At 42.7% G+C, this 144,179-nt stretch overlaps 1 protein-coding gene across 4 annotated transcripts; it reads left to right on the top strand.

Annotated features, from left to right (window-relative positions):
* The first annotated feature begins 215 nt into the window (after nt 1–215).
* MBOAT1 (membrane bound glycerophospholipid O-acyltransferase 1) lies at nt 216–104,725 on the top strand. Of its 4 annotated transcripts, none has more exons than XM_053920427.2 (15): nt 216–611; nt 6,289–6,348; nt 26,986–27,029; nt 49,519–49,664; nt 50,666–50,743; nt 58,138–58,233; nt 70,923–70,978; nt 72,999–73,053; nt 74,506–74,689; nt 76,620–76,746; nt 80,931–81,034; nt 83,321–83,385; nt 86,140–86,272; nt 88,873–89,024; nt 103,624–104,725. In XM_053920427.2, the coding sequence occupies exons 1-15, from the start codon at nt 509–511 to the stop codon at nt 103,742–103,744; spliced, it is 1,524 nt and encodes a 507-aa protein (XP_053776402.1). In that variant the 5' UTR covers nt 216–508; the 3' UTR covers nt 103,745–104,725. The 4 variants fall into 4 exon arrangements, with proteins under 4 accessions (XP_053776402.1, XP_053776401.1, XP_045055419.2 ...); XM_053920426.2 differs by having other exon boundaries at nt 221–611; nt 76,554–76,746; XM_045199484.3 differs by lacking the exon at nt 6,289–6,348 and having other exon boundaries at nt 223–611; nt 76,554–76,746.
* Nucleotides 104,726–144,179: the final 39,454 nt, after the last annotated feature.

The following is a 144,179-nucleotide window of genomic DNA, read 5'->3' on the forward strand; positions in this document are numbered from 1 at the left end:
AAAGGCGGCCGCCTGGGTGCTGTGGGTGGAGGTCAGGACGTTTTGCTGGGAGCTGGGACTGCGAGCTCGGAGGAGAGGCGCCTCCCACTCCCGGGAGGGCGCGCCAGCAGCGCGCCCGCGGGTATCGCTTTTCCACTCCTGGCGGCTCGGGTCGGGCTAGGCGGGGCGGACCGGGCGGCGCTCTGGGCCGGGCTCCGCGTCCCCACTTTTCCTGCCTCCCTCCCTCCCTCCCTCCTCCCGGGCGGTCCCCAGTGCCAGGCCAATGAGCACCAAGAGGAGGGAGCGGGAAGCGGCGCGCTCGGCGCGGCCCTCCCACGGCGCCCTGGCCGCGGCGCCAACACTAAGTTCGCGCCCCGGGTGTTGGCGTCCGCCCGGGTCCCTCGGCCTCGCCGCTAGATCTCTGCAAGAGGAGGTCGCTTGCCCCTCGGGCGGCCACCCGCGAGCACTCGGGCGGGAGGAAGGAGAGTAGTGTGGCGCTTGCCGGGGCTGGGGCAGCCGCCTTCCGAAGATGCGGGATGGCAGCCGCGCCGCCGTCCAGCCTTTCCTACCGCACCACGGGCTCCACCTGCCTGCACCCGCTCAGCCAGCTCCTGGGCATCCCGCTGGACCAGGTGAGTGCGGTGTGGGGCGCGAGACCCCTCCCCGAGCCAGTGCGAGCCTGGAGTCTCTGGGGGAAATGCTACCTCCCTCTGGCCCCGCCCCATAGCAGATTTTACAGCTACAAACCGGACAGGTGGGCATTTTTTTTTTTGTTTTTCCCCTGTAAGTGTGAAAAACATTGATGTACCCTGCACGGCAGGTCCGAAAGAACTTACAAAAAAAGTTTTGGGTTGCCTTGTTTCCTGTTACCAAGTTCTAAAGTCTTCTGATAGGTGAATTAGTTGTTTCTTTCATCAGTGAAGTCATTATTTTTAATGTAGATGATTCTACATAAAAATTACACTTGGTTGATTTAGAGACTATAGCCTAGAGCTTCTGAATGAGAGACCTGGGTTTGGAACTTCAGCAGTGAGACTTCTCAAATCAGGATGACAGTTATTTTGTACCATATGTGATGTCCATCCGACAGGGAGGAAGGACACAGGACACTGGCTTCCCCGGGGCTCCCGAGTTGGACAGGTTAGGGGGAGAAGAGGGGGCGCTGTTGAAGTTATTCCGACTGTCTTATATCGTCTGCTACCGTGAAAATTGAAAATGGCAATAAAGAACAGTAATTCCTCGTAGGCAATCTTCCTGAGGGTTGTGGTTGTCTTACTCATTTTCTTGTCCGCTGTAGGCGCTACAGGCTAGATCCACCTTGTGCTCAGTATTGAGTCAACAAATGCTTGTTGATTTGGATGGAATCGGGTGGGGCAGCTGGAGGAGGGCCCCCTGCCTTCCTGCCCGTTGTGTTCCATGCTGAGTATTTGGCCAGGATTCTTCCTCTGTCTGTCACTAGTGATCTTTTTTTTTTTCTTTTTCATCCCAACAAGAGCACACCTGCCGCCCTTTCCACTCCCATTCTTTCCCCAATGAGGAAGTGAGCCGGTGGGTTGCCTTACTCAGATACTGTTTATGGATCCACCTGTACCTGGTTTCTGCTGAAGACCTGATTCAGAACCTTACCTGATCTCACCATTGCTTTCTTAGCAGTTGCAAAATCTAAGTGCGTTAACTTGGGAGAGGTATCAAATCCTAACTTGTGCTGTAAATTACTCCTCGGTGTGTAGTGAGGGTGGAGGGACCTAGTGACCTAGGCAAAAGCAGAAATAACAGCAGTCTTTAGCCCAGAAATGAATATAACTGATAGCTGAATTTCCCAAAGGGGGGGTCCATTTTGCACTTACCTCTCCCCCCCACCCCTGCCCCATCAGAATTTATCTTAATTGCATTTTCTGTGTTAAGCTATTCTGCACAGGTACAGAGAGAAATCCAGTGAGGCCTTGTGTATGGAGAGAGACTTGTTAATGGAACCTGGCGAGTTATGACTGGGAGGTGCCAGTATGATGTTATCAAGTGCTTTTTAACTGCATCCACCCCCATCTCCAGATTTCCTAGGTTTCTGTCAAGGAACCTTGTTTTTAATTTATAAAAAAAAAATAAGGGCCTTACAGGTGTTTAAGGATTTCTGGGATGATTGAAGGAAGAATGTGGGCGGTGGGCAAGGAAGGAGCAGCTGTGATCGCTTGGATCTTAGGACAGCCCCTCCGCCCTCCAGCAGGGTCCAATAAAATGACTCAGTGGAAGAAGCACTTACAGGGCAATGCCCCAGCTAGCTCGTTGTAGACCCAGGGGAACATCCCACATCATAAACAATGTGATTTGGGGATATACAGTGGCTTGAGAGTTTGCCAGCGTGGTGTCTTCCTCACACTTTCAAGGGCTTCTTAAAGATCTTAAATGTCAGACTGATCTGGGTATAAGTCCTGCTCCGTCAGCAAACTTCCTGTGTGACCTCATCTGAGGACCCCAGCATCCTCGTGTGTAAAATGGGAGATGGCAATAAGACCTACATTTTGGAGTTGAGAAATTTTATGTAGATATAAAATGTCCTATGTGAGGAAGGTCCTTGTATCAGACAGGGTTCTGGCAAGAAACAAAATTCAACTCAATGGGTTGCCATGGAGAAACGTGAATGAATTACTTAGAGGGGTGTGGGCAGTGTTAGGGAAACTGACAAAGGATGTTCAGGTACCAAGACCTGGGAGCCAGAGGGGAAAGGGAAGGAAGTCCTGGTGTCACTGCCCAGGGAGAGCTGCACCCAACCCCTGCCAGGACAGGGTGGCGAGCAGATCGAGAACCTCAGCCCTTCTCCCCCTTCCACTCCCCCCCCACCCCAGGGTGGCTGGGCCTGCAGGGGTTCCTCCCCTGGCGCAGAGTGGGGCACAGAAAGGGAGGCCTGACTTGGAGGGCAGGTCAGAAGCACAGTCCTTGATCAGTGTTTGCTCCTGTTGCATTGAAAAGTGACTTTTATTGGCCTGCGATGTGCTAAAAAAAATGATAAAACATACACCTCAAATTACCCAAATTGTTCTTCATAAGCCTCTTAAAGACACTGAATTTCCCACCCCCCTGAATGAGTGACTTCACATTACACATGTACCTTCATAATTTCTGAATGGAATGCACTTCTCAGAACTTCTTTGGCTTTGGATGTTCCTGTGTCAAGTAGTTTATTACTTGCAAAAACTGAAATATCTGTCGAGCATTCTATTATGTCAGTGAAAACTGCTTTTATTATCTTTCCGATTCTTCCATTTACCTATTCTGTTAACTCCTGGGGGAAGCCTGTGTATTTGTGCACTTGTGACCATACTGAGGAAAAAAATCTGTGGTTTTAGTTTCCAGGGACTTTGATTAGCCTGACATCCTCTTATAGATGGTCAGTGTAAAATCATCTTACTTAGTGAGAACAAGTAGAGTACAGCACTTCAGATAGAGCATAGGGGATGAGGGATGACTTAGGGTCTTCCAGAGGTACCTTCCAAATGAGTGTGTTGAGAATTGATTTCTCAAGAGAGTCCCTGTCTGCCCAGCAAATACAGAGCTCTGGCAATTAGTATGGTTATTCAGATATAAAGCTTCACCTACTCAAGATAGGTTAGATAAGAACTTTTCTTTCCAATTTAGGGGGAATCAAGGAATGGAGGATGACTGTTTTATTTCTCGTTTAAATCATCTGCTCATGTCGCCCTGGCCAGGTAGCTTAGTTGGCTAGTGCGTCATCCTCATATGCCAAGGCTGTATATGCCGAGGTTATGGATTCGATCCCGGTCAGGGCATATACAAGAATCAACCAGTGAATGCATAAATAAGTAGAACAACATGTCGATGTTTCTCTCTCAGTCTCAAATCAATAAATAAAAATAAAAAAAATTAAAAAAGAACTCATCTGTTCATGTCCTGTCCATTTTGCTTTGGTTGTGGAGTGTGACATGATCTGACTTTAACCAAAGCCTTCTGAGTTTGCATGATTGACTCAGCTACCGGGATAGATGAGATACTGACCTCATTAATTTGTGTGGTGCATGGTTGTATAGGAGCTGTGGAAGCTGAAACTTATTTCCTGGTTTTGAGGAATTTCCACTTTGGTGGGGGAACTCTGGGTGCCAAGGCAATTTTTATTGACTGGTACCCTCAAATTTTGTGTTTGTATAAAGTATTAAGTCATTGTTAAATTAGGAGTTTTTGGGTTTGTTTGTTTACTCCTCCCTCCCTTGCTACGTTAATCAGCAGAAAACGGGACATGAGAAAAACAGACCAGAACATAAGAATTCAGGAAATGATACTGAGATTAAAGCAGCAAAGTTTTAGGACTATTAAGGGTAAGCTTGCGTTACAATTTAAAAGGCTGGATGAATGAAGACCAGCTCTGAAAACCTGGCCCTCTGGGCTGGTGAGATACCAGCAGGGGGTTGATTGATTTTTTCTTGCATGGGCTGGGGGTGGGGGTGGCTATGGCCACAGGGTTTCTTTATTTGCCTGGAACTTTTTTAATCACCCCGCTGGTTCCCTTGCACATTCTTGGGAAGCCCAGCCTTCAACCCTTTTCTTATCTAAGTCTTGCCCTTCCTTAAATGCTCAGCTCACATTCCATAGTCATTATTAAATCAATTAAATATTTATTTAATGTTATTAGTGCCAGGTACCTGGCCAGGTTGTAGAGTCCAAGGATAAAAAAAAGAGCCAAGATCGTTCCTGTCTGGAAGAGTGGATACACCAGTAGAGGAGACAGAGGACCCACGTACGTGTGTGTGTATATGTGTGTGTGTGTATGTGCCGTGCAGCCACAGAGCAGTGCAGGTGCTGGCGGAGGTTTGTGGATGGAACTCAGGTGGAACAGAGAAGGGAAAGCCATCGGACACATAGGATGCCTGTGGAACTCATTGTTTACCTTTGACACGGTTTACATTTGACTTAGTAAATGGTGCCTTATGTTGTTAGTTACCTTGCTGGGTTTATATGCTGAATTTCAAACTTATTTAAAGTCTCTTGGAGGTGGAGGTTTTATCACTTCTTGTATTCCAAGGAAATAGTAGGCTCTCAATAAATGTTTATCATTAGTTACAGTATATGTCAATGTTACTGATACCCATTATAAAACTTCATAAAATAGAGCCTTGTTTTTTTTAATGATTTTGTTTATTTTCAGAGAGCAGGGAAGGGAGGGAGAAAGAGAGGCAGAGAAACATTGACGTGCGAGACAAACATCAGCTGGTTGCCTCTCACGTGCCCCCAACGTGGGACCTGGCCTGCAACCCAGGAGTGTGCCCTGACTGGGAATTGAACAGGCAACCCTTTGGTTCACAGGCTGGCCCTCAATCCACTGAGCCACACCAGCCAGGGCAGTGTGACTGATTGAACGTGTCAAAGTAGTTTATGAAGTTTCTTGGTATGATTGACATTTTGGCCAAATAATTCTTTGCTGTGGGGCTGTCATGCATTGGAAGATGTTTAGCAGCACCCCTGGTCTCTGTCCACTAGAAGCCAATAAAAGGAGATAGCCAACATACTCAAAGTATACAAATCAATAGAGTTATTGGCGATAATGAAAAATGTGTGTTTTATTTTATGGAAGAAACTGTACAGACTTTTTGGCCAACCCAGTACATTCTCTGCCTGGTGCCCCCGTCTGCTGGAGATGGGCCCAGCTGCTGGGCATTTAACGATATGCCTGAAAGTTTGAGAACCATGGCTGTACCAGGGGTGTGCTGCCTTTTGGCTTCTGTGGGCCACACAGGTAGAAGAAAAGTTTTCTTGGGCTACATATTAAATACACAAATACTAACAAAAACAAAAAACCCCTCACATTGTTTTGAGTAAATTTACAGTTTTGTGTTGGGCTGCATTCATAGCTATCCTGGGCTGTGGCCTGCGGGTTGGACACCGCTGCTAGATGGATAACTGGGATACAAAGTTAATCAAGCACAGGTGAAAGAGATAAGGCATGGTCATCAGAGAGCATCTCTCAGGTGAGGAGGAGGAGCACTTGGGTCCTGAAGGATGAAGACCCAAGTTTTCAGGTAAACAAGTTGCCAAGTTTGTCAGGCAAACTGGTGACAAAGCGCAGCACATGGAGAGGTACAGAGTGTGGGATTGTGTGCTTCACTCGAGGAACTGAGAGCCCACTGCAGTGGGGGGTGGGCTGCGGTCGTGTGGACCACAGGACTCTAGGTTGGAGAAGTGAGCAGGAGTCACGTCACCGGGAAGCTGAAATGCTCTGGTGAGGGGTTTACACTTTATCCTGCAGGCCAGGGGTCAGTGAACTTTTTCTGAAGGGCTAGACAGTAAATATTTTTGACTTTGCAGGCCCTACAGTCTTTGTCACAACCACTCAGCTCTGCCATTATAGGATGAAAGCAACCACAGGTAAGACATAAATAATTGGGCATGGCTGTGCCCTCCTAAAACAGTTTATGGACACTGAGATTTGAATTTCATATCATTTTCGGGTGTCGTGGAATTTTCTTCACTTGTTTTATTTTAACTCTTTACAAATAGAAAACACATTTTGAGCATGCAGGCCACACCGAAACAGGCGGCTGGTGGGATCTGGCCCAAGGGCCAGAGTGTGCAGACCCGTGCTGTAGACTAGTTTTTTTCAAAGTTTGGTGTGTGGACTGTCATTCATCAGAATCTGTTGCCATGTGTGTTTTGGGCATGTTTTCCAGACCTGATGAATCTGAATATCAGAGAGGAAGGACACCCCAGGTAAGTCTCATGCCAGCTGAAGTTTAGAGCCACTGCTTATCACTGACCGCATGGTGTTGGAGGGTTGAGGTTGTGCAAGGGTTTTCATTCTGCAACGTGGTGCAGGGGTCATGGCTGAAGCGTGCAGGGATGGGGAGGAGCAGCGGTTTTGAGGATGAGTGAGGATTTAGAGTAGTCTTTATGGGTGAGTGGAGGAAGAACCGACTAGACACAATTTAATGGGTGGCTGAGTTTAATCCACTCACTGAAAACCATAGATTTTTAGATGCACAAATTTGTATCAATATATAACCTTTCTCATTCAGCAGCTTCTTTGAGGAGCAAAAGTAATATAGATAGTTGGATATTTCCAGAGAAGGCTGTTGGAAAGTTAAGCAGTAAGGGTCTTGAAAGATACTGGCACATAGTTGGAAGCGATGAAAGTGAAAAGAGAACTATCCAGAGATTGAAGGAGTTTGAGGAGCAGGTGCAGAGGAAGGGAGAGAGCTGGAGGCTGGGATGCTGCAGGAGAAGATTCCCCGTGAAGCTTTTCTGGGCCACGGTGAAGGTCAGGGTGTGTATATGGGAGCTGGGGTGCCAGGCAATTTGGTTTAGCCCAGGAAATGGGGGTTTGGCAGATTGTCCTCTTAAACAGTGAAGCTTCCCAGCTGAATCCTGGGAGGTGAAGTGGAGAAGCAGACAACACAGGACCCAAGCTCTCCAGGATGGTGGAGGTTGGTAGAGTCTGACAGTGTGAAGAAGGACCAGAGAGGGTAGGACCTGCTCTGCTCTCAGACAGCCAGCTGCCCTGTGGACAACATCTCATTTAATATAAGGAGTCTGGGTAGAGTTTGAGGGGAGGAAAGATTTTGTATAAGGATGGCGGAAGAAAAATGGTCCAAAGCAGTGACGCTCTTTTCCCTACTTGCCCGCCCGCCCCCTGCCATTGTAGTGGGAAAATGAGAAAGAAAATGCCTGGAGGCTGATGATTCTCCAGCTTGGCTGAGAGACAAAGGGGACAGCTGGGCAGACTGAGGTTTTGGGTGGAGCCGAAGGAGAGCCAGCCTAGAGAAGGAGGTCAGCTGTGGGAAAAGGAGGGAGCAGTAGGAACATGAGTCGATGAGGAGGAGGAAGAGGAGGAAGTCAGTTGCAGCCAATGGCTTCGAGTTGAGAAGTGGAACTTGCTTGCTGGGCATGAGGGTCTGGGATGAGTGGGAGGGTTCTAGGCAGGTAGGGGTGCCCCCTCTGGGTTCCCAGAGATCTGTTAAGGCTAGTGACTGACCCTGAGCATTTTGACCTTTCCTGGAGCCCCACTGCAGGTGTGGTAGAAAGGTCCTTGTGGTTCTGAAGAGATTGCTGTTGGGAGGTGGAAGGTGGCTTGCAGGGCAGCCCGGGGACATCAAAGGGTGAGATGTGTTAAGAGCGATACTGTGAGGTGTAAACCCCAGTTCCATAGAACTAGAAGGATAGGGCTGGTGGAGGGGGGAGTTGCCTTTAGTCCAGCCCTGCACATGGAACAGGGGGATGAGCAGCATCTGCTGCAGGGCACCCTGGTGAGTCCAGCCTGGCTGGTGTCTCAGTCTGGTGGCTTGCTTTGGCAGTGATTGAAAGGGAGGCAGATAGAGTGGAGGTGCAGCCGTGTACTTTCTGGCATGTCAAGGAGAGCCCTGGTGGGTCCTGGAGCTTTCGCTTTCCTGTTGTGGAACAAGAGGTGTTCTTCACAACTTGACCTTAGTTTGCCTTTCTGGCCAGTGACACCAAAACTTCTGTGTATTGAATGCTTATGCTGTCAGGCACCCAGCCGGCTGCTCTGCCTTCGTCATCTCATCCACGGTCCTGTGTCACGTGACTTTTCAGTCAACCACCGGGGTCCCATAAGACTATGATAAAGCTGGAAAATTCTTTACGCCTAGTGACTTTGTAGCCACTGTAACGTCACAGTGCATGCATTCCTCACGTGTTAGTGGTGACACTGGTGTAAACAAGCCTGCTGCACTACCAGTTGTGTAAAGTGCAGCACAAACGATCATGTACAGTGCACGCTACCTGATGATGAGAATAAATGACCGTGTGAGAATAAATGACTGGTTTGTGTATTTGCTATGCCATACTTTCTGTCATTGTTTTAGAGTGCACTCTTTCTACTTTGAAAACAAAAAAGTGTGCTGCCCTGGCTGGGTGACTCAGTTGGTTGGAGCATCATCCTGTGGACCAAAGGGTCGCAGGTTTGATTCCCAGTTCAGGCACATACCTAGGTGGTGGGTTCAATCCCTCGTTGGGGTGCATACGGCAGTCAAGTGATCGATACGTCCTTCTCACATTGATGTTTCTCTCTTTTCCTTGTTCCTTTCTCTAAAATCAATGAAAAAAACATTGGGTGAAAATTAAAAATTTTTTTAAAAGTTTGCTGTAGAACATTGTGCCTCATACATCCCATGTTTGTTGCATCTCTTCATTGCATCATTTTTCCTGTGCTTGATTTACTCCTGTGTTCTTTTGTACCGTAACCTGCTGAATAGCCTTAGCGCCTAGGAGCTGTAGGCTATACTGTACAGCCTGAGTGAATAGTAGGGTCTACCATCAAGGTTTGTCTAGGTGCGCTCTATGATGTTCACACAATGACAAAATCACCTAGCAACACATTTCTCAGAGTGGGTTCCTGTCCGTAAGCGGCACAGGACCGTATTTGCTTATTGAGGACTGTAAGCCACGTACTGGGCTAGCATGGGGATATAGAGATTAATGAGGACCCGAGCCTCCTGGGAGACAAGCCTGGAGGCACTTGTTACTACTGTTTTACCTGGAAACCTGGTAATACATGTACTCAGTGCTCCAGGGGCCGTGTGCAGATGCCATTGCCCGAGAACACAGGGCCTCAGCACCTATGGGCCTGTCCTGAGAGGTTGCCGGGAAGACTTCCTGGGAGCTGCTGCTTTTGAAGGAGAAGGAGGAAGTGAAGGTGCTGGGGTAGGGCCAGGTGGGACAGGCAGAGTATTCTAGGAAGAAGAAGCTGTTTGAACAGAAATGCTGAGACTAGAGAAAAGGTGAACATTCTCTGTAGATGGTGAATCTTAGTCATCTCGGTATGTTTGGTACAAAGTAGGAACTAGATTAATGTTTGTTGGGTTGAAGTAGAATTTTATTTACATTCTTGCATTGGAATGAATGATTAAGTTAAGATAAAATTGGGAGCCAGTTATTTTTACCAACCAGTTAGGTCTGTTTATTATTTGGAACCTACATTTCAGATGGAGTAGGCCTAATTTCTGATTTGAAAGTTAAATCATGGCCAAATTTCCGATAGCTAGATGTTAATCTTGGGTTGTTTAAATATTAAATACTCCATTCCCATTTTCATTATGTGAAGTTGATGTGTGTATCACATGCGATTACACATGCAGATAGTAGTCTCATTTTTTGGACCAATCATCTCAGGTTTGCGTGAACAACGTGGAAGTTTCCTTCAGCGGTTGGAAGTCCCACATATAAAAGGAGCCATGAACCCACGCGCTCCCAGCATCGTGCAGTCTGGCCTCAAGATTCCACTTATAAAGAAAAATTTCGTGAAGAGATTTTATCTAAGGAAATACAATCTGGAAATATCTTTTGTAGCAGCAACTGCTAAAAAGAAATCAAAATGTGTAATTTAGTAACAGTGGTCGTGTGCTTTTCAGAAGCTTCCTATTTTAAGTAAGTCAAGCCTTTCGGTAAACAGGACAAAGGGAGAACTTGCTGCAGTCTCACTAATGACGGTTCCCAGTGGGTTTCAGGGCAGCGTGAGGGTGGGGAGGAATCAGCGGGGAAAGTGACTTCAAGTAGTTTACTCTGGTTAAACACGCGCTTTGCTAATAGACCACTAATAAAGAAACCTGACCACCTGCCACAAGGCGAACCCATTAACCCATATGTAATGTGTTTTTTTACCCAAGAACTGTGCACTTGCTTGGTCAATCATTTACTAACTTCTTTGTAATGGTGGAATTGTGCTGTAACTTTTTAAAGTTATCCGTGGTTAGTCTTTTTTGCACTGGTAGTGCTGATAGGATTTGCAGTAATGGTTTTGAAAGTTCACAACAGCATGAAAGTGGTTTTAAATGTTAAATGAAGATATCTGGGCTGATAGTGCTGGGGATTTCCCAACCATGGCATTATCACAGATACTCCCCTCTCTGGTTAATTACCAAGTAACCATAGGAGTTCAGGTTCTAGTCTAAGTTGAAAACGAGCAGGGGCACATTTGAAAAGGTTTTTATTCATGTGGTTCTAAATTCTTATTTCAAACAAGTAATTAAAAAAAAAAAAGACTGGTTTGTTCCCTCAACCCAATGCGGCCCCCTTTTGTCTCATTCATCATTCCGTACCTCCAATTTGAGACAGAATCAACAAAGGTCCACAGCAGCAACAGGTTGCTAAGGCCTACAGGAAGTTGCTGAATTCAGAAGTCACTTTGTGAAATTTCATGAAGTGGTTTAGCTGTGAGTGTCACTGGGTTGAGACATCTTTGTTTCAAAGACATTTTCTCCCTGGGATTATGTTTGCTTCTTTTTTTTTTTGTATTTTATTTATTTTAAATATCTATTTTAATCAAAACGTTAAAAAATTTTTTTTGTTTTTATTTTGTATAGATACAGTTTAAAAATTAGTTTTCTGACTAGGTAGCTTATGTACTTACTATCAAAGTCACAAGGCAGAAAAGGGGATGCAAAGAGGCTGGTGCCCCCCACCCCCTCTTTTCCAGCTGCCCAGACGCTTGCCCCACTGGCGGCCAGGGGCGCCCTTTCAGAGACAGGCTCTGGACACAGGCACACAGAATCCTTTTGTCCGTTTTCTGACACAAGTGATGTATGTGTACAATTCTTCCACTTGTCTCTTTAAAACAAAATTTTTTTATTGTAACAGTGACTCTTAGAGGTTGATCCATATCTGCATATGCAGAGCTCTTGTGACATATGACTTCCTTTCTGCCTTCTCTGAGAGTTCTGTTTCTGTGCTTCCAGGAACTGACTTGCCCCTTAGCTAAGGCTGAATGTGCTGCTGGTGATGGGGTGGTGGGTGAGGGGTTTGGGGAGGGATCTTCCCACCTTGATACCACCTGCTCTGGTCACATGCTCCAGGAATATGGAGAGCAGTGAGGGCTACTCACCATGGCACGTGTGGTGGGGAGTGCGGAGCTCAGAGGAGGCAGAGACTGGTGTTTGTTCCAGTTTCCCCACAGATGGAGAGACGCACACATTGGATTTGGGCGGGAGGGCATTCAAGATTCCCCCATCTCCTGTGTCTCAGAGGTAAAAATGGCTCCGCTCTGGCTAGCCTGGTCTCCAGGAGTCTTGGTGTTCCCCTGCTGGAGATGGTGCTCTTTCAGTCCTACTTAGCTCTTAAATTCTCCGATTCCAAGATCTTCAACAGTAGGAAAGCTTGATTTAGATAGAAAAGAACACTTTTTGAGGTTAAAGGCCAGAAACCAAGACCTTCATTTTCTACTTGTTAGTGGATGTGGCTAACATAGCTATAAGGATTGTGCCTGTGTATTTTACTTTCTTATTTCTTCCAGTGAAGCAGTGTGTGTTTCAGTGCAGCTTGGTGGGAGTGAATTGACCTTCAAAGCTGTGGAATCTTCTCTTTTACTTTCTTATTGGAGTAGGGTCAGAATGCCTTAAGGTTTGGGCACTTTACTCTGGCAAGAAGACCACAGAGAGATCTCCGTCTTGTGTGCTAGGGACGTTGAACTGTTTTTCCGTCCTTCTCTAAAAGATAATTGCCCATTCTTCTCAATACAATGTGTTAACTTACCTGTAGGCTATTTTGTAAAAGGGAAGCAAATTTTTTGTGAATGTGGAGGGAAAGACAAAAAGATTTTTAATTTTTTTAACATATGAGGTGGGAGTTTACAAAAAAGGTATAGCACAAGACTATCTTAACATTTATTTTTGTAACCTGAACTGTACTGAGTTAACATTGACCTAACTTTATAGTTAGCTTTACTAAGTTGCAAAAATTAAATTGAATTATGTGTAAATTATCTTCCTACTGAGGGTTTAGAATGTCTTTTGATATATCTTTACCTAATTGCCAGTCGTGTTATCTGAGTTTAAAAGAAGGGCAAAATGTAAAAATAAAAAAGAATAATTTCATCGAGATTTAGGGTGGGGCGCTATTTCATCATAATAATGGATAATGAATTATGACTGTGCATCTTAGCTAGCTGAAATTGCAGAGGGAAGTCCAAGGCAGATAGCGGGCTGTAAAACGATTTATGAGAACTGGAAAGTCATCTCTTGTGTACTTGGCAACACTGAAACATTTATGAGAGTAATGTGTATCTAGATTTGATTCTCTGTTGCCAATTGCTAGGATTGGAGAAGTTAAAAAGGAACAAGAAAAGTGGTAATGAGAACAGCTAGACTGAAGATTGCTAAACAAAAGAAAATGCACTTGGATGAAAGAATTGACTAAAGATGGCAAAAGCCACACGCCATGCAGTAGCCCTCAATGAAGATCTTAAAATGCTGGTATGTAACCATAAATGGGGCGCACCACTTTCAGAAAAAAATGTGCACAGCTTTTAAAGACTGCCCTTTGCTTCATAATATAATAGATGTATCACATTCTTTGATAATTAAGAAAAAAAACTTTATTTTGGAATAATTTAGATTAACAGTTATAATGATAATACAAAGAGTTGGTTTTTCTTTTTTAATCCTCACCTGAGCACATTTTTTTTTTTCATTGCTTTTAGAGAGGGCGGGGGAGGAGAAAGACCTCCCCGACCCTGCGCCCTGCCCTGTGCTCCCGCCACCCTTCTGTTCACAGGGCGGTACTCTGACCAGTTGAGCCACACCGGCCAGGGCAGTCCGGAGCCTTTGTAATGCCTCACCCATTTCCTCCAGTGCTGACATCCTGCATTACCATGGTGCATTTGTCAAAACTGGAAAATCAGCACTGATATGCAACTATTGGATAAATTCCAGACTTTTTGAATTTCACCATTTTTTTCCCATTAACGTCCTCTTTCTATTCTAGGGTCCTATACCTTACAATTCACCTATTTAAACTGTACAATTCAGTGTTTTTTAGTCTATTTACAATGTTGTGTACCTTTGTTACAATCTAACTTTAGCACATTTTGTCCCCCCTGCAGGAACCTGGATATCATTAGCAATTCCCACTTTTCCCCAAATCCTACTTCCTTCCTCCTCCCCGAACCCTGGCAACCACTGGTCTACTTTCACTCCCTGTACGCTGGCCTGTTCTGGCTATTTTGTATAAATGGAATCATATGTGTTTTTGTGGTAGGTTTCCTTCATTTTCAAGGGTCTTTGGTGCTTTTTTGACTGGGAATGCTTATGCTCCATTATACTTGATCTGCAGAAATACTTAGAGACCTAGATTTAAAGCAAGTCTTTTGAGAGATTTTGTGGTTCCTTCTGCTGGGTCACCTGGGAGCACCCCCAGCCAGGCCCACTGAAATTGTATTTACTGCTTTGGATTTATTTTTCCTTTTTTTTTTTGCCATATAGGGCATGTGAGCTCAGGCCTCTAAAATCTTATTCTCAGGGGAGTCTTTGTACGGTTTGTCTTGCCGGCCAGGCCAAAACCCATATAACCCCCCCCCCACACACACACACACTGTCTTTGTGGGGAGGGCCTTTTCCCACGTGAGGTGCCACCTTTCAGAAATTTAGGAGGGATCCTGCCTTCTAGATGTGTCTTTGTTTTATGCAGTGTCTCTAATTCTTCCTTTCACTTCTCTTTTCTTTGCCTGCTTTGTGTCTGGTGCCCAAGCCCTACCTTACCTGGAGGGGCATGTGTCCTGGGGCAAATGCCAGCTCAGGGTGCTTGCATTTCTCATTTCTGCTTTCTGGAATTTCTGGCTTCTGAGGAATTCTCTCACTTTCCCACTACTTCAGCTGTGCATGAAAATAATCAAGCACATCAATATGAACTCATGTTCAGTTTAATATAGATACAGATGGTTACATGTAGGAATATTCGTAGATGTGTGTGTATTCAAGGGTTAATCTATACACATATATTTACTCGATCTGTCAGCAAAGAGGATCTACAAGGAGTGACACTCCATTAGCAATGAGTACACCTGCATTTAGGTCTTGGTTTCTAATACCTTTGTGCAATAAAAGGAACCAGGGATCCTTGAAGAAATGGCTGATTCTGGAACTGGGGCAGGGTATATTCAAAATGAGGGTACAGTATCTTGTAGTGCCAGAAGGTAAAGAACTACAAAAACAAAAATGAGCTCATAATGTTGGGAGTGTGTCAAATGGACATAGAACCATCTGAAAGAGCTTCTAATGGCCAAAGCTGAAACAACAATATGAGCAACAATATAAAGGAGTGTTAGATTATAGAAGTATAAGTGAAAAGTATAAATTATTAATCTATAATCTATGGGTTATAAAAGTATTATAAGCCAGAGTATAAAATAAACATCTGTGAATTCATACTGATATAAATAAATGATTGAATAAGTAAATAAATGGAAGGAAATAGAAAAATCTGTCTGCAGAAAAATTCTAAATAATTCATGGAGATACCCTTTCCTCAAGGAGCGGAAGCATGACCCTTCACCCCTTATGTGTGGGCTGTGCTTGTGATGTCCTTCCAAAGAGATCAGTGTGGAAGGGGGGGGGGGAGTACAGTGGAGGAACCTAACAAGCATGACCTCAGCCAAGTGATCAAGGTCAACATTGACACTGATAATTATATCGATGTTATGTTACCCTTAATATATGGTGAAAAGGAGACTTAACTTCTGTGATCTTCCTCCCTAAAACCCATGATCCCTGTCTAACGTCTAGAAAACATCAGACAAATCTCAGTGGAGTCTACGAAATACATGACCAGCTCTCCCCCAAACTGTCAAGGTCATCAAAAATGAGAAACTGTCATAACCAAGAGGAGCCTAAGGAGACATGACAACGAAATGTAAGGTGGAATCCTGGATGGGTTCCTGGAACAGAAAAAGGGCATTAGGTAAAAACTAAGGGAATATGAATAAAGTCTGGGCTTTAGTTAATAAAAGTGTATCAACACTGGTCCATTAACTGTGACAAATGTGCCGTAAGGTGTAAGATACTAATAGAGAAAAGTGGTTGTGGGGTATATGTGGGAACTCTCTGTACTATCTTTGCAAGTTTTCTGTAAATCTAAAATTGGTCTGAAAAGGAAAGTTGATTTAAAAAACCGATGCTGTTTATTTTTAATCAAGAATCATTAGTTGTGCTGTATCTGTGAATACTGAGCTCAACATATGGTCAGAAATGGAAGTTGGGACCAGTCTGTTTTTTGAGACTTTTCTAGTCCAAGGAATGGAAAGAAAACATGCAGTTACGTAGGTATGTGTGCTTTAGATTTGCTTTTTGCTTGAAAGCTAGGTTTGTTAAAATCTTTGCATGCGTTTAAGTTACTTTCAGTGAAGATGTAAACCTTTAGTTTACCCTGCATCCTCAGACTCCCCATCAGTTAATTTTCATGAATGAATAGTTGTTTAATAAGATGAATACTTTTCTCCTCATAATACCAAACAACAGAACCACTGCCAAACCAAATTTTCCATTTGTTTACCATTGCACACTGAGATGTTTTCACATTAAAGTTTTGACTTACAAATGCTCTTTTACCTCTCAGTTCTCCATTCAACAAAAGCATTCTCAGTACGTAATGTTTAATCCACAGGAATTCATGAAAAAAATCTGCTCATAAGGGAAAGGAGACCAGATTATAGACCCAGGCTGTGTGACCTACGTTTGGGTTTCCTTCTGCGATCTGCCCTGTGATTTCACCTTACTCTCCAGATAGTGGGAAGGATGGTGGAGAGGGACTGTGAAGAGTTTAGTTCTAGGCTTAGAGCCAATGTTTGGTAGATGTGTGATCTTGGACAAGCCATTTGAACTTTGTGAGCCTCATTCCTTGTTTGTACAATGAGCTGATAACGTCTGTATTAACGGGCCGTCGTGAATGTCAGTGGGGTGGGTGACCCATGGGGAAGGTTTTAGCAAACTAGTCAGTCAGTGTGTAGACGTTGCCTGCTCTTATTTCCCCATTGTCAGCTCTATCACATGTTTGAGCCAATAGGGAAAAAGGCCTTGTTGTTATAGCACTGAACTTAAGAAATACGTACACATTTCCTGTCTTGTAGGAGCTTCCTTTCTAGTGGTCTAAGCTGGACACTAGACCAGTCTTACTTCTTACTTCATTGAAACATCTTAGATTTCAGTACGCCTTTGGAATTACCTTAATGAATGGCTAGGATGCCTGGGCAGTGAGCTGGGCGTGGGTTGTTTCTGGAGGGGAAGTTGGGTTTTCAGTTTGTATGTGGTGAAGAGAAAGAAAAGACTTGACTTAGAGGATGCGAGGGGATGAAGGGTTTTAGGTTACTTCAAAGTACAAAAGATGGAGCAGAAGGAGGTAGTGAGTAAAGATATGGACACAGATGGAAAGAAAACTTTTTTTGACTGTACTGAAATGTGAGGGTAGAGATCTAAGCTGAAATACGAGTAAGTTTAGTGCATTAAAGAATGCACATAGGAAATGACATTTTTCAATCAGGTAAACAAACATTGTTTCTTTTTTTTTAAGAAAAGATTTTTTTTATTTCTAAGAGAGAGGTTAAGGGAGAAAGAAAGAGAGGGAGAGAAACATCAATGTGTGGTTGCCTCTCACATGCCCCCAACCAGGGACCTGGCCTGCAACCCATGTATATGCCCTGACCAGGAATTGAACCAGTGACTCTTCAGTTCACAGGAGGACAGTGCTCAATCCACTGAGCCACATCAGCCAGGTTAACAAACATTGTTACTTACCACCTGTTTTCAATAACAGGCAGTGTTTTACTTAGCCAGTTGGAGTTATGGACACCTATTCTACACACACACACACACACACACACACACACACACACACACACACACACACACACCCCTGTCTGTCTGTCTCTCTCTCTGTCTCTCCCTCTCCACACACACACACACACACACACACACACACACAATTTCTCTTCCACTGAAGAGGACAATACAGGCTAATTTTTGAGAAGCTTTGGGCCATAGCTGTTCTTATTTATTCTATCATATGGCAATATTTCTACCTTTAACTTCTAGTTGACTTCTGCTAATCAAGTTATAAATAAAAATTTCTGCAGTAAGTGCTTCCTACATACTGTGCCGAACACGCCACGTGAATTGCCTACGCCACGCAGCAACCCTGTGTGGGAAGAAATAACGTGCCCCATAAAGAACTGGGAGGCTCAGCCGCTTGTGTAAAACCCATGGCTGGTCAGCAGCAGGCCAGGATTTGGACCCAGGGGGTTTGGGTTCCTACCCTAGACTCTTACCCACTTGTGTGTGTTGTGCCTAAATGCGTCAGGTACAGCCTCAAAGCAGGAGGATTCTGAGGCTATTTGGGTAAATCTGGCAGTGAACCAGAATGCAAAGCAGTTGTTTGTCTGCCCTGTTTGCATTGTCCAAAGTGGTACAGTGACCCAGGGGACACATTTTGCTCTCCTGTCCCTAGCAGGTGATATTGTGGAAGGGCAGGTGGCCACAGCAGTCCACTCTCTGCTCATCAGTTCACAGCTCCCCAGGTGTTCTGTGCCGAGTGTCAGCTTTTAAGAGGGACATTGGCAAACTGAGGTATAGTGGAAGGAAGGGGAGCAGCAAAGTGTGCAGCCTGGGACCCAGTGCATGTCAGGAGAAATTGGTGAAGGAAGAGGAGATGTGTAACTTAAAGAAGAACAACCTTAGGGATGATATGATAGCAGTGTTCAGGTATTTGAAGAGTATAAGTATGCTGTGTCCTCAGCAGAATTAAACTCCGGGGAAAGAAACTTTAGGGAGTTAGGTTTCAATCCCTCATAAACTTCCTCATTAACAAGAGCCATAGAGATAAAAGAATTGATCACCATTGGTGTTCACCAGCCCCTCATCCTTGGGTTTTCAAGCAAGCTGTGTGGTGATGACTCCCGTCGTTAGGAACTGCCCTTTTCTTCCCTGATGTCTCTCCTTGCTGGCCCTGAGTTCTGTTCCCTGTCTAGCAGCCAGTCCACATTGGTTTTTATTTTAGTATTAATTGACAAGTCAGTGGTTTAAGGAGCGACCTTTGTTAATGGCCATTTAAAGATGGAAAGATCCCTAAATGGTAAGCAGTAGAGGAATAGTTAGAGTAAATTATGGCACATTCAAGCTATGGAGTCATATGTGAGCATTAGAGAGCCTGAGGTCGTTTGCAAGATGTACGTCATGTTGAGTAAAAAGGGCAGACTGCAGAACAGTGTATATTATGATGCTATTTAAATTTTAAAAATGCTCTGTTTATCTATCTAGTTACGGAGTGATAGTCACCAAAATGTAGCCAGATGTCAGAGTGGCCTTAACCCTTCTAACAATCACCCAGATTGCTGGGGAGTATGAGGGAAATTTCACTTTTTAATTTTTACATCTGTATTTTAAAAATCAAACATAGTATCTTACTATTTAAAATATAAAAAGGAAAGAACTCTTAAGACCCCTAAAAAAAGGAATTGTGCAAAATAGCAGGCGGTGTGGGGCTATCCAGTCACAAAGCCAATAGGGGTGCAGAGGGAGGTATGTGAGGAGAGAGAAGACAGAGTTGTTACAGACGTGGAGTCCCGAGTATCTTGGCAAATGGGACTTTTGACAGGAATGGAGACACTGGGAATAGAGGATGACTAAGGAGGTGAAGTGATGACATCTGCCTGGGCCACGTTCAGATGAGAGCAGGATTTTAAAAGAGAAATGCCCTGAAAGCAGTGTGCGACTTGAGAGAGCAGAGTTGGGGAGCTGGAGAACTGGAAGTCACGGGCATCCCAGGGTAAATGCAACCAGGGAAAGGAACGACCTCACTGAGGGAGGCGATGAGCTGAGGCCACGGCGGAGGCTGGTGCTGGCAAACACTCCTCGCTGTGTGTGCACACAGGGGCCCAGTTAGGAAGGTAATTCAGTAGCATGGCCATGCGTGAGAGTGGGAGGGGTGTGGCGGGACCCCGAAGGGGGGAAGAGAGGTGTTGGAGGTGGCGGAGAAGGCAGCTTCGGAGGAGGAGTGGTAAAGAGGGCACACTGCGGAGTCTGCAGGGGAATGAGGTGGGAGGAAACGGACGCATGTGTAGACAGCTCATGAGAGAAACCTAGTGACTTCAAAGAAGAGAGATGACGAGGCACAATGGCAGGAAGGGCTGCGGGGAGCCCCGCTTTTGTTTTTAAAGATAGAGGAGAGTTATCTGTATTTGAAGACAAAAGTAAAGAAATCACAAAATCTGTGGAGAAGAAGCTGACAGAGAATTACTTATTGGTGCAGAATGGATTAAGTGGGAGAGGGGACAGGATCCAGCACTTGGCCAACTGAGGACATCAGGAGAAGGTCCCCTCTCCACCTGGAAGGATGGGGGTGGGCGCGATTCACGTCCACGTGGAGACGCAAAGCAATGTAGGGTGCTCCTGCTCTAGAGCCTTGGCTTTGGGTTTTCATTCCACTGAAGGATGCCTGGGTGAAAAGGAGAAAATAAATTTACTCATATTTATTCTTCAGAAAGAGCCAGGTAGATGGGAGCAGTCAAAAGGTGGGATGGTCTTGACGTGCCCTGGGGACCTAAGGCATCCCAAGGCGGCTGAAAGTGTCCTCGGTTTACAGCACTCACTCCCAAAGAGCGGTCACCATAGTAATCACCTGGGCAGCTTTTTAAACACGGGGGTTCCTAGGCCCAGCCCTGCTCTTTCCGAGTCAGAATTTGCCTAAATGTCACAGTCTGAGACTCTCGGGGACTGTAAAGAATCAATCTCCCATCCAGGAGCTGCCTGGGGTAGGCTGCAGGGTCTCTCACAGGAAGCGTGGCTTTCTAGAGCATAGATACTCTTGAGTACCGTGTGAAGGTTTGTCTGAACTTCTGTTTCTTTAGGGACTGTTCTAAATTTTTGCTCGCTAGGGAATTTCTAGGTTCCCATGGTGATCAGGAGACTTGTTATTTCCAAGGCTGAGCTAGCCCTTGTTTCTGTGTGTATGTGTTTGGCTGTTTACCGTTTTTAGCCTTCCATGTCCTGTGCCTGTGAAGGCTGAGGCATGTCTCAGTACCTGGAATCTTTTTCTCTGCGTGCCATTCGAATTCCCAGGGCTGCCTCTTACTCGTGCCCCATACGGTGTTTCCACTGTGCTTTTAAACTTCAGTAGGGAACCAGCATTTTGTTAAGTTTCTCCCTTTTTTGATCTGATCAATGGAATCATTATTTTTCTACTTACTCTTTCATATTAATTAATCCACAGGTCCCTTAGTGACATGGAACTCTCGTGCGCTCTCTCTCTGTAGAAGATGGAAATTACTGGGTCTCTTCTGGCTTCAGGAATTGTTTTAAATTTGTGAATGAAGACTTTGGCACTATTTTCACAGGGGCAGTAGGGTAGGAAGAAGAAAATGAGCTCTGTGGGACCCTCGCAGAGACTTGCCCTGGAGAACACTCCCCATAAAGTGCACGCGGAACAGCCATGTAGATGCTCGTGCTGGATGTGCTACAGACATTTTCGTATGGAGTTTGCAGAATTATGCCAACAATAATCTTGCTCCCTTCACATTGTGTAGCCAGGGTGTAGGCTCGTGGAGATACCACTTGTTCAAGGACACACAGCTAGTGGTAGAATTGGTTGTCTGACAGCAAAGTCCATGCTTTTTCCAGTGTGGCACGCTGACTGCTTTGCTCAGATCTTCAGGATTCGTCAAACGTGGCCATGGTAAGAGGGCTGACCCTTAGAATTAGATGGTCAGTGCAGACCGAGTGGCCACTGGTCGGTGTTCAAACACTCCAGGCAGCTTAGGCATCATCTCTCCTGTCCTGGGGAGGACTGGATCTTTATATCTGAACAGGCGGGTTCTGGTGTTCAAAGATGTTTTAGAGGAATAAACATAGAAGGCTATTTTTATCCCAAAGAGGTTTGAGTTTGAAATAAATGTTTCCAACCAACTTGGTAAACAGTTTTATGGTCGTATTTACAGGCTACAGGTTTTGCTTAAAGCTGAATGGCTTGTGGTTTGCTTTCCACAAGTCATTGTGGAACTTGTTAAATTAACTAGAAATTGATTATTGGGAGTAATCCAAGGCATTGTGGGTTTTCTTCCAAATTTCTGGTTAGTTTACTTACTTTCAGAAGTAGATGTTTTCTTTCTCATGTGGTTTTCTTAAGCCCCAGACACAGATACAATTGTTACCCGTTATGTTGTTCAAGGTGTGCCTTTGAGAATGTTCCTATTTGTGTTTCTTCTTCAAAGGCTCCCCAGAGCTCTGCCCCCAAGTGCGGTCTTTTCATGCTGACCTCGCTGACTGGACAGATTCAGACCCAGCGGCCAGCGGGGAAGACTTGCCCGGTGAACTTGCTTCAAGCAGCATGTTCTTATCCCTTCCACACAGGACCACAGACTGTCACTGCTCTTTCTGTCTCTCAGCCCTTCACCCTGGGCTTTAGGAGAGGCGCTGAAACTCGGGACACATGGGTTTTTAACTGCTTGGACCTGGAGAGGGAGGGCACAGGGAACGCGTATGCCAGAAACATCACTGAAGGCGGAGTACCTGCCGGTACAGACATTATGGAAACTGGTACGGAGGTTCCTCAGAAAACTAAAATGAGAACTACTGTATGATCCAGCAACCGCACTTCTGGATTTATACGAAGGAAATGAAATTACAACCTTGAAGAGATACCTGCTCCTCCATGTTCATCGCAGCATTATTCACAGTAGCCAAGATAGGGAAACAAGCTAAATGTTCATGGAGGAATGGCTAAAGGAAATGTGGTACATTCCTACAGTGGGATTTTATTCAGCCAAATTTGACACACGGGGATAAACCTTGGGGGCATTGTGCTAAGTGAAGTAAGTCAGAGAAAGACAAGTACTAATACTGTGTGACATCACTTGTGTGTGGAATCTAGAAAAGCCGAACTCAGGGAAACAGAGTAAAACATGGTGGCTGCCAGGAGGCGGGGCGGGAGCAATGGGGACGTGCTGGTCAGAGGGTAGAAGCTCGGCGTCATGGAAGGAAGGAGTTCTGGGGGCTGACGTGCAGCGTGGTGGCTCTGGTTAGCAGTGCTGTATCGCATATGTCCTTGTAAGTTGCAAGACAGTAGATCTGAACTGTATCCCACACAAAGTAAAGGTAAGCATGGGAGGTGATGAATGTGTTACCTAACCTTACTTATTGCGGTGATCACTTCACACCATATATTCGTATGAAGTCATCACTATAACCTTAACCTTACACAAGGCTAGATGTCAATTGTATCTCAGTAGAGCTGGGAAGCAGAAGATTGTTGGGATGTATGGAAAGGCCAGGCTCTTGTTTCCAGGAGGAAAACGGGTGGAATAACTGCAGATGAGACATAACTGAAGCTTTCAGCAAATTTCAGCCCCCTTACCACCATTTCCTTCTTCCCAATAGTTTATTGGTGTGAAGCCGTCCTTATAGGCAGGGGAGGAGGCAGGCAGAGCTGGTGCTGAGTACCTGCCAGGCCCCGGGCAAGTCACTGACTCTGAGTGTCAGTCTTCATCTGTTAAATGGACATAACAACACCTGCCTTGTAGGTTTGTTGAGAGAAGGGGATGAAAAACTATGGAGTGCTTGGAGCATAGAGAATAAAATTAGTTTATATTATTGTGTTTTGGGCAGTGTTCTGCGTGTGAGGCTTACATAGGTGAGTAAAACTTGCTCTCTGCCTACAGGGAACTCAGACTCAGCAAGAATATAGACACACACACACACACACACACAGTCATTCAGTTATGTGTGGCAGTTAACATGTCAGGTGCGTGTAGGTAGTACAGAGGTCACAGAGAGGCAGATGCCTGGCCTGGCATGTGTGTATGCCCAGCGGTGGGAGTGAGGGGATGGATTCTGAGAGGGCAGTGCTAGGCAGGTAGGGAGTGGAGGTCAGAAGATGGCAGGGGGTCGGGGTATAGCTGAGGGACTTTTAAACCTGAAAGAAACATGACTGGATTGTGTTCTCCATACTTGATTCGGTGGAGGACGGGTCAAGGGGTACAGATGCATCACCACAAAATTTGGGCCGTCTTCTAGGGGCTAGTCTTCCAGGGATTGAGGCCCAACTCTCAGCCTTTGCTTAGTGACCAGGGTCCTGCTCTCCAAGGGTGGCTGCCCTTCCTTGTCTGTCAGTTTGGGCTTCCTGTATTGTCCAGTTTGCCCTGGTTGTCACCAACTGTTCTCTGTCTACCTGTTGTCCATGGCATCACCACAGACACTGTCCCCTCCTCCTGCTGCTGTCTTCCCACCCACTCCATCTACGCAGTGCCCAGGGATGCTGTGATCATCAGAGCTGGTTTTGCTGGCCAGGCTGAGCTTCCCTGTCGGCACCAGCACCTGCATGGTCCCCACGTGCTCCCTTCATGGGTGGTTCCCTGCCTCTTCCTGCCCGTTGTGCTGTGAGTCACCAGCTGGAGACCCCTGTGTTGCTTAAATACTGTTCAATCACAGGGGAAGTGCTGTCAAAAATTTTGGGGTTGGGTAGTGGGCCTTTGGGTAAGGCTTGGCTGACAACAGTAATGGAGGGATCAGTTATGGAGCAGTTTGGGGGGATCACAACTGTTCAGGATCCCATTTCTTAGCTTTGCTAATTAATCTAGAATCTTGCTTTTTGTCAGTGGACTTGTACTGGATGGTATTCATGGATGGGTGCAACCAACAGAATGTCGTTTTATCCATTCACTGTGACTAATTCCCCTGATAACCAGCATGGAAATACCGTTGTTGGGTATCATTCCATTTATATCCTAGATAGGGATCCACAGGGTCTGGCAGAAATAGTGCCCCTCTTTAATTACAAAATCATAAGTATGTAATTCTGTAACATAACAGTATCACACTGAAGCTCGCCATATGACAGGCAGCGGGTGGGCATCATGGTCATGCTGAGTGAGCCGTGCTGGGCAGGTGGACCTGCCTGCATCATACGGCTGTACCTGGGTTAGCTGGTTGTGGCACATGTTCACCTGTATACAGGGTGCTCACAGACTCAACTTTTTTTCTTTTTTTTGTTTAATAGAATCCTTGTGGGCCTCCCCCTTCTAAACACATTATATTTCCAGGTATATCATAGTGCCATGGATTGGATTACTTTTAAAAATTTTTTAATTTAAAAAAATTTTTATTGTTATTCAATTACAGTTGTATGCCTTTTCTCCCCATCCCTCCACCCCACCCCAGCAAAACCCCCCTCACTCCCCCACCTCCACCCTCCCCCTTGATTTTGTCCGTGTGTCCTTTATAGTAGCTCCTGTAAACCCCTCCCCCCACTGTCCCCTCCCCACTCCCCTCTGGCTATTGTTAGATTGTTCTTAACTTCAATGTCTCTGGTTATATTTTGTTTCCTTTTTTCTTTTGTTGATTATGTTCCAGTTAAAGGTGAGATCATATGGTATTTGTCCCTCACCATCTGACTTATTTCACTTAGCATAATGCTCTCCAGTTCCATCCATGCTGTTGCAAAGGGTATAAGCTCCTTCTTTCTCTCTACTGCGTAGAATTCCATTGTGTAAATGTACTGTAGTTTTTTGATCCACTCATTTGCTGATGGGCACTTAGGTTGCTTCCAGTACTTGGCTATTGTAAATTGTGCTGCTATGAACGGGATTATGTTTTATTGTAGTTACATTCCAACCTCTAGGACAGGGCGGCCTGCCAGGTGCCCTGAGTGAGAGAGGAACAGAGGGGAGCAGGGGACAGGGAGTTCTCTTTGGCTGTAGTGAGAGAGCCTCGCCTCTCGAGCAGAGTGAGAGCCTTGCCTCTTGAGCAGAGTGAGAGATAAGGAGAAGAGATTTCCAGTGTCTGAAGAGCATTGTGTGCCAACTTGTTCTTGTTGTAAATGTAATACTAGCCCTTTCCATTGTGTTTGCTGAGTTTTTCTCACTCAGTGGAAAATTCTCCATCCTTTCCTATAGTCACAATAACTGTCAGGGTTTGAGGGTTCCATTTTCACTGCCTCCTTCGAATCAGTGAGTGCGCCAGTTGAGAAATATGCACAGGCCTCAGCTAGGCTTCCAGCTGTCAGCTTTGGTACCAGGAAAGCTGAAAAGGAAGATGTCAGTGTGGCCCTGGGGCTAAAGTAGGAGCTGCTGCCACCTGAATGGATGGAGCCGATTTGTCTCCCTGGCAGGTGGAGCGGCTGCACGGGGAGCTTGCCCCATGTCTGAGGAGAGGTGAGGTGACCGGCAGCCTGTGGGCAGGCGTCTCAGGAGAGAGGGCCAGATTTCAGACTCCACACGTCATTCCCTTCCTCTAGAGGAAGGAAGGGCCACCCAGTGGCAGTCATAGCTTCTTCCATCAGGCCACCTGAGTGTGGGAAGGATAAAATGGAAGAGGGTTCTTCCCAGTGTTCCCGAGATGAGAAGTCCTTGATTATGTGGGTCCAGGAAGAAAGATTGACAGCTTGTAAAGTTTGAGTAGTCTCTGTTTGAATAGCAAGGTATCACTCGAATTCTCCTAAAAACTCTGGAAGTAGGCACTATACTCCCATTTGATAACTGAGGAATTTGAGTAGCTTGTCCAAGGTCACCCAGATCTGTGCAGGAGAGCAGGGACTGACTCCCTGACCCAAGTGCCCTGACTCCAAAGCCCAGGCCGCCTATGAGAAAATGTGTGTGCTGTTGTCCCTTCCTTAAATTTACTATAGGTGCAAACACTCTCGGGAATCTGACGCTCTAGGTAGTAAATATACATGCCACGCCACTTAATTATGCTCTGCACTGGAAGCACGGTCTCACCGAGGATGATCCCGCCTTCATCATCTGGTCCCCAAGCGGACGTGCGGCTCTCCTCCCGATGCCCTTGGGTTCTATCTCCCCCATGTGAAGACTGGGAGGAGGCCCCGTGGCTGGTCATCTGTTGTGCTAGATCTACCCTGTTCTCTACAAGGTGGGTGGCAAAGTGCCCGTCGTTTTAGTCCATAGCAGTATGTACCTGTAGCACGATGCCTGAATTCAGGCTCTCTGGGAATAAAGTGGGAGCCGGGAGAAGGAGAAGGCAGTAGAGTGGTAAGAATAAGAAGGTGAAAGAAAAGAGATTTGAAAAGAGATTTAAAAAGGGAGAAGAAAGGAGAGGTCACACAGCAGGCATTGAAGTAGCCCAGGATGTTGAGCTTCCTCCTTCCCCTGAGGTGGTCCTATCGCTTTTGAGTGGCTCTTGCCACCCTTGTCTTGTGGTGGTGCTTGGTGAGGGAGTCACCACAGTGGTGGCTGGTATGGCTTCTTCTGTGGCCAGAGTGTCATTCATAATTCTTCTTTCCTCATGGCAGCGACCAGGATGGGAAAGGCAAGAACTTCGGCAGCTGAGAAGGAGGTGAGATTAAAGCATCTGGTTCCTATTTTTAGCCTGTTGTTTGTACTGTCTAAAATTGATTCATTCAAAGTAATCCTTTGCTACTATTTGTATTTTAATTATATGTCTCGTTAAACTCAATTTGGGCCAAATCAAACTCATTTCTGGTCATTTCACTTTCTTTAATTCTTAAATTTTAAGTTCTTAATTAGAACTTAAATATTAAGTTCTAATTAAGAACTTAAAATCTCTGCACCTCCAATTTGAAAACATTTTACAGGTTTACATAAGAGATGCCATTCATTAAATCAAAGTTTTCATTACATTTGCTTATCCATGGATACATGGTATGGTTTTAAATTTTAAAAAAAAGTAACAAATAATTGGTATTTGTTAAGTGGTAGAAAGGAGAGTGAGTGTCACATTTAAAGGCCAGAAATTCACATAATGTTTAGGGCATGTCAAAAGTGACGTTTTGTTGTTAGACTAACCAAGTGCACACAGCTCTTGAGTTTAGTCAGTAGAAAGAGCAGCTGATTCTGTGAGGGTCAGAGAGTGAGGCGGAGTAGGGGATCCAGGACCGCTGGCGTTTACTGGAGCAAGGAAGGTGTTAGCGAGCTGGCCGTGAGGCTTGTGTGAGAGTCCACACTGGGGAGGCCGTGGGAGATGGCGGGAGTGAGCAAAGGGTGGATAATGCCAGGGCCAGTGCGGGGAACGGTAGGCAGGACACTTGGGGAACATATGAAAATGGCAAGTAGTGGTTGGAAAAAGGTGTGAGTGGAGATTAAAGCAGGTTAGAGGACATCAAGCTACCTCAGAGGTTTGTTGAAAAGAACCCAAAAATTGCCACTTTCTGGGCTCTGCAAAGCTTAGCCGGGCAAGGTTCCTTTCTGCATGGAAGATACAGTCTGGTGATGGAGGAGACCTGCGCACAGACACTTAGGATACGAGACAGTATACGGTGGGTGCACTAGGCTGTCAGAGCCCATTCCAAGAGTCGCCAAAGGCAGGGAGAGATTCAGTGCTTGCTTCTCCCCAGTTCTTTGAAGGAAGGTGTTGTTTTGTCTTGTTTGAAATCCAGTTCTTGGCAAGTCCTTGACACCATCTACATACCCAGTCAGGTGAGCTGAACTTTGATGAAGAGAGGCCGTTTGGTGGGATAACCTTGCTCCCCCCATTATATTGGGGCAGTACAAGGTATTCACTTCCCATGCTGCCTTGTAGTCATCAGTGGCTTCACAAAGTGAATCAGTTAATCCTTAGCTGTCAGATGGAGGTCAGCCTGCTCCCCTAGGGTAAGGCACTTCATCCCAACCGAGCATTAAACACAGTTAGAAGAAATTTTGAGTTAGAAAGGATTTTTGTGGGTCGTTGTGGATCTCCCGATTTCCCCAGTTACAAAACAGTCCTCAGGGGTTAGATGAGTTGCCTGATGTTTAATTCATAACAGGCGTTGACTACAACCCACATGGAGCCTGCCTCAGAGCTCATCAGTGTCCGGTCCGGGATTAGGGGCCGGTATCTTCACTCTGACTCCAGGTATACTTGGAAGGGCCATCATATGTAAGACCACTGTTAATTTTTAAATGTTTATTTCCCACAATTCTGCAGTTCTTTTCTAACACTGGTATGTTTCTGTGGCATTAGCTGCTTGATAAAGATTGCAGATGGAATCTTCATGGCAAGAGATAGCCATAGCAAGTTTAGCATTTGCTGTGAAGGGAAATGGTGTCGTGTGAGGCAGCCTGGAAGTCCATTCACTGAATAAACAAGTCAGAACTGTGTGCACAGTGCATACAAATTATAGGAACTTTCCTGTTTCCTTCTGAGCAGGTGCCCCTCTGCCTCCTCCTCTTCCCCATAGAATTTATATTCCTGGGAACTAGTAGTGACAGGTGGTAACTTCTTCCTTATTCTGGGGAATATCCAATTCAAATGTAAAACAAACAAACAAAAACACAAGGGGAAAGGAGTTGCAACTTTACTAAGTGTGGTTCTGGAGTGAGTAGATTTTTTAAAAACTTTTACACCACTGAAAAAATGACATTATATACTCTCTCTGTAGAACCCAAAGGACTTTTCCCTCCTCGCTGAGATGGAGTGGCCTTAATGCGCACCAGTGCGTCTGAGATCTTTTAGACAACTGTAGGACCCGAGTCTTGGGAGTGATACTCGGTGCCAGCTAATCTGCCCAGTTGCCCGTCATTTTCCGCCTTCAGGGAATTAGAGAAACTGGCATCAGGGTAAAGGAAGGCCGGAAGTGAGGTGGTAGAGGTGGTGGCGGGCAGGCTGAGCTTTGGGGGTAAAGAACAAAAGTGAGAAAATAAATGTGAAGATTTAGAGAAAGCAGCCACTTTAAGATAATACCTCAGAAGCAGTTGCCAATTTTCATGAGAAGTCACAATGCTGCGCCTCACTTTTTGTCCATATCTGCATATCTTGGAGGATTTTTTAATAGAAATATTTGTTACTATAGCATCCCCAAGGCGGGCCGGAGCCCTTCTTTTTGCTGCTTGCGATAATGAAGCAGGGGAGGAATGTAAATTCCTGAAGATTAAAGGTCAACTCACTGGTGAGGGTGACTAAGCACCAGCCTATTTTTTTATTGTTGAAAGACCAGCAATTGCGGTCTTTTCTAGTGCTTTTCTCTGGGTAGTGACTGGAGCAGGTAATTCTAGGTGGGAGGTTAGACTGTTACAGAATTTTAGTGTTTTAATATGTATGAAATAGCTTTGTAAACTGTTGAGTTCTACCCATCTTTCGAATTAGTAATTTTGAGATTAGACCACTTACTACCTTTGAAGTGAAGTAAAAACTGGTAGTAAATGACATAATTTCCTCTGGCTCTAATTTTGGCACTTGTACAGCTTCACCTTTAAAAAAATGAACTATTTCTGAAGTAAAAAATAATTTTTAATAATGATAAATAATTAGTCCTTTGCTGGTACTATTTTAAATATTAATACTTTACACATATTTGATAAAACCTCACAACCATAGCCCTAAGGGGTAGGGCTGTTGTCTATCTTACAGATGAAGAAGGCGAGTAGTGGGCGGGTCCGAGATTTGAATATGCGCAGACTCCAGATTTTGTGCCTTTCACCAGGACACCTCGCAGTATTAATTTTCAATCAGATGAACCCCAAAACGCGCCCTCACCATCAGGCTCTAAACAGCTCTTTGCAGACAACCCTTGTGATGCTGTTGGGCTACCTGCTATGTGTTGCAATTGTATATGTCTTTTTCAAGTGGTCAGAGCAGTTTCTTAAATTTCCCTTTAGAGAGAAATAGAAATTTCTCTTAAGAACCTAAGCTTAAAAATCTCCACTTAAGAAAAAGCTGTGTCTGAGTTAAAGATAATTTCTCTCCTTGGGCCTTTCTGGCTATATTATTTTCATTAAATTTTTTTCGAGGGCTTTGAGGGAGGGACTGTGTTTTGATGCTTCTCTGTTTCAGCAGCTTGCCCCCCAGAAGTCTTCATTCTGCCTTCTGAGCCTGTCAGTACAGTGGCTTTGCTCTCAATTCTTGTTTCTTGACTCTCTCATTAAGTGATATGTCCAGGGTGAACTAATTTGGCTCTCATGGGTGTCACTGCCTATCTTCTGGATTGTACTCAAAATATCAGACATGAAAATAGAAAATAAAAGAATTAAAAAAGTAGTAATTTAGATTTTGCTTTGAAAATTCCTCTCTGTGATTGGTTATTTGGTAGCATTTTTACTCGATGCAGATCCTGTGAGTGGAACTGTTTTCTGAAACTTGACTTCCTGAAGCTACTTGAAAGAGAGAGGCAGCTGCTTTCTTGGGCCCCCACCCTGTCCCTTAGCCCCAGGGCAGTTGAGCACAGACATGCGGATTTTCCTGTGTGTGTCTCCAGGACTGACCTCCTGGAGTCCCGTGGTGCGGCCTTGCTGCACACCCTGCTATCGGCTGGTAATCTGGGCACCTGATCTTTTTTTCCCCTCTTAGATGTCTGTTTCTCCCCACAGAGCACGAAAGAATTAACTGTATCATGAGGCTGAGTTTTAACTCTGAGAGAAAAGCCAGTGCAGCCCCACCACCTGGAAGGTGAGCAGAGGGCCCACTGACACCTGTGTTCATTGTCCGTGTACGTTTTCCTTGGGCCAGGATGAGTCTGGAGTGCACCACAAGAATTGCGATTAGAACCATCACAGATTTGATTAGTTAGTGCACTATCATTTTTAAGGTTCCTTCAAAACATTTTATTTTACATAAAACATGCAAACCTCTGCAGAAGACCTGATAGTTACTATTATTGGTTCTATTTTTCCTTTGAGTCCAGAGGCCCCAGGAAGTGACTGGCCAAGGCCTTTTGGGGCAGCCAGGTAGTCTGTGGAGCTTGGCCTGCAGGGTGGAGAGGGAGCTGCTGCCCCTCGGCCTGGTCCACACTGGATTTGTGTAGGACTGGTCCCTTGGCCACTAAGAAGAGGAAGATAGAGTGGTGAGAACATCAGGTTAGATTTGCCTTCACTTTTCAACTCTAGAGAACACAGAAAAGCAGCCTTCTCGTCAGTAGAGCCTGACTGTGATTGGCTTGTGGCCTGCTGTCAAGAAAGAAGACAGAGGAACCAGCTGGAGTCATTCTTCGGAGCCCCCAGTTGTAGACGCCAGTATCCCTTGTCACCATCTTAGTCTTCCGTTTTCTCTCCGGGTTTCTTTAGCTTTCTACCTTATGCCTTTTCCCATGCATTCATCCTGCAGAGACTAAGTACTTACTGTGTGCCAGGCGCCATGCTAGATGTCACGGATCAGAGAGTAATCAGCCCCTGGGGTTTTGTTCATGGGACCCTCACATTCTATGGGAAAAATAATTAGACTTTGTCAAGTTTTTGTCATTTCTGCTGTGCTGTGCGTTCTGAGACCTCATCTGAGGTTTATTCTAGTTCTTGTAAGAAGCAATGGACACTAAGTCCTTTTCGCCTTTTCCATTCCTATGTACCTTCCCCAATGTTTTTGTCTTTATCCTTTTTCTGCACTTTGAACCCAGGATTCCTAATACTTACTGGCACTGCCTCACTCTGCATGTAGAACTCAGATTTCAACAGTTGTCTGATTTCTGGTCTCTCTCGCACTAAGTCACACAAAATTTTAAATCTCTCTGGTGTCTTCCAATTCACAAACAGCCAAACGTATTTTGCCTCTATCTTAGATATTTTCCAAAATGAGTCATCAGTCATTTCTGATGAAATGTTTCCATTAAATTGTGGTATCTTTTAAAAATGTTTTAATTGCTTAATCCTGCTTTGTAAATGTTAAGATTGGAGTCTTAGATTAAGTTTCAGAAGTTTTTCTTTTGTGGGAGAAGAGGTCTAGAAAATAGCAGTATCTATTACTCAGAGACCACAGAATCCCCATTTTGTGTGACATGGGTGAGAACTTGCCTTTTCTTCTTCGAGCCCATCCAGGGAAGCTAAACCACGTTCATGCGTTTCTGCGTTTTTGCCTTTTCTCCTTACGCTTTTATGCATCCTGTCATGTTGAAATGTTTACTAAACGTAATGGTGATGATCTCTAGATCCATGTCAAGGTTAAACATGCGTGTCCATACTTTACATTTATGTGTTTGTAGGACTTTTCATTGTAGTTCTCCTGGGAATTTCCTTTTCTTGGAACAAAAACTTAGGCACCTGGGGCATTTGCTAACTACAGTTTGGAAAGGCGAAAGGACAACTGTACGTTCTGTTTGGTATTAAGAGCAAGAGCTGAGAGAATAGGGCAGTGCACCTCCTTCGATTTTATAGAAAATTGAGCGAGCGCTGGAAATCTGTTTTTCGTAGCACTTTATACTACAGCATATTTGTTCTCTTCTCTTCTGTTTTCCTGAATGTAACAGGTTTTTCTGCTGTCAGAGATGCTGCTGGGGTTGGAATAACGGGATTAACTATTCTGTTCTTCCTTGACTTTGGGAGTAAGGATTACATTTGAAAGAGATCATCAGGTTTGGTTTGTATTAATTATTCCTAAATAGGTATACATGAAATAACTTTGATAATTAAAAAATGTGACGCTTGCAACTCAAAGAAAAACACTTTTGATGAAATCAAAATGGTCCATTCTTGCACATCAGCCCTTCGGTAAATACTTTCTGAATGCACAGCAAAAGCCTGAACTGTAGTCCTTACAGAATAGAGAGTAAGCATGATCTTCAGTGCCCTCTGGTACCTGATCGTTGCCCTGCCTTTTCTTTGTTTATCTTTTCTTATTCCCCTAACATGCTGACCAACCTCCCTTGCTCCTGAACATACCATTCATTCATTCATTCGTCGTTCATTGATTCCAATACTGAGGTCCAAGTATATAGCAGGCACTAGGGATATATTGATGAAAAATATAGACATGGCCTCTGCTTTTTTGGAACTATTTGCCCAGGTAATGAGATCATTACAAGAGTGTGAGAAGAGCTGTGATCACAGAAGCTGAGAATGCTGTGGGAGCAGCAGAAGGGAAGGCTTCCTGGAGGAGGTGACTTCTGAGCTGAGATGAGGACTGGGGGGGAGGTGAGGGAGAGGGTTGGGCAAGGTCACAGGCAGGGAGATTAATTAAATGCCCTTGAAGTTGTTCAGGTGAAATGAATGGTGGCCTGAATTATGGTAGATGCAGAGAGGGAAGCAAATGGATTTAAGATAGACCTAGGAGATAACATTAATAAATTGATTGACTCTGTCTAGGCGGGTGTAAATCAGAGATGCACTTCTAGTTTGGGACCTGAACGGTTGGGTTGTTGAAGGGCCCCACACTTAGATAAGAGAGGAATAGATGAGGAGGAAGATGACGAGCTTGGTTATGGACATAATGAAGTTTAGGTGTCTGTGGTTTATACAAATGAGGATTCCAGTAAGCCTGAGGGTGTATGCCTGGGAATTCAGGAGAGACATCTGGGCTGGAGCAAAAGCTTTGGAAGTCACAAGCTGGTATTTGGAGGCACAGGAGTAAGAGAAGTAAAACCGCTACTAGTTATGAGCCCTTGGCACATAACATGGCAAGAGAAGAGAAGCTGGCCGGGGCAGGCAGCAAGGGAGCAGCTCTCAAAGGGGAGGGCCAAGGACTGATCAGAAAGGGAAAGACAACCAAGAAAACGTGGTGTCAGAGTCAGGAGGAAAGAGTGGAGAAAGATGCACAGTGTTATGTTGCCAAGAGCTCATGGCAAGCAAAGACTGCAAGTGGTTCGTTGCCTTCAGCAAACAAGGAGCTGGCTGGTGACTTGGACAGAGCAGTTGTGGAGTGTTGGGTTTATGTTGTGGTTTATGGCACAGTGGAAAGGTTAACAAATGGAGTATGATTTTAGGCATTCTTTGGAATTAAATTTTTGAAGAACAGATCCTGCCCCCTGCCCTTTCTCCTATGAATCTTTTAGGTGGGAGAATGAATAGACACCAAAGAAAAGCTTGCTTACTACTTGAAATTTTTTTAAACCTGTAGTTGGCAGTTTGTTTCCTGCCTTTGAAAACCATTGTCTAGTTGCTCTTGAGTAGGCTAAGGTTTTTATTACTCAGGGATGCAGTGACTTGGACTCTTGGTCCACATCAGAGTTTCCCTTTTATTATGACAAACATATATTTTGGAGAAGGCGATTACATAATGAGGGCTGAAAATAGCTTGGTTCCTACGGAGCAGGAAGAAGCCCATATATTCATTCCTAGTTTGGTGGTCCCCGGAATACAGCACCACCCCCTCAGATGTCTCCACTGATGGAGTCGTCACATCACCTGGCTCCACAACATCTCCGTTTTATAAAAGCTAAAGGGTGTTGTGTCTTATTCTTAACTTGAACTGAATTAAAATTAATTCTGTTTTGAGACTTGACAATTTCGTAACTCACTCTGAGATAATTGGTCACACCCTGGGGTATTGTGTAAGAAAATATAGCCCTGGTTCTGCATTTTCCATTGTCCCCAAAGACCTCACTCATAGTTGCATCTTAAATAGCAGCAGAATTATTGCTGGTAGGGAAGTGTACGTGTCTGGAGGGCTCTTTCTTTGGGGTGTAGCGGTTTTACGTAAGTCCTCCAGGAAAGAGCCTGTTCGTTGAGTTTCTTGTTTAGGAGGCAGCATAGGTTGTTGGGGAAAGCGGCGACTTGGGAGTCTGTTTTCCCTCTCTCCCACTAAATAACCTTATTTAACCTCTCCATTTTGCCCATTGGGAAAACACAGATGATATTTATATTTACTGCCTCCTTAGTGATATGGAACAACCAAACAGAGTGTGTGTAGTTATTTTTTTATAAGGAAGATGACACTATAGTATAATTGAGTTATGTTCCATGCTGGTTGGGCTTTATTTCTTGATTAATTCTTTAATTTCAAATATGTATGCCTAACAGTTTTAAAACGAGTAAAATAAAAACAAATTTAGTAGTATTTGTGGCCTCTTTAAAGTACAGTCATAAACTCAGATCTCACTTGTGAGAGAAGATGGCTAATTGTATTTTTACATTTAGGACAGGTCTTTGACTGTATAGGAGCTCATTGTACCTTTGGTAGGAAATTCTTTTTTTAATATTTTTCCCCCCTAGGGAATGGGGTAGAATTTATTTGACATTTATGGAAATCTAAGAAGTAGAGAGTATGTCCCTCCCATGTTATGGAATATTGTGCAGGTTTAAAAGTATATGAGGTGTGTCAAGAAGATATGTAGTCATGTAATATGAAAAATAGAGACATTTACTGAACAAGATACAAGAAATACTGTACATAGGACAATGATGCCACAGTCCCGTTCATGATAGGCACTTTGGTACCTCACACGGTTCTCCCAATTGCCATCAGCTGCTCCATTGTATTTTCCTGAATCTCATCAATGGTCTGAAACCTCTTCTCTTTCAAAGGTGATTTTAGTTTAGGGAAAAGTCAGAAGCTGCAGGGCACCAAATCTGGGCTATAGGGGGGCTGAGGCACCTGCGTGATTTGATGTTTCACTAAAAAACTGTGCATGAGATGTGATATGAGCGGGCGCATTGTTGTGATGAAGCTGTCAATCACCAGTTGTCCATAGCTGTGGCCTTCTGAATCATCCAAATAGTTTCTGCAGAGGAATGTTCAAACTTAATGCAAAATTTGATGCAAATTCGTTGCTCTACTTGCTCACTCATTTTGAATGCAAAGCTCAAACAGCACACATGCTCATTCAACGGAGTCTACCGCCCCCACTGACTAGTACAGTGAAGTTGTCATTGTTCACTCATGTGCATTCCAGTCCACTCTCCTTAGCTGCCAGGTTATATTGATGTCATGCAAACCATTTTATTATATTAACAATGAATGGGCTTTTTCCAACAGACCTCGTAAATGAGCTAAGTATGAATAAACACAAAAAGATGTCTATTATATTTTCTAAGTGAAAAATCAAGTTGCAGAATAACTTTTATACCATGATCATGTTAAACAAAAGGAGAAACCAATATGTATGGGCATATTTTTATAAACATGGTCAAAAGTATCAAAACTTTTTTTTGTGTGCCAAGAAAATGGTAGGTGGTATGTTTAGAAGTTGGGATGGGGACGCTATTTCCTTTTTCTCACTGCACCTCTCTCTATTGTTCAGTTTGTTAAAATGAGCATTTATTAGTTTTGTAATAAAGAAGAAATTAGGTGAAAAAAATGAATAAAACCTCAGTGGCTCTTTTTGATTGACTCCATTTAGGTATAGCTTTACTAGATGGTAGGAAGAAGGACCTGGAACTGTTTTTAATCTGTTTTAGTCAGTCCTGGGAATATAGAATAATAGTTTGATTAGCTTGTGTGACTTTTTCCTGTTCTGTGTGAGTCAGCTGGTGTCCCTGTTCAGTTTAAAACCTTCTGTGAGAAGCGAGGGATGCAGTGTGCTAAACCTTTTCCATGGCTCTTCTCAGTTCACAAAGCAGGTGTGATGGGGTGAATGTCAGGGAGACAAAGTGCAGTCGGTCAGTAAGTGTGCATATCAAAAAAGACTCGACAAAGACGTGATAGTCTGCTGTGGGAGTGAAGTCTTGAACCCATTCATGTATAAGGTGGAAGTGCATGTGTCTGGAGTTGGGAGACTCCGGCCATCGTCTCCTCATGACTTCCCTCTATGGAGTCGTTCTCCTTACCCACAAAATCAGGGGCTTGGGTCAGATAATTGCTAATAGTCCATGATTTTCTTATCTGTTTTATGCCTGATTCAATAATCTTTTAAATATGCTCATCAAACTGCCTTTTCCCTCCCAGTTAGCAGCGTGTGAAGTTGAAGCTGTGATCTCAGCCGTGGCTGTGATTAGAATCTCTCGGGGACTATGGGGAAAAAAAAGATGCCTGGTCTCCTCCTAACTTCCCTCCAAAGCGGAGGGGAGCCCCACGATCAGCCCTTTTTATTTTTAATTTTTTTTATAGTTCCCTGGTTGATTCTAGTGTTCACTGCCTTAGCAGGTCCTGCACGACTGCCAACTAGTGGGCGGCGCTGCATTGAGTGGGCAGCATGGCCACTGGTTAGCTGGCTGGCAGTGTGCAGCTAACCTAGCACAGCATGTCCGCACTTAATGTCATTGGTGGGTTCTGTGACTTTCAGCAACACAGCCAGTTTTATAACAAAACCAGTTTTACCGTAGGCTAATGTGCATAGTAAGAGTGAAGTTCCTGTGTAACCATGACACGACTGGGACAAAATGATGCTGTTGAAGGTCCTGCTGTACTCGGGGGACTCCGAAGTTTACAAAGCACTTTCACAGTCATTTAGTGCCCATTACGGTCTTGTGGAGGAAATGTTATCATTCTCCCACATACCCTTGTAAGTGGTGGGAGACTCTTAGCTGAGGTTACTTTCCACTGTGGAACCAGACTGAGAGAGGGTGGCTTCAGGCCTACCTGAGTGGACTTGGGTTACATGAAAAACTTTACACACACACACACACACACACACACACACTTGCTGCTGGCAGTGACCTCCATCTCTGTAAGGTGACAAACCCAGACCCTGGTCAAGATTATGAAGTTACCCCCAAACATTGCGCTCCCTTGTTCAGTGGCGTTTCCTGTACCAGTGTGCCCTTCTTTCTCTTTGGCAGCCCAGGGTTCACTGCTCAGGCAGACCTTATTTCCAGATGGGCCTGACTGCCCACTCCCTGTTTTACTTCCATCCCATGCCCAGAGTTGGTGGGGGAGTTGCGGGAAGGTGTGCTGGATGGACCAGAATCAAGACACCTTGCAGGGGTGTCCGACCTGTGGCGCATGGGTTACATGCAGCCTAGGATGGCTGTGAATGCCGCCCAACACAAAATTGTAAATTTACTTAAAATAGTATGAGTTTTTTTGTGATTACATGTTGCCATGTATTTAATGTGTGGCCCAAGACAACTCTTCTTCTTCCAGTATGTTCCAGAGATGCCAAAAGGCGGGACATCCTTAGGAGTTCTAGTCCCAAGCCTGGCGCTCAGTGGCTGTGTGAGCCAGTTGGGTCATTGACAGTCTCTGTGCTCCCTTTTCCTTGTCTGGAAAGTGAGAGGTTGAAGTTACCTGAGAAGGCCGAATTGATTGACACATGCGTAGTAGCTAAGCAGATGGACTCTGGAACCTCAGACTCCCTGAGTTTAAATTCCAGTGTTTCCACTTACTAGGTGTGTGATTATGGGGAAATTTTCTTAACCTTTGTGTGGCTTAATTTACTCATTTATAAAATGGATGCTTCAAAGAGCCTCAAATAGTTGTGAATATTAAAGGGGTTATGTAGGCAAGAGGACTTAGAGCAGTGCCTGGGATGCAGGTGAACACCCTAAATGCTAGCTGCTGCTGCTGTTGTTTTTATTAAACAGTTTGACTGGCTAATAATGGAATTAATTAATGGGGACATTGTGTCTTCATAGGAGGTGGTGATGGCTTGTTTAGGGACAAGGTTTTTCAGGACTCCTTGAATAGTCGTGAATTCTATTCAGTATTCCCTGCCTACTGGGACAAGGATTATAAGGATGTGATTTATGGGAGTGGGAGGAGACAATCTGGGGGCAGATCCTTAAAAGATATCATACTTCCAATACTACATATTTCAAGATTGTTTTTGTTCATGGCTAAGGGACAGCATAAACATTCCCCCCATTATATCCATTGGAATCAGTTGTTAAAAGGGTTTTGATTCTAAATCATAACTAATGCATGACATGATATTACAGAATAAGGTAAGCCACATACCCTCCAGTACAATTTAAGCTCAAACCAAGTACATAGGATTCTTTTCTCAGAATTGAGAGGCATTATCTCATTCCAGAGGGACTGGATAACCTATTTTGAGCTGGCGGAAGGAGGCTTGTTATGTGACTTGTCAAACTCTAGGAAGTTGGTGCAAGCCTCAAAGAAGAACAGTTGGAAAGGACTTTGAGCCCAGCAGTTGAGCTCAAGTCTCCCCCTGCACAAGACAGACCTTGGGAGGCAGTCACAGGCCATGACTAAGCCTCTCCGTGCAGTTCACGGAGCGCCGGAGAACTGAGTGTTGTAGGGCCATTCAGTCTGTCTCTGTTCTTTCAGGGGGACATCGAGGGTGTTGGGAAGATTAAATGAGATAATCGATGTGAATCATTTAGAAAAATAGCCAACATTTGTTGAGCTTAATAAATGTACATGTTCAATGAATGCTGATTGTTATTACTTAAAACTTGTGTGTTTGAGACAGAGGCTAAGGAATGATGAACTTTCTCAGCATTGGCAAACCCCTTATAGGTTAAGGAACTTTTGGCTGGAGCAGGGAGGCAGGGGCAGAAGTGGGGGGACCCTCTCAGGGGCTGTTTATAGTGGGCAAGTAAGAGGCTCCACCTTATGCTAAGAGTCAGCTTCCCTCACAGCCTTTGGTTTGGGGCTTGCTTACTTTCCATCCATAGGAGCAAGGAAATGAAGAGCATTTTCATTTCATGCCTTTGAGTAGTGGATTTTTATTGGGCAATGTTGTGGGCTGAATTGTATTTCCCCCAAATTCATATGCTGAAGTCCTAATCCTCAGTACCTCAGAATATGACTATTTGGAGATAGTCTCTTTAAAGAGGTAATTAAGTTAAAATGAGGCCATTAGAGTGGGCCCTAATCCAGTATGACTTGTGTCTTTATAAAGAGAGGAAATTTGAACACAGCCATGTACAAAGGGGAGGCCATCTGAAGACACAGGGAGAAGACGGCTGTGTACAAGCCAAGGAGAGGGGCCTCAAAAGAAACCAACCCTGTTGGCACCTTGAATTCAGGCAGGCAGCCTCCAGAATTGTGAGACAATAAATAAATTCATATAGGCAGCTTCTAAATTCTCCTTGAAGGTAGTATTTCTGGGGAGAATGTTAGGGGTTTGAGGGGAAGCATTACAATATAATGAGTGAGAACTTAGGCCAGGTTTTAAACCCCAGCTGACTAGCTTTATGAATTCAGCACTGTAGTTACCTGTTTTTTAAAAAAAATTTTAATTAAATTTATTGGAGTGACCAATTAATAAAATTATATAGGTTTTAGGTGTACAATTCCGTGACATATCATCTGAATGTTACATTGTGTGTTCACCACCCAAGGTCAAATCTCCTTCTGTCACCATTTATTTGACCCCCTTTAGCCTTTACTCCCCCCACCCCCCATGTCTCTGGTAACCACATCCTGTCGAGTCTGAGTTGTTGTTGTCTTATTTGTTCATTTTGTGCTTTCTCTACGTAACAGTTTTGTGTTCGTTTTCCTGGTGTGTAAAGGGGGAGTAAGTTGTTTCATGAAGTTGTCGTAAGGTTTAAATTGAGTCGTTTATGCAGTTTCGTCTGCATGGCACATGGTGGGCACTCAGTGAATGCAGTTATTGTTATGATGTGAAATATCAATTAGGAGTTTGGCTATAGATTACACACACTGATTATCGATCTTAAGTAGTATTTGCTTGTCTACCAGCTTGGGAAAAAATGGGCTCCTTACAGATTTAAAGCATTTCTTGCTGACATTCCAAAGAGTTTGGAATGAAAGTATAACAAGGATCTCTTTGAAAATACAAAGTAGCTAAAGAGTCTGGCACAAACACCTTTTGTTTCATGGTACAGAAAGGAGTAGCATTTTTTGTGCTCTTCCCCAGCCACATTTCTTTGTAGGGGGCAGTGCAAAAGAGTTCTGTTGGTGGAGGAGGAATGGCTCGCCTTTAAATAAGGAATTGTTTAATTAGACGGGTTTTGTCTGGGTGCATATAAGGCAGTGTTGCTGAGGAAAGCACTCCAGGCCTGGACCGTTGCCTGCACCTCCGGGGTGAGCCACTGGTAAATCACTGTAGTAGAGGAAATCATTTTGGGCTATTAATGTTTGCTCTCTGTTATAAATAGACTGCTTGTATTTCTTCATTAGGAGGAAGGCAATGCTTTTTGCTCCTGGCAAAGTTCATTTTTTCGTTGGACGAATAGGAAGGCCATAGAGTAGAAATCCCCAGATAATACCTTTCTGCAGTGCACGAAGGCAGAAAGACTTAAGACCTACATTAGAGAATTGCAGCACGGTCTGATGGTACTTTGGTGACGTAGGAAGCCAAACCCTTGGGCATGTGGGGTTTCTTGTTTTGTTTTTTTGGGGATTGGAATAGGCTTTTATTTTTAAGATTTTATTTTTTAATTACAGTTGAATTCAATATTAGTTTATATTAGTTTCAGGCATATGGTATAGTGGTTAGCCAATTATGTACTTTACAAAGTGATCCCCCAATATTTCCAGTACCCACCTGGCACCCTACACAGTTATTACAGTGTTGTTGACTGTGTTCCCTGGGCTGTACTTTACATCCCCATGACTGTTTAGTAACTACCAATTTGTACTTCTTAATCCTCGGACATGTGTTTTATTTCCTTGCAGTTACTTTGAAATTTTGCAAGAGCTGTGGAAATTGAGCTCTTGCTGAATCTGAGTTATGTCGGTCTTGCTGGCGCTTCAGAGTCTGATCAGAACAGCTGTGCTCTGCTGTTTCCTCTGCAGAAGGGCCCACACAATACTGGAATTGTGGAGCGCGTACTGTTGGAGGTCACAGATGAAAGCACAGCTTTCTTTGATGCTTTGGAGGGAGCGGGTCAGTAGAAAAGACAAGACTTTACACACGTTTCTTTTACACGTGAAGGATTTATCTAAGAGCATCACAGTATATGTTTTCATTCTCTTTGGCCATTCTCATTGTTATTCTTGACATTGCGCTGCTTTTTCTCTCTGATGAAACTTTTTACAGGTTGGCTTCTTCCATGCATGCCTAACTCCTCCCTAACCTTTATAGTAGGTGCTAATAAGTGCAGCTGTGAGGACAGAGTAAGCAGAATTAAATATGGATTTTGATGAGTTTCTTAGAGTACCTTGATTTTGTGTGTGGGGGGGAAATTCCACATGGAGTTTACAATGACAGATGGTAAAAAAAAAATACAAAAAATTTGCCTAGATTCCCATCATCCTGATAAAATAGCTATTTTCAATTTCACACATCTTTGCTTTTCCCATATGCCACTATTGTTTTTTAACATATTTATAAATACACATACAGTTTTATATTCTACTTTTTATTCTAGCAAATGTTTTTCGTTTTAGTATAGTACTTTATAATGCCCATTTTTAATACTATTATCTTTAAAGAGTTTACCATTAATTACTATTCCTATCTTGTCCCATATTTAGGTAGATTTTACTTCATTTTGTCTTGTAAATAAGGCCTTAATATTCTCTCAGCATTTAGCTTCAGTGAGTACATTTCCACGAATCAGTCAAAAGTACAGCCGACAGCGAATATGACCTCGTCCCTTTCAAAGGGTTATAACGCAGGGTATGTCCTTCAGTTGTTCACGTGTTAACTGGTGTCCTACTGATTGTTGAACTTTCGGCTTTCTTCTTCTTGCTACTAGAAATAATACTGAAGTGAGTGTTTTTTGTATGATACACAATTTTTGTGTACATTTCCAATAGTGGCAACAATAGTGGGTTTAAAATTTAGTCACAGACATAGATATCCCCCCAAAAAGTAACTTTAATGTCTTCCTACTAAACTTAATTTAGAGTTCAAGCTAATTTTAGGCAGCTCACCTCCTATCTGAGAGTGGTTACATTAGTTTGTCTACCTCTGTATCTGTGAATGAGCTCTTCCCTGAGGAGTCTACAGACCTTCGTGGCCTAGGTGAGGGCGTCAGGTCCCTGTGCCCTGGGGCCCCGCTGGCCTCTGCCCAGGGGAGCCTGCTGTTGTCTAGGACGCTGGTCTCTTGACGCCGCATCACCTGACGTTCCCTGCAGTCCCTTCCATGGCTCCATGTGGTAGGTTCACACTCAACGTTCTCCTCGGTCTAACGTCAGGACCTTCTCAGGCCTGCTGGCTTTCTGCTGGCCTCTCTGCTGTACCCAGAGCCTGGGAGAGGGGCGTGGGTGGTGCCTCGGGTCTGTATACTTGGTCACCCAGCCTTCTGGAAGCAGTGCTTCTCCACAGGGTTGGCCGGCTCCCTGGGCTGCCTTCTGAGAAGCCGGGCACCATTCTCACCTCTCCCCCCACAGGTCTCAGCACCAGTCCTGCCCTGGTCCCTCCTGCAGCTCACTGGCCAAACCCTTTGTTGATTTTTGTGCAGAAAACTACCCCTTCCATCATTAAGAGCTTTTCTTCCCTCCATGATAATGGTCGAAACTCTATGCTTTGAATTTGTCAGCTTTGCTCTTGATCTATAAAGACAAGTTTTTAGAATTAAAAAGAAAAATGTCTTTCCTACATTTCCAGAGACTGCTTTAACTTTCAGATTTAGCTGTGCTTTAGGTAAAGTCTCTAAAACTCCACTCAGGAGCTGGAAAACCCAGAGATTGGCCTTATCCCAACTGCATTGGCCCTCCCTGGGGAGGGACACTTGGGAAACTCTGGCAGCCGTCCAAGGTGGGCCGGGAGGGGACGGGAGCCGGTTCTCAACAGCTCCACCCTAGTCGCTGCATATTGCCAGTATTCTATGCACAACTTATGTATCAATCTAGTGGATGTAGAATAACATTAATAGCAAATGCTTATCAGTGGCAGGCACTGATCAAGTGACCTTAACGTATTAACTTATTTAGTGGCTTGTCACAACCCTGTGAGGTAGTACTACTGTTATCACCTCCATCACATACACCAGGAGCCAAGATGCAGTGAGCTTGTGTAATTCTTCAACCGTAAGTGGTGGCGCGGGGTCTCGCAGCGGGCAGTTCGGGCTGTTGACTCTGCAGGTAACTGCTGGGTCTGTTGCCAGGCATGGGATGGGAAGATCGTGGTACTTAATTTGATTATTGAAGTTAGGTCTTTTTCCTTGTAATTGTTATAATTTGATTCTCTTCTTATGGAAGTTCGATCATTTCATAAAAGGTGGTTCTTTTTCTATTTAGGAAGAAATGGTCTCTTTATTGTTTGTTTCGTTTCTATGCTCGTATATGTTATCTCCCTAACTCAGGGGTTTCTCTGATGTGGGTAAAGAGGGTAATATCTGTAACATCTCAGGCCAGTGATTTGCTGTCTTCCTAGAGTTGTGTAACTTTAAAAACCTGTTTATTATGGGAAAATTCAAACATACACAAAGTGAACTTTCATGTGCCCAGCACTCATCTTCAACAGTTTCCAACTGGTGGCCAACTTAGTTCATCCATACTGGGATTTCTGAACCTCGGCACTACTGACACTTTGGGCTGGAAAGTTCTTTGCTGTGGGAGGCTCTCCTGTGCCTTTTAGTATATTTAGCAGTATCCTTGGCCTCTACCATTAGATGCCAGTAGCCCCCACCCCCTCCTCTTTCTGGTTATGGCAACCAAAAATGTCCCCTGCTGGATAAGCCATCCCCAGCTGAGAACCACTGATTTACACTCAGTCCACTCTCTCCATCCCTTCAACCTTATTTGGAAGCAAATCTCATACATCAAACCAAACCCATTTTGGGTTGTATTTCTAAAAGATAACGCCTCCAATTTTGTTGGCCCTTAGAGAGAGGAAAAGAGCAAAGATCTAATTCTGTTCCTGTATGAATTGTTGTTATGGCAGCTGGTCACTCCTGGCCACAGATTCGGTCATAGGTTCTGTTAGCTGCTAGTGTTCACATGGGTTAGCAAACACAAAGAAATTGGTATCACGCTCCAGCCTGCACTTAACATTTTTTTTTTTTTTTGGTAAAACATAGGTTAAAATGGAAACTTAAGTTCAGAGGCATCAAGTACATTCCCAGTGTTGTGCAGTCGCCACCACCATCCACCTGCAGAACTCTTCATCTTGTAGAACAGAAACTCTGCTCCCACTAACTTATGACCCTGTTCCCCCCGCCTGCCGTTCCACTGGAGGCCACCATTCTACTTTCAGTCTCTGTGAATTTGACTATTTTAGGTGCCTCATATAAGTGGAATTATACACTATTTGTCCTTTTGGGACTGACTTGTTTCACTGAGCGAATTATCTTCAAGGTTCATCCGTGTTGTAGCATGTGCCAGGGTTTTGCTCATTTTAAGGCTGACTAATACTCCATTGTATGGATATACCACGTTTTGTTTATCCATCCTGCTGATGGACATTTGGGTTGCTTCCACCTTTTGTCTATTGTGAACAATGCTGCTAAGAACATGGATGTACAAATACTTAAGATCCTGTTTTTTTTATTTTGGGGGATATATACCCAGAAGTGGGATTGCCAAGTCATATGTAAGTATATTTTTAATTTTTTTAAGAACCGCCATACTGTTTTCCAAAGTGGCTGTACCATTTTACATTCCTACCAGCAGTGTACAAGGGTTCTAATTTCTCCACATCCTTGCCAACACTTATTATTATGTTTTTTAAATAATAGTCATTCTAATGGATGTGAAATGGTATCTAATTGTGCTTCAGCCTGTACCTCTTAAGATGCATATCTGGTAATTGGAAAGTAATTCGGAGAGAACCCTTCTGCTAGAGTTAAGTGGTGCTGTGGTGTGTTTTCACTTTTGCTGTGGAACAGTTCGCGGTGGCACATTCAGCCAGCCATCCGTGACTCACTCCTGGGTAGAGGGTGGCAGAGAGAGTTGTGTCTGTATAGGGGGAAGCTTTTAATCCGTAATGAAGTCTTGGGTTTGGGCATTTACCATGAACAGTTAAAGGCAAGTGATGTGGATCCTGGGCTGCGGGATCTGTGTGTTGTGGCAGCAATGGAGAAATACACATGGACTACAGAAATCCTGTGGAGAAAAAGGGATGGCATGGCCTAAGTGAGAGAGGGCCCCAACCCCTGCCTGGACAGGCTTTTATTGCTTTTCTGGGCACATTACATGGAGGATGGTCCTCATTTACTATGCACAGGTTCACTGTAGGTGATTACCTTTTACAGACAACAAAGGAAAGAATGTTGCTAATTACTTCAAAGAGAAGGATGTTACAGATGGCGGGGGGAGTGGTTGAACTGGTTACACTCCATACTTGGGAGGTTTAGCACAGACTTTAGGAAGTTAAAGGTACTCAGTAACCATTTGCTGCCTCAATTCAGGGTGAGGGAGTTTTAGCAGAAGCAAGTCTCATAGCAGCCTAGGTACAATGCAGGCCTGATTCCCCACAGGAGAACCTGTCTGTGAGTGTGGGTCCTGTGTGCTGGACCTCGCACCCACTGGCTTTTCTGAGTGGGAGCTGGGCTACATTTCCCACGCATGGAATGGTTCCCCGTGGAAAGGATTTGGGTTAGATATAGAATCTTAGAATCATAGACCCTTTGAACTGGAAGAGACATTAGAGACAAGTTCTCACAAAGATACTGTTGGCATGCAAAAAAAAGAAAAAAGAAAAAAAGAAAAAGAGAGAAAGAAGGAAGGAAGACATTGAAACCCAGAGCATGCAAGTCTTCTCTCCTTGCCTTAAGGTAGTCACAGTGTCTTGCTCACTGCCCCCAGTCCCCAGCATCTGGTACATAGAGTCAAACAGTAGATGTTTGCAGAATTAATCAGTCAGTCACCAAGAAATGCCCAGCTGACATCTTAATGTCAGCACTAGGGCATTCAGCTGGCTACACATTATATTATGGTGACTAAAAAGTGGCAGATTGCTTCAGTGACCCAATGACTCTTCTTTTCCTTTCCTTTGATCTCTAGGGTTATGAGATTAGGTGTAGTCATCCCATGGTAAGGCGGTCTCTTCCTCAGAGGTAGGTTTAAAGGGGTCTTACAGAAGGCAAACGCAGTTCGGGAGACTCTCGGGAGGCTGAGGCAGTCTGGGCTGGCCGAGTGATGGCCTTCAGGCTTCGCTCACTCCTAAACTTGTTCCATCTCATTGCTCCCCCAAAGCTTTCAGAGTGCAATCCCCCCTCCTTTATTTGTGATTTCCTTCATTCTGGGAAAGCCCACTTTCTTGCGGCTGCCTCTGTAGGTCTCTGTCTTTATACATACTTCCAGACTAGGAGGTCTCCATCTTGCCTGCATAGTAGAATCCGCTGAATGTGTTGAAGAGGCCCGATGTCAGGCCTGTGGAGTCAGAAGTATTGGGGAGAGGACCCAGGCAGCAGTATTTTTAGTGTCTTTAACTCCCCCTCAACCTTATCTGTTTCAACAGTATTTCTTATTGTCCCCCTGACTCTTACCCCTCCTTATACTTAGAATCTGAAGGACATATAATGTAGAAAGTTCACAGAACGTCATTGTCATATTAATTTACAATCACTTGTGTTCTTTCTCCAGTTAGATCACATGGTCCTGATGGCAGGGACACGCCTTCTTTCTCCTCTATTCCAGTGCTTCTCAAACTTGAGCGTACATTACAGTTACTCGAGGGAATGCTGTTAAAACACAGGTTGTTGCACCTATCCGTGGGATGTCTAACTTGGTTGGTCTTAGGTGGGTCCTGAAAATTTGCATTTCTAACAGACATGTTTCCAGGCGGATGCTCCCGCTGGTGGTTCAGGGACTATCCTCTTGAGAACCACTGCTCTATAATCAGGTTTAGGGACGGTCGATAATTACTGGCCACTGAAAAGGAATGGAGCCAATTTTCCCTTGGTACTTTCCTCAGTCACTGTATTCTGCTGTGGCTGCAGGCTGGACCCTGGGTGAGAGAATGAAAGAACATGTGATTGATGACCTACAGAAGATCAATACTTTGACTTGCCATTTGCCGATTCCTTTACATTTTGAAACTTGTTCAGTTGGTTATTTTTCTGTCTGGTTTTTTTTTGTGTGTGTGTTCATGATTGTGCATTTAGGCTATATAAAAAGATATGACTAAAATTATGCAGGATAGGCTCATAGCTCAACTCCTCTGTGCCTTTCAGGGTATGAAGTAAGGGTGGGCAGTAAGGGAAATAGGTTTTTGGGAAGACTGATGAAGAATGAGCTCCAAATGGAGGGGAAACAGTACAGCCCATTTTTAAAAAAGAACAAAACTCCTTGGAAAGTATTATTTTCTGTGAATCAGAAGGGGTCCAAAGTATTCTTGTTTTTCATTGGGAAACCAAAATGACCTCAGGGGAGGTGATGTCTGCCACCTCTGGTGCGACCTTGCAGCCCAGCCCTCGTGAATTTTACAGCTGCAGCTTTTTATAGCGTGAAAAGCTGCTCAGGCTGAAGCTGAGGGTCTATTCAGGTATTTGTATTCTCAATCCCTTTTCAATTAAGTGTCCCCTAAAAACAAATTGATGCTGAAGTTTTCATTTGGAATACTCTGAAAAGATTAAACAGCTTTTCCAGTTTTCATTGGCTGTTATATCACTTAATGTATTTTGATTTTGTGTTAAGTCAGTTGGTCTTTCCTATGGGTGTCAGGGAATTATCTTATATTTTCTTTTAGGGAAAAGATTTTTGAGAGATAGATCACGGGTTTTTCTAAGGAAGTTTGGTGCCAACTTGGCGTAATTGGACAGCATTGACATTGAAAGTGCAGGGCTATTGCTTTTTTCGGCCTTTAGTGCCACACCTGAATGTGAGCAGCACTCTTGCTTATTGGCTGTTAATTTAAAATGAGAAAAATTAGAGTCATAAAACAGGTGATGATTACTTTGAAGAAGCATTTGATTTCTTAGATACCTGATTGAGGGAGGCCTCTTTTATCTGATTCATTTGCATCTCTTAAAGAACATATTCTTTATCTTAGGATAGTGCTGGGGTCGGTGGGAAGAGACCCAGCAAACTGACCTCACAGTCACCTAAAGGGTTTACATTAACTAATATTTTGTGGGTGGGAAAGCAACCTTGGCTAGTCTTAAAGAATTGAAAAAGGAAGTACAGGAGATATTTCAGGTTTGGTTCCAGACCACTGTAATAACATGAGTATGGCCATTAAGTGTGGCATGATTTTTTGCTGGTGGAGGGTCTTGCTTTCATTTTGTAAAAAATGAGCACCTGGGAAGCGCAATATAGAGAAGCTCAATGAAACCAGGTCTGCCTGTTTTGGGCTGCTCGCTTCTTGAAGCAGGTGAGGAGGGCACGGTTCTCCTCCACAGTCTCCCGCTCCTCCTCCAGATGAACACTGCTGAGGAAAAGGCCCAGTCTGCGATGCACCTTGACGTGGGAATCTGAAACACGTCAGGAACATTCTCCCACAGGCCCAACAATAAAGGTTTTTTTCTGTCTCCTCTTTTCCCTACAGGTGAATTTCGTGGCTTGCCAGCTCGTTGCTTTATGTGCTGCTTTCTGGTTTCGCATCTACTTGAGTCCTGGTAAAACCAGTCCCTTGGCCCGGCACTCATTCGCCACCATTTTTGGCATCTATTTTGTCATCTTTTGTTTCGGCTGGTGAGTAGGAGCCTCATCAATTCTAATAGTTATCATCGGGGTGTTTTGTGGCAGTATTCTTGGCCTTTCCCAGGTTCTGAGGAAAGAAGTATATATGTACTTAGAATAATGGGGATGTTGAAGAAATTTACAGTTACTGTAAGAACCTGGAATCAATAAATTTGACTACCCATTTAAAGTCAGTTGGTGAATTTTTCTTGAAGTTGCCCTGTTTTGGTCTCTCCTGGGTCATGTAAATGGATTTTTACAAGGTTTCATTTTCCCGACAAGGAAGTATCCCTAAATGTCGCGGACACAGGTTTTGTTCTCACGTCACTGCTGGAGGAGTGGGTGTTTGTGCTGCACGTGGAGTAAAGCGGTAGTTGCAGTGCTGGTCTTAGGGCCCGGGAGTCATTCTCGAACAAAGCGGGCGTGTAGAGTAGACCTTTCTCTGCTGGGTAAGTGGGTTAGTACCCTGGGAGTGGCACTCTTTGAGGAAGAAGCTTTAGGAACCCACATTTCTAGAAGTATAACTTAAGGAACTTTGTGAATTTGTTAAGGGCACTAGAATGCTGCTCTTATTCTTTCAAATAAAATTTGAGCAAGATTGATGAGTATTTTGAATCAGCCACCCAGACAGGTAAGGGTCATGGTATCTGGAACAGCTTAGTGGTCCTGGTGCTTTAAAATTAAAAAAAAAAAAAAAAGTCCTGAAGAAAGAAAGAACCCTCTGCCAGACGCTCAGTCGTGTCTGTGAAGAGGTGTAAGCACCCCGTGCGTCATTCCTGACATTACCGGGGATGCAACTGGCGGGTAGAGCCGTGACTTCCTAGTATCACTTCAAGCTAAAGTGCTTAATTCTACAGGACAAAAATACTTGATTTATTTCCTTTTACATAAACATGAGTTAACTAGTCACTTGCTTTTTGGTGGGGTGCAGGTGGAGTATCAGTATGGGTGGCCAATAAGTATGTTAATATGAAATACATTCATTGTTTTCCTCCCCCTCACGTGTCTTAAAGGTACTCTGCCCATCTGTTTGTGCTGGTGTTAGTGTGCTATGGAATCATGGTCACGGCCAGCGTATCCAATATTCACAGGTAAGACCATGGGGATGAACAATGCAAGGGGAGGTTATTCATGACCCTTGAAGTGTGTTTCCAGGGGAAGGAATACCCTTTCCATATGCCACACGTGGCAAACCCTAGGTTCTCTGGGATATCAGGAGAGGCAGGGAGATGTAAATGTTGGGAGTCTTTAGAGAAAGCTTTACAAAAAAGGTGGGGTACAATTTGGGTCTCAGGTGAAAGACACTATATTAGAATTAGGCAGCTCTATTTGTGTTCGCCCCAGACTGGAAATAACCCAAATGGTCCCCACCATGGAATACTACTCAGCAACAAAAAGGAATGAATGACTGATCCACACAATGACATGGGTGAATCTCGAGTAAATGTGCTGAGTGAAGGAAGCCACACAAATCCTGTTCTCCAGAAGGCAAACTAATCTACAGCGACAGAAATCAGATCAGAGGTCCCTGGGGGCGGGTGGTACAGGGGGTTGACAGGGATCCCAAAGAGGCAGGAAGACACTTGGGGGTGATAGACATGTATGTCTGTTATCTTGAATTTGGCTGTGGTTTTCTTGGTACACATGTAATTGTCAGAACTTTGTCTACTTTAACTGTGTGTACTGAAACTGTTGAAGGAAGAAGAAATATTTTTGTTATGATATTTTGATTTCGAAGTACAGAAGTAATTTCATTCCACTTTGAGGCTACTTGCTTAGACCATCAGTTAAGGTGGCTGGGGCATCTCGTCTGCATTGGCTCTGTTTCCAGGGTCTTTCTGAAACCGCAGCACTAGGTCTGCCCATCAGTGACACTGGAATGTGAGTTCTGTGAAAACACAGACCTTTCTCTCTCACTCACTGTTGTATCCTCAGAGCCTGGAGCAAAGCCTGGTGCAAGTACAGCCTCAATAAATATTTATGGAATGAGTGACTAAGACTTTTCTGACGGTGTCTCTGAAGAAGCAGATGCCTCATTTCGGCTTCGAAAAGCTCTTTGGTTAGTAAGATTATTAGCACAATGGTTTTCCTTCTTAAAGTCATTGAAGTTTAACTTTTCAGTGTATGGTCCTGTAATGACTTCAGATAAATTTCTGGTTTTCAAGGGAAAATATTTTCTCATGCTTTAAATTTATAGTTATCCAACTTAGCATCCAAATGAGCTCTGGAAATTTCAATCCTAATCATCTCCCTTCTAAGTGCCCTTCTTGAGGGAGAGCATGCCATTCGTTCAGAGGGGAAATGGGAAACCATATTTCTAATTTGGAAAGAATGGGTTTTGGACATGCTTTGTATTATGACAAAATGCTTTTTTTAAAAAATAGGGTGAAAATAGCTGGCTTTTTCCAAACTTGGTTTTGGAAACAATGAAATGATTAATAAAATTGTTGTTCCATCTCTGTAGGACATTTCCTTATAAACTGTAATTTGTCAGCTCTGCCCACACTTGTAAGCTGCTGATGGGGTGTGGTCCCTTCTTCAGAGGGTGAAGAACTTACGTGCACACTAATCCTGTGCCAGGCCCCCCTGAGGATCTCTGCGTTAGTCCCCGGCCAGGGATGGGAGACTCCAGCCTTGGCAGAGTGGAACTTTGCAGACAGGCAGTAATATTGTGGTAGCAGAGGGCTGTGTCATAAGACCAAAAAGAAAGGATGCCAGAAAAAGATTTTCCCTCTTTCTTTGCTTGTGTGGTTGCCAGTACTGCTGAAGCAGGGAGTGGTTAGTTCTCAGAGGATAGCGTTGTTTCCTACTGATGCGGGAAAGAGCAGGAGACCGCGGTCAGGAAACCTGGCTCTTTCTAGCTGTGAGTTCAGACGAGTGACGCAGCTTCTCCACGCATCAGATTTCCCCCCTATCAAATGTGGGGTTTGTGGTATTTTGAACTTAAGTTCTCTTCAAGACCAGGATTTCATGATTTTTTGTGAATTGTCCTCTTCTCTTTACTGAGCCAGTTTTAATGATTCTCTCATATGGTAGGGGAGAGGAGAGGAAGGTGAGTGAGTGCCGCCACATGGAACTGATCCCTTTCTGGACTGACCGTTGTTATTCGGGATTTGACTAGAGAGGCCCTGGGGTAGCACCTGTCTCCTTCCCAAACCGCTGTGTTGGGCAGAAGTCATGAGCATTAATTTACCACATGGGAACAACTGGAGCAGAATATAGTTCGTATCTCCCAGGACAGAGGCCAGTTTCAGAGTACCTGCTTTGTGCCAAGTGCCAGGCCAAGATCTTTGAAATATATTAGGTTTCATTTTTTTTAATATGTAAACTCCTATTTAGAGTATCATTTATTTTTATTTCTTTTATTTTTGTTTTTGTTGATGTTCAGTTACAGTTGTCCCCGTTTTCCCCCATTACTCTCCCCTGCCCTACCCCCCGCCACCTCCCACATTCAGTCTTCCCCCTCACCCTGCTGTCTTCATCCATGGGTCCTTTATACTTGTTCCTTGATGGCCCCTCCCCTTCTTTCCCACGTTACCCCCTCCCCTCCCCTCTGATCACTGTCAGTTTGTTCTTCATTTCCATGTCTCTAGTTCTATTTTTCTTGCTTGTTTGTTTTGTTGATTAGGTTCCACTTATAGGTGAGATCATGTGGTATTTGTCTTTTACCGTCTGGCTTATTTCAATTAGCGTAATGCTCTCCAGTTCCAAAAGACCTACACACACTGAAAATGAAGGGTTGGAAAAAAATATTCCAAGCAAATGAACAGGGAAAAAAAGCCGGGGTAGCAATACTTTTTTTTTTCATTTTTTATTTATTTATTTATTTATTTTTTAAATATATTTATTGATTATGCTATTACAGTTGTCCCATTTCCCCCCCCACTCCACTCCATCCTTCCCACCCCCCTCCCTCCCACATTCCCCCCCCCCCCATAGTTCATGTCCATGGGTCATACTTATAAGTTCTTTGGCTTCTACATTTCCTACACTATTTTTACCCTCCCCCTGTCTATTTTCCACCTATCATCTATGCTACTTATTCTCTGTACCTTTACCCCCCTCTCCCCCTCCCACTCCCTTATTGACAACCCTCATGTTCTAGTTGTTTGCCTAGTTTGCTCTCGTTTTTGTTTTAGGTGTGGTCGTTAATAACTGTGAGTTTGCTGTCATTTTTACTGTTCCTATTTTTGATCTTCTTTTTCTTAGGTAACTCCCTTTAACATTTCATATAATAAGGGCTTGGTGATGATGAGCTTCTTTAACTTGACCTTATCTGAGAAGCACTTTATCTTCCCTTCCATTCTAAGTGGTAGCTTTGCTGGATACAGTAATCTTGGATGTAGGTCCTTGCGTTTAATCTTGGGTAATGTAATTATGATGTGCCTTGGTGTGTTCCTCCTTGGGTCCAGCTTCTTTGGGACTCTCTGAGCTTCCTGGACTTCCTGGAAGTCTATTTCCTTTGCCAGATTAGGGAAGTTCTCCCTTATTTGTTCAAATAAGTTTTCAATTTTGTGTTCTTCCTCTTCTCCTTCTGGCACCCCTATAATTCGGATGTTGGAACGTTTCAAGGTGTCCTGGAGGTTCCTAAGCCTCTCCTCATTTTTCCAAGTTCTTGTTTCTTCATTCTTTTCTGGTTGGATGTTTATTTCTTCCTTCTGGTCCATACCATTGATTTGAGTCCCAGTTTCCTTCTCATCACTATTGGTTCCCTGTACATTTTCCTTTGTTTCTCTTAGCATAGGCTTCATTTTTTCATCTGTTTTTCGAACAGATTCAACCAAGTCTGTGAGCATATTGATAACCAGTGCTTTGAACTGTGCATCCGATAGGTTGGCTATCTCTTCGTCGCTTAGTTGTATTTTTTCTGGAGCTTTGAAGTGTTCTGTCATTTGGGCCATTTTTTTGTTTGTTTGTCTTGGCGCATCTGTTACTTTAAGGGGCGGAGCCTTAGGTGTTCACCGGGGCGGGGTAATGCTGGTCGCTGAGCTGTGACGCTGTACGTGGGGGAGGGGCCGAGTGGGAGCAATGGCGCCTGCCTTACTCTCCTCCGGATTTCAATCTTTCACTCTGATACCCACAATCAAACTGGGCCACTCTGGTGCTGGTTCCCGAGTAAGTGGGCCTGTGCACACTCTAGGCCCCTGTGGGTCTCTCCAACGACCTCTCCTGTGAGGCTGGGAGTCTCTCCTGCTGCTGCCCCAACCCCCAGGGGCACTTTCAATCAGAGGTTTGAGGCTTTATTTCCCCGAGCTGGAGCCCTGGGTTTCGCGGTCTGCTTCGCTGCCCGCCGTTCGTCTGGTTTATCTGTGGGCGAATGTGGTGCTGCAGGGTGCTACCCGCCACTCTGCCTGCCCCACTCTCCGCCACTCTGAGTCCGGCCCTCTGGGTTTATCTGTGCAAATGTGGGGCCGCAGGGTCTGCTAGTGCTCGGACTGCCTGCGCCATTTGTCCCACACTCCGCCAGTCTCAGTCCCGCCATGGCCACGCGAGTCCTCTCCACCCCGGTGCCCGTCTCCGCCCCTCCTACCGGTCTGGATGAATGTTTATTTTCTATTTCCTTGGTGTCGGTCCCCCTTGCTGTTCGATTCTCTGTCAGTTCTGGTTGTGCCAGGAGGCGCAGTGTGTCTACCTACGCCGCCATCTTGGTTCCCGGGTAGCAATACTTTGATCAGACAAAATAAACTTCAAAACAAAGGTCATAAAAAGAGACCCAGAAGGTCACTACATAATACTTAAGGGAAGAATCCATCAAGAAGACATGAACATAGTAAATATATATGCACCCAACATAGGAACACCCAAATACATAAAGAAAATTTTGGAGGACTTCAAGAAAGATATAGACAGCAACACAATTATAGTAGGGGATTTTAACACCCCATTGTCAATAATAGATAGATCTTCCAAACAAAATAGCAACAAGGACATTGTGGCATTGAATAGCATCCTAGATCAAATGGACTTAATTGATAGATATAGAACTTTTCATCCCAAACAAGCAAAATACACATTCTTTTCAAATGCACATGGAATATTTTCAAAGATAGATCACATGATAGGACACAAAACAAGCCTCAACAAATTCAAGAAAATTGAAATTATATCAAAATTATTTAGTGTATCATTTAATGTATTTAATATTTATCATTATTGCAAATATATTCTTTCTAGGACAACTCAATGGGACATAGATTTTTTTTTCCCCTGAGATGAGGGAATGAAACTCAGAGAGGTAAACAGGTGTCCAGTTTGATGTGTTTGCACACAGTGAATATACTCACGCACTCACTGCCCAGGTTGGAAAGGCAAATATGACTCTCACGCCGGTCCCAGTCTTTGCCACAGCCCTCCTTACTAAAATAGCCACTGTCCTGACATTTCGCACCACAGATTAGTTTCACCAGCGCTGGGACTTTAACCCGTGTTGGTCTGTCTCCAGAGTACATGCTCTCTCTACCACTTCTGGATTCTTTAGATTTTTCAGGTTTGTTCAGGGCATGAATGCATTGCTCTGTTTATTGGGATACAGTCAGTACTTGGCGCCATCCTTGATACAGTACTTGGCTCTTATTATAACAATTGCACAGAACTTGCTTTTCTTTCTGAGGGGAAAGAGGAAGCAGCAGGCATGGCTGCTTTTGAAAGGGCCCCGGAAGAACCTGTCTTTTGAATGTGCTCTGTGCTTCTGCCTTGACCCTCACGAACTGGCTGCGAAAGGGAACGTGTGCTGGAGGCAAACCGGCCTGACTCCTATTTCAGCTTCTGTGTCAGCTGAAGGGAGTTGGTTTTTTCTTAGTTGTTTGCTTTGTTCACCGCCTTCTGGTTTGGAAAGGGTTAAGGATGAACCCAGGGTAGGGGGAAATCTGATTGCAAATGATGGTAAAGAGCGTGTAAACTTTTATGTTTTATATGGTGTGTTGGAGTGTGTAGAACCTCTTTGCACTCCTTCTCTGGCTCTCCCTTGCTACCAAATGGATTTTTATTATTCCTACTATTTACTATTCATGAGTTCTTTTAATGTGAATTTGTGTGTTTCAAGATAATTTAATATCAGAATGAATATACATGTTTAAAATTTATACCTTCTGAATGCATGTTTCTGATGGGTTCCTGAATCATTTAAAATGTTTAATGTATTCATTTCAACTAACAGTCAGTTAACCTCTCTTATATGTTAGGTCAAAGGTTGGGATGGTCAAGGTCACAGTGAGTTAGGGAAATTAACACTTAGAGTTTTAAGATTATAATTATGTATGCTAGTATGTAGCCCTAGAGAAATACAGGCAATGCGCTGGGAGTGGGGACGGCATGGATGAATGGGATGAGACCAAGCCAGGTGGCATTGGAGCTGAGGCTTAACTGATAGATAGACAACCCCAGACAGATGCTAGGATGGAGAAAGGAGTTGCAGACAGAGGAAGGAGCTTGCCGAAAGATGTCTGGCCTAAAAATGCAGGACGTAATCACGGGGTGTGAGCAATCCGGTGGAGTTGGAACTCATGGTGGATGCGGAGAATGGCCGGAGATGAGAGCAGAAAGGCGAGGTAGAGCTTACTGTGGGAAGCAGCTTGCATGCTGTGTTCAGGAGTTTTCATGCGACTAGACAGTGAGACCCTTTGGAGACTTTTAAGACAAGTAACTGTTACTTAGTTAGCTGTTCATTCAACAGACAGTAGGTGGCTATAACGAACAGAGCACACTTGTCATCCTTGCCTCAGTGGAGTGTTCAGTCCAGCTAGGCAGACAGTTAATGAGATTATCACATATGAATAATTACGCGTTGATGAATGTTCTGAGTGGCAGGTGTGTGTGTGTGTGTGTGTGTGTGTGTGTGTGTGTGTGTTGCTGGTTATACTGCAGGGTGGTGATATGGGGTGATATGGAGTAGGTGGTAAGTCTCAGGCGTGGGTGGGCAGAGCACTGGGAATGTTAACACCTAAGGAATAGGTGGAAAAAGATGGGCCGAGCAAGAGCCTTGGAAGAATTAAGCAAAGAGGTGTGAAGAAAACAAGGAGAATCGAAGCCAAGAGAACAAAGTGTTTCAGGAAAAGTGAGGTGGGCACACGATGATTTTTATTTACAAAGGTCATTGTGTAAAAGTGATGGTTGGTGAAGGGGAGACTCTGAGGGCAAGATCTCACAGGTGAGTGGTTCGCAGCCGCAGCTGTGTTGGAATCACACCCGCCCTGCGCACGCTGTACTGATTAACCATGAACCCCTGGGGCGGGCCCCGGCATCCATGGTTTGTCAGGGTCCCCCACCTGATTCCGTTATGCTGCCAAAGTTGAGAACTGCAGGGGTCCCGGCGAGACAAGATGTAGGGCTCAGAGCAGTGGGGGTTGGGGGGCACCGGGATGTACACAGACCAGACAGGACTTTGTGACATTGTGAGTGAGGGGGTGAGAGGGAGGAAGAGGAGGAAACTGCTTGAGTGCATTCTCGTAGTGCATAATTACCAGATCCTGTGCGTTTTTGGTTTCAGGTACTCCTTTGTGGTAGCGATGGGTTACCTGACGATGTGCCATGTCAGCAGAGTATCCATCTTCCACTATGGGGTTCTCACTACGGATTTTTCTGGGTGAGTGTCTTCATTTGCGGGGGGCCTTCTGACTGCTGGCTTTGACTCCCTCTCTTGGGGTCTGTAAGGACCAAGTGCACACATCAGAATCACGGGTGCCCGGTTAAATCTGTTTGTGTGACGGTGCTAATGAGGGGAGAGTGAAGACCTGGTTGCCTGTAGGACTGTGAGCCCCTTCGTGCTGTCAGGCAGGGGCTGCAGACGATGGCTCATGGGCAGCATCTGGCCCAGCACCTGCTTTTGTAGTTACGTTGGAACACAGCCAGGCACTTACTCATTTACATCATCTCTGGCTGCTTTTGCACGATGGTGGTAGAGTTGAGTGGTCGTGACAGAAACCATATGAGACGCAAAGCCTAAAATATTTGCTATCTTGCTCTTTACAGTAAAAGTTTGCTGGCCCCTATTCTAAAGCCTTTAACGTCAAGTTGGTGTTTATCTCTCTGTCACTAACACAGAAATTCTTCCATACTAGCTGATACATAGCCGCTCCCTTACCCTCTTGAGTGTCCCCTGGCTGCCCCAGCCTCTCCCCACCAGGGCCGTGAGACTTGCAGCACCCAGAAAGGCAATGCCTGGCACAGCAGGAGGTCTCCACAATAGTTGTGAAAGTGCTGTGTCACCCAGCCTTTCCCTGGTGGGCCACGCTTCCCCTGATTGGTCACCTGGTGAAGACGATGGACGGATCAGTGAAAATTCTATGCTCTGTTGATGTTCATTCAGTAACAACTTTTCGTGAGTCCTGAGAAATGGACACTTAAGGCACAGGGGTTCCTCACAGCACACTGTGTATTGTCCATGTTACTTCCTGAGGAGTTGGTTCTGTTCCCTGTGGGCAGTCTGAGGTCAGAGAACTCAAGGCCCTCCCCTCAGGTCAAACTGAATTTCATCTGATGAGTTACTGGAGAATAGACGATGAAATAAGGGGGTTACAACTCACGGCTCCTTTCTGTGACCTTTGCAAATGGGGCATCTAACCCCTCCCATGATGAAGAGGCTTAGGAAGGCACAGGTGCTGCTTTGGGGCGCAGACTGTGGCACTGGCATTTCCATGTCTGTGGTTTGGTCTCAGGGTGGCTTTTTGTGAATCAGTTTTTCTTACCCTCAGGCCTCTGGGTTTTACCCATTTCTCTTTGAGTTGTCTCCTCTCTGTATTCCTTTTCCCCCGGATTATGGAACAGTTTTTCAATTTTTTCTGAAACAAGCCCACAAACTTCTTTTTATTTTTTATTGATGTGTTTTGCTAGCAAAATATGGAAAATATGAGAACCAGAAAGATAACACTATAGTTGGGAAGTTATAGCATTAAAAGTAACTTTTAAACGGTGATCATAACTCTCCCTAGTGTTTAATTAACAAACTTCATTATTTTGGGTTCACCCCAGAACCAGGCCCTCACCCCTCCAATACTTAGGAGAGTTTGTGGCTCTTAATAGTCATTCAGTAAATGAATGAGTTAAATACCTTGGTATTTGTCAGTCCTTTCTTCAATGTTTCCAGAAGCCTCAGTTAAATATCCCCCTATCCATGTGGTTGGGATATTGAATAAAAAACTTTTACTTTAGCCCAAAGTAGATTATTACCTGTTTCTCATCTACATTACTTTTTCTTTTCAGGGCACAAAGTGTATATTCATTCCTTCCTTCCTGCAGCTGTCTGTGGGTTCCCAGTATACTAGGCCCAGTGCCAGGGCCTGGAGACACTCAGGCAGGAGGAAGGGTATGCCAGGCTGAGGAAACAGCTCTGCAGGAGCACAGAAATGTGAGACAGGTGTCTGTGGAGGCCCCAGAAAGCCATCTCCCCTACCCTTACCCTCCACATCCCTATGTCCCCATGTCCCATCAGGTCAGCAGCCTGGCTGTCCCTTGGCTCCATTCGCTGCTCTGCAGGCCCACTGGCAGCACTCGGGGCCACCCCTGTCTGCAGGTTTCCTAACTGGCCGTCTTTCCTACCACCCTGCCCCTTCTCTGCTTTGTGTTCTTTGCACTAACCAATGAGGTTCTAGAATACCAAGCAGATGATGAGATGGCCTTGCCTCCTTCCTGGCCACCTCCTACTTCCGTGTGCACTGGAGACGGCAGCAATGCCGAAAAGCCCATGGTCTGCATGCACACTGGGTTAGTCCGTGTCTCTGTGCCTCTGCCTTGCGTGCTCTGCCATTAGAGGGCTACTTGTCATCCCGGTCTATGTGGAAATCTTTTCCTTCTTTTCCCCAAACCCAGTTCAAAGATCATGTTTTACAAAGCTTTCCCTGACTGCCGCTGCCACCCCACCTCGGTCCCTTCCCCCACCAGTCGCTCACTGCATTTTGGACCTTGCACCTGGCTTTCAGTGGCTGGTGCTGCCCGTGGCCCATAAACTATACCCATGGAGACCCCGGAGCCCAGAGTGTTTGTAACTGGCACCCCCGGGCTCTGCTGCCTTCATCAGTTGATGTGTACACTTATCTAGTGTCATCTGTGTTTATCTAAAACTTGTTTAATCCAGTTTGTACTTACATATAAGCTGATTATATATGGAAGGGGAGAATATGGTTTCTTTAAATCTTAAGTTGGGTCCTTTGGAAAGTCACGAAAGCAAGTTTGGTATCTTAAAGTAATGGCTATTGAATTCAATGTGGGTGACACTCCTGAAAGGGGGGGGGAGGATTATACAAATTAAGGACCTTGCTCTCAGATTGCTTTGCAAGCAGCCACCTTCTTTTACCTTCTCAGTCCATGTTGGAGGGAATGACTCTGGAGACGTAGAGTGGGGTTTATGTAAGAGGCAGGTGCCGTCATTCTCAGGTCCACGTGCCGGGGAGAGACCCTGGTCCTGCATCAGAAGGTCCATCTGTTCGTCATTCGGCAGACTCCAATGGAGAACCTGCAAAGGCAGGCACAGTTACAGGGGACAGCAGCGAGCAAGGACCGTGGGGTGAATGTCCAGTTTTCTATATCAGGTGTATATGGGAAGTTCAGATGTGAGCATATCATTGTGTGCTGGGTTGATTACTGTCCCCCCAAATCCACGTATACCCAGAAGCTCAGAATATGCCCTATTTGGAAACAGGATCTTTGTAGATGTAACTAGTTAAGATGAAGACCCACTGGATTAAGCTGGGCCCTAAATTCATCATGCTGGTGTCTCTGTATGAAGTCCGTGAGAGATGCGGTTCACAGACACGCAGAGGGAAAAAGGCATGTGAAGGCGGAGGCAGAGATGAGAGCGATGCAGCTCCAAGCCAGGGAACTCCAGGGATTGCTGTCAGCTGCTGGAAGCTAGGAAGAGCATGGAACAGATTCTCCCTCACAGCCTCCAGAGGGAACCAGTTCTGCCAGCGCCTTGGTATGAGGCTTTCAGCTTCCAGACTCCAGACTGTGTTTATGGTTTTAAACCACCCAGCCTGTGGTAATCTGTTATGGCGGCTCTAGGAAACGGGTACACATTGTTTTGTGATTGCATACCTTTTGCTGAGCTAACAAATGCACCACAACCCCCCCCCACCCCCCGCCCTGATCATGCAGGTAAGAGTGCCTCTACCATCCACATCTCTTCCCGCCCTTGTCACATGTCCCCCTCTACTGGTTTCATTCATAAAACCATAAGCTCTTGAATGGTTGTTACATCATTTTAGCATAATCAGAATTGTGGGAAGTTACCACAAGGAAAAATAAAGGGCATTTGTGGGAAACAGTAATGTGTTTGTGAAATGCTGTGGATTTGGTCTTTGGCAGCAGGGCGGGGATGGAAATCAGTTCCTATCAATTTGACTTTCAGCAGCAGAGCCATGGTAAGTTTCCTCAAGTGATGTTGTTCTCTGGCATTTTTGGATTTCCTTATATTAAGGCATCTCAGACATTACCTGCAAGACTGTAGAATATTTGAACTAGAAAGGACTGTTGTTAGGGAAAGGGTACAGAAAATGTCTTCCACTTGTAAATGCATGCAACTTAGTTCTCTGATTGCTGAGTAGACATACTATCCAGTTCTTGAAGGTATGTCTTTTTTTTTATTACAGTGCATTATTAAGCAGCATCCCCCCCCCCCCGCCCCCCGCATAAGTGCACAGTGCCTCACTGACATGAACTCATCTCCTTGGATAATGTCAGTTAATGTAAAGGGAGAGGTACATACTGACCTAAAGTGCCCAAGATGTTTTAAATCATTGGTCCCCAACCGTTTTGGCACCAGGGACTGGTTTTGTGGAAGACAAATTTCCATGGACTGGGGTGGTGGTGGGGGTTCTTGATGATTCAAGTACATTACATTCAAGCTCTCCTCCTGCTGTGTGGCTCAGTTCCCAACAGGCCTGGACCAGTACCTGTCGCAGCCCAGAGGTTGGGGACCCTTGTTTTAGATCACAGACTGTCACCAATTTGTTTTCTTTAGGACCATGCAAGCAGCCACACGGTTTCCTTCTAAATGGAATTGAACACTATTATTTCAGTTTAAAAATCTTATTTACGAATCTGCCGAGGAATGAAGTGGTGTTCGGAAGTGGAGCCTGGCTGTTTAAAGCAGTCCGACGTGGTAGCCGCCCTCTTTTGAGCAGGCGTACAAACCCAAGTGCTTCACACCCTTTATTACACCTGTGGCATAAGAGCACACACAGGAGTGGAATGGGATTGGATTAGATTAGTGTTTGTGTCAAACAATATATGTTTTTAATTTGGGGGAACACATAAACTTGCTGTATTTTAGATGATTCTGGTGCTTGGCATTTTATTTATCATTCTGAAAGTCATAAAAGTTTTCATGGGCTAGAGTGATGTTAATGGTGAGGATAACACATGACACACTGTTATTAATGCTGCTAATCCAGGTATATCAACGCATGCAGTGGCGAATGTCCTGTGCGCTTTCTCAGTGAACGTGGGCAGTTACAGGTACTAGCACATGTACTGTTCTTCTAGGGGGAAGCTCAGCAATTGCTTGTAATAAAGCTGTTTCTTGATTCCCTTTTAAGTTTGTGATAGTGAACTGATTCTTCTTTGTTGCAAACTGGGTTCTATTCTGAGGGAAGCAGCAAGAACTCTTTTTTTTTTTTTTTTTTTTTTTTGGTGGGGTAGGCCAGATTCAGGCAGATTATGGCCCTCCCACCACGTTGGCAACTTGAGTTGCTCATGTGCTTCTGAAAACATTATGAAAGGAGAACTCTTCTACACCACCAGTGGGAGTGGAACCTCGTGCAACCCTTCTGAAAGGCAATTTAGCCATAAATTTCAAGCAAGAATTTTTAAAATGTTCATATCCTCTGATATGATAAATTCCTAGAAATTGAATTACCTTATTAAGGAAATCACATCTACTCATAAGCATGTTCAACTGTTGTCAATAATAATGAAATATTGGAAGTATCCCAAATGGTCCAAAAGAGGAGAATGATTAAATGACGGTACTAAAATGCACCCATTGAAAATGATGTCCTCAAAGTATATTAGTGATACTGGCAAATCCTTAAAAGATGATGGAAAATAAAAACCTCAAAACAAATAACATGTATTAAGACACCATTTTTATGAATATGGACATGTGTAGAAAAAAGAGTAGGAGGAAATAAAAGCTAAGACAATGATTCTGTAGGGGGTGTGCTTTACTGGTGATTTTAATAATTGTTTTATTCTTTTATATGATTATAATAGACACCCAAAATGTTATTTAAATATATTTGCATGCATGTTATAATGAACTATAGCCTACGGGAGTAGAACAAGAGCCATTGTGTCCCCTGTTACCCTATCATGTGTCTTGTAACCCAAAGTAGCGGTGTCACTTACCTGCCTTCCTCCTGGTGGAGGTCACCGGCCCTGTTGTTCCACGGGAAATGTTTTCCTCTGTTATGACATCCTGCTCACTCTATCTGGCGGCCCAGTATGTACACGTAATTGGGTTCTCTCTGATGGTAAAAAGAACGTATTTATGAGGAGATTTCAGTATTTGATTATTTCATGTTTCTCCATCAGGCTGCCGCCAGCTCTTCAATAATTAGCACAGTCACCTGGAGTTTAATTCTGAAGAAATGAGTTCCTAGGTTATATGAAGTATATTTGGAGGGTTCCTGTTACAATGGAGAACTGGTGATTTTGTTGTTCTTGAGTGCCAAAGTATAGAGATGAAATCTTTGAAAAGATGAGTGGAAAGAGTATAAGCCACTCTACTCTGATTGACATGGGATGATTCTAAACAGATACCATGAACTCTGGGTCCAGAGTAGCTACCTTCAGCTACAGCCCTAGGAAGCCTGATGGAGCTGTGCTCATTCTTTGCTGTGACTCCTGGAATCCCTTACTTTCTTCCACAATGTTGGCACAGTTGAAAGGTATTTAGGAGCATTCCACTAAAGCTCTGATAGCATCAATAGCCTCCTTAGTAAGTAAACCAGGGGGCGGGGAGTACAGGCAGGGCAGAAGCAGCAGGGACATGAGGAGGTCCTGTCTGAGCCTCCTCTGCTCCTCAGCTGCTGGGTCCAGGCACAGTTTGCGTTGTACCTTGGCACCTCTGGTGGTGGTTCACATTGGCAGTCCTGGCCTAGGTTACAGCCGATCGGAAGTTTGCTATACTTGTGTTCTCCCACCCTGCCAAACTTCTCGCTTGCCTGATTCCTTGCTTTCCTAGTATGTAAGTGTTATAAGTGGATCTGTATTATAAACAAAGAAGTAATACAGATTTTAGTATATGTGCTGCTGAAGCGAGCACAAGAAGTAATACAAATATAAAGTATAACTTCTTGGGTCCAAAATGACCTGTTGGGGAAGATAAGACCCTTGAGGGTCAGATCCAGCTAGATGCTGGCCAGCCCGCTGTGCGTCTGGTTGGCTCTTTTGCTGACGACATTACCTCATTGTCCATCCTAGCTTTACCAGGGCAGAGAACTTAACCACTTTAGGTACAAAGATTAAGGTGAAACAGGCAGGTTTTATTGGATATTGCTCAAAATGGAGTTTTGTTTAATGTGTTAAAGACAGGTTATTTTTGTTGGGAGTTGATATGGGACATGCAAATGGGTGAATGGGTACCGCTTCTGGTAAATTGCCTAAAATCTGTTAAATCTGCCTTGATTTTATGTTTATGGGGAGGGAGAGGTGGGTGGCATTGTTTTCTTTCTTTTCACACTAAACACATCTCCAGCTGCCTGTTTTTCTTTACTAAAATATCCCTCATGTTTCCTTATCCCAGTTCAACTAATAATCTTAAGTTTGGGAAGAAAAAATTGGTTTTCTTTAGCTTTCTTTTTAATCAGGAAAACAATTCATGGGACAGAAAGGAAGTGGCCCTACCTCAACTGTGCTGGACTCAAACCCTGACTTCAGATTGGTCGGATGGTTCCCATGGATTCAAGTGCAGGACACATGACTGACAGGTGTATACAAATCCAAGGGCAGGGCATACTTTTCAGGGCGAGGAAAATCTGAGTGCAGCTCAAGTTCTAAGGCCTCATTGTCCTGTTCTTTGGCTGTATCAAAGAGCCTTTTTATGTCCTTCCTGTGCTTGTAGTATGTCCTTGTGGATACTGGGTTTTGCATTTTTGCAAAAAAAGAAAGCATGAGTTCCAACCACAAACCAACAGACATGTGTTAGATTATATTCTGTTTTGATTGGAATGCACCATAGATGGTATTTGAGTTTTATTTTAAATTAGTAACTTCGTGGGTTGGACTCTCGAATTTCAGGAACTTGTGCATTTTGACACTTGATCTGCCCGTGAGTTTAAATAAATTCATCAATGAAAAATTGTTCAGAGAGGACTTTCTCTGAGCAAGAGCATATGGCGCTCTTCCTTACACCCATGGCAAAGTAGGGATGTAGGAGGATTCTAAATTCATTCCTTCTAGTGAACAGGTTTTAGTTTGAGGATTTTAGATCTGCCTTTTCAGAAGTTATCAATATGTTCTATTATAATCGGCGATCACATGTGTGAGTTGTTTTTTAATGCAGTTGCTAGAAAATTCTTCAGATCTTTAAAACAGAAGGAGTGCATTGTGGAAAGTATAGTCTGGATGATCTGCAATAATATTTGATCTGTAGCTTCTTCAGTTTGTTTTTTTTCAAAAAAGGGACATGTTTTTCGAAATAAGGGCAACAATATGGTTTTTACACAGACCCACTAATGCAGCGTTCATTCTGAGTAATTCTTAGTTATTGGCATGGGCCTAGCTATTCAGTATTGTGTACTGCATTAGTTTGGGTTCTCTGAGAAGCAGATGCCGAGATAGGACCAGAAGTATAAGAGGTATTTTGGGCGAAATGCCTGTGAGGGAAATTGGGGAGGTCAGTGGGTGAGGCTGGGAGAGCCTCGGATTGAAAGGCATGTCTGACCCCTGAGATGAGAGGGGGACAGGAGGAAGAGTGGTCTGCGGTTACCGTGCAGTTCTAAGACGACTTTGGCAAGTTCAGCGGGAAGTCCTTGGGCTAAAATTTCCCAGGGCAGAGGAGTACCACACCTTGCGGAGAGGGGCCTGCATGGGTCTGGAGGCGTGGGTTTAGTACAGACTGGGCGGCAGAATCGGCCCAGCTGGAGCCAGCCAGTTGTACAGCTCCAGCAGCCGGTCTGAGAGGCGCGCTCTCGTGGCCACCGCATATGTGAATGTTAGACGACTAAATGCTGTGCTCAATGTGTGCGTAACTATGGAATACATTAAATCTAACCCCAGGTAGAGCAGAACAAATGCTGTATTTCTATGGAGACAGAAAGGTAGGCTAATTCCATGACGTATTTAATGTCTATGTTGATAATGTCTATTTTTTAGACCCTTAAATATATATATAAATATATGTATTTTTATATGAATTAAATCAAATGTAGGAATTTACTTGATTTGCAAATTGCATAGTCACCGGAGAGTGTGTCTCAAATTTTAAAAAATTGCATTGGGATTTGTATAAGGAAAACAGGGAGCTTAGTTCCTATTAATGATTCCTAGCTCTTTTAATCTTGTAGGAAAAAAAGACAACAAAAAGGCTTTGGAAAGAAAACTGTACTGCTTTGAAAGTCATGTTTGAAACTGCCTTGAGTGTGATGCTTACCGTGAATCTCAAGAAAGACAGCTCTCAGCATCTGTTACACGCTGTGGGTCAGAGGCCTTGTTGAATGTCAGGCAGTGAGCTGCGAGATTATAATGGTCTATAAGAGGAATTTGATCTGGTAGAAACCTTCCATCTAGCCTTTATTTGTGGACCCAAACCTCAGCGTTCTGGAAGAGCAGTTAGGCTTTTTTTTTCATTATAAAAGAGCATGGTCACATCGGTGTTAGCTGTGAGCGCATCTTGCAGCCTTAACATGAGCACCTCTTTGGCTCCCGTTTGCCACACCCGCCCACCAGGCCCCCGTTTGCCACACCCTCCCACCAGGCCCGGCAGAGCACAGACGTCCTCTTCTTCTGCAGCCAGACTCACTCTTCTCTTAGCCTCATACGCAACAGTCAAATCTTGTTTCGAGCAGTGGCCACTGGCCACCGGGCTTTTCCAAATAAGATACCAAGTTGGGTGTAGGTGTTAAGATTTCAAAATGTATTTGTTGGTACTTTTTTGAAAATGCTTTATCTTGTTAGTTTATATTGATAGTTGAAAATATTACATGCTTATTATGTTAAAGGGATGGAAAACGGGAATTAGAGTGCAGAGAATTAGAGGAAATGGACTCACAGAGAAGTGGCTAAGTGCAGTTGACACACCTCGCACTTGGCCTACAAATAGTTTGTGTTGGAGTCCATCGTCCCACACGTCTGGGTCCGGCCTGAGCTCAGGGCACAGAGGCTGTGGGCATCCCAGGGTCATGCCGGGGACACTTCTGCAGGACAGCGATTTTCACCCGGTGTGTGCTACCGCACAATGGTGAGCCACCAGAAGTTTTAAACACTCAATATCTGACTGTTTAGTCAGCGGCATTGACCTTTTTCCCTTATGTCGTCAAATAAAAAAAAATGACAGCCAACACAATAGCCATCTGGTGTGACTGAATCAAAACTATACCTAAGTTTTTTCCAGATCGGCAAAAAGTATGTTTTTTGATGTGCCACAGAAATTTAGTAGTTCGTTTGCGTGTGCCACGAGATGGACAGGTTGGAAACCCCTGCTGTCGGACATTCATCGGAGCCTCAGCACTCCGTACAGACGAGCATCAGTTGGTGGGGGCCAGACACAGCGACTGCAGTAAGAAGTCGTAAGAGTGGATGTCAGAAGCCAGGAAGCAAAGGTTTGAAAGTGTGGTAGTTAGAGCAGTGGGATTTTATCTTGTATTGTTGAGCAAGAATAGAGCTACTAAAAGTACTAAACTAGGATACATGATCGGAAAAACAGGTGCTTTAAAAAAATTGCAACTTGGTTGAGATAGACGATTCACATACCATACAATTCACCTATTTAAAGTATACAATTCGGTGGCTTTTTAGCACATTCACAGAGTAAATTTACAGAGTACAGCCATTCGTGACAATGAATTTCACAACATTTTCATGGCTCTCAAAAGAAACCTGTATGTGTTACCTGTCACCCCTATTTCCTCTCCGTTTCCCCAGCCTAGGCACCCAGCAGTCGGCTTCGTTCTTCTGTGGATCTGCTTGTTCTAGACATTTCATATACATCATACAATCATATGATATGTTTTTTGTGTCTGCTTCTTTGAGAATGTTTTCAAGGCCCATCCATGTTGTAGCATGTGTCAGTACTTCATTCTTTTTTATTGTTGAATACCGGTAATATCGATACTGTATTTTATTTATGCACTCACCAGTTGGTGGGCATTTGGGTTATTTTCTTTTGGGCTATTATGAATAATGTTGCTCTGAACATGTGCTTACAAGTTTTGTGTAGACATTTTTATTTCTCATGGAAATATACCTAGGAGTGGAATTGCTTGGCCAAACTGTAACTCTGTGTTTAGCCTTTTGAGATGCTGCCACACTGTTTCCGAAGCAGCCTTTTAGGTCTCTGATGCACTCAACATCCCCACCAGCACTGTGCCAACGTTCCGGTTCTCCAGCTCCTGGTGAACACTTGTTATCTGTCTTTTCAATTCTAGTCCTTTCATTGCTTGAGAAGTGGTATCTCACTGTGGTTTTGATTTGCATTTCTCTTGTAACTAATTACTGTTGAGCATCTTTTCATGTGCTTATTCACCATTTGTGTATCTTTTTTAGAGGAATGTCCATTCAGATCCTTTGGCCATTTTTAAATTTAGTTGTCTTTTTTCCCCCAAGAAAACAATGTTAATATTTTAATGTATGTCTTAGTACTTTTTCCACGCATGTATGTACATTTTTCTTTACAAAAATGGTATCGTATCCATACTGTTTTATAGGCTGCTTCCTCACATTGTGAAGATTGTTCTACTTCCATAAATATTTTTTACAAAATTATTTTTAATGACTGCAGAGTATTGCATGCCTGTATCATTATTTATTTATGTAATTCCTTATTATTTGATATTTGAGTTATTACAATAAATGAACAACATGCATTTCTGATCTTTTTCTAGAATGGTCATTCATAGTCAGAAAGTGATCACATAAGTTTTTGATACATATATACAGTCTCAATTAACCAGGTAGTGAAGAAGGAAAGAAGTCAAATACCCAAACCCACGTTCAAACAAGACCACAGTCAGTTCTCAAATAGCCTGGTCAGACTCACTGTGGATAAGCTGCAGTAACCTGCAACTGCCCCTTGCTCTGTAATCAGGACACTGGCCATTCACTCCGACTGCTGCCCCTGCATCCAGGAGCTGGAGGGGCGGTCCTTTAATTATTGAGTTGTAGGAGTTCTTTATATGGCCTACTATCAGTCTCACAGATACACGATTTACACATGTTTTCATGCATTCTGTGAAATGCCTTTTCACTTTCTTGATAGGCACATTCTTTGAGGTACAATGATTTTAAGTTTTAACAATATCCTTTAATGTATTGTTTTTCTTTTGTTAAGAAACTATTGCCAAATGTAAGGTCATGAAGATTTACATCTGTGTAAGTCTCTCGATCCATTTTAATTACTTGCTGTATTCTTCTAATGTGGATATCTAGTTGTGCCGCTACCGTTAGTTGAAAAAACTATTCTTTCCTCCATCGAATTATCTTGGCACCGTTGTTGGCATGGATGGCACTTCTTGGGCAAGTTTTTATTTTATGGCTGTTTTCAAATTGGGATTGGTGTTACTTTTTGTTACTAAATGGTTTATTTATTGGTAGCTCCATTTTACAAATGTATCTTTTACTACCTGTGCGTGGAAGGATAGCCTTTCATAGAATAAAGCGTATTAGAATGTATTAGGATGGAGAAGCCAAACTGTGTCTCTTCCTGGGGGGGGACCAGGGCACTGGACTCTGTGTCCCGAACCAGTGCTGCTTACACTCTAAGGTGCATTCAGATGCCCTAGAGATCCTGTTAAAAATGCAGACTCTCATTTTCTGGCTCTGGGGTAGAGTGCGAGACTCCGCATTCCCAACAAGCTCTGGGCCGTGCTGACGGTGCTGGGCCTGGAGCTCACACCTGCAGTAATAGCTCAAGGGACTTCCTAGTGTGATCTTTTTCAGCATTGTTAGAGCTACTAATTTATAGTGATTCAGAAGGGAAATAAAAATTGTTTATTTTGCATTCGGTGCTTTTATATTTTATTTGCCAGTCTCCAAGATGAAAAACCCCATATAGAGAAATAGAGTGAAGGTGCCAGTGGCACTTCCGCTCATCTTAACTACGTTCTGTCTTCCTTTCAGGCCCCTCATGATCGTCACTCAGAAGATCACAACCTTGGCATTCCAAGTTCATGATGGTGAGAAACACGGCCTCCCTTTTGCTCTGAAGGCCACCTGACGTTTTTTGTCCTCTGTACAAGTGCTGGTAGATCTTGCTATATCTCGTCAAAAATTTGTAGGCCTCTTTACTCATAGCTTTTAACCTCCCCAGCTATTACTTACCATTTCTCTCCTGAACTTGTAGCCTAAACTTGCTGAAATATTTGCATTAAGAACAGTAGTTTTTTTTTAGCCCTGGCTGGTGAGGCTCAGTGGATTGAGCACCGGCCTGTGAACCAAAGAACAGTGGCTTTTCTGTTTACTTTTACAATGTTTTAAATTTAAGTTAACTTAGGGTACTCTCTGCTCTTCATTTCCAAATCTGTTAAGAAAAAATGGCATCGTGTTTTTATGGTTTAATTCCTGAGATGGTCATGAGGTAATATGAAATTACGTAGCATTGGCTGGTTAACCACTTTTTAATGTTAGATTTCTTGGAAATTATCTAATAAGATGAGCCTGACTCTCTAAAAAGCTGAGAGAAGAAAGAGTGTTCTGTTTGTATAGAAACTGAACATTTTCTTTACTCAATCTCTTTCTGGAGATGGCCAGAAAATGCAATTTCCACTGTTGAAACTGGGTTCCAAGGAAGCAGAGCAGCACTTTGATCTGAAGGAAGACGGGCTTTAGCGATGTCAGGGCAAGTAGTAAACGTGTATTCTGAGGCGCTTTCTGACTGCTGAAGCTGCTCTGTGGGTTGAGATGTACAATCTCCACTAGGCTTCCTAGTTTTTCTTAAAGCTTGGAAAATAATTTAATTTCACACTGACGCTGTGTGTTTCTAGTTCATACAGGTGACTTAGTCATTCTGTAGAGAACTGAGTAATTTTATACCCAGGATGGAGTCTTTCTAGGGTGACCAACTGCCCTGGTTTGCCCAGAACCGAGAGTTTTTCCCAGGACATGAGGCTTTTAGTGCCCAAAGCCACAAAATCCTGGGCAAACTGGAATGAGTTGGTCAGTGTTTTTGTACCTGAAAATCTACTTGCAAGTGATTACAGACTGACATCAGCAACATAAATCAATAGTTAAAATCAATTCAATTTCTGGGATTGCCAGAGATATACTATTTGATGAGGTCTTAGAAAAATGAGTGTGGTCTTTTAAACACTGCTTCTTGTGGGTTTTTAAAAAAAATTTTGGTTTGTTTTTTTACATAGGCTTTTTGCCTAGCTTTACTTTTATAAGCATTCACAGTTTACCCTATTTTCTGGAACATCCCTTACATGCTGCAAAATGTTTGCCTCTTGTCCTTTTCTCTTGTGTGTGGGAGGAAGAAGAAATTCTGGAGGCACTGCGCCTTAGGCAGGTTTTTGTGCTGTCTTTAGGGATTAGCAACTGTATCAGTCTTAACTGATGTTACGGTTTTAAAGTTGACTTCTAGTGCTTATGAGATGACACTTCAGTTTCTTTGACACTAACTTAACATGTACATCTTGTGAGAAGCACAAGTGTAATTTGTTTGGGAGTTTTTCTGGCATGGATGAGTTTTAAAAGAAGTGCAATCTCCTGATAATTCTTTCGTGTTTCCCCTGCATTCGGGGTTATGTTTCCTGTGTTTTGGAAGAGGAAAGCCCCTATTTCTCTCCCCATTACATTGCACACCATGCTCTCAGCTTGTACTGGGTGTCTGCATGCAGCATATCAGAGGCATTTACGCTGGATAGTCTGCAAAGGCAGACTTACTTCTCTTATGTAGCAACAAAGATACATAAAGTGTCTAAGAGTGCAGGAGATGTGGAGGGTTCTCTGGGATCCATGTCGTGCTGTGCGAATTAACTTGGAGCAACCCCTGAATTCCCCCTCTTCATAAGAACCTATCCAGACTCTTCCTTACACGTGCACTTAGGGATAGTGATTTGATCCAGGGCATTTACAAGAATGGAAAACTTTGATTTGTGAAACAAAAATTAATCACTGTTTTCAAATGAGTTTTATAAGCCTCTTTTAAGATTAATTATCTAATTCAAACATTTCTAAATTTTTTCTTTCTCATAGGACTCGGTCGAAAAGCTGAAGACCTGTCTGCTGAGCAACATCGACTTGCTGTAAAGTAAGTTTAACAATACATTCTCTAGCACTTTGTATATCAATCAATATCTAGAGAGCTTCATTTAAAAAATATTTGCATGTGATTTATGTGGATGTATTGTTCATTTAATGAATCTGCTGTTGATGGACACTTGGGTGCCTACCAGTCTTTAGCTTTTGCAAATGGTAAATGATGAGTAACCTTGTCCACAGGCCATTTCAGATGGGTTTGGGTAGAGCTGTAGGATTCCCAGGAGTGGGATTGCTGGGTCAGAAAGTAAGTGGATCTGTAATTTTGTTAGTTCTGTGGGATTCTCCTTGACTGGGGGTAGGTCTGTTCCAGAATTACTGGGCATGTGTCTTAGGGTCCTCAAGAAACAGTTATCAGTGCCCATCAGGATGATTAAATGCTGGCATAAAACAAGATAGGAAGTAAAGCTGAAGCAGTGCATACTGGCTGGGGATGGGAGGAAGGTTGAAGGTGTACTCTGGTCGGTGTTGACGTACAGTGGAAAGGGGATGAGTGTGGGAGAGGAAGGGAGGTTATGGAATAGGAGGGTACCATATGGAAGGAGAAATGACAAGTTGGGTAGCATGTTGGGGACAGTGGTGCAGCCACGGCCAAGAGTTCCTGCTAGCGAGTAGTACGAAATGACTGGGAGAAAGGAGAGGGGCCCAGGTGGTAACGGGAGTGAGTGCTTCATTTCTTCACCAACGGTTTGGGACTTGGAAGCAATGGAGAATCACTGGAAGAGTCTAATGTGTCCGGTTCTTTGCTAAGCATGTGGGCATGTAAGTGCTGTAGGCGTAACTCCAGTGACTGGTCACCATGGCATCTCAGGAAGCCTTTTCCCACAATTCTACCCTGCTAGAAGAGCACGCCCCTTCAAATGCCATTGAAACACTAAACAGACCGGCTCCTACAGAATTTTTTCCCTGCCACTACCCTGTCTATTGACCTCGTGCCTGCTGCAAAGCAGACAAGAGAGTGTTACAGGGATTGTTTTGTGTGGCTTCTTCAAGTGGAAACTGGTTCCACCCATCATCTGTTTGGTATTTATTTTGGCAGTCGGGAGGGAGTTTTCCCATTTCAGAGCATCTCAGTCAACTAACAGTAGATCCGATTCTCCCGACTGCCTTATATTTATTACCTTCATTTTCTCCTGTAGAGGGCTGAGGTTAATGAGAAAGCGCTTCCCAGCCCCAAAGTTTCCTTTGCCCTAGACCCCACCCTCTGTGTTTATAGTAGTGGTTGGTCAGCAGAGGGCGCCACAGAGCGCTGCATTTTCTCTGAGCCACTCACTAACTTCAACAACATTTTTCTCTTAAGCAGATTTTTAGAAAAACAGAAAAAAGGAGAGTTCCTGTTATGTTTATTAAACTATAAAGATAACACCTGTGTTAATGATTTGCTTATTTGCACATATGAAAAGAAATAAGGATTGAGGACTTTTCAACTTCTTTATTTTCACAGAGTAAAACCCTCTTTTTTGGAATACTTAAGCTACCTTCTTAACTTCATGAGTGTCATCGTTGGACCTTGTAACAATTTCAAGGACTACATAGCCTTCATTGAGGGGAGACATATACACATGAAGTTGCTGGAAGTGAACTGGAAGGAAAAAGGTTTCCACAGCCTGCCAGAACCTTCTCCCACTGTAAGTTTTCAGTGCCAAGTATTTACCCAGAGATCCGGAATATAGAGTTTTGCTGCCAGAGCAGACTGTCACTAATAACTGTTCTAATTGAAAAGCCGAACAGGTTATCAGAAAGTTTGGCCAATAACTTTTCCCTCCATTTGCTTAAGATACTGATATTGGTATTTATCTTCAGTTCTCTGTGTTGGAGAAACAGATGTGTATTTGACAGAGGAGCTCACTGGCCGAGAATATTAAAGCAATCAATCCATTTGTTAGGCAGCCAGCATTTAGTGCCTGCGATGGGCTCAGCACTGTACCAGTTAATTTATGGGTGTTCAAATTCAAATTTATGGGTGTTTTGTCTTTATGAATAGAGATTAATATACAGCCAAAGGATAATATGTCAATAAAAGGTGGAGGAAGAGGAAGTGGGGACCAGAATAAGTGGTTATATTGCAGAACCCGCTTGTTGCAAGGGAAACCAGCTTCACACTGCCCAAAGCTTGGTTTTAGACTTTGAGAGCGTTTAAGATGGTATTTTGAAATAATATTTTAATTTTAATCTGAATTTTATTAATATCAAATTAGTCTACAGTAGGATAACTTATCAAACTTTACAGATAAGCTAAACTTCTTCAGATAAAATATCCTGTGTTTAAGGGAAAGTTGTCATTAATTGAAGGAATGGGGAACATCGGATAAGGGAGAAATTGAGGATAATTTCAATATTTCATAAATGCTAAAGCCTAGGCAAAAGTATTTGAAAGTTTAAGTGATTTATGCATTAGCATGAATTTTCAGATAGTTCTGACAGAGGTGGCTCCTCAGCACTTCTGTTGGCCAGATGTCTGTGCTCCAGCTCGCAGTTGAAACAATCTAGGGGTGAAGTCAAAGTAACCATAGGTGTGTCCACGCAGTGTCTGTCACCGTAGTGCTTTTGTGTTTCACCTGCTGTTATTTAGAAAATAATATTGTCATCGAGTCTTAATTAACATCACTCTCCAAGGACACTTTTGCATTTTTGTGCACAGAACAAGTGAAGTGGGCTGGTTGCATTTGGGCTACAGACACGTTGATGGGAAGGGGCTGCCCACTCCCTGACCACCGGCTAAGTGTGGTGAGCATTCAAGTGGGAACCAGACACTGTTCTTGGTACCTTATATTCATCACTTAAAGCCCAACCTACCCTCTGGGGGTGGTACTATTGTTATCCCTTTGTTACAGATGAAAGTAGTCTGTTTTTATAAAGTCGGGAACTATAATTGTGTTGATGTTGAATGGCACTCCCTGGAATGCCAGGGAAACTGGGAAAAATCAGTCTCTCCAGGGGAATTGAAAATGTCAGTATATCTTAAGCCCAGAGCAGACTGCATTTATCCATCCTGGAAAGTGGCTAAAGCTTTCCATTACCTGCCGTGTCCTGGCACAGGCATTTAATCCACATGCACAGAATCCCTCCTAACGAAGCTCTAGCCTCCCTGCTGGCAGTTCAGACCCATTTCCCCGGCTCTGCTGGCTTCAGAAGTGGAAGGCAACAGTTCTGTCTCTCTGATGGAAGACTGCCACCCTGTAATGTGTTTCTCTCATGTGCTGGGAATGAAACCATCTATCTTTGTTGGTGGAATTGGCTGTGAAAATTTTCTTCCATTTTCGATACATTCAGTCTGGACGTGTCAGAAGTATATCCTGCATCTAAATGGAGCATCTGTGCCCGTCCTGCCATTTGTGCCATGGGGAAGAATGCCTGTGGCCACTCCTTCGAGGCACGGTGGCCAGGGCAGCTATCAGAACGGTTTTGCTCTTCATGTGCCCTTGCCAGAATTGTCCTCCTCATGCAGACGTCTTCTGAGTAGTTCTACTGATCTTTTCCCCCTAATTTCAGGGAGCTGTGATACGCAAGTTGTGCATGACCTTGGTGTCTCTCCTTTTGTTTTTGACGCTCACGAAGACCTTCCCTGTCACCTGCCTGGTCGATGACTGGTTTGTGCATAAAGCAAACTTTCTGACTCGACTGTGCTACTTGTATGTTGTCATGCAAGCCTCAAAGCCCAAGTACTATTTTGCCTGGACGTTAGGTAAGTGTGTTGGAGTGGCCGAAAATGAGTGAGGAAAAAATGACACTCCCCAGGCGGCGTAGCCCGAACATCACTCTGGATCACCACGCCACAAACAGTCCAATACATAATGGAAGGCGGTTGAGCCAGGGTCGTTTTTTCCTCCCCAGTGAAGCACTCCCCTTCCGGCCATCCATACTCAGAGTTACCTTCCATGATAAGGGAGAAAGCGGTCCTGGTCGTTGTTTAAACCCAATGTCATTAACAGATGTCAAGCCTTGGAAGCTTCTTCCACCAGTCAAACAGCCGTTTAGTGTGGTGGAAAGTTAGGGAGAAAGTCCAGAATGATCTGGCTGTCTTGTAATTTTTCTTGGTTGTATAAAATACAGCATGCACATTAATTTTACCAACACATGTGCTAATGTAGGTTACACTTTTAAAGAAATTGTTGGTTAAGCTTGATGTTTTAGAAAAGCTGACTTCAAGTGATTTTTTTTTTAAGGAAGAAAGTTCAACTTAATTTGGTTTTTATGCACTTTTTTTCCCCTTGTGAGGTAAATTAGTCAATATTAAGTTTTATCTCTTTTCAAACAATTTAGACTGGGAAAGTTTAAAGCTTTGCTGAAGTGAGCAATAAACCCTTTTACTTACTTACCAAGAACGGTACAGGATTTTGATAAGGCACAGCAGCCTTATGGGTTTCCCATTTGGACCCTTTCAGGAGTGGGAGTGTCACATCTGGCGGAAAGCCACCCGGGCCCGATGTCTGAGAGCAGTGGCCATGTATGAAGTTATACAGATTATTAAACTCGGATTCCAGTGCTTCGCCCACATTTCATGAGTGAGGGCATAGCTCTTACTGAGTTCCTCTTTTCTCATTTGACGCTCCAAGGTTTTAGACCCAAATTAAACTGTGTAGCTACTAAATTATTTTTTATTTATTTTTTATTGTGGTAAAAGTATACGTAACATAAGACCATTTTAACTACTGTCTGTAGTGTACATCTCAGGGGCAGTAAGTTCCCCTACCTGGTCATGCGGCCACTGCCACCTCCACACCCACCCAAACAGGAACTCTGCATCCGTTAAGCAAAGTAATAATGACCCATTCCAGCCTCTCCCCAGCTCTGGGTCCAAATTGTTTTTAATGGTCGAATTGTTCAGGGATAAGTTTGGTCCAGAGTAGTATTTATATAACTTTTGGCCAGAGAGATCTGACTTAGAGCTTTAAAAAATTTCTCAGTGCAGGAAATTTTGTCTCTTGTCACATTCAGTTTAATTCAAGGAGTTTTTGTGGAGTGCCAGGTTCTGTGCTATAAGGCATTCAAAAGTAAGACATCTCCTCTGCGCTCGAGATTGTCACCCTCCATGGGTACACAGACATGCACTCCAGCCGGGCACTGCATATCATGGGCTGTCCCCAGGGGAGGCCGAGAAGGTGACAGAGTGGATTGGTCATCAAGGAAGCCTTCAAAGGGTCCCTTGTATCTTACTCCTTTTTCTGCAGTTGCTTTATTATTGAAAGATATTTTCCTTAGTATGTAGGCATTATACCTACTATGGTTGGACCTACTTGGGACACCAAGCTATTTTTCTGTGTAAAATAGTATTTTCACTTTGCTCTAACATGGTGGAGAGAGAGAGAGAGAGGGAGAGGGGGAGGGAGGGAGAGAGAGAGAGAGAGAGAGAGAGAGAGAGAGAGAGAGAGAGAGAGAGAGAGAGAGTGTGTGTGTGTGTGTGTGTGTGTGTGTGTGTGTGTGTGAGAGTGTGAGAGAGAGAGTGAGGTTGAGAGAGAATCTCTCACTCCCTTTACTACCTTATGCTTCCTCACTTACCCTCCTTTTCTCTTTCTCTCTCCCCACCCTTCTGCTCCCATATTTTGCATCCCAGGGTTTAGGGGCCGGCTTCTGGACTAAGTCAACTCCTGATTTAAGGAGGAAAGAAAGGCCGTTCCATGGCCTTGTAGGGAAAGTCGAACATGAGGAGGGTTGTGCTGGCAGGGTCTGAGTGGGGGGGTCATAGGGAATGGGGGTGTCTGGCATGGTTCTGCTCTTTCGGTGTTCCCCAGCTATTTGGACCATAGAAGTACCCCCTTTTTGTGGATCTCTTTCTCTGTGGACTTTGCTCTTTCCTTTTTTCCTTTTATCTTTTTTTTTTTTTTTGGTAGCTTCCACAGAAACACTTCGTTGATTTGTATGGCCTCAATAGAAGTTTGTTACAGTTTAGACTGCATGGGCTGGCTGCTCTGCAATTAACCTGTGTGGTATTTATGAGTAACGAAGCAGCGAATAGTATAACAGGGAATATTTAAACTACTTAATTGAATAATGGTTTTTATTCAGCTGCTTAAAACACCATTTACATATAATTGATGTACTAATTATACATGATTATAAATTTAATCCCTAAAGCTGGCCTCTTGATGAATCTCAGCTGAGCTGCACTGTGTTAGCCTAGTTCTAGTTACTGTTTATATTGAAATAATACAGCTATTTTCTTTGGACTTAGTGTGCAATTCTGGTTGTTTTTTCCCTACTAATTAGTAATAATTAGTGACACTGAACTTTAGCCCAGGCTGTGTTCTGAAATCACAAGCTCTAAAATATATGTGCTTAAATTAATTTATCTGGAATAATATGTTTGAGCCATACGTAATATAAGTAAAGGCAGTAGGTGCAGTTTATCTCCCGCCATTCACAAATTTGTGCCCACACGTTTAAAACTATTTCTTTTTTTTAAAGATTTTATTTATTTAACTTTAGAGAGAGGGAAAGGAGGAAGAGAAACATCAGTGTAAGGTTGCCTCTTGCATGCCCCCAACTAGGGACCCGGCCTGCAACCCAGGCGTGAGCCTTGACTGGGAATTGAACCGGTGACCCTTTCATTCTCAGGCCAGTACTCAATCCACTGGCCACACGAGCCAGGGCTAAAACTATTAGTTTCTTAGCTGGCACACTCTTGCTTTGTTTTTCCTTTCCACTGAGCTTCCATCCACTTGGATTGGGAGAATGACATAGCCGGACTCAGCACTTTTCATCATTTCTTCTAAAAGAAACCAGATCATTTTACAGTGAAGCCAGGAGTACGATAAGCAATGTTAAATCATCAACTATGCCAAAACTGAAGGAGACAAACATGGAACAGGCTTTTTCTTTAGAGGAGCCCCCCAGAAGTCCATCTTGAGTCGGGCTTGCATTCTGGAAGCAGAATGAGTAGAGCTACAGGAAAGGCAGACTTCTCTAAGATCTCCTCTGAATCTAAGCCTGCTGTGCTGTGATTTCATTAGTTTTACTGCAGTATTTTCTTTAAAAAGTAATTAATGAACTTAAGATAAATAAAAAGAGTAAGCTATCCTCTTGGTTATCATAGTAACCAAGATAGCATATTGATTTCATCAAGTCTACATGTTTATAAAAACATTTAATTAAGGAGTTGATTAGAACTGTATACTCACTGCAGGGGGACATTTTCTTAGATTCGGTGGCGTCAAATAAATGTGGTAGCAGGAGCTTCTAGAATGACTTGACGGGTAGGACAGCGCTGGTATTGTGTCCACGTGGGGCCTCTGTGGCAGCTGGCTCCACATTCACATCTCTGGCTCCCTCCTTTCCCTCGTATTCCGAACTTTACTAATCGCACCTTGGCAGCTCCAGCTGATATGTAACTGGCATGTCGTGCTTAATACATTCAGAATGAACTCCAGTTTCTCTCCAGAGCTCTGTCTCCTGACTGACTGCTGTCTTCCCAGTTCAGGTCCTGTCCTCTGTAGGGACAGCTCTTGGACCTCTGTGGGGTCTCTTGTTTCTTCTGGTCTCTGCTTCTGAGCTTCAGTGCACTTTCCCCTTTCCTCTTTGTCCTCTTATATCAAGCTGGTCACGAAATCCTCCTTATTGCTTTGTCCTGGTTCTTCCTTTCTCGTGTTGCATTCTCTGAGCATCTAGTGCCTCTCTTCTTACTCAGCAGGTGCTCACTAAATGCTAGTGAATGGATAAAAATGAGTGAATAAAAGTCGAGGTCAACAAAAAGCCAAAAATGTTTCTCAGATTCACAGTGGCACCAGGTCCTTTAAATTTGGGGGGTTTCCTTTCCAAGGAAACTACTGCATGTCTCTCAATCTTAAAGCTAGGCACACGTTGGTATCTAAGTTTTAAAGTGGCTATGTGACTCCCGTTTCATATCCTAATGTGTTGTTTTAAAAACCATAGCTGATGCAGTGAATAATGCAGCTGGCTTTGGGTTCAGCGGAGTGGATAAGAATGGAAATTTCTCTTGGGATCTGCTTTCTAACCTAAACATCTGGAAAATTGAGGTGAGTCTGTTCTGCTTCTGAATGAAGCTGCCGTAGTGAACACAGCAGTGGTTTGCTGTGAGCGCAGCGTCCCAGGAAAAGCTGCTCTCTGGAAATGCACGTCCAGCAGCCTCTTGCACATTTTGTATCTTGGAAATTATTCCTCCTTGTTTTTTCTTTTTCTTTTTAGAAGATACTGTGTGATAGTTTTAATGTTTCAGGAATAATAAAAAAAAATCTGAAAAGGAGCCAGGAAAAATCTTTTTATTATTTACATTCCTGTTCTTTCTACTAGAAAGTACAGAAGCCGTTTTCTCTTGTTCATCTTCTACTTTCTTCAGTCAAGAAAGGAAGTGTCTGTATTTAGATTTCCATATTGCAAGTGCTCTCTGTGTTTCCTGTGGAAACACTGATAATACATTCGTGTTTATGAAGAATTGCCATGGCACACAGCTTTTAGGCCACTAGAAACGGTGTGGTTTTTCTTCTCTAGCTGGCTTTGTTCGAGGACCACAGGTCTTGATACGTCTTCATTGCTACAGATGGTCTCCTTGGGGCCATGTTACTCTTGGCCTTGTTAGCAGTCAGAGCTGATAGGGATACCAAGTCTCAGGCCCTTCCACGGTCGCAGCGGGATAGGAGTAAGGGCATGGTCCTCATCATACACAGTGTTGGCTGTCCAGCCAGGTGACTCATGTTAGTGATTGGTTGGAGTTTTGCACCCATCACAGGGAGGCAGAGTACCACTGGAGAGTCTGGGCAGAAGGGGATATGCATGGAGAGCAAGAAGCCAGGGGTGTGGGGACTGACCAACCATCCGCTACCCGCGTTAGGTGGACACTGCGGCGGGGGATGCCCTCCACTCACTTGATGCCTGAAGCTTCTCTTCATCTTAAATGGACAAGTTCTAGCCTCCAGAGCACCTTTCTCATTTTTTGAAAAACAATGTAGATAATCTACAGGCTTCTCTTTTCTATACAGATGATGTCAGAGAGAGACCAAATGTATTATGGCTTTCCTCCCCTTTTCTACTAAAATTTCTCTCTCTCTCAATACTCGTGGACAACTGCTGGCTGCTGTGGGTAAATGTCCTTTATAGTGGCTCCCCTTGACCTTCGGTGGTGCACCAGTGTCCTCAGCTGTGCACCAAAAGACAGAGTCATTTCACTGGGGGTGTGTGTTCGGAGAGACAGCTAACTTATTAGGTTATGTATTTATTATTAAAGGAAAACAAGAAGGAGAAAGTTTGTATTTTTAATCGAGTTGATATAGAGCAAGGAGCTGAAGAAAAACCAAGGAAGTCCAATTTAGTTAAGGTTCCTTGATGCTGTGTGTGTGTAACGTTTTGTTAGCTGTAGAAGATGCGTGTGTATAACGTTTTGTTAGCCACAGAAGATACGGATAGATAGGACTCCTTAGGGTTTTGAAATAAAAACTCATAATACAGAATCTATCCATTTATATCTATCGATGATCTCTCTTCTTCCTCCCTCTCTTCTTTCCAAACATCATGTTAGTCCAGTGTGTGACCTATCTCAGATTTTCTTATGGTTGAAACAGAAAAAGGTGGCACCTGTACTTTCCACCATCATTAGGCATTCTGGCTCCTGAATGTATGTGTCATGCTTTCTATCACCAGCCTTTAATAAGACTTCTAATTCATTTATTTTTGAATGAGGAGACCTTGTTGACTGATGGCTTGTTTTGGACTGTGTCTTCCTCAGCGATTGATTTACTTGGGCAATGGCCAGTTTGGTCATATTTCTTTGTTTTCTTTTCTGTATTGTGATTCCTTCATGCATAAAATCTTACTGTTCTAGATACAATAGGAAGCATTTGAACACATGCAGCTGTTTGTAGAAGAACTTCACACGACTGACCTAGTTTATAGATGGCCACCTAGTGAAACGATGACAATTAAATTCAAGTTGTCTCCATAAAGGCAATAAATTCACATGATTAAACTTTTCCTATGACAAATCCCCTTTTAGGGTATTGAGTTTTAGAATTCAGATGACTTAAACAATTTTTTTTAAACCAGAGAAGAAGGAAAACCCACAAAACCTTCCTTCAGTTTTCCTATAATTTGAAAATAAATTGAGAAAAATTGAGACTTTGCAAGCCAAGTTTTAGCTAATCTTATGAACGTCAGAATTTGACTGCATTCGGTGGGACAGCTGATACACTCCTGAGAAGTCTCTGTTGAAACAGCACATCGAATCTGCTGCCAGGGAAATTCTGGGGAGGAGTTCCCATTACTCGGGGTATTTTTAAAGCTAATGTTAGGTGTTATTTTCTTCTTTCTAGACTGCTACAAGTTTCAAAGTGTACCTAGGAAACTGGAATATTCAGACAGCTACTTGGCTAAAGCGGTAAGAAAAACAGAAGTGACCTCATTACACGTGGCACCCGGATGTGTTTCGATGGCAGGTGTTAGCTGAACAGCAGTAGTCTGCCGGTAGTGATGTCATTGGTCACTTTGGTTTTGTGTGAACATTTATGCCCTGTAAGTGGAAAAGTAGAAATATGGTGATTGGAGGTCACAATATAGAATATTGCTCTTAATGTGTCAAACACTTAATCCCACCGTTCCTGTGCACCAGGCACTCATTGAATCCTCATATCAACCCTATGAGACGTTGCTAGTTATTGTCCTCATTTTGCAGACGAGCAAAGGGAGGCACAGAGAGGCTGTGTAACTTGCCAAAAGTTGTACAACTAACGAGTAATGGATGAGAGGCCAAACAGATCTGCAGAACCCGCTCATAACCTCCGGACTGTGCTACCTCTAGCCTAGAGGGGAGTCTGTTGATCAGCTCTCAGAGAGGACCATTGTCAGCATCTAATCACTGAAGATTGCTGCATTTATCCCTAGCATTAAAAGCTACCCTTAGATGTTTATGCTGTTAACACTTTGCATTTTTGTTGATGTGGGGAGGGGTGGCTCTGCCCACAGGGGCCCCCCTGTCCATCACAGATGAGAGTAAGTCTACCAAGACATGATCTGCTTGGGGAGGAAAGGTGGCCAATCTCTCAAAGGAGAAGGGCCAGGAGCCTTTTCCTCAGCGGGCTTTTATTGGGTTCAATTTGCACAGGAATACAGGTAAAGCTCATCAATCATTGGCAGGCAGTAAGGATCAAACAATAGATAACATACAAAGAACTACGAGGACTTATTCTGAGTCAGGGTTAGTTAGCTAAAGAGCTATAAAGCTTTGGGAAACAAACTCATTTCATGCTTGGACCCTTTTCAGAAAATTGAGGGCATTCTTAACAAAGCAGGTTTCACAGGATTTTATGCATTCTTTCTTAGGTCTGATTGCCCCAGGGAACTGCCGGTTCCAGCCCAGGGCTGCACCCACCTCCGGCATTGTTTCAGGCTTAAGTCAGGCAGGGGGAATAAGGCAGCCCAGAGATTAGGAGACTTCTTTCAGTCAGAATGAGGACTCAGGCTATGTCAAACCCGAAGGGCAAGGGTCCATCACCCCTGTTTTCTATAGCCCCCTAAGTCCTTCCCTGAGGGCCCCTTAATTACCATGGCTGTCTTAGGTCGTCCCTCCCTTGAGGAATCTTACCCCTCATTAGCTAACTGGTCAGGCTCGGGGCCAAACAGGGTGAAGTAAAGGGGGCAGAGGTGGCACCCTTGCCAGGGAGATAAGCTTTGTGTCCTTAGTGGCTTAAGGTCCCAAGGTCTCTCACTCAGCCATGGGGGGTTGCAGCTTCTGAAACCAGGCAGGGCTGTTCCTGTCGATACGCCTGTTTCTCTGCACATTCCTTATTAGAAACATTACTTATTGTGGAACTGATAATATGCTGTGGGAATAATATGCTGTCCTTGAGACTCTAGCTGGTGAATATTCCTATCATATAAGTGCAGGGAGAGTATAAAAATACTAAGCTTTAGATTCTGTTTTTGATAAGTAGCCTTTTTCTTAGGTGAAGACTGGGGTAAAAGAAGAGACAAAGTAAGCTCATACAATGTTGTCTGAAAATGGATCTGAACATGCGGTTTTGGAAATTTGCCCTCAATGCTATTGCAGTTAATTTTTCAAATAATTTTAGCATAAATCCCTCTTTGTATATTTGGAGTAACACCAATGTTCCAAGAGTCCTACAGTCTGTATTCGGACTTCTAAGATGATTTGAGCATACATAGTGCACATAGAAAATGAAATACTTGATTTATAAAAAAAGATACAGAGGTAAGGAACAAGTGCATATACAAACTACTTCTCATTTTAAAAGAAACATTGCAAATGTTTTTCCCCCCCAGATGCATCCTCTCCCTATGTGGAGGGAGCCACACTCCTTGGTTTGGGTTTAAGTGCAGGGTTACCGTTACCCGTGTTCCTAGTTTATTTTCTGTTTGGGTCCTCTCTTTCAGTAAACCAGGCAGGGCTTCCTTACAGTGCCACGGCACGACTAGACTCCATTTGGGAGAAAGTCCCCTCTCACTTTGTTTTACTAATCAACAGTGAAGCCAAGGATCTCCAGGGTATGTGCCGACAATTTCTAGATCCACATACTGTCCCTCCTTAAGGCAGATCCATGGATCGAGACCCGCCGGGCACAGTGAGAACTGAAAGGTCGTACAGCCAACACATAGATGTTGTGCTGGAGTCACTGCCGGAAGTGATGAAGGGTCGCAGAGTTGATGAGTTAGATGGCACAGGGACTAGGTTGAAAATGCAAATTAATTTTGACTAAATGCAAATATCCATTTCTAAAGACCCTCATCCTGATTCCAAAATTGTTGGCGCCATGGGCCTTATTTATCCAAAATTATTCCTGGTAGCTTAGGCCATTTGTGGAAAGAGCTGGGCAGATACACTGAGCACTTGGATTTTTATTAGCTGTAGGGCGATGGGGTCCAGGTCATTTAGTTCTGTGGACATTAAATGTTTATATTTCTCAAAACACTGGACGTGAATTGCCTATCTGGTGGTGGCCAAGAGAACTTGAGTTCAGGCCGCTTGGGTTGCATCCCGAGACTCCGAGCAGGGTGAGGCAGGCCGTCGGGAGTGCAGCACGTGATTTCTGTGGGTCCAACTCAGAAAGATGCCAGTGTAGCTGGGAGTTTCTGGTGTACTTGACCTGTGGCTCGTCACGCCTGCCTCTCTTCACAGAGTGTGCTATGAGCGCGTCCCCTGGTACCCCACAGTGCTCACCTTCATCCTGTCTGCCCTGTGGCACGGCGTCTACCCGGGGTACTATTTCACCTTCCTGACTGGAATCCTCGTCACGGTAGCAGCCAGAATGGTAAGCTTGCTTTGGTTGTGGGGTCTTTTCCTTGGTAATCTGATGCCTGTATGTTCGTTGTCATTTAGTCCTGTGAGGAGACAGGGGATGAGGGGTAGGAGTGATGGTGTGAAGAATTACACAACAGAAGTTTTCCCATTAGAGAAACACTTAAGTATATTGGAACTTGTGGCTGTAAAATGGTTAACCATTTTATCTTCATCATATTTACAGAAGGTGTTTGCAAAACGAGGAGTTTTAGGAGCGATGTTTAGTAACTTAAGAGATGAAAACATTTTTAATCATTAAAGGCTGTGAAGGTATCCAATCTACTAATCAAAAGTGACAATGATTGGTAATTGATGTAGGCTTTATAAGACTTTATTTTACTTATTTCATTATCCGAAGCCTAGAAATAATTCATAGACCCCTGAGTAGCCGGTGAAATTGCAGCCACAGGAACCGTGTTCTGTCAGAGATCACTCTAACCCCTCCTGTCTGATTCAATTAAATTAGTTCGTGTAAAATCCTTTGTGAATTGTATAAATCTGGTTCTTGAGGTTTTTTGGTCAGTTTGTTCTAGACTGTTCCTGCTATTTGCTGGCTGTAGAGCAGGAAAATAAAATAAAAAATATGCCTTCCCTCAAGGAATGAGATGAGTATATATATAGGTAATTACAATTCAAGGTACTCTGCTTGTCAAATACAGAACTTTGTATTTGATTTTATTCAGTCTTTGAGAATGACCGTGGCCTTTCTTACTCAGATGTCAACAGCTTTTAATGACATTTGTTGAACTGTATTTTGGATGCAGATGTTGGAGCTCCAGCGTAGCCATTCACTTACCTGTTCCCTGAATATGTCAGGAGTCCCACTATGTGTAGTCAGCGTCCTAGGTGCCAGGCTGCCATAGTAAACAAGACGAGAGACCCCCCACGGGACTTTCAGTTTAGTTAGGTGAAGGTGTGTTGGAATGTATCTGTAAACAAGGTGGATGATTTAATTAATTTATTTATTTTAGATTTTTCTTTTTTAAAAAATTATTTTATTGTTGTTCAAGTACAGTTGTCTGCATTTACCCCCCCACCACTCCCCTTCCAGCCATCCCCACCTCCCTCCTCCACCTTGGTTTTGTCCCTGTGTCCTTTACAGTTGTTCCTGAAATCCCTTCTCCCCATTGGATAATTGATTGCTATTCATACTGATGAGCACACTTTAAAAACAAAATATATACGTATCTATTTGTGCATAGGAAACAGGGAAGACATCTTCTTTTCTCCAGTTCATATACTTGAATTATGAGAGAAAACTGAGAAACAGAGACCACAACAAACGAAGAAACAAACAGCTTCTGAAACCAGGCAGGGCTGTTCCTGTCGATAGGCCTGTTATCAAGAATATATTGAGAGTATCATTTCTTACAATATCTTTGGTTTAGTTGATCTCAACTGGCCCAACAGCATTGATTTATGTAAAGCATTTCGTCTGGTTGGTTTGGAAACATTTTTCACAAATTAGTAAGGTAGGGATGGAGAGGAGAGGGTTAATAGAGTGGTATTTCCATTTTTGTCTGAACTGAGGATGAAATCAAGCATTCATGAAGTGTCTTAGACCCGAGCAGGCACCTCATGTAGTCTCCTACATGCTTTCCAACATTGCCTGTGCGGGCCCCCCGCCCCCCGCCCCCCTGATGGACCTCCAGCTTCTGTCCAGATGAGGAGAGGAGTCAGTTTACCAGGCAGCCCTGGGAGGCCTTCCTGCCTTGAAGGCTGACCTGCCTACAAGCCAGCCTTTGTTTCAGCTCTGCCTTTGCTTCTTAGATCTGGAAATTAGGTGTCTTTCTGGAGGCAAATCTAGTCACATGTGTCAAAAGACCTACAAATGAGTATACTCTTTGACCCAGCATTTTCCATCTAAGAGAGTCTCTGAGTTTCCTTGTCTGTCAAATGAGCATAATGATGCTTATGTGACAGGTTTGTTGGGAGAATCAACAGACATGATACAGGTAAAGCATTAGCACAGGCCTGGCGTGCAGGGAGCACTCAAAAAAACGGTAGCTTCTCTCATCGTTACCACTGGTAGTATTGCTTTGTGACTGTTCTTCAAAGAGAGTGGTTAGGAAACAACGCAGAGATTCATCTACCACGGTCGCAGCACAGCACTGTTCGCTGTAGCGGAGGGGGGTGGGGGGGCACAAGCTAACTTCTCCTTAAGTAGGTTAAAATTGCATTTGGGGTTAATACTTAAGATGTGGGGGCAAAAAACCTCATGACATATTAACTAGATGAAAAAACAGGCTAAATATATCGATGCCATTGAAAATGTAAGTGTGGGTAGGTGTAAATAAAATGAAGCTTGGAAGGGTATGTGCCTAATTTGTAAACAGTGCTTTTCTCTGGGAGATGTTAAAAAAGAAAAAAAATAGTTGTCTTTGCTTAGTTCTTTAAATAATTTTCTACAGTAAGCATGTATTTTTTCACAACGAGAAAAGCCTTGATGGTAATATTTCGGTTGAAAATAGAATGAGGTGGTTTCGATCCTCTGTGTTCATAAGTGTACCTGCTTGCACAGAGTAGACGGTGTGTATTTTTTACCCCCCCCTTGCCTTCCTTGGTTTGCAGGTGAGGAACAACTATAGACATTACTTCCTTTCTTCAAAAGCCCTCAAGGTCATTTATGACATGGTCACATGGGCCGCCACTCAGCTGGCCGTCTCGTACACAGTGGCGCCCTTTGTTATGTTGGCAGTTGAACCAGCCATCAGTTTATACAGGTAAGTTCTCCCATTCTCTGCTGCTGTTCAGTAAACTTGTCTATGTTCGCTGGGTTTGACTTAGGAGTTGGTAAATGGAATCAACCAGTACTATTTCTTAATACGGCTTCAACGTAAAAATGTCCATAGAAAGATTTAGGTCCTGGAAATACCAACGCACATACCAGTACAGAGGAGCAGAGCTGATGGGAAGCCCTGCAGCCGTCCGTAACACAATTAAGGGACACTTAAAAGCAGTAAATTTTGAAGGGGAGGATCTGAATTACAAACTCAGAGGGTGAACTTGCTGCCTTTGCCTCTTTTCCCGGGGTTAGGCTCTGTTGGAGTCTGTGGGCCATTCTGAGATAGGGACTGAAGTGGGGGGGTGTAGGGGGTGCTGCTCGCTGCTGGGAACAGCTGACTTGGGGTTCTGCAGGGGACCTCTGTGTCCTATGGAGACGGCAGTTCCGGTGGGCGGGCCTGAGGATTTACGCAGCCAGCTGCACGTGGTGGAGGAGGAGGTTCACTCTAGAGCCAAGAGCTGAGCTGCACACCTACTCTTGCGTACTCTCATTGTTTCACTCTTATGTTGAATTAGTCGCATTTTTTTCCACTCTTCAAACCGGTCATGTGACCTCTGGCAAGTTACCTCTTTCGCCTTTTATTTCTTGAACTCTAAAATGAGGCTAAGAATAGAATCCATCCCAAAGCACATTTGTTAGAACCGAATGAGGCAGATGTGGAAAGGGCTCAGCCCAGTGCCTGGCATATAGTCTATTTTTAATAAATACTAACTTGTATTATCTAATGGCTTGCACGTTACATAATACAGTTTCATAAATAGACTTTGGGGCATAGCCATGGTCAGAAAAGTAGCAGAAATAAGCACTGCAGACAGGCCTTATTTGTAGTGTGGGGGTTTCCGGTGGTTGATTCATTGGTCAGGAATGATCAAAGACACTTTTGCTGCTCACAATAGGTACACAGGATGACTTTTTTCAGGTTATAGTAAAAGAAGGTAGAGGGAACTATATACACTCAGCAATAAAATTGTTTCTATAATACGTATTAGACCATAGGAGTTATGTCAGTATAATATGGAAGTTGAGTTGGTTTTTACTAATATGCAAATTTTTCTAGAGGATAGCTCTTTGGAATCAAGATCGTACATACTCTGAGCGAGTGGTACAAAGATCTAAGAGAGCAGGTAACAGGAATCCGACTGAGACGGGGCCTCACGGGTGGCTTTTAGAAGGAAGTGGCATTCGAGCTAAGGCTGGGAAGCTGCACAGTAGGAGTGAGGCAGGCACAGCACGTGTGAGGGTGGCGGGTGAGGTGCAGCACTGTGGGCCGTGCTCTAAACATGGGGAACAGCGGAGAAGCGCCCCCTTGGGATAGGAGAAGGCTGTGTGCAGTGAAGACTCGAGAACCACGAGGGTGTGCAGAACACAGGACCCAAGGTAGAAAGTAATGAGCTGAGGAGAGAGAGGGAGTTGTATCCCTGTTTATTACATGAGGAAGTGGGGGCTCAGAGAGGAGTAACTTAACAAAACTCACAGAGCAAGTAAGTGCTGGACCAGAGTCCCTTTAACAGCAAGATCAATAATACAGTTATTAAAAATTTCTTTAGGAGAAGTTACTTTGGAAGAAAATTACTGCTTAGGGATCCCACTAAGTGGTGATTTATTTGGGGTATCATGCATTTAACCAACTAAAGTTTGCTGATTCCTACGCTTTAGGCAGGCCCCTGGGGTAAGAAAGAAAGAGTTATCAGTCCAGATGACTCTCAAGTATTTCCATTTCTTTTTAAAACCAGCATAGAATATTAGGACAAAAACTCCTTTGTTTGAGGTGAAATTGACATTTCTGTTAATTTTGTGAATTCAGATGATTCAGCCTAATCTGTTATCTTGTTTCAACCTAATGTGTTACCTTATTATCACAGTCGCTCACACAGACATACCTCATTTAATTGTGCTTCTCGGATATTGCATATTTTATAAATTGAAGATAAGACCCTCCACCAGCAGAGATTATGACTTGCTGAAGGCTCAGATGGTGGTTAAAGTATATTTAAAGTATGTTTACCTTAAACAACGTAAAGGTACATACGTTGTATTTTAGACATAATGTTGCATACTTAATTTATTACAGTATAGTATAAATGTAACCTTTAAATGCAGTGGGAAATAAAAAAATGTGTGTGACCCACTTTATTGAAATATTCACTTACTGCAGTGGTACAAACTGAACCCACAATGTCTCCGAGGGATGCCTGTATATATAGTTTAAATTCCGCATCTAGATCAGCAGCTTTTGATAGAAGTGTTTACAGTGGCAGAACCCGTCCAATACATCAACCGCCAGCACGTGGCTGTTGAGCATTTGAAACCTGCCTGGTGTGACTGCGGAACTGAAATGTTCATTTCGTCTAATTTTAATTAATTTGAACTTAAGCAGCCACATAATGTCAACAGCTATTATAGGCTGTGTCTCCAAAAAGTGTTTTCAGAATCTTTTAAGAGAAGCACTGTATCTAGTAAAAGAAGTTAAACTGCATGGTCTTAGTGGAGGTGGGTCTGGTTGCATTCCAGATCTTTCCCTGCCTTGGGCTAATTTCGGTAACTGGCAATAAGCCACAATTTTATGCGTATCCATTTCTCAGTATGTCCTTCACTGCCTAACATTCAAATTTCAGATGTTTCATTTTTATGTCTGGTCAGTTTTCAATCTCTAGTGAGTTCAAATCTCAGGTTTAAATTTCTCAGTCTAATTATTTTAACTTGTAAATGAGCCCCAACTGAACTCTTAATTGTACAATAATCCCCCTTTATCTACAAGGGACACATTCCAAGACCCCAAGGGGACGCCTGAAACCATGGATAGCACCAACCCCTTTATATACGGTCTTTTTCCCCTGTGTATACATAACTTGTCACTTAAAGGAAGCACTGACAGCTTTTCTTAGGCATCTCTGAATGATCAGAATCACGACTCTTGTGCGTTCAGGACATCGTTCAGTATCTAAGTGACTTGAACACGAACGCTGCAATACTGTGCCAGTCCGTCTGGTAACTGAGAAGGCGACTCTCGTGTAGGGAGCGTCTAAAGTGTGGACACTCTGGAGATGGAGTGGGATGGTACAAGATTTCATCACACTGCTCAGAACAATTTTAAACTTATGAATTATTTATTTCTGAAATTTTCCATTTAATATTTTCAGACCGCTCTAGAGCATGGGTAACTGAAGCTCTGGGAAAAGGCGAAGGGGACTACTATATTATAAAAGAACCTGTCTTAGTCAGCTAGGGCTGTATGACTGAATACTATGGACTAGGCAACCTAACCAAGACATTGATTTCTCACACTTGGTGAGAGCTCTCTTCCTGGCTTGTGGAAGGCTGCCTTCTCACTGTGTCCTCACATGGCAGAGGGAGAGAGAGAACGAGGGACAGGGAGGGAATCGCGGAGAGAGACATAAGGAGGAGGAGGAAAAGGTGTATAGAGAAACAGGGAGAAGGAGAGTAGGAGAGAGATAAGAGAGGAGAAACAAGAAGGAACAGAGAGACAGTGAAGAAGAGACAAAGACTGAGTCAGAGACAGAGGGAGAGGAAGGAGAGACGGAGTTTGCGAGTACTTTGGTTTCTTTCTCATCACGTACAGGAACTAACCCTGTCATGGGGGACCTACTCTAATGGCCTCATTTAAACCATATTAGCTCCCAAAGGCCGCTTCTCCAAATACTGTGCTCTCACATTGGAAGTTAGGGCTTCAAAATGAATTTTGGGGGAAAACAAGCATTCAGTCCATAGCAGAACCATTATATGAAACAGTTGTGTAAAACAAATCTTCATACAACTAGATAACACTTTTTAAAAGTCAGTGTGTAAGAATGTTAGAATTTGTGTAGAAATTGTGGTAGATTGCACACTCCATGAGTGTAGGAACAATGCCTTATTCATCTATGTATCTGGAGTACTTAGTTCAGTTCCTAGCCTGCCTGATAAATGTTAGTTGAAATGTTATTTTTCCATAAGAAAAAGATGAAGTACTCTTTAAAATTTGAGAGAAATCTAGAATGTCAGAATAAGTTACTAAACTTCACTAGGGGACTGAAGTTTTTTTCTCTTTATTACCAAAATATTTGGCTTTAATCTAACCTAATTGCTCCAGTGTACATTTGGCCACATGTATATGATTTAGTTAAAATGCAAGAATAAGTTGTATTTTAGGTGAGCAGACTTTGAAAGCTGGAGTTGTCTGTGTGTAGGGTGTGCCTCTGAGAATCACAGTTTCCACTTGCCGAGCCAGCGTGTTTATCTGTGGAGCCCTTTTCCACTCTCAGCGATGTCCTGATTTAGACAGTACCTTAGATGGTCACTTCCTGTGGGTCTTCACCCGTCCGCTGGTTACATCACTGTTACTCCTCTGAAGACTTCTGGTTAAGGTGGTAAAGTGAGTAAATGCTGTGCTCATCCCCTGCCACGACCACATTAAAATGCCAACTAAATTATAGAACAACCATCATTGAGAACCAATTGAAGACTGCCTGAACAGAAGTCTCATAAATAAGGATATAGAAAGCCACTAGAAGACTGGTAGGAGGAGCAGAGATGTGGAATGGGCAGGTCCCATGCCCACGGTGTGGCAGTTAAGAATCAGGAGGGATATCTCAGCTGTGGAGGTCCTCACTGAGGAGCTAGGGGACCAGGCGCCCCAGTCAGGATGCCAGTGCCAGGAAAGGAGTTCCCATGACATGTGACTGTGAAAACCAGTGGGGGTTGCATCTGAATGAGATGGAGTCCCAGGTGTTCCTCCTGAGGACCCCATGCATGGATGGACTCACTCACTCACTCGTAGACTCACTTGCTCTTCACTCCAGTGCAGGGCAGCAACTGGAAAAATACCAGGGACGTACAGTGGCAGAACTGAATTGACAAGCTTCACAGTGAGGGCTGGAGGGGTAGCTCTCTCCGGGGATAGAAGGGCTGGCAGATGCCATGTTGAGTTGTAGAGTTCCCCTTTCACCACCCAGCTGGCCTGGTGCAGGTGGGTACCAAACCTGAGCTCTTTACTAATGTGGCTAACACTGTTTGCCCTTCCCCGATGACTCCCTGATTCCCTGAGACCTCAACCCACGCAGTTTGTACACCTAGCCTGAGCCTCTTCCAGTGGCTTTTCCATAGGAGTGGACTGCCTCAGTTCCTGATGTTGACTTTCCTAAAATCTCAAAGGTCTACAAACCCCAAAGAAGTAGGGGCTCACCTCGATGTGAGGGGTTAAACACCCCAGGCCTAAAACCAGCAGAGACTGGTCTCAACTTCCGTTGTAACTCCCATAGATGGTCTCAAGCCTGGCATAAGCTGTGGCCAATGTTGGCTTAGAACATAGCTTCAGCCAAGTGGCCACAAGTCCGGCACAAGAGGCAGCTGGCCTTAGCTCACATGATGGTGTTCACCAAAGGGTCCAAGCTCAGTACTAGTGGCAGTTGATCTCAGTTCAAAGCATAGCCTCTACTCTAAGTGCCTCCAGCCCAGCATAAGCAGCAGCCAACTACAGGTCAATTATAGCTCCCAAAAAGCAGCCCCGACCGGGGCACAAATAGTAGCTGACTTGGCCTGCACCAGAGTCCCTCATAAAAGGCTCCAGAACCAACACACCTGGTGGCCAGCTTGAGACCACATGAGAGCACCCCCAAACCAGCTCCACAAATGACATATGTGAAGGTTAGACTCAACTGGCACCAGAGCCCCACTAAAGCAACTCCTGCTCCACACCGTCAGTCTCTGCATAACAACTTGTCTGCTGTAGTCATGGCCAGCCCTCAGATCTGGCCAGCCTGAGGGCCATTCCCACCCACTGATGTGCCACAGCAATCAAAGCTCAACGGTAGAAGAGCACACACAAGGGACACCCCCAGAGCACGTGGCTCACATGACAATGAAGACTGTGCCACTGGACAATAGGGGATACCTGATACCTAAGGCCATTCTGCAAAGACTGAGTGATGTAGCCAGTCTACCTAACACAGAGAAGTGAACACAGAGAGTCATCTAAAATGAGGAGACAAAGAACCATGTTCCAAATGAAAGGACAGGACAAAATCCCAGAAAAAATAAAATGGAGGCAAGCAATCTACAAGATACAGAATTAAAAACCAGTGCTTATAAGGTGCTCGGTTAACTTAGGGGAGATAGGCGAACTCAGTGAGAACTTCAACAAAGACATAGAAAACACAAAAGACCCAGTTTGAAATGAATACTTTAGAGGGAATCAGTAGCAGATTAGATGAAGCAGAGGATAAAAGCAGCAATCTGGAAGCCAAGGTAGCAGAAAATACCCAATCAGAACAGCAAAGAGAAAAAAAAAATGAGGATAGTTTTAAGGGACCACTGGGATAACATCAGCCATAACAACACTCATATTATAGGGGTACCAGAGGAGAAGAAAGAGGGCAAGGGATTGAAAACATATTTGAAGAAATAATGACTGAAAAGTTCCCTAACATGGTAAAGGAAATAGACATATAAATCCAGGGAATGGAGAGAGTCCCATACAAAATAGAAGCATAGAGGCCCACACCAAGACACATCATAATTAAAATGCCAAATGTTAAAGACAAAGAACCTTAAAAGCAACAGAGAAAAGCAGTAAGTTATGTACAAGGGAGTTCCCAAAAGACTATCAACAGTTTTCTCAATGGAAACATTTCAGGCTACAAGGAAGTGGCACCAAGTATACAAAGTGATGAAAAGCTAAGACCTAAAACTAAACTGACTCTCTCCAGGAAGGCTGTCATTTAGAATTGAAGGAGATAAAGAATTTCCCAGACAAGAAAAAGCTAAAGAAGTTCATCACCAATAAAAGCAGTATTACAAGAAATGATAAAGGGGCTTTTTTTAAGTAGAAAAGATTATAAATATGAATAAGGTAATGCAGGAGAGAAAAAATTATCACTGACAAAGGCAAACAGTAATGCAGTGGACCAATCAACTATAAAGTTATTATAAAGGTTAAAAGGCAAAAATAGGAAAATCATGTGTAATTATAACAATAAAGAAGTAAAAAAATAATGACAAAAACATAAACATAGGTGGGGTGAGTAAAAGCTTTAGTGATTTTGGAATGTGTTCGAACATAAGTGACCATCAAACTTAAAGTTGATTGCTATAAATATAACTTGGTTTATAGGAACCACATGATAACCAAAAATAAAAAAATTACAATAGGTACACAAGAAATAGAGAAATGAATGTAAACACAGCATTACAGAAAGTCACCAACACAAGAGAGCAAGAGAATATGAAAGGTACCGGGAAGAACTACAAAAACAATCAGAAAATAAAGTGGCAATAACTAATACCTATCAATAATTAGTTTAAATGTAAATGAACTAAATGCTACAATAAAAACACATAAGGTGGCTAAATGGATTTTAAAAAGGCCCATACATGGTGCCTATAAGAGATCCACCAGTATAAGTAAAGGAATGGAGAAAGATATTTCATGACGAAAGGAAAAAAAGAGCTAAGGTAGCCATACATGTATCAGGTGAAGTAGACATCACATTAAGGGCTGTAACAAGAGACAAACAAGGGCAGGCATTTCATAGCGATACAGGGACCAATCCAACAAGAGGATGTAACTCTTAGACAAGCATCTACGCACCCCATGTAGGAGCACCTAAATCATGGAGCAAAATGTTGATGGACATGGAGAAATCAGCAGTAATACAGTCATAGTAGGGGATGTTAACACCTCATTGACATCAGTGTGTTAATAGATCAACCAGGCAGAGTATCAGTGAGGAAAGTGGCCTTAAAGGACACGTTAGACCAGATGGACTTTATTGATATTTTTAGGACACTTTATCCAAAAGCAGAAGAGTATACATTTTTCTAAGTGCACATGGAACATTTTCTTGGACAGACCTCATGTTAGGCTCAAAACAAGTCTCAATAAATTTAAGAAAGTGAAAGTAAAACCACAATGACCCCAGAGCTATCGGATACAGCCAGAGCAGCTCTAAGAGGGATTTTATAGCAATACAGGCCTACCTCAAGCAACAAGAGAATATCAAATAAATAATCTAACCACACACCTACAGGAACTAGGAAAGGAAGAACAAAGCCCAAAGGAAATAGGAAGAAGTAATAAAGATCAAGTGGAAATAAAATAGAATCTAAATATCAAAAAAGGTCACTGAACCAAGAGCAGGCCCTTTGAAAAGAAATAAAGTTGCAGAACTTTAGCCAGACTCCATAGGACTTTTGTTGATGCATAATCCTCATAGATGCAAAATCCTCAACAAAATACTAACAAAGCAAATTCAGCAGTACATTAAAACTATCATATACTGTGTTCAAGTGGGATTTGTCCCTAGGATGCAAGGTTGGTTCAGTAATGCAAATCACTTAACGTGAGACACCACATACACATAATGAAGGATAAAAACCATACGATCATATCAACAGGTGAATAAAACAAAGTGGGGATTCAAGGAGCATACTGTAACAATAAAAACTATGACAAATCCATAGCTAACATCATATTCAACAGTGAAAGGCTGAAAGCCTTTTCTTTAAGATCAGGAACAAGACAAGGATGCCCACTGTTGCCACTTTTATTCAACATAGCATTGGAAGTCCCAGTCACATTTATCATATGGGGAAAAAAAAAGAAAAAGAAATGAATGAAAGGCATCCGAATTGGAAAGGAAGAAGTAAAACTGTCATTATTTGCAGATGACATGATACTACAGGGTGGGGAAAATGGGTTTATAGTTATTCATATGGAAAAGAACACAATAATTAATAAATCATACAAGAATAAATTCTGTGCATACTCACAACTGTAAAGCTACTTTTGTTCTACCCTATATAGAGAGAGAACCCTAGAAATCCCCCCTGCAAAACTAGAACTGACACATGAATTTAGTAAAGGAGCAAGATACAGAATTAGTATTTAGAAATTGGTTGCATTTTTATACATCAGTAATGAACTATCAGAAAGAAATTAATTAAAAAACAGTTTCATTTATGATTGCGTCAAAAAGACTTAGGAAAACTGTAAGACATTGAAGAAGATACAAGTAAGTGGACAGATAGATATACCATGTTCACGCATAGGAAGAAGTAACCATCTGAAAATTTCCATGCCGTTGGAAGCAATTGACAGGTTTATTGCGATCTCTATCAAAAAACCAATGGAATTTTTTACAGAACCAGTATAAATAAATCTAAAATTTATACAAAACCACAAAAGACCCCAAAGAGCCAAAGCAGCCTTGAGATAAAAGAACAATGTTGGAGGTAGCACGCGACCCGAAATCAAACTATACTGCAGGGATAAGTGTACATATTAGCATGGTACTGGCATAAAAGCCGACACACAGGCCAACGAAACAACATACAGAGCCTAGAAATAAACCCCTGCCCGTATGATCAATTAATCTATGACAAAGGTGGCCGGAATACACAACGAGGTGAAGACAGTCTCTTCAATAAATGGTATTTGGAAATCCGAAGAGACACATGCAAAGGAATGAAACTGGGTCAGTTTCTTATACTACATACAGGAATAAACTGAAAATGGATTAAAAACTATAAGACCAGAAACCATAAAAATCATAGAAGAAAACATAGGCAGTAAACACTCTGACATTGCTCTTCGTAATATTTAGTTTGGTGATGTCTCCTTGGGCAAGGGAAAAAAAACAAGTGGGATTACATCACTAAAAATTTTTGAATAGCAGGGGGAATTAGAAAAGACAACCTACTGAATGGGAGAAGGTGTTTGTCAGTGGTACATTCAAACAGGGGTTAATATAGAAAATACAGGGGCTGGCATAAATAACATCCCTTTTATTACAAAGTCATCTTTTTTTTTTAAAGAAAGGGAATTTTTTATAAATATTTTATTTATTTTTAGAGAGGGGAAGGGAAGGAGAAAGAAAGGGAGAGAAACAATGTGTGCTTGCCTCTTGCACGTCCCCCAACTGTGGACCTGGCCTGCAACCCAGGCATGTGGCCTGACTGGGAATTGAACCAGCAACTCTTTGGTTCGCAGGCCGGTGTTCAATCCACTGAACTACACCAGCCAGGGCTACAAAGTCTTTAATTACAAATTCATAAGCATGTAATTCTGTAATATAACAATATCACACTCAAGCATACCATATGACATTTTAGGTGAAATGTTCAAATTAAAGCTATAAATTATTACACCCATATTATTACCCTACCAACCACACTCAAGCAGGCATTACTTCTGCCAGACCCTGTATATAAGGAAATGATACAATTCAACACCAAGAAAACTCCCCAAACAACCCAATTTCTAAACAATGGGCAAAGGGCCTGCATAGACATTTCTCTGAAGAGGACATACAGAGGGCCCATAGACAATGAAAAGAAAAGACACGAATCATCAGAGAAATGCAAATCAAAACCACAGTGAGATACCACTTAGCACCTGTCGGAATGGCTGTTGTCAGTAATGAACAAACAAGTGTTGCTGGAATATGGAGAAAAAGAAATCCTCACGGATTATTGGTGGGAACGTAGATTGGTGTAGCCCTATTGGAAAACAGTACGGAGGGTTTTTTTTCAAAAAATTAAAAATGAAATTACCATATGACCCAGCAATTCCATTTTGGGGTATTTGAAGAAATTGGAAACAGTATTTTGAAGAGATTTATGCACTCCTATGTTCATTTCAGTGCTATTTATAATAGTCAAGATTTAGAAGCAACCTAAGAGCCTATGGGTAGATGAATGCTAAAGCAGCTGTGTTACAGTACACAGTGGAGTATTACCCATGAAAGAGAAAGAAATCTTGCCATTTGTGACAACGTGGATGGACTTAGAGGGTATTTTGCTAAGTGAAATAGGTCATACAGAGAAACACAATACCGTATGATTTCACTTATGTGGGATCTAAAAAAAATAAATGAACAAACAAAACAGAAACAAACTCACAGATTCAGAGAACTGGTGATTGCCAGATTAGAGTGGTGGTGAGGGAATGGGTGAAAACACGAAAGGATTAAGAGGTACAAATTGCCAGTTATCAACACTCATGGGGATGAAAAGTACAGCATAGGGAATATAATTGAAAATATTGTAATAACTGTGCAGTGTCTGAATGGTACTAGACTTATTGATCACTTTGTAGGTCATATAAGTATCTGATCACTGTTTTACACCCGAAACTAATATTGCACGTCAACTGTAGTTGAAAAGTAAAAAATGAATTAAAATATGGCACCGAAGAGAAATGGGAAGTCAGCTTGGAGAGGTGACACAGAATGCCCAGTGAGGCATAGTTTTAAAAATTATGTCAGCTGTCCTGTGTATATGGATCAGTATGTAGCCTTTGAGCAGATTTTTCTCATATGGAGGTGATACAAGGTGACTACGTAATCACTGTCCTCAGGAAGTTTTGATAGCGTCATTTATGTGACTGAGCTGCTCCTTTTCCTTATCTCTTGGTATGCATGGGAGTCTTGCAACAAATTTGTTTAAGATACAATATATGAGGAACCCAGACTTTATGAGGATAAAACTTTCAATGTTTTAAGAACAAAATATTGATCTTTTCATCACCAAACTCAAATATCAAAAGCTATGTCATTGTGGACCAGTGGGGTGTGTGAAGAAAAGAAAGGGCCCCCACATGGACCTTGCCTAAGCTGGGGTGGATCTGACATGTGTCAGAACTGGGGGTTCAGTGGGTTCTGGAACGGACTGTGGTTGAGTTTACATCCATTCGGGACCCACCGCCATGACCTGTGTACAGTTCAAGGGAACGTCTGCGCATGATGATGTGAGCCCGGGGAGCCACAGCACGGAGCAGCAGCCTGCGGGCACCTGTGACCTGTGCGGGGACCTGGGTCCGCACCGACATCGGGGCAGAGTAAACAGGCACCCGGGCCTCTTTCCGGCAGGAACATCGGGGGCAGTCAGAAGCCACATCTAGCTTTTGGAAGAAAAAGTGATTCTCTTTCAACTGAATCTGTTCCTGGCCTTCTTTAACCATCTCTGAGGGAAAGTAGTAGAAGCTGCCTATATGCCTGCATTCATGAACCCTTCCTCAGTCTTCCAACTACATCGGTTTAACCTCTGATTCCATCGTCACACCCTTTTCTCAGGAAGACTTGTCCTGTATACTTTATTTGTTAAATATTTTATTGTTTATGCTATTGCAGTTTTCCCAATATTTCCCCCTTTGCCCTCCTCTGCTTGGCCCACCGCCCGATCCCTTCATCAGCCCCCACACCGTTGTCCATGTCCATGGCTCATACGTGTTCTTTGACTAATCCCTTCACCTTCCTTCAATCAGTCCCCACCTCCTCCCTCCCCTCTTACAGCTGTCAGTCTGTTCCATGTTTCCATGCCTCCAGCTCTATTTTGCTCATTAGTTTATTTGTTCATTAGATTCCACTTATAAGTGAGATCATTTGGTATTTGTCTTTCACCAACTGGCTTATTTCACTTAGTATAATAGTCTCCAGTTCCATCCATACTGTCATGAAGGGTAAGAATTCCTTCTTTTTTACTGCTGTGTAATAAGTTGTGATACCATAAAAATCTTAGAGGATAACATAGGCAGTAAAATTGCAGATATCTCATGTAGCAATATTTTTGCCAATAAATCTCCTAGGACAAGGGAAATAAAAGAAAAAATAAACAAATGGAACTACATCAAACTAAAAAGCTTCTGCACAGTTAAAGAAATCATCATCAAAATGGATAGGGAACTGACTCTATGGGAGAACATATTTGCCAATGATACATTGGACAAAGGTGTAATCTCCAAAATATATAAAGAACTTATACAACTCAACGCTAGGAAGATAATCCTATTTTAAAAAGTGGCCAAAGGACCTGAATAGGCACATCAAGGAGGACATACAGAGGGCCCATAGACATGAAAAGACACTCAACATCACTAGCGATCAGAGAGATGCAAATTAAAACTACAATGAGATATCACCTCACAGCAGCCAAAACAGCTATCATTAATAAATTAACAAACAACAAGTGCTGGTGAGGATGTGGAGAAAAGGGAACCCTAGTGCACTGTTGATGGGAATGCAGACTGGTGCAGCCACTGTGAAAAACAGTATGGAATTTCCTTAAAAAAATAAAAATGGAACTTCCTTTGACCCAGTGATTCCACTGCTGGAATATATCCTAAGAACCCCGAATCACCAATTCAAAAGAATATATGCACCCCTGTGTTCATTGCAGCATTATTTATAGTAGCCAAGATATGGGAACAGCCTAAATGCCTATAAGCAGATGAGTGGATAAAAAATCTGTGGTACATTTACACAATGGAATTGTCCCATATACTTCTTGTAAGGGGATTACACCAGGCCCACCCAATAATCCAGAGTGATCTTTGCCTTTAAGATCCTATACTTGTTCCATCTGCGAAGTCCCTTATGCCATAAAAGGCAATATATTCACATGTTCTGAGGATTAGTGTGTGGATATCTTTAAAGGGGCATTATCCAACCTACCACAATGTCTATATAGTGGCTGATAGAATATGAGAATAACAACAATAAAAGTTTGTTGAACATAAAAAAAAAAATGCTGTTACTCCTGTATTTGTTTTCCATTCCTGAGGGACGGGGCGGTGGCTTTGCCTTTTTGTCGATCCTAGTGTAGTGCTTTGGAACATTCTGGACAGTAAAACCTCACTGAAAGAATGAGTGAGTGAAGGTATGTTTGCTTCTGTTAGAGATCTTGACTTGTCTGTGGACATTTTCAGGGAGGCCTTTCTCTTGCTAAAGGGTGGGGAAGTTTAGGGGGATACGTGGGTTACCTGATTTCTAATCCTGCCCTTGTGATCACGGAAGCTGAGGAATGGTACATAAATCAACTGTGGGATTTTCCTCCCCTTTTAACATTACTTTCCTTTGATCTTCAAAAGCATTAGAGAAAGTATAAGTTCAACTTTTCCAAGTGGATATACAAGGAGTTACACAGACGCAACCTGCTTCTAATTTCTTGCATTTATTGATATGTCCAGTATTTATTGTCTACATTGTACCCACTGTGCTGAATACCACATTTAATGTAAAAAGTCCACAATCTTAAAGTAAAACTTGTTTCTTATTAGTTTGGATGAAAGTTATTTTCAGACCTAAGGAGTAAGTTTTCAAAATATCGATTCTTCTGGCCCCTAATATGCCCAAGAACGCTTGAGTAGAGCACATTGGTGAGAGTGTCAGTGCATTTTTGTGTGGGGAACATAGTGTAGCGTTTGGATTTGGTCCTGTGCTTCCTTATACAATGACTATTGGGGGGTTCTGGCTTTTGCGGGGTTCACTCTCTTAGTCTGGTTCCATTGACGGGACATCATACTGCATGTCTATCTGCGGAACGGCTGCTGGGTTCCCTGTGCCTGGTTTCGTAGTTTCGGTCCCACTCCCGCACCAAAGGCAGTGTCTGTAGAGTGGACCAGGACGAGCTGGAGTGCAGGCACACCCACTCCTCTGGAAGCAGAGCCTCCCATCTCCAGCTACAGATGATGTAGTTACGTTCATGTGGCATTTCCCGTTGGCATCCTTGTTTGGAATATAACTTTTGTGTGTTTTTATTCCTAGGTCCATGTACTTTTATTTACACATCGTATGTCTCCTAATAATACTATTACTGCCAAGCAGACCACAATCTTCTACTCAACGGCAGCCTCAGAACTCTGTTAATAAGAAAAAAACAGATTGATATCTCCAGGAAAAGCTGGACATGAAACACTGCAAAACATTGGAAAGAGGAGATGAAAAGGCCCAAGTGTTCTTCAGTGACTTAGGGGCAATGTTTACATGCATTTTTAAAAATAAAAGTGCAGGGAGTATTTTTGTAAAGCCTTTTTGTACCGGTAAATCAGCCATGTCCAGCTGATGGGTTTTAGTGTTTTATAGGACATTTGAGTGGTGTGGAGGTGTGTGAGGAACCTGCCAGAGTTGCAGAAACAGCCCATCCAGGCTGCTGGGTCTTTGCTTCTCCTGCCGGGATTCCAGCCCATGAAATGTGGATGTTGAGACCCGGACATCTGCTCCAGAAGTCAGAAGGTGATTGCTGAGGAGACTCGTCATAGGTTTCTTACACTAGAACATACCCACACATGGTTGTTCCTTGGGAAGCCCCAATCCTTTGACTTGGGACATTACTGTTTCGAACACAGTAACTCCATCGGAAGACCACAAGGAGCGACCACGAGGAGTAGGATCGCAGGGGTGTTTTTCAGGGTACTGAACGCTGTGTGAGCCAGGGGGACTAACCGTGAACACTTGAATGGACTGAAAGTCAGCCATGCCCTAAAGTAGGCTGCATTTCTTCCAGGACGCATCTCTTCCCTTTTTTCTTCTGACCTGAGCCAAGATTGTAAATCAGCAAGTCTCCCGTACACGTACGCCAGGAGTCTAGGCGGGACTGCTGTTTTCCAGATGTTTTTCCATTCCACATGCGCCATCTGCCTGCCCTGGACAGCCCTGAGAAGACACCCTAGAGGTCACACCATCAAAGGCAGAAGAATGTCTTCTAAGGAAATAATTTTAAAGTAATTTAAAGTTATATAGAAGTTGATAAGAAATTACGCTCTCTTCTCCCCTTTTATACAGGTATTAATATTCATGGCTATGATGGGCTGACGTGTTTTTCCAGTCTCAGAGCTGATTAAATCTGGCTTTGTATTAGTTGAACTATCATACTGGAAAGCAAAAACTGACAGACAGTTTTCTAGCTTTGTTACGAACATGCCGTGGCTCCTTCTGGGGACTTCTATTGGTTAATACTCTATGTGGGAGAAGAAAACATGGTATTAAATGTTGTGTAAAATAATAATAATGATAATAATAAATTATATGCTACGGTGGTGTGCCCGCAATCACATACGTTGGGAGAAGCAAATTTGTTCAAATCAGATGTTTAAAAGTTAGTTTCTTACTGAATAAAAACTGTGTTTCTATGTAAAAGAAATATTTCTGAACAGAAGAATTGCTTTTTGTTTCTATCACTAGAGACTGGATATTCTGAAGTGTGTGTGTGTTTTAACGAATGTGCACAAACTTAAGGTTTTGCTTGTTGAAAGCTCCAACAGTCTGACATGTTCAGTTTGACCTCTATGTCAGGCACTTGGGATGGTTTTCTGTGTTGGTGGGCTTTCTGGTCTTCATTCCCAACCTCGCACATCACGCACTCCCGTTTTGCAGGTGAGGAAACCAGGGAGGTGTTTGCTGGCTGTGTCCATGGTTAGACTTCGTGGTAGAGCCGAAATCCAAATCCGTGGCTGCCCCGACAAAGCGATAGGCCGTGGTAGGTGTCCAGCTGATGCTTCTCTTAGGTCAGTGAAATGTGAAACAATGTGCTTGTCCCTGAACCTGAGCTCTAATTCTTATGTGAAATAGTGACAGTTACAAAGTAGCACATTTGGGCCAGAGTATGAGGCTTATCCCAATTTTACTAGGAAATCTTGGGGCAACCCTGTTTCGCTGTCCCAGGAGGAATATTAGATAGTGTGTGGGGAGGGCATGCAGGTGCCCAAAGTCTGTCAGAGTCTGTCTCCAACAGGAATATTTTGAGGCGTAAGACCAAAAATACATATCTTGTACTCCAGCAAAAATAGTAGATATCCCCACTGTCATAACGTGTATGGTACAATCCATATCTCAACACAGTGTTGGACTTGCAATATGATTTATGGCCAGGTCTCACTGTACGGAAGCATCTTCAATTCTGAGAGAAGAACTTCGGTAGAGAGTAGAGGTGATCACTAGAGTGACCAGCCATCTTGTTTTTCCAGGGACTCTGCCGACCCCTCAGACCTGGGAAGACTAGGACGGTTGGTCCCCCTAATGACCACCCAGAATCAGATAATCTGTATGGAATGGAGTAGAAGCCACGCCTCTGGAATCTGGGCTTATCGATGTCACACTTAGTGCTGGGCCTAAGCACATGGGCACGTTTTTCTTATTGTGAGGCTTTACTCAGTACTGAAGGGAGCACCTTTCCCCCCCCCCCCCCCGAGGACATTTACCCATGGAAAACAATTCTCATTTAGAACCAAAGTTTAGATAGAAGGTTAGGACTGTTTCTAAGCATGAGATCCAAATTGTCCTAAATGTAATATTCATTTAATAAATATGTATTAAATTGATGAGATGTTGGTTTAAAAGAAGTACAGTTTATGGTTTTGTGTTTGAAAAAGCCAAATTTAAAATATTCTGTTTAGTGTTTTTGATTTTTTTTACCGGTTAAGGTAGCCATAAGGAACAGGAACATTATTTGGTAGATGCAAAAAGCAGTACATAATTTAGGCTGAGATTTTGACTGGGAGGTGGAACGAGAGTTGGCAGGTGGTCTCCAGAACTGGTGTGCAGGCTCTGGGTGGTCAGCAATGGCCCTACCGGGCAGCAGCCCTTCTCCATCCCAGGTGCACATTAGGACCACAAAGGAAAATTTTTTTATTGATTCGTGCCAGCCCTTTGAAGGATCACATCTTATTTCTCTTCTTGTCTCTAGCTCTTGGCACAGTGCCTGGCATGTAATGAAGATTTAGGAAATATTTGTTGAATGAATGAGGGATGAAATGAATTAGTTTAATGCATCGCTGTACTTGACAGTTGTGATGGAGTCATTTTTGCCCTGGGAATCTTCTGCTTTTCAAAATTAGATTTTGAAAGAAAGGCTTCTGTTTTGAAAGCACATTATGTGAAATAACCACTCAGGCAGTCAATTTACATACTCCGAACTGCACTGGCCTGTCCAACCATTAAGTAATGCTTCTAATTATTTGTCTAATGTCGTCATGTCTGCGTGTGGGCCTGGCAGTCTATCACACAGTGCAGGTAAAAGATAGACTCATTCCGGGCCATCGAAGTGCTCCCAGTGTGATCACAAAGACATGATCCGAGAACTGTGCTGTAGGAGTGCCCAGGAGAACCCCAGCATCAGAATCACACAGCGACTGGGTGGCATATCCTCGTTTTCCTGTAAATTTGCAAATCTCTCATTTCACAGTGTCGGCAGGTTACTCGGGAGAGCAATGTCACAGCTCTCCAGCCTCCTGTCCAGGACTCATGTCCAGTAGTTTTAGAGCTAAGCCTGCCCTTGTCCTGAAATTGGATGCTGACTTTGCAACATATCAGCACCAGTTAAGCCCAAAGGAGCAAGTCATGTTTTCATGGGCGGCCCATAGAGGTAGTCAGGGAACTAGTTCCTCCTCCGGGAGGATCTGTAGTGAAGGCTCCAAGCTCAGTGAATGATTTCATAAGGCCCATAGGTATTTTCAGGAGAAGGTCCAGCCCACAGGAGCTTTGTCTACCTCCCTAAGTTTATGAAAGGGTGCCCACCAGATTCTAAGGCAAAGAAAACTAGCTGTCATTGACAGTCATTTCATATGTGTAACCAAATATAGCCAGTGAACTAGGTACTATTATCCATTTCATGCAAATGTGGAAGGCAAGGCTCAGAGGCTTTAACTTTCCCAAGGTCACCCAGCTAGCCAGTGGTGGAGCTAGGGTTTGAATCCTGGTCTGGCAAACTCTGAAATCCATCTCATTGCCTGGTGCAGGAGTCCTTCTGTTTTCAGAGAGACAAAGAGTTTTACTCACTTCGTCCCACATGCAGACTGGCTGGCCCTGTCACTTGGGGAGCTTGTTGAAGATGCAAGGAGTGGGGAAAGATCTGCCGTTGAAAATGCTGACTGCTGCTATGTCCATCTTGTAAGGGGAGCAGCAGAAGTCCTATCAATGGAGGGCAGTGGTAACCTTGTTCTTACCCTACCTGGTGAGAAGGGAAAACGTGGGATGGGAGCTAAGCTAAGTTTTGAATCTGTTCAAAGGGAGGTATTTTAAAGCTGCTGTCAGTGCTTGTGCTTCTGGAAGACCTTTTGTTTAGTATGATGCTTACACACTTTGAAATATGCACAGGTTGGGCTAGACTGTAAGTGCTTGCTTGTGTTAGGGGGACAAGCTGATTTGCTAGGGAAGTGAGCAGGACCTTTGGGGAGTTAGGCATACCTACTCAGGAGACAGCAGAAATTGACGGCCTGAGGAGAAGGTTAATTCCCAGAGAGTGGACTGGTCAGAATGATTTTTAAGAATAGGAAGGTGTAGAGTGCTGTAGGGAGACTTTTGGTCAAGATGGGAGAGTAGGTAAACGCTGTGCTTGCCCCTCACATGATCACATCAAAATTACACGGAGTTATAGAAAAACCATCATTGAGAACCACTTGAAGACTAGCAGAAGTCCTATAATTAAAGACATAAAAAGACATGAGGAGACTGATAGGAGTGGCAGAGGCACCAAACACGCTGGCCCCCCACCCACAGTGTGGTAATTAAGAATCCGAAGGACTATTTCACCTGTGGAGGACTCCCTGAAAAGCGAGGGGTACCAGCCCCACACTAGAGTCCCCACCCTAGGGCACTAGGGCTGGAAGGAGAAGTCCCATAACATTTGGCTGTGAAAACCCATGGGGATAGGAATTGAGTGAGATGGAGGGCTACAGGAGTCCTGGGTATTTGTCTTGAGGGGCCCTCACGTGGACTTGCGTGCTGAGAACTCACTTACTCTGGGCTCCAGTGCAGGGGCAGCAGCTCAAAAAGCGACAGGAACATAAAGGGAGGAACTGAATTGACTAGCTTCAGGGTGAGGACTGGAGCCGGAGCTGGAGACAGAGCAGCTGCCTCCAGACAGAAATCTCAGCAGGCATGTTTCTTGAACTCTCCTCCCACTCAGCCTTACAGAAGGAGGGCACCAAACCTGTGGTTTCTATTAACCCAGAGAGTAGATCACCTTGACCTGGTGATTCCCTGAGACCCTGCAGCATCCAACTCATTCACGGGCCCAAGCCACTTCCAATGGCTTTTCCATACAGCCTGCCTGGGCTTCCTCTGTGGACTTTACTAAAACGGTTCAAAGGCCCACACACCCCAAACAAGCAGTGGCTGACCTCATTATGGCCTATACCTCTTGCTAAGTGGCCCCAAGCCAGCTTGAGTAGTGACTGGTCTCAGTTTGCATTGCAAATTCCATCAGGTAGCCCCACGCCTGTCATAAGCTGTGGCCAGTGCTGGCTTGGAACGTAGCTTCAACTAAGCGGCCACAAGCCTGGCACAAGTGGCACTGGTCTCAAATCACACTGTGGTGCCCACCAAGGATCCCAAGTCCAGCACTAGTGGCAGCTGGCCTCAATTCTCAGCATAGCCTCTCCCAAGTGCCACTAAGCCCAGAACAAGTGGCAGCCAACTGTAAATCATTTTGTAGTTCCAACCAGGCTGCCCCAAGTGGAGGAGCAAAAATGGTGGCCAACTTTTGCTTGCACTAGAGCCCCTTGCATGAGTCTCCAGAATCAACACATCAGGTGGCCTGCTTCAGATCACAACCAGAGAACCACCCCACAAGCACTACAAATGACACACAGGAAGGGTGGACTCCACTGCCACCAAAACCCCACTAAAGTGACTCCGACTCTGGGGGGTCAAGCCCCACAAACAGCTTATCTGCTAGGCCAGTCCTCACAGCCAGTCAGCCTAAGGGCTGGTCTCACCCACTGATGTGCCAACAGACGTCAAGGCTTAGCTACAACAAGAAGGCACACACAACCCACACAAGGGATACTGCTGGAGCACCTGGCTTAGGTGACCATGGAAATAGCTCCCCTTGGTCTCATAGGATACCTACTTCATAAAGTCACTCAGCCAGGACTGGTGGATATAGCTAAGGTAACTACCACAGAAACAAGCCCAGGGAGTGAGCCACAATGAGGAAACAAACTTTTCTCAAATAAAAGAATGAAAAACTCCATAAAAAGCTAAATATAATGAAAGCAAGCAATCATGTACCGAGTTCAAAACAATGGTTATAAGGATGCTTTATAAATTTTGTTAGAACTTCAATAATGCAATAGAAAACATAAAAAAGGAGACAACGTTTTTTAAAATCCAGTCAGAAGTGAAGACTACAATAGCTGAAATAAAGAATATATTAGCAGGAACCAACAGCAGATTAGGTAGAGCAGAGAGTTGAATCAGCAATCTGGAAAATGAGGGAGCGGGAAACACCCAATCAAGACAGGAAACAAAATAATTTAAAAAAATGAGAGTTTGAGGGGCCTCTGAGATGACATCAAGCATACCAACATTTACATCATAGAGGTACCAGAAGGAGAAGAGAGGGAGAGAGCAAGGACTGAAAACCTATTTGAAGAAATAATGAAAGAAAACTTTCCTAACTTGATGAAGGAAATAGACATACAAGTCCAGGAAGTGCAGAGACCCAAACAAGATGAATGCATAGAGGCCCATATCAAGCTACATTAAAATTAAAATGCTAAAGTTAAAGAAAAAAAGATTTTTAAAGGTAGCAAGAGAAAAGCAATTAGTTACCTACTAGGGAGCTCCCATAAGACTGTCAGCTGATTTCTCAACAGAAACTTTGCGGGCCAGAAGGGAGGAACACAAAATATTTAAAGTGATAAAAAGTAAAGACTTGCAGTCAACATTATTACTCTACCAAGCAAGGATATCATTTAGAATTGAAGAAGGGATAGTTTCCAAGACAAGAAAAAGCTAAAGAAATTCATTACCACTAAATCGGTATTATAAGAAATGTTTAAGGGACATCTTTAAATGGAAAAGAAAATAACAAAAATATAAATAAGAAAACATAGGAAAGAAAAATATTTCAATGGTAATGGCAAACAGTAAAGTCAGTGGATTAACCAAGTATAAAGGTATAATTACAAATGTTAAAAAGGCAAAGGTAGGAAGGCCATGTGTAATTACAACAATAAATTAAGGGAGACACATAAATACATACACACAAAAGAAGTAAAAAATAATAAAAACATAAATATGGAGGGGTGAGTAGAAAGTGTAGTGATTTTAGAATATGTTTAAACTTAAGACCATCAACTTAATATAGACTGCTATAAATATAGCTTGGTATAAAGGAAGCACATGATAAATACAAACCAAAAAATCAGCAAGTTATATACAAGAAATAGAAAGAAACACATGCCTATCTCAGGAACCAAGAAAAAGCTCAAACAATCTAACTTTAAAGAAACTTCAAAAAGAATAACAGTCAAAGCCCTAAGTGAGTAAAATGAAGGAAATAATAAAAATCAGCACAGAAGTAAACAAAATAGAGTCTCAATAAATTATACAAAAGATCAATGCATCCACGAGCTGGTTTATTGAAAGGATAAACAAGATTGATAAACGTTTAACCAAACTCATCAAGAAAAAAAAGGTCCAAATAAATAAGAAATGAAAGAGTAGTAACAAAACTACAAAAAATTGTAAGAAAATATTATGAACAACTATATGCCAACAAATTGGACAACCTAGATGAAATGGATACATTACTAGAAGCACACAATTTTCCAAAACTAAATAAAGAAGAGTAGGAGAATCTGAATAGACAGGTTACACCTAGTGTAGTTGAAACAGTAATTAAAACACTCCCAACACACAAAAGCCCTGGACTGAATGGCTTCACAGGTAAATTTTACCAAACATTCTGAGAAGAAATAACACCTCTCCTTCTCAAACTATTCCAAACTATTCAAAAGGAGGGTTGACTCCCAAGCTCATTACAAAGCCAGCATTATCTAATTCTAAAACCAGATAAAGGCACTACAAATAAAATTATAGGCCAATATCTCTGATGAACATAGATGCTAAAATCCTCAACAAAATATTAGCAAACTGAATACAGCAATACATCAAAAAAATTATACACCATGATCAAGAGGGATTTATTCTGGGGATGCAAGGTTGGTACAATATTCACAAATCACTAAATATGATATACCACATAAAAAATGAATGATAAAAACCATGTGATAATATCAATAGATACCAAAAAAGCATGTGATAAAACATAGCACCCATTTATGATAAAAACTCCAGGCACAGTGGAATAGAGGGACAATACCTAAATGTAATAAAGGACATATATGACAAATCCACTGCCAGCATCATACTCAATGGACAAAAACTGCAAGTGTTCCACTTAATCTGGAACAAGATGGTAATATCCATGTTCACCTTTTATTCAATATAGTAGTGGATGTGCTAGACCCAGTATTCAAACAAGAAGAGGAAATTAAAGCATTCAAATTGGAAAGGAAGACATAAAACTGTCCTTATTTGGAGATGACATGATACTGTACAGAGAGAACCCTAAAGATTCCACCTAGAGACTACTGAAACCAATAAATGAATTCAGCACAGAGGCAGGACACAAACTTAATATCCAAAAATCAGTTGCATTTTTACACACCAATAGTGAACTATCAGAAACAGAAACTGAGAAAGTCATCCTATTTATAGTTGAGGAACCTCTGGGACAACTTTAAATGCTCCAACATCCAAAGTGTGGGGGTGCCAAAGGAGAATAGGAAGAGCAAGAAATTGAAAACTTATTTGAAAAAATAATGAAGGGGAACTTCCCCTTTCTGACAAAGGAAATAGCCATGCAAGTCCAGGAAGCTCAGAGAGTCTCAAAGAAATTGGGCCCAAGGAGGAGCACACCAAGTCACATCATAATTAAATTATGCAAGATTAAAGCTAAGGAGAAAATCTTAAAAGCCACAAGAGAAAAGGAGAGAGTTACCTACAAAGGAGCCCCCATAAGACTGTCAGCTGATTTCTCAAAAGAGACCTTACAGGCAAGAAGGGGCAGGAAAGAAGTATTCAAAGTTGTGAAAGGCAAGGACCTACATCCAAAATTACTCTGTCCAGCAAAGCTATCATTGAGAATGGAAAGGCAGATAAATTGTTTCCCAGATAAGGTCAAGTTAAAGGAGTTCATCATCACCAAGCCCTTATTATATGAAATGTTAAAGGGGCTTATCTAAGAAAAAGAAGATCAAAACTATGAACAGTAAAATGACAATAAAGTCATAACTATCAACAACTGAACCTAAAAAACAAAAACAAACTAAGCCAACAACTAGAACAGAAAGAGAATCACAGAAATGGAGATCAAATGGAGGGTTATCAGTGAGGAGGAGGAAGGGGGAGAATGGGGGAAAAGGTACATGGAATAAGAACCATAATTTGTAGGTGAAAAATAGACAGGAGGAGGTTAAGAATAGTATAGGAAATGGAGAAGCCAAAGAATTTATATGTGCGACCCATGGACCTGAACTAGGGGGAATGCTGGTGGGAGGGGGGGTCGGGATGGAGGGGGATAAACGGGAGAAAAAAAGAGACAACTATAATAGCATAATCAATAAAATATACTTAAAATAAAGTTGGTTCAATGTCTGTAAATTAACATGATACAACACATAAACGAAATGATAAAATCATAAGATCACATCACTAGATACACAAAAAGCATTTGACAAAATCCAACATCCATTTATGATAAAAGCTCTCAGCAAAGCAAGGATAGAAGGAACATAACTCAACTTAATAAAGGCCATTTATGATAAACACACAACTAATATCATAATGGGGAAAAGAAAAAGCTTTTTCTTTTTAAGATCAGGAACAAGACAAGGGGTTTTTACCACTTTTATTCAACATAGTATTGGACATCCCAGCTATAGCAACCATAATAGAAAAAGAAATAAAAGCCATTAAACTAAAAAGGAAGAAGTAAAACTGTCATTATTCACAAATGACATGACACTATCTATAGAGAACCTTAAAGATTCCACCAAAAACTACTAGAACTAATAAGTGAATTCAGTAAAATAGGACATAAAATTAATGTTCAGGTATCAGTATATATCAATAACAAACTACCAGAAAGAGAATTTAAGAAAAAATTCTATCTTCACTTTCATCAAAAAGAATAAAATGCCTAAGAATACATTTAACCAAGGAGTTAAAAGACCTGTGCTCAAAAGACTATAAGACATTGAAGAAAGACATTGAAAATACAAATAAATGGAAGGATATATTGTGCTCATTGATAGGAAGAATTAATGTCATTAGAATCACATACTACTAAAAACAATCTATAGTTTCAAGGCAATCCCTATCAAAACTCCAATTAATTTTTTTGCAGAACTAGAACAAATGGTCCTAAAATTTATATGAAACCAAAGAAGACCCCAAATAGTCAAAGCAATCTTGAGAAAGAAGAACAAAGTTGGAGTTATCACATTACCTGATATGAAACGGTATTTCAAGGCTATATAATTGTAGCAGCATGGTACTGGCATAAAACAGACAGGAGATGCTCAACACTCCTAATTATTAGGGAAGTACAAATTAAAACCACAATGAGATGTCACTTCACACCTGTCAGAATGGCCATCATCAATAAATCAGCAAATAACAAGGTTTGACAAAAATGTGGAGAAAAGGGACCCCTGGTGCACTGTTGGTGGGGATGCAGACTGGTGCAGCCACTGTGGAAAAGTGTATGAAATTTCTTCAATAAATTAAAAATAGAACTCTAATACAACCTAGCAATTCCACTTCTGGATGTTTATCCCAAAATTCCAGAACAGATATTCAAAAAGATGCACACACTCCTATGTTCATCGCAGCATTGTCTACAATAGCCAAGATATGATAGGGACCTAAGTGTCCTTTGGTAGATGAGTGGGTAAAGAAGAAGTGGTACATATACACAATGGTATATTACTCAGTCATATAAAAGAATAAAAGCTTGCCATTTGCGACATGAATGGACCTAGAGGGTATTTTGCTAAGTGAAATAAGTCAGACAGATGGATGCCATAGGACTTCACTCACATGTAGAACCTAATAAGCAAAAGAAAGAACTAAAACAAAAACAGACTCATAGCTACAGAGAACAAGTTGCTGGCTGCCAGATGTGAGGGAGTTTGGGAGGGAGGTGGTTGAAGAAGGTGAAGGGATTAAGAAGTATAAATTATCCCCCAACAGCCATGGGGATGTAGAGCACAACTTAGGGAACATAGTCAATGATATTGTCATAATTATCTATGGTGTCAGGAGGGGTGACTTATTGGGGTGATCACTTTGTAAGGTACACAATGTCTAGTCATTATGTTGGACATTTGATGCTAACATAATATGTCAATGGTAACTGAAAAATAAAAAAAAATTTAAAGCAATAGGAAGGTGTAGAGCTGCTGGGCTGTTAGGGAATCTTTCTCTCTTACTAACATGTGTAGCTTCTGACACTTTCGATCTTTAAGAAGGGTTGACTTGGTTCCAGGTTTGGCTGTTATTGGGAGGAGAGAAGACAGTAGTCTGATTAAAAGAGAGAGAATGCAGTAGACACTAGAGATCGGGGCAAGATGTGTCCTGCAGTAACCTAAGCCTCCTCTGAGAATCCCCCCAAATACTGCTCATATGGTTGGGAGTGGTGCTCTGTTTCCTATTTGAATTTCTAAGTACAGGGTCATCTTACAGAAACAGACACTGGGGTCCCACTCCTGATTTAGTTGCTCTGGAATTATGCTGAGGAATCAACATTCTTTTCATTGTTTATGCTTCACGCTTGTTCCCACTTTTTCCTCCTTTGCTTATCTCCACCCAGTCCCCACCCTCAGGCAATCCCCATACCGTTGTCCATACCCATGGGTCATGCAGACACGTCCTTTGGCTAATTCCTTCACCATCCACTTCTATTTTGTTCATTAGTACTATGTATAAGTGAGATTATAGGGTATTTGTCTTTCACTGACTGGCTTATTTCACTTAGCATAATGGTCTCCAGGTCCATCCATGCTGTCACAAAAGGTAAGGTTTCCTTCTTATTTTACAGCTGAGTAGTATTCCATTGTGTAAATGTCCCACAGCTTTGTTTTGTCCACTCATCTACTGAGGGACACTTGGGCTGTTTTCAAGTCTTGCAAATAATGCTGCTGTGAACACAGGGGTGCATATTATTTTGAATCAGTATTTTGGGATTCTTAGGATATATTCCCAGAAGTGAAATCGCTGGGTCAAAAGGCAGTTTTGTTTTTAGTTTTTAAGAAACCCCGTACTGTTTTCCTAGTGGCTGCACCTGTCTGCTTTCCTACTAGTGTGCACTAGGGTTCCTTTTTTCCACATCTTTGCCGGAAGTTATTGTTCATTGATTTATTGATGATAGCAATTCTGACAGGTGTGAGATGGTATCTCATTGTGGTTTTAATTTGCATCTCTCTGATGGCTAGTGATGTTAAGCATTTTTTCGTATGTGTGTGGCCCATCTGTATATCTTCTTTGGAGAAGTACCTGTTTAGGTCCTTCGCCCGTTTTTTAATTGGATTGTCTTCCTGGTGTTGAGTTGTGTAAGTTCTTTATATATTTTGAAAATTAAACCCTTGTCCAGTGTATCATTGGCATATATGTTCTCCCATAAAGTGGGTTCCTTTTTCATTCTGATGGTTTCTTTAGCTATACAGAAGCTTTTAAATTTGATGTCCCATTTATTTATTTTTCTTTGTTTCCTTTGTCCTAGAAGATATATTAGCAAAAACATGGCTATACAAGATATCTGAGATTTTACTGCCTAAGTTTTCTTCTAGGATTTTTATGGTTTTGCTACTTACTTTTAATTCTTTTATCCATTTTGAGTTTATTCTTGTGTGTGGTGTAAGTTGGTGGTCTAGAAAATATTCTTAACTTGTTCCCACATAATTCTGATATGCAGCCAGGTTTGGGAACTACTGGCTGATCTCATTTTTTTTTATTACATCTGAGGAAACTGAGGCCAGGATATTTAATGACTTTCCCCAAGTACCACAAAGCTCTTCTGTAGCGTAGCTGAGGGTAGAAGGAACCCTCTTGAGCCAGCAGGGGGAAATTCTCACAGATACACACGACTCTTCCCGTTTAAAGAGCGCACCTTGTAGGGACAAATGGGACTAAGAGGAACCATCTAAATTTTCTTTCTTTCTTTCTTTCTTTTTTTTGAAGTATTTATTTATTTTTATTTTTAAAAAAATTTTATTGTTATTCAATTACAGTTGTATGCCTTTTCTCCCCATCCCTCCACCCCACCCCAGCTGAACCCACCTCCCTCCCCCACCTCCACCCACCCCCTTGGTTTTGTCCATGTGTCCTTTATAGTAGTAGTTCCTGTAATTCCCTCTTCCCACTGTCCCCATCCCCCGGCTATTGTTAGATTGTTCTTAACTTCAATGTCTCTGGTTATATTTTTCAATGGCTTTGTCTCAAGATAAGCAGGCCCCTCTCTAAGGCCCGAGGGTGACAGTCCATGTGAGTGTTGGGATATGATTTCGCAGGCCTGGACATCTGTGCCCCTGGTATCAGCTGGCCTCCATGTGCTTCACGTCAGTTTCTAGGCCCCCCTCCAGTTTTTCCAGAACTGCTGACCCAACCAGTGGAGGCAGATGGTGAGAACTTTTCTGGACAGAGCAGCTCTTTTCTGTTTTTTTTTTTTTTTTTTTAATCCACACAACCCTGAGAATCAAATGGCTCCTTTTGTTTTCAAAGAAAATTCATATGGAATATGCGCTTTTGACATTAAAATATAAAGTGAAATATACACGGGCTAGCCCTGGATGGTGGGTTGAGTGCCGGCCTGCGAACTGCAGGATCGCTAGTTCAATTCCCAGTCAGGGCACATACCTGGATTGCAGGCCAGGTCCCCACTTGGGGGCATGCAAGAAGCAGCTGATCAATGTTTCTCCTCCTCTTTCTCCCTGCTTCCCCTCTCTCTAAACAATAAAATCTTTTTAAAAATATACATGGTCTACACATTTGCCAGCTGCAATCATCCATTCATCTGGGCCTTCTTTCTGTCTACTGCCTTGTGTTACACAGGCAGAATGATGGTTCAGCACATCCAGCTGCAGCCCCTCATTGCAACCGTCTCTGTGGGCACTGGCCCAGGAAAGCCCCAGATGCTGGGACAAGGTTTCTGCCTAGTCCCCAGTTCCTTCTCCCTTCTAGTCTTCTCTCAGCTGCCAGAGCATCTACCGGGACAGCCAGTCAGGCCTGTCCTCTTCGTAAAAACTTCTGTGGGCTCCTGGTGTCTATAGCGTGAAACCCACCCGCGTTCCTTCCCATCCTGCCCCTCCTGCCTGGAAATGCAGCTGCTCCACCGAGAGCCCTGCCCCAGCAGCTCAGGGCATTTGTGACTCTGTGCCTTTGTATTTTTAATTGCTGCAGTCTGAAAAACCTACCTTTTGTGCAAAAAGGACAGGCCTGTCTAGCACAGAAAATATAATGTACAAGAAGCTGTTTTCACCCCTGAATTCTGCTCCCAGATCCCCAATACCCTGTGTCATGAGTGACTTGATTTTATGAATATTGATCTCTCTCCAACCAGATGGCCATCTATCTGGTAACTGTAGGTTGTGTTGATATCTTCATGCCTAGCAAGGCCCTGACTCAAAGAGGTATTAGAGTAGCTAGTGGTTCTGTACCCAGGAAGCATGGGGTCTGGCTGCTTGTCGCTTGGGATATACATACTACAAAGATTTGTGAGGAAGAAAACTGGTTTTGTGTTTGTGTTTGTTTTTAACAGGAAACCTGATTTGAGAGGGCTGCACACATTCTGAGCCAACTTCATTTGCAAAGCACCAAAAACCAGCCACGGCCAGGGAGGTTAAAGTCCAAAACTAAACCCAGAAGTTCCCCATTATTGCTTATCTGTCCTTTTGGAGCTTAAGTCGGCTGCAAAAACAGGTCTCCGTCCTCTTTGGGGTGGCACTTGTGGGTTTCAGAGTAGCGGTGGTCTGGCTGCAGCTCCCTCTCAGGGTCTGGGGTGCCCCGCCATATCACTCCAGACCTTGCAAGGGAAGCTCCGTCTGGGAGGATCTTCCCAGCTCATGCCTGTGTGTCCTGCTTTCAGTTCAGTCTCCGTGCGCTGCTCTCTGGGTGAGAGAGTGGAAGCAGTCCAGGACTCATGTGCCATGCTTACTGGGTTGTAGAGTCTTAGAGGCTGGAGTCCGGCAAGGCATGCATCCCAGCATGGGACCCTGCCTCCATGTCCAGCCAGGTGGGGCCTTGCCCCAAGTGCTTCCAGTATCTGCCACTCCCACCGGCAGATCCACAGTGATGGCGGGAACCGCCATTGTGGGGCTCCCACTGGAGGAACTGAAGCAACACGCAGGTGGTGGGCCGTCCTCTCCCCCTGGCCATGCTGGAACCATCACTGAGAGGCCTATGGGCTGGCACCTGCCAGCTGCAGGTTGAGGGCAGGCACTTCAGCTTCCCGTCTAGGGAAGGGGCGTGGGGCCTACCAGGCCTGTCCTGCAGGCGAGGGCTGGGAGCAGCCTTTGCCGCCTCTGTGTGGGAGAGGGCACAGGGCCTATTGCCCCACTATACTCCCCAAGCCTAATGGCCAGAGCCTCCTCCTCCGGAGCTCAGAGCTCTTTGCCCTCCAGGCCAGCCCCGGAGTGATCAGAGAGGGGTCCCTGGAGTGTTTCCAGGGCACCTGGTCCCCGAGGCCGCAGGAACTCCATCCCCCTTTGGCTGGAAAGGAGGGGAGAATCCAAGTGTGCGTGTTTGCCATGCTCTCCTTTTAAAGACTCCCCTGGATCCCCGGTGTGGCCCACCTGCAATGCCCTGGTTGCCAGGGCAACATAGGCTGGTTCCGTGGCCACAGTGCAAGTGTTGCTCAGGGGCTGTCCCTGGAGCTTCCCAATCCCTCCGCCATTTCTGGGGCGGGGGTTGTTGGGAAGGGTGTTCCCCCATGCCCATTACAGTTCTGTTAAAGACTATGTAGTATTTCATTGCCTGCATAACCGAGGTTTATTTACCCATTCCCACCCAGCTGATGGACTTCGCACTCATCATCTTGGGCTGCCATGACAGAGTATCATAGACCGTGGGACTTAAACAACAGAAATGTAGTGTCTCACAGTACTGGAAGCTAGAAGTCAGAGATATCAAGGTGTCCTCAGGGCTGGTTTCTTCTGAGGCCTCTCTCCTTGGCTTATAGGTGGCTGTCTTCTCCCTGTATCTTCACACGGTCTCCCCTCTGCATATGTCTGTGTCCTGATCTATTCTTATTAGGTCACTGGTCATATTGGATTAAGGCCCACACCAATGATTTTATTTTCACCTAATTACCTCCGTAAAGACTTTGTTTCCAAGTACAGTCACATTTTGAGGAGCAAGGGGGTTGAGACTACAACGTGAACATTTTGGGAGGACACGATTCAGCCCATAACAGACCTTTAGATGGTTCTGTTTCTGTGATAATAAATCATGCTGCAGTGAATGTCCTTTTGTATTTCTCTGTGCACACATGGGGCAATAGAGTAGATGTGGGGGAGAAGAATGGCAGGACTGCTGAATAGAGAAATGGCCTTCAGCTTGCCCAGGTGATACTGTTCTCTGTGAGGTTATAGGGGTGGTTCCCTTGCCCTGCAATGTACAGGTACGTACTTTTACAGAAGTCTAGTCCTTCCTATGGGTCGATATTTTACTTCTTATTTTACTTTACAGTGTGGGCATGTCCCCATGTCATTAAATCTTCCACCCCTTTTTTTACCTGCTCCAGTGAGCACACCAAGGAATGAAAACCAGGGAGGGCATAAGGGGGATTGGTATGCACATGGTCTAGTACTTTATTTAATTTTTAAACGTAGATCAATTGCTAGGCTTAGCTTTTAAAGTTATTCTTAGTACGAAATTACTTTGAGATATCTCACAAATCCATCAGAACATGGAGGCTGCTGCCGGCTTCTCTGAGCCATTAACCTGCTGCCTGCTAAGTGATGTGACTTAGGCTCTCAGGGAGCAGGGTGTACTTGTATAGGAAATACGGGCCTTTAAAGCAAAACAGCTCTTTGGTCTATAATGCTGAATGATCTAAAAACCTAGCAAGCAGCTTCTTTTTATAACAGAATGAGTTCACTGCCTTCTCAGGCTTGCCAGACTTGAATTACCATTAATGAAGATTATTTATCCCAATGCCAATAAAAGAAGATTGGGAGAAAGAATCTCAGTAGAGAACACTAATAAAGTCCCTAAAACCTTAATACTTTCTGGGGCCTTTAAAAATCTGCCATTGACTTCCAGTCAAGACAGAGGCATAGGTAGGCATGCTTTGCCTCCTTGCACAACCATAAGATGAATTACAATTAATCTCAAAACAAAAAAAACACCCAGAACTACCAGAAAAGCAAACTGTATGGAAGTCTGGCAACTAAGGATTTAAACAAGGCATATTCATCCAGAAAGGCAGGAGGGGAGGAGCCGGGGAACTGGGGCGGAGAGGATGTGGTGTGTGGCAGCAGCGAGGCAGTGGTGGTGAGGCTACGGTGACGGTGCTGCCAGAATGGGTGGTCCCACATTCATGTGTCATGGATAAAAATCAGGAGGTATTCCTTGGGAGCACGCAATCCCAGCCCCAGGACAGACCATGCAGTCCAGGGTTCCAGCATTGGAAAAATAAAACCTCATAACTTCTGGCTGTAAAAACCAGTGGGGGTTGGGGCAGCGGGAGAAACTGCTGGTCTCTCAGGAGAGTCCATTTAAAGGGCCTGTACAGTCCTAGAATGTACACAGACCCACCCACTCTGGGAACCACCAGGTGGGCAGCAGCTAGAGGGGTGCCAGTTGCATACGGGAAGGGGGTGAAGTGACTGGAAATGGGGCAAGGGCCAAGCAAGCCTTCAGCAGCCAAGCAGAAGCACGGTCCCCTCTCCAAACCCTCCCCCATACAGAGAGCCACAAAGCAGTGAAGTGGTTTAACCTGCCTTGGCAAACACCTAAGTCTCTGCCCCATACAACTTAACAGGTGCTCCAAGACAGGGAGTCAAAGCAGCTCTACCTAATACACAGGAACAAACACAGGGAGGCTGCCAAATCAAAGAGACAAAGAAATATAGCCCAGATGAAAGAACAGAACAAAACCCCAGAAAAAGAGCTGAACAAAACAGAGAGAGCCAACCTATCAGATGCAGAGTTCAAAACACTGGTGATAAGGATACTCAGAGAACTCACTGAGTACAGCAAAAGCATAAGAGAAGAAATGAAGGCTACACTAAGCGAAATAAAGAAAAATCTACAGGGAACCAACAGGAAGGGAAGGAAGCTGGGGTTCAAATCAATGATTTGGAATATAAGGAAGAAATAAACACCAACTCGAACAGAATGAAGAAACAGGAAATCGAAAAAACAAGGAGAGAATAAGAACACTCAGGACATCTCCAAAAGTGCCAACATCTGGATAATAGCGCTGCCAGAGGAGAAGAGGAAGAGGTAGAAATTGAAAACTTGTTTGAAAGAATAATGAAAGAAAACTTCCTTAATTTGGCAAAGGAAATAGACACACAACTCCAGGAAGCAGAGAGTCCCAAACAAGTTGGATCCAAAGAGGACCACACCAAGACACATCATAATTAAAATGCCAAAGGTTAAGATAAAGAGAGAATGTTAAAAGCAGCAAAAGAAGAGCAGAGTTATATACGAAGGAGTTCCCACAAGACTATCAGGTGATTCTCAAAAGAAACCTTGCAGGCAAGAAGGGACTGGCAAGAAGTATTCAAAGTGATGAAAATCAAAGACTTATAACCTACATTACTCTATCCAGCAAAGCTATCATTTAGAATGGAAGGGCAGATAAAGTGCTTCCCAGACAAGGTAAAGCTAAAGGAGTTCATCATCACCAATCCTTTATTACATGAAATGTTAAAGGGACTTGTCTAAGAAAAAGATCAAAACAATGAACATTAAAGTGACAACTAACTTACAACTATCAACAATTGACTCTAAAAAACAAAAACAAACCAAACAAACAACTAGATCAGGAACAGAATTCAGCCCCAAATGGAAATGGAAATCATTTGGAGGGTTATCAGCTGAAAGGGGGAAAAGGTAGAAGAATTAAGAAACATAATTTGTAGGTAGAAAATGGGACAGGGGAGGTTAATAACAGTATAGGAAATAGTGACGTCAAAGAACTTATATGCACGACCCATGGACATGAATAAAGGCAGGGGAATTGCTGGAGGCAATGGGGGTACCAGGTGGAGGAGGGCAAAGGAGGAAAATTGGGACAACTGTAAATAGCATAACAATGAAATATACTTAAAATAAATAAAATCTTTTAAAACATCTGCCATTCACTAGCATAGTGTGTATTAGAACTCATGAACAAGGTATTTAAATTAAAATAAATTTAAGTTTTGATCAATTTTAAATGAAGCTGAAGTTGAAATATGGAGCCTGGCTAACATTATTCTGGTGTTTGTAAAACTTGCAAAAACTTGAAATAATCATTTGCAAACTGGATTCTAATTATACATGGAAAACAAAACCAAAAACAAATAAAACCAATAAGCACAGGAGAGTTCTGAAGAGAATTATGTATGTTATGTATGTATGTGTATTAAACACATGTATAACAAACTCACTACATCCATTTGAACTTCAGTGCTGGTGAGAGAAACTGAGAAATGTTTCAAGAAGAAAGCACAATTTAAACTCCAATGTGCTACCTTTTTAAATGTTGTTGAATCACTGTTTCTTGTGACTGGAACAGCGAGGGCGGTAGAGTTACAAGAAAGTGCTGAGGGGAGCTTTGCAACTGAGCAGGTTAAGGGCTTAGTGCAAGGTCTCTAGCCTTGTCTTTGTTTTTGCTGAGTGGCCTGGGAACCCCTTGTCTCTGACTTCTTGGTTAATGTTTCCCAGCAGTAGAGCATTAAGGATCATGACTTATTTAAAGTCTACATTTTGCAGTATCTCTTGAAGTAGATTTAAGAGAACATAAGGAATCAGTCATAAGACAGTAGTGGCCAAGCCTTTTTCAATTATAAGTGATAAATCATATATCACAGTCCAGAGTTCTAAAATTCTCCATTTGAATGTGGTTTTTCTGAAGTGGTGTAAGGTAGTGACATCTTGTGGACACTTATGGTAACTGCAGGTAACTCATACTGCATTACAAAGCCAATCATTCATTCATTTGTTCTTCTAACCCTCTTTTCTAGTCCCTCCTTCCCTTTCTCCTTCCCTCCCTCCCTCCCTTCCTTGCTTCCTTCCTTCCCACTCTGAATACCTTCTATTTGCCACTTTAACCTCTCTGGTATTCCTTTTAAATATTAATGATGGTCTGTTGGAATAAGGGCAGATTTTGGTGGCTGTGTTACTTTTGGGTCAAATACTGCCCAGTCCTCTCTCCACCTTTGAAAAAACTAAAATTGGCGGGGAATGTATGGACATAAAGGAACATAGATTTGGAGACAAAAAAAGCTTTAAGGCTTATTTCTGTTTCTTACTTGCTATGTGACCACAGAGAAAGTGAACCAACTCTCTGAGTACAATTTTCCTCTTAGGTAGAACAGTAGCAATACATACTGGTCAGAATTATAGAGGTTAAAAAGAAGTTAAGCCATGGAGAACCAAGATGGCGGCGTAGGTAGACACACTGCGCCTCCTCGCACAACCAGAACTGACAGAGAATCGAACAGCAAGGGGGACCAACACCAAGGAAACAGAAAATAATCATTCATCCAGACTGGTAGGAGGGGCGGAGACGGCACTGGGGTGGAGAGGACTCGCGTGGCTGTGGCGGGACTGAGACTGGCGGAGTGTGGGACAAATGGCGCAGGCAGTCCGAGCACTAGCAGAACCTGCAGTCCCACATTTGCACAGATAAACCCAGAGGGCCGGACTCAGAGTGGCGGAGAGCGGGGCAGGCAGAGTGGCAGGTAGCACCTTGCGGCACCACATTCGCCCACAGATAAACCGGACGAACGGCGGGCAGAGAAGCAGACCACTGCGCAACCCAGGGCTCCAGCTCAGGGAAATAAAGCCTCAAACCTCTGATTGAAAGCGCCCCTGGGGGTTGGGGCGGCAGGAGAGACTCCCAGCCTCACAGGAGAGGTTGTTGGAGAGACCCACAGGGGCCTAGAGTGTGCACAGGCCCACTTACTCGGGAACCAGCACCAGAGGGGCCCAGTTTGATTGTGGGTAGCGGAGTGAAAGACTGAAATCCGGAGGAGAGTGAAGCGGGCGCCATTGCTCCCTCTCGGCCCCGCCCCCACGTACAGCGTCACAGCGCTGTGACCAGCATTACCCCACCCCGGTGAACACCTAAGGCTCCGCCCCTTAAAGTAACAGAGGCGCCAAGACAAACAAACAAAAAAAAATGGCCCAAATGACAGAACCCTTCAAAGCTCCAGAAAAAATACAACTAAGCGACGAAGAGATAGCCAACCTATCGGATGCACAGTTCAAAGCACTGGTTATCAATATTCTCACAGACTTGGTTGAATCTATTCGAAAAACAGATGAAAAAATGAAGCCTATGCTAAGAGAAACAAAGGAAAATGTACAGGGAACCAATAGTGATGAGAAGGAAACTGGGACTCAAATCAATGGTATGGACCAGAAGGAAGAAACAAACATCCAACCAGAAAAGAATGAAGAAACAAGAACTTGGAAAAATGAGGAGAGGCTTAGGAACCTCCAGGACACCTTGAAATGTTCCAACATCCGAATTACAGGGGTGCCAGAAGGAGAAGAGGAAGAACAAAAAATTGAAAACTTATTTGAACAAATAATGGAGAACTTCCCCAGTCTGGCAAAGGAAATAGACTTCCGGGAAGTCCAGGAAGCTCAGAGAGTCCCAAAGAAGCTGGACCCAAGGAGGAATACAACAAGGCACACCATAATTACATTACCCAAGATTAAACGCAAGGACCTACATCCAAGATTACTGTATCCAGCAAAGCTATCATTTAGAATGGAAGGGAGGATAAAGTGCTTCTCAGATACGGTCAAGTTGAAGAGGCTCATCATCACCAAGCCCTTATTATATGAAATGTTAAAGGGAGTTACCTAAGAAAAAGAAGATCAAAAATAGGAACAGTAAAAATGACAGCAAACTCACAGTTATTAACGACCACACATAAAACAAAAACGAGAGCAAACTAGGCAAACAACTAGAACATGAGGGTTGTCAATAAGGGAGTGGGAGGGGGAGAGGGGGGTAAAGGTACAGAGAATAAGTAGCATAGATGATAGGTGGAAAATAGACAGGGGGAGGGTAAAAATAGTGTAGGAAATGTAGAAGCCAAAGAACTTATAAGTATGACCCATGGACATGAACTATGGGGGGGGAACGTGGGAGGGAGGGGGGTGGGCAGGATGGAGTGGAGTGGGGGGGGAATGGGACAACTGTAATAGCATAATCAATAAATATATTAAAAAAAAAAAAAAAAAGAAGTTAAGCCATAACGTGAGTTATTAAGCGGATAGATTTCTGAAATGACAGTGTAATAGAAATAAGTCATCGGGATACGGGGCCCATATAAACTCTTTAGTTATCAATTTTGTCACCTGTAAAACGTATGTATAAAACAAGCTGACCAGCAAGGTCACTTCTCGTTTTAACATTTTATATTTGATATTTTCCTTCACACTCTTATGAATCTCTTTATATCTGGCAGTGAGCTCCCAGCCAGTGCTTGTGCCAGCGTAAGCTAACTTATGTTTTGGCCTACAATTGTGGGTGACTGTTTTGTTTCCTAGGTTATAAGTTCTGAGTGATTAATTTCTAAAAGAAAATACAGGCATTTTGTATGTTATCTGTTATCACTGGCATTTCAGTGTTATGGCCGGGGTAGTGAGGCGAGTTCTGAATTTAGGAAGCAAAAGGTAAACATGTTGGCAAATATTTAAAGCTCCCCCGTGTGTCCAACAGGCACAGTGAATACTGTTTACACACACAAGTCATCCATCCTCTTCTGGCCCAGATGAACAGGGCGAGCCACATAGTAAATCAATCTTTCCTTCTAGGTCTCCCTTCTCAGTTCATTTGCTTCTCTACAAAATGATGCACTTGAATAAAACTCACAAGCTGAGTTAATGCCTCACTGTCATAGGAAAAAAATATTAGAGAGCCACATGTCTTTTAGACAAATTTATTTTTCCCTTCCTCCCTTCTCCTTTTACTTTCTTGTGATTAGTTTTCTAAACATTATAATAGATTCAGTCCCTCATGAAAAGAGGTGGCATTCTGTTCCATCCCACATTTTATTTGTATTTCACAGCTCATAAATCTCATTCCCAGTCTCTCCTTTGCTTCCCAAACCAAAAGGCAAAATTGGTGGAGCCAGACACTGCTGTCCGTGTTTAAGAAGCTGAGTGGCCCTCCTTCAGACACACACTGTGTGAGCCACGGCTTCGGTCCTGGAACCCTGGGCTGCCACCTGCAGCTCAGGCCTGGTAACTCCAAACTGTGTAAGCTCATTTCAAGAGATATACCTAAAACTCTTCTTGCTATTAGTTTGAATAAATTGTAGTTAGAATTTGGTTTTAAAGCCTCGTTAATCTCTGAATGAGGGATGACCCTTTTAGAAAGACTTAAAGGCCAATAGATCGTGTTGTGTTGTGTCTTCCAAGAAGCAGACCCTGAGCTAGGGGATTTCATTTTAAGTAACAGCAGTTTTTTGGGGAAAGTGATGCCAAGAAGAATTTAGACTGGGGAAGTGGGACAGGGAGGTGATGGAAACTAATACAAGGTATATTAATTAGTAGAATACCTCAGTGGGCAATGGGGGCTCAGTCTGCTGAGGACCCCTGGGAGACGGGTTACAGCGCAGCCCAGACTTGTCCCACCTGAAAGAAGAGGAGCTGGACCAACTCTAATTTGTCTTTGAGACAACTCGCCAGCACCACTATGTCCTGCAGGCAGGCCCCAGGCAGAATGATGATGAGAAGCTGCCGCATGGCCCAGAAGGGGGAGCGCTGAGGTGTGTGGGCAGGTGCTGACTGTGTTCCCTTCACAGACACTCCTGCTCTTCTATGTCTGCAATGATGGCGAGCCCCCTGTCTAGCACAATGCCACATGCTGAGGAGGAAACACAAAATAAATGGAAAGACCTTAAAAATAGATTGAAAGACAGGGAAAATTTTACCCTTTGCAACCATATGGATGGACCTCGAGAGCATTATGCTAAGTGAAATAAGCCAGTCAGACAAAGACAAATACCATATGATTTCACTCATATGTGGAATCTAATGAACAAACTGAACTAACAAGGAAATTGGGGATGGACTCATAGATGGAGAGCAGATGACAGCTAGTGGGGAGGGGTTTCGGGGGTGGAGGAATTGAGCAAAAAGGAAAAAGGACTCATGGACATGGACAACAGTGTGGTGATTGCTGGGGGGAGGGAGGTATAAGGGGACTAAATGGAAAATAGAATAAAGATTATATATTAAGAAATAAAGACAGCGTCTGTACCAATGACAGTAGGCTAATTGAAAATACATGTACACTTGAAACAGTACACTGTAAGCAGCTTGTCAACAGTCAAAGTGAGTAAGAACTCAGAGGAGGAACAATTGGAAAGTCTTGCTGAGGAAGAACTCCAAGGGCTGATGGGATTCGGGGAGGGAGAGTGAGGATTGGATGAAAATGTAGGCAAGTGGGCACCTCTGTTTCATCTGTCCTCTAGAAAACGGGAAGTTGAAAGTCCCTCCCCCTTTGTATAAAATTAATATATGGATATAACTTAAAAGAAATTATTTAGAGGCTTATGATGGATGCAAGTAGACGTAGATCTAATACTGTTTTTTTTTTTTTCAGCACTATATACAATAGCCAAGTACTGGAAGCAACCTAAGTGCCCATCAGCAAACGAGTGGATCCAAAAACTATGGTATATTTACACAATGGAATACTGTTTTTAAAGTGATAAAAAATAAGCTTATGTATACAGAGCTACACAGATACCACGGTGACTAATAAAACAGATTGGTGAGGTGCAGTTAAAGCCCTGTTTAAATTTTATGACCTTAAGTTTATATATTTATGTAGAACAAGACCAGAAAATAAACATGCTAAGCATTCATTTCAAGAATTTAGAATAAGAAAAGCTAATTAAATTTTCACAAACTAGAAAGAAGGATTTAGTAAGGGTAAGAGAAAAGAATTAATGAAGTAGAACACAATGAAGAAAGAAGATCAGTAAAGCTAAAAGTTGGTTCTTGGAAGGGACTAAAACAATTCAAAAACTCCAGGATTTGCTGATTAAAAGAAAATAGGTAGAAAACACAAATAACTAAAACCAGAAAGAGTAAGGAGACATCACTATGGAGCCTGCTACAAACTTTTAAAAGACTGTAAGTATATTACAAGCAGCTTTAAACAGTGTTTGATAAGTTATATGAAATTGATACATTCCTCAAAAATGTCAGAGGTGACTGACCAAAACTGATATAAGGAATAGGAAAATTAGAATAATATTATAAGTATTAAGTAAATTGGATCTATAATTGTGTTATGACCTTCCCATAAAGTAAACTCCAGGCTCAGAAGTCTCAATGATGAACCCTCCCAAACATTTAAGAGAAAACTAATGCTAAACTTTTACAACATTTTCAGAGAACAGGAAAAACAACCAAAAAAAAAAAAAAGGTACCCTCAATGCCTAAATAACCTTACTGATATAACATAACACACATTATAAGGAAAACTACAGTTAAATCTACTCAAAAACCTAGGCAAAATATTAACTAGATGAACTGAGCAAAATGCACAAAGATAACAAATATTGCTCAGATTGCTTTATTTGGGGAATGCCAACTTGGTATAGTATTCAAAAGCTAATCAGTATAATCAACATGCTTACAAAATAAAGAAGAAAAATAATGATCATTTTAACAGATGCATTAAAACCAACTGGAAACATTGGTATTTTCTTCATTATTTTAAAATGTCATGGCAATATTACACAAATACAAAGGATCACAAGATACTACTATGAAAATAATATGTCAACAAATTTTACATTAAGAACAAATGACAAATTTTCTAGGACTATACAACCTTGCAAGACTAAATCATGAAGAAATAGAAATTCTGAAGAGACTGGTGACTACTAAGGAGATTGAACAAGTAATCAGAAACCTCCCAACAACAAAAGTCCAGGACTATGTATTTTCATTAGTGAATTCTACCAAACATTTAAAGAAAAATTAATACCAATCTTTCAAAAACTATTAAAAAAAGACAACCAAAAACAGAAGAGGAGGGAACACTTCCAAATGCATTTATAAGGGCAACATTGTCCTGATACCAAAACCAGAAAAGGAAACCATAAGAAAATTAGAGTCCAATATTCCTTATGAACATAAATGCAAAGATCCTCACCAAAACTTTAGCAAATCAAATTCAATCATAAATTAAAATGATGATATACTATGATCAAGTGAAACTTGTTCCAAGGAGGTAAGTGTACTACAACATCTGCAAAACAATACACCACATTTAAATAAATAAAATCGTAGGTCATGTTAAATGCAGAAAAAGCATTTGACAAAATTCAACATCCATTTATGATAAAACTCTCAGTATAGTGGAAATAGAGGGAACATACCTCAATATAATAAAGGCCGTATATAACAAACCCACAGCTACTTCATACTCAATGGTGAAAATTTAAAGGATTTTCCTTAAGATCAGAAACAAGACAGGGATGTCCACTTTCACCACTTTATTCAACATAGTATTGGAAGTCCTAGCCACAGCAATCAGACAAGAGAGAAAAGACATTTGAGTTAGAAAAGAAGAAGAAAAACTGTCATTATTTGTGGGTAACCTGATACTATAGAGATCTCTAAAGATTACACCAAAAACTATTAGAAATAATAAATTCAGTAAAGTAGCAGCATACAAAATATTCAGAAATCAGTTGCAGTTTATACAATTTATCAATAACAAACTATCAGGAAGAGAAATTAAGAAAACAATCCCATTTTCAATTACATCAAAAAGAATAAAAGACCTAGGAATTAACCTAACCAAGGATGTAAGAGACCTGTATATGGAAAATTACAAGACACTGAAGAAAGAAGTTGAAGAAGATACAAATAAGGGGAAGCACATACCGTGTTCACGGATAGGAAGAATTAACATCATTAAAATGTCCATACTACCCAAAGCAATCTATAGATTTAATGAAATTCCTATGAAGATTCCAATGATGTATTTCACAGAACCAGAACTAATATTTCAAAAATTTGTATGGAACCACTAAAGGCCCTGCAAAGCAACATTGACCCTGAGAAAGAAAAACAAAGTTGGAGAAATCACACTACCTAATATCAAACTACACTACAAGGATATAGTAATCAAAACAGCCTGGTACTGGCATAAAAACAGACACATAGATCAATGGAACAGAACAGAGAGCCCAGAAATAAACCCATGCCTACATGGTCATTTAACCTATGTATAAAAATTGCCATTTAAAGATAGTCAGCATCACTAATCATCAGAGAAATGCAAATGAAAACCGCAATGAAAATATCACCTTATACCTGTCAGAATGGCCATCATCAGTAAATCAACAAACAAATGTTGGCAAGGATGTGGAGAAAAGGGAACCCTCATATGCTGTTGGTGGGACTTCACATTGGTTGCAGCCACTATGGAAAGCAGTATGGAGGTTTCCTAACAAAATAGAACTACCTAATGACCCAGCAATCCCACTTCTGGGTATTTATCTGAAGACATCCAAAACACTAATATGGAAAGATGTATGCGCCCTTATTTCACTGCAGCTTTATCTACAATAGTCATGTTATGGAAGCAACCTAAGTGCCCATCAATAGATGAATGGATAAGGAAGTGGTCCCCAAATGCAATGGAATATTATTTGGCTGTAAAAAAGAATGAACTCTTACCGTTTGTGAGAACATGGATGGACCCAGAGGCTATTATGCTAAATGAAGTCAGTCAGACAGAGAAAGACAAATGCCATATGATTTCACTTATATGTAGAATCTAAAAAACAAAGTAGATAAACAAACTCATAGGTACGGAGAACAAAACTAATGGTTGTCGGATGGCAAGGGGTGTAAGGGACTGGGTGAGAAAAGTGAAGGCATTAAATACAAAGTGGCAGTTACAGGAAAGTCACAGGGATGTAAAGTATAGCACAGGGAATGTAATCAATAATGTAATAACTCTGCGTTGTGTCAGGTGGGTGCTAGATTTATTAGGGGATCACTTTATAAGTTATATAAATGTCCAACCATTATGTTGTACACCTAAAACTAATGTAATTTTGAATGTCAACAATAATTGAATAAAAAATAAAAATAAAATAATATTAATAAGCTTGGGGATCTAATGCATAGCATGGTGACTTTAGCTAATAACACTCTATCATATACTTGAATGTTGCTAAGAGAGCAGATCTTAAATGTTCTCACTACAGAAGAAGAAGTCTAACTATGTGACTTGATGGAGGTGTTAACTAATACTGTAGTGGTAATCACTTTGTAATTTATAAATGAATCAAATAAGCAATTTGACACAAACTTACATAATGCCACATATCAATTATAATACATCTTAATAAACTTGGGCAAAAGAGTAAGACTGTTTCCAAATAAAATAACAAAAAAAGTATATCTCCATTAAAAATGTCTTGTAAAAAAAATCTCACAGGAGATAGTTTCTTGGCCAGCAAGGGTGTGGCAAGCTGCATAATTGCCTCCTTCCCCCACATCCCTGGAAAGTTGTCGGTATTCTAACCCCCAGAATGGTCAATATGTTACATGGCAAAGGGAGATTAAGGTTGTAAATGGAATTAAGGTTGCTAGTCAATTGACCTTCCACAGGGTAAACCTAATGTAATCACAAATGATTGCCATAGAGACAGATCCACTGGCTGTTGCTCGCTTTGAGGACAGAAGGGGCCAAGTGCTAACAGAAACCATCTGAACAGTATGTGACTGAACTCAGTTAAGGCCTCTGTATAAACTTTTAAGATTCTGTGGTGTGGCCACTCTGGAAAACAGTATGGAGGTTTCTCAAAAAATTACAGTGAAACCGCCTTATGACTCAGTGATTCCACTTCTGGGAATATATCCAAAGAGACCCAAAACGCTAATTTGAAAGAACACATGTACCTGTATGTTCATTGCAGTGTTATTTACAGTAGCCAAGATCTGGAAACAGCCCAAGTGCCATCAGTAGGTGAGTGCATAAAAAAGCTGCGGTATATTTACACAATGGAATATTACTCAGCCATAAAAAAGAATGAAATCTTACTATTTGTGACACCATGGATGGACCTAGAGTGAATCCATCAGAGAAGGACAAACACCAGGTGATTTCACTTATGTGTGAAATCTAAAGAACAATATAAACAAACAAAACAGAAACAGACCCATAGGTACAGAGAACAGACCGATGGTTGCTGGAGGGGAGGGGGTTGGGGACTGGCTATAAAAGGTTAAGGGATTCAGAACTACAGATTGGTAGTTACAAAGTGGCCACAGTGAAGTAAGTAAAGCTAGGAAATATAATCAATAATATTGTAATAACTATGTATGATGCCAGGTGGGTAGAAAACATTTCAGGGAATACTCTGTAAAGTATCTGATTGTTTAACCACTATGCTGTACACCTGAAACGAATACAAAATGATACTGAATGTAAACTGTAATTGAAGAAGATATCAAAAAATTAAAAAACAAGATTCTGGCATTTGGGTACAGAGATAAACTATTGTGGCCACTCAAGATGAACCTTATATGTAAGTTCCCGTGCTTATTAAACCTGCCACATACCATGTACAGCCTCTTTCTTCAGTCTTTCCTTGCCCTCTGTGTATCAGGGCCAGATTCAGATTTCTCTCAGGAAGCTGCTAGGGTTGTGGAAGGACACTGCGCAGGAACACTGCAGGAACCTCATAACTAACCCCCTGCTCCCTCTCACCCCTGCATCCTGTCCTGCCCTGCTCCATTCTCAAAGCAGCTGGGGCAATGCCATCTAAACGTAAGCCAGATCATGTTCTGTCTTGAGTGGCTTTCCTTTCCCAACCACCGCTGTATTCCAGCAACTAGAAAGGAGCCCAGGGCATAGTGGTTCTTAGTGTGTTCTGTAAATGAAGAAGACTCCATAGACCTCCAGAAGCAAGTATCAGCAAAGTGAAGAAAGTAAAAAGTCACCAGAATCATATGATTAAGAAGTAGTTACTGATAACCTTTTGATAAATATTCTTTCAGATAAGACTCTAGGCATGTATAGATATGTAACAAGCTAATATTTTAGAATCATTATTGTTCCTTTTCCTTTTTATTTTATGAGTTCAGGACTTTTGTCCGGGTTGGCCCCAGATTTTATGTATGTATGTATGTATGTATGAATGTATGTATGTTGGGGGAGTAAAGGATTTGAAAAAAGACGTTTAGACTACATAGCCTTAACAGACTTTTATAGAACATGCCATCCAAAAGCAACAGAATAGACACTCTCAAGTGCACACGGAACGCTGTCCAGGATAAATCATAAGAAAGACAACAAAATAAGTCTTAATACATTTAAAAAGATTGAAATCATATCAAGTATCTTTGCTGACCACAATGGTATGACACTAAAAATAAATTATAGGAAGAAAATGGGAAAATTTGCAAATATGCGGCGATTAACCACATCACCTTGAACAACAAATGGGTTAAAGAAGAAATCAAAGGGAAAGTCAAAAGACATATTGAGACAAGTGAAAATGGAAATGGAACATCCCCCAAATTATGGGATGCAGCAAAAGCCATTCTAAGAGGAAAGTTTGTAGTGATAAATGCTTACATTACAAAATAAGAAAGACCTTAAACAATATAACTTTACACCTCAGAGAACTAGAAAGAGAATAGCAAACTAAGTTCAAGTTAGTAGAAGGAAGGAAATAAAGATTATAATGGGAATAAAAGAAATAGAGACTAACAAGACAATACAAAAGATCAATAAAACTAAAAGCTGGGTTTTTGAAAAGGCAGACAAAATAGCTAAACTTTTAGCCTGATTCACCAAGAGAAGACTCAAATATATTAAATCAGAAAAGGGGAAGCATTACAAATAATACTGCAGAAACACAAAGGGTGATAAGAGGTTACTATGAACAATTATATGCCGACAAATTGGACAACCCAGAAAAAAATTCCTAGAAACATACAACCTATCTACTAAATCATGAAAAAATAGAATTTTTTTCTATAGAAAAAATAGAAAACAGATCAATTAATAGTTAGAAGATTAAATAAATTATCAAAACCCTAATAAACAAAAAGTTCAGGACCAGATGGCTTCACTGGGAAATTCTATCAAGCAACCATTTAAAGGAAAATTAATACAAATTCTTCTTAAACTGGTCCAAAAAATAGAAGAGTAAGGAGCATTTCTAAACACATTTTTACAAGGCCAGTATTAGCCTGATATCTAAACCAGACAAAGACACTACAGGAAAAGGAAAGGAAAGTACAGGCCAATATTCTTGATGAACACATGCAAAAATCCTCAACAAAATATTACAAAACTTAATCCAACAATACATTAAAGGAATCATATACCATGATCAAGTCGGATTTATTCCAAGGATTCAAGGATGGTTCAACATCTGCAAATCCATCAATATGATATATCTTATTAACAAAATGAAAGATAACACATGATCATCTCAATAGATGCAAAAATATTTGATAAACTTCAACATTCATTCATGACAAAAAAAACCCTCTCAACAAACTGGGCATATGTAGATCATACTTAAAAATAATAAAGGTCATATATTGGATAACAAGACCACAGTTAACATTATAACAATGAAAATCTGAAAACTTTTCTGCTCACATCAGGAACAAGACCAAAATGCCTACTCTCACTACTTTTGTTCAACAGAATATTGGAAGTCCTAGATAGAGCAATTAAGGAAGATGTAAAATGCATCTAAATGAGAAGTGAAGAAGTAAAATTGTCACTATTTGCACATGATATAATATTATACATAGAAAACCCTAAATCTCCACCAAAACTGTTAGAACTAATCAATGAATTCAGTAAAGTTGCAGGATACAAAATCAATATAAAAAATCAGTTGCATTACCATGTACTAATAATAAATATCAGAAAGAGAAATTAAGAAAACAATCCCACTTACAATTTCATCAGAAGAATAAATTATTTACAAATAAATTTTACCAATAAAATAAAAGACTTACACGCTAAAAACTATAAGACATTAATGAAATTGAAAAAAATGGAAATATAGTCTATGCTCATGCATTAGAAGATTTAATAATGATAAAATGTCTGTACAATACAAAGTGATCTGCAGATTAAACACAATCACTAACAAAATTTCAATGATGTTTTTCACAGAACAAGAACAAATAATCCTAAAGTTTATGTGGAGCCGTAAGAGACCCAAAAATAGTCAAAGAAATCTTGAGAAAGAGCAAAGCTGGGGGCATCACACTTCCTGATTTCAAACTATATTACAAAGTTATAGTAATTAAAAAAGTATGGTACAGGCATAAAACAGACACATAGATGAATGGAACAGAACAGAGAGCCCACAAATAAACCCAGACATCTATGGTCCCTGGTTTACAACAAGGGGCCCAAGAATATACAATGAGGAAAGGACAAACTCTTCAAAAAATGGTATTGGGAAAACTGGACAGCCATATACAAAAAATAAAATTGGACCACTATCTTACACCATACATAAAAATCAATTCAAAATTCATTGACGAATTGAATGTAAGACCTGACATCATAAAACTCCTAGAAGAAAACATGGGGCTAAGATTCTTGACATTGGTCTTGTTAATGATTTTTGTTTTGAATTCAACACCAAAAGTAAAGGCAACTAAAGCAAAATAAACAAGTGGGACTATATCAAACTAAAAAGCTTCTGTACAGATAAGGTAACTATCAACAGAATGAAAAGACAAACTATGGAATGGGAGAAAATGTTTATAAATCATATATCTGACAAGAGGTTAATATTTAAAATATGTAAAGAACTCATAACAACTCAATAGAAAAACAAACAATCCAATTAAAAATGGACAGAAGATCTGAACAGACATTTCTCCAAAGAGGCCAACAGGTTTATGAAAAGGTGCTCAACCTCATTCATCGTTAGGGATATGGAAAACCATGATGAGATACCATCCCATACTTGTCAGAATGGCTGTTATAAAAAAAGACAAGAAATAATCAGGGCTGATGACAATGTGGAGAAAAAGGAGCCTTTGTACACTCTTGGTGGAAATAAAAATTAGTTCAGCCACTGTGGAAAGCAATACGCAGGCTCTTCAAAAAACTAAAAATGGAGCTACCACACGTTTTAGCAATTTCAAGTCTGGATATTCATCCAAAGGAAATGAAATCAGTGTCTTGAAAAGATATCTGCACCCCCATATTTATGTTGTCTTATAATACTTATAATAGCTAAGACATGGAAACAATGTAAGTGTCTATCAGTGGATGAATGGATGAAGAAAATGTGATATATGTATAGTTTGCCATGCATAATGCACACTTTTTTGCCCAAGTTTTTGAGGGAAAAATAAGGATGCACATTATACATGGGTAGTACTAATTCTGTATGAATATACTGTAAAATGAAAGATATTTTTCCTGAAGGTTTGGGCCAAAAATGTGGGTGTGCATTATACATTGGAGTGCATTATACACAGCAAAATATGGTACATACATACACAAAAATATAGAGTGGGGTTGGATCAAAAAACTTTGGTGCATTTACACAATGGAATACTATGCAGCAGAAAGAAAGAAGGAGCTCCTACCCTTCACGACAGTATGGATGGAACTGGAGAGCATTATGCTAAGTGAAATAAGCCAGGCAGTGAGGGATAAATACCATATGATCTCACCTATATGTGGAACCTAATCAACAAAACAAACGAGCAAAATAGAACCAGAGACTTGGAAATAAAGAATAAACTGACAGTGACCAGAGGGAAGGGGGAGGGAGAAGGGAAAGGGGAAAGAAGGGGAAGGGGCAAGCCAAAGAACACGAATAGAGGACTCATGGGCATGGACAATGAGGGGGGATTGACTATGTGAGTCGGGGGGAGAGAGGGCAGGGGAGACTATGGTGGGAAAGGCAGGACAACTGTGACTGAACAACAATAAAAAAAAGGAAGGAAAAATAGAGTGCAGCAAAAGTAGGTTTACAGATGTTCATATGGAAAATTCAATAATTAATAAATAATACAAGAATAAACTCTATCTCACATACTCTCAACTGTGGGATACCCAGTGGGATATTATGCAGCCATAAAAAGAAATTCTGCCATTTGTGACAACATGGATGGACCTTCAGAGCATTGTGCTCAGTGAAATAAATCCAGACAGAGACAGACAAGTTCTGTATGATCTCACTTATATGTGTAATTACAAATAATCTGAGCTCACGCAGAGAACAGATTGGTGGAGAACGGAGTGTGGTGAGGCTGAGGTGAAGGGTCAAAGGGCACAAACTTTCAGTTATAAAAGAAATAAGTCATGGGCTGTAATGTATTGCACGGAGACTACAGTTAAAATATTGTATTGTAAATTTGAAAGTTGCTAAGAAAGTCGATCATAAAAATTATCACAAGAAAAAACTATGTGTGGTGATGGTTGTTACTAAATTTACTGTGGTGATCACTTTGGAATATATACATGTATTGAGTCATTATGTTGTATACCTAAAACTAACAATGTTATGTGTCAATTACTCTCAATTAAAAATAAATTAAAAGAAGGAACACAAAGGCAAGAACAAGAGAATTTCCAGCTCCTGACATAAAAAATAGGTGATGGAACTGGACAGTAAACAGTCTATTTTCTTAAGGAGAATTTTGCAAGAAACTCGCTTCCTTCTCTTTAATATAACCTAGAGTGGTCCCAGCTCATCACAACTCTTGGTACTTGTAGGTAAAAGAAGGGCAATTGTAGGGAAATTAAAAAGAGGACTGCCTGTTTTTCAGCCCTGGGTGATGGCAGGAAGGAAACTTAAGGGAGGAAAAGGCAATGAAGACTCTGATTACTTTGTCCTGATGTCTCTGGATCCAGGCCCTGAGACGGGGAGATATGTTTCATTAGGGAAGGTAACATGGAAGTCAGAAGGAGGCCTCTGTCCTGACTCCTCATTTATGACCCTGGGGAGGGGCCCCTCTTAGGAAGTCCTGACCCATCCTGAATTCAGCAGTACCATCTCGAGGTGAGAACAGGTAGGCCGAGGGAGGCCTGAGGTTTGATATCCTGGGGCCCCTGAGTTCCTGTGTGCGGTGAACACTGGATGCAGGTCCAGTGGGCCTGCTTTGGGAGTTTTCCCAGGTAGGGTGTTGTGACTCAGTGGCTTTCATAAGTGGGCCCCTGGGCCTGCAGACTGGATGGGGAGTTTGGCGGTGATCTGGGATCTGAGGCCTGCGAAACTCATGTCATCCCAGGAAGGAGCTCTGGGTCCGGGCCAGCTGAGGATGAGCCCAGCAGCTGCCACAGTTGGCTTAGCGTCTGGGGGTACTGGGGAACAGTGCCCAGAGACCCAGACTCAAAAGATCGTCAAAGACCTGTCTCATCCCTGTACCATGACACACAGCCCTCAGCTCCCACACCTGGGCATGGCCTGGAGATGAGAAGTAGGCAAAGGGAGTACATTAGGATTTCCAGATAAACAGAACCAATGGGAGATTATCTATCTATCATCTATTATCTATCTATCTATCTATCTATCTATCTATCATCTATTTATTTATCTATCATCTATCTATCTATCATCTATCATCATCATCTCAGCCTATTTTGGTTCCATTGATATAGGTGATTATGAAGGCTGAGCAGTCCCAAGATGTACAGTCGGTTAGCTGGAGACCCAGGAAAGCCAAGGGTGTAGTTTGTCCCAGTCTGCAGGCAGGAGGAGACTGATGCCCTGAGCGAAGCCAGTCAGGCAAGAACTTTTCGTCCCGTTCAGGCCTCTGTCAGACTGGATGAAGTCCACCTATGCTGGGAAGGGCAATCTGCTTTGCTCAGTCTACTGCTTAAACTGCTCATTTCATCCAGAAACACCCTCACAGACATATCCAGGATAATGTTCGACCAACTCTCTGGGCACCCCGTGGCCCAGTCCAGGTGACATGTAAAATGAATGATCATGGAGACATCCAGAAACAGAAGTTTTCCTAAAAGAGACAAGGTATTGGCTAAAGGGAATGTTTACATGATCAGATTTGACTAAATTTAATCAAAACTGGAGATTTGGTGATTTTTTTTCATTTTTCCCACTAATTGCTAAATGGGAGAGTATGAAAAGGAATAGATGAGCTCCAATAAAAAGCTGCATTTTCCCTGCACATTCAGTCGTGGATAAAGATATACTATGTGGGATCACGCTATAGCTGTTCTGTAATCGTTTTTCCCACATACATCCTAGATAGGTTTCTAGATTGATATATACTGATCTCCCTAAAGATTGTGTTTTATATTTGCTTAGTATTTTATTGTTATAAATATCAGTTTAAATACCCAGACCCCCCGTGGATGGACGTTTAGGTCATTTCTGATCTTTCACTCTTGTAGAAAATGCCATGATAAACATCAACAAGGGCGTAAGTGCACACAGTTCACATCCAGAAGGATTCACACTCCCTGGTGTAACTACAGCTTGCTTTCCTCTCATATTATGGAGAGAAAATGATTTGTATTCATTCTTCATACAGGGAGTACAGGAATAAAAATCAAGGCGTAACAAGGAGCTTGTCATTGGCTGTGGGATGCACAGCGATGGGGCCTGTGCGCGCCCAGCTACCTGTCCCTGCCCGGCGGGGACCCTACTGGCAAGCTCATGGAGCACGCGGTGATCATTCTCCATACCGCTCAGAAAGTTCCATTCACTGGCCACGCACAGGACTCACACTCCCTGCTTGCTGCAGCAGACTTCCATGGGCTCTCCTGGGGCCAACAGAGAGGAGAGGGTAAAGCTGGGCAGAAAGCATGTTTCTGCCTTCCCCTGGGATAATGAAGTGGAGGAGGGAGGAGAAGCTGGGGCCACCTGAAGGACAGCCAGCAGCCCTATCTAAACCTCCCAGAACGTGGCTGCTGTGGGCAAGCTCTGTTTATCAAGAGCCACATGTTCCCGATTGCAGGCTGCTGCACGGCTTCAATTAGACTTCTTGACTGATGGCCAGTTTAATGAGCCTATTTACAGAGGGTCATTCAACATGGCAATTACACCTATAAATCTATTTGCAGCAGGACTCAAATAACCTTCTGCACACAGCCCTGTATAAAACTGCTGTCTGATTAATTAACATTAATTTCCCTGCCGTATGGAACCAGCTGCAGTTGGTGTAAATGCTTCCAGCTCCTCTCTGCAGGCCCTGTGCAAATGGCAGGGGTTCTCTGGGCAGGGGGAGTGTTTCAGGAGCTGGAAGGGAGGGGGAGGCCAGCAGTCATATAGTTGCTATCCAAAGAAGCTCTTAGTTTTTCTTTCTTCCCTCTGTTCTTTCTCTGGTTCTGTTTGATTGATGTTTCAGGGCAGTGCCATATACAGGGGGCAAAATTCAATTAATTGGATATGAAATATTTATAACCCTGCTGCATGTGTCTATCAGAGAAGAGCCCTTAATAGATCTTCTCATTAGTATGAGCTGGTGACTCATTTCTCTGCTTTCACAGTCATTCGGAATTAAAATCCAATTAATCTAATATCCCTGTGAATGTTATTAAATTATTGGGAAAACTGCATTGAGGAGATAGGGTGAGGGGAAGAAGCTGGCCTTGTGGGTACTCATTTCCTCTCTGCAAATCACACAAAGCCAGTGGGACCAGCCCCCCTTCCTTTGGGCTCTTCTAGTTCTTGGGTTGTGTCTACACTTGGCAAATAAAGCCCAGGATTATGAATCAAGGGCTCTCAGCTGCCAATGCCGACACTGCCCAAGCTCATAACACAACAACAACGAAAACCGAAAAGCAGGTTCTGAAACTGCCAAAGTATTTGCAAGATTGTGATTAAATGAAAAAGGTAAGATTGGCACTGTTTTAAGCAGCTCTGAATGAGTCTCTTTAAGGTGGAAGCAGTGTTAGGAATGAAGACCGAATGGGAAACTCCCAGGCTTCATGCAGATCTAGAAGGCTGTGGTTTTATGAATTCTTAACCTGTGCGCCCTGTACAAAAATTAGTAATCACGGTTTATAGAAATGATGAGTGGGGTCTCCTCCTTGTATTTGGAAAAACAAGGACCACTGCTATCATTAACAAATGTTCATATCACCAGGAATTTTATTTGTCCAATGGTTTATGGAGGCACTTCAAATTGTTGCATTTTGGGGAGAAGGAGGACAGGAAAAAGATGTTGCAATAATGGCAAGCAATGCCTGCCATCTAGCCAATTGGCTGGTATGGGACTTTGGTGCATTATTTGGAAATTGCTGACTCTAAACTTCAGTTATGACTGTGACACAGTGATTCTAGAAACCAGTGGAAAGCCTCCGGATTCCTCCCTCCCGGCTGCACCCAGTTCTGCCGTTGGAAAACAGGGACTGAGTTTCCACTGCATGCCTGGCACTGTGACAACTGCCAGGGGTTCCAGTGCTGGGTGTTAAGTATATGTTTTTAAACAGAAATGTTCCCCAAAGCAGGTGGTGAATAAGACTCAATCCCCAACCTTGAGAAGCTCCTAGATATTAAAACAGATAATTTAAAATGCAGTGGGTTGAAAGACTTTGCTGCAGGAGCACAGCAGGGACACCTGGAGGTCAGGGAGAGCTTCCTGGAGGAGGTGAGTGACAGGGATGTGTTTCTGCATTGGCTTAGGCTATTCTCCTCTTTATGACATCCTCCCCCATCCTTCTACCTTACATTCTGTGTTTTTTTTTTTAAGTCCCATTTCTTTTAGGATGCCTTTCCTAACTAGTGCAGTCCTATTTTGAACTTGTCCATTACTTATTGTCTTTTTCTCTCATCAGCTATTGCATCTATTATTAATGGGTTTCTATATGTATCTTGTTGTGCCTGCTACATTATAAATTGTTTGAAAGATAGGGCTATTTCTTACATTTTCTATTGCATCTCCTCTGCAGCAAGCACTCTGCTAAGAACATAGTCAGCACTCAATAAAACTCGAACAAAAGGTTACTTAGTATTTAACTTCTGAAGCAAATACTTTTTCACTGTAATGTGGTTTATGCCATGGTTTTCCATTTTCTCTCTTGGTTCTGAGCTCTCAAAAGTGGCTTCTCTGACTGTAAACCTTGCTGGTGGGAGCGTAAAGTCATACTTCCTCTATGGCGGGCAACTAAGCCATATCTGTTTCAATCTACAAATGCATTTATCCTTTTCCTCCTTGATCCAGCAATTGCATTTTTTGGAATTACTCTACAGATAAATCTGCACACATGTGAAATTCTAGGAATACGGAATTATTGATTGCGTCGACGCTTGCGGTAGTGAAGGGTTAGAAACAAGCCAGATTTCTGTCATTACGGGATTACCTAGTACATCCATACAATAAAATATTATACAGTTATTTAAAAAAAGAACGAGAATGTTCTCTCTGCACTAATATAAAAAATGCAAGTTTCAGAACAGGGTTATTATAAACTACCTTTTGTGTTAAAGAAGGAAAGTAAAACAAATATGTTGGTTGTATAGGTATCAAGAAACTCTTTTGAAAGAAACTAGTAATAATAGTTTCCTCTGAGCAAAAAAAATGTGGAATTAGGTTACAGATGATAAATGCATTTTTCATTCCACTGTTTTAGTATTTTATGATTTTATATAAAATTAATCAAGTTGATGTTTTAGGGGTGTACAGTTCTACGAATTTCAATAGATGTGACTCTCAGGTATCCACCACCACATTCAAGATACAGAATAGTTTCATTGCCCCCCAAAACCCTCTTTGGAGTCGCACCTTCCTGCTTTCAACGCCTGGCAACACCTGACCTGTTCTTCATCACTGGAGGTTTGCCCTTCCAAGAGCGTCTTGTGAACGGAAGACCGTGTGCAGTCGTCTGAGACTGACTGCTTTACTGGCGCGACTCCTTTGAAATCCACTCAGGCGGCAGTGTCGGTTGTTTGGCCCTTCTCACCGCTGAGCGGCACTCCACGGCATGAATGCTCTGTAGTTTGCTTGCACGTTCACTGTTTAGAACGTTCAGGCTGGTTCCACTTTTTGCTGGTTGTGATAGAACGGCTTTAAACATTTAGGTACGTGTTTCTGTATAAAACTGTCTTCACGTCTGTGAGGTAAACTCCCACCCAGAAGTTAAACTGCTGGGTCGTGTAGCAAGTGTCTGTGTAGCTTTGTAAGACACTGCCAAATTGTTTCCAAAGTGGCTGCATCTTTCTCCATTCCCTCCACAGTGTGTGAGCGTTCCAGTTGCCTCATACCCTAAAGAACACTTGGTATTCGGTATTTTAAATTGTAGTCATTTAAATAGGTTTCGGTAGTTCATGATGGTTTTAATGCGA

Source organism: Desmodus rotundus, chromosome 3, assembly GCF_022682495.2.
Source record: "Desmodus rotundus isolate HL8 chromosome 3, HLdesRot8A.1, whole genome shotgun sequence".
Classification (NCBI taxonomy): domain Eukaryota; kingdom Metazoa; phylum Chordata; class Mammalia; order Chiroptera; family Phyllostomidae; genus Desmodus; species Desmodus rotundus.

Coding starts and splice junctions, on each gene's coding strand:
- MBOAT1 (XM_053920426.2), top strand. CDS start 509: ATGCGGGATGGCAGCCGCGCCGCCGTCCAGCCTTTCCTACCGCACCAC. Junction 612..6,288: donor TGGGCATCCCGCTGGACCAG/GTGAGTGCGGTG, acceptor TTGACTTTGCAG/GCCCTACAGTCTTTGTCACA. Junction 86,273..88,872: donor TCACGGTAGCAGCCAGAATG/GTAAGCTTGCTT, acceptor CTTGGTTTGCAG/GTGAGGAACAACTATAGACA.